Genomic DNA, 143,528 nt, shown 5'->3' with positions numbered 1-143,528 from the left:
ACACCATCACTATAACAAGATGGGGCAATCCCACCACCGTACTGAGGACATCTCATCCAGCTTTCTCTAACACAGCCAGACACGCCCACACCACCACTATAACAAGATGGGGCAATCCCACCACTGTACTGAGGACATCTCACCCAGCTTTCTCTAACACAGCCAGACACGCCCACACCATCACTATAACAAGATGGGGCAATCCCACCACTGTACTGAGGACATCTCACCCAGCTTTCTCTAGACACAGCCAGACATGCCCACACCATCACTATAACAAGATGGGGCAATCCCACCACTGTACTGAGGACATCTCACCCAGCTTTCTCTAACACAGCCAGACACGCCCACACCATCACTATAACAAGATGGGGCAATCCCACCACTGTACTGAGGACATCTCACCCAGCTTTCTCTAACACAGCCAGACATGCCCACACCACCACTATAACAAGATGGGGCAATCCCACCACCGTACTGAGGACATCTCACCCAGCTTTCTCTAACACAGCCAGACATGCCCACACCACCACTATAACAAGATGGGGCAATCCCACCACTGTACTGAGGACATCTCATCCAGCTTTCTCTAACACAGCCAGACATGCCCACACCATCACTATAACAAGATGGGGCAATCCCACCACTGTACTGAGGAAATCTCACCCAGCTTTCTCTAACACAGCCAGACACGCCCACACCATCACTATAACAAGATGGGGAAATCCCACCACTGTACTGAGGACATCTCACCTAGCTTTCTAAAACAGCCAGACACGCCCACACCACCACTATAACAAGATGGGGCACTCCCACCACCATACTGAGGACATCTCATCCAGCTTTCTCTAACACAGCCAGACACGCCCACACCATCACTATAACAAGATGGGGCAATCCCACCACTGTACTGAGGACATCTCACCCAGCTTTCTCTAACACAGCCAGACATGCCCACACCATCAGTATAACAAGATGGGGCAATCCCACCACTGTACTGAGGACATCTCACCCAGCTTTCTCTAACACAGCCAGACATGCCCACACAATCACTATAACAAGATGGGGCAATCCCACCACTGTACTGAGGACATCTTATCCAGCTTTCTCTAACACAGCCAGACATGCCCACACCATCACTATAACAAGATGGGGCAATCCCACCACCGTACTGAGGACATCTCACCTAGCTTTCTCTAACACAGCCAGACACGCCCACACCACCACTATAACAAGATGGGGCAATCCCACCACCGTACTGAGGATATCTCACCCAGCTTTCTCTAACACAGCCAGACACGCCCACACCATCACTATAACAAGATGGGGCAATCCCACCACTGTACTGAGGACATCTCACCCAGCTTTCTCTAACACAGCCAGACATGCCCACACCATCACTATAACAAGATGGGGCAATCCCACCACTGTACTGAGGACATCTCACCCAGCTTTCTCTAACACAGCCAGACACGCCCACACCATCACTATAACAGGATGGTGCAATCCCACCACTGTACTGAGGACATCTCACCCAGCTTTCTCTAACACAGCCAGACACGCCCACACCATCACTATAACAAGATGGGGCAATCCCACCACTGTACTGAGGACATCTCACCCAGCTTTCTCTAACACAGCCAGACATGCCCACACCATCACTATAACAGGATGGTGCAATCCCACCACTGTACTGAGGACATCTCACCCAGCTTTCTCTAACACAGCCAGACACGCCCACACCACCACTATAACAAGATGGGGCAATCCCACCACTGTACTGAGGACATCTCACCCAGCTTTCTCTAACACAGCCAGACATGCCCACACCATCACAATAACAAGATGGGGCAATCCCACCACTGTACTGAGGAAATCTCACCAAGCTTTCTCTAACACAGCCAGACATGCCCACACCATCACTATAACAGGATGGGGCAATCCCACCACTGTACTGAGGACAACTCACCCAGCTTTCTCTAACACAGCCAGACATGCCCACACCATCAGTATAACAAGATGGGGCAATCCCACCACCGTACTGAGGACATCTCACCCAGCTTTCTCTAAGACAGCCAGACACGCCCACACCATCACTATAACAAGATGGGGCAATCCCACCACTGTACTGAGGACCTGTCACCCAGCTTTCTCTAACACAGCCAGACATGCCCACACCATCACTATAACAAGATGGGGAAATCCCACCACTGTACTGAGGACATCTCACCCAGCTTTCTCTAGACATAGGCAGACACGCCCACACCACCACTATAACAAGATGGTGCAATCCCACCACCGTACTCTCACCCAGCTTTCTCTAACACAGCCAGACACGCCCACACAATCACTATAACAAGATGGGGCAATTCCACCACTGTACTGAGGACATCTCACCCAGCTTTCTCTAACACAGCCAGACATGCCCACACAATCACTATAACAAGATGGTGCAATCCCACCACCGTACTGAGGACATCTCACCCAGCTTTCTCTAACACAGCCAGACACGCCCACACCATCACTATAACAAGATGGGGCAATCACACCACTGTACTGAGGACATCTCACCCAGCTTTCTCTAGACACAGCCAGACACGCCCACACCATCACTATAACAAGATGGGGCAATCCCACCACCGTACTGAGGACATCTCATCCAGCTTTCTCTAACACAGCCAGACACGCCCACACCACCACTATAACAAGATGGGGCAATCCCACCACTGTACTGAGGACATCTCACCCAGCTTTCTCTAACACAGCCAGACACGCCCACACCATCACTATAACAAGATGGGGCAATCCCACCACTGTACTGAGGACATCTCATCCAGCTTTCTCTAACACAGCCAGATATGCCCACACCACCACTATAACAAGATGGGGCAATCCCACCACCGCACTGAGGACATCTCACCCAGCTTTCTCTAACACAGCCAGACATGCCCACACCACCACTATAACAAGATGGGGCAATCCCACCACCGTACTGAGGACATCTCACCCAGCTTTCTCTAACACAGCCAGACATGCCCACACCACCACTATAACAAGATGCGGCAATCCTACCACTGTACTGAGGACATCTCACCTAGCTTTCTCTAACACAGCCAGACATGCCCACACCATCACTATAACAAGATGGGGCAATCCCACCACTGTACTGAGGACATCTCACCTAGCTTTCTATAACAGCCAGACACGCCCACACCACCACTATAACAAGATGGGGCACTCCCACCACCATACTGAGGACATCTCATCCAGCTTTCTCTAACACAGCCAGACATGCCCACACCATCACTATAACAAGATGGGGCAATCCCACCACTGTACTGAGGACATCTCACCCAGCTTTCTCTAACACAGCCAGACACGCCCACACCATCACTATAACAAGATGGGGCAATCACACCACTGTACTGAGGACATCTCACCCAGCTTTCTCTAGACACAGCCAGACACGCCCACACCATCACTATAACAAGATGGGGCAATCCCACCACCGTACTGAGGACATCTCATCCAGCTTTCTCTAACACAGCCAGACACGCCCACACCACCACTATAACAAGATGGGGCAATCCCACCACTGTACTGAGGACATCTCACCCAGCTTTCTCTAACACAGCCAGACACGCCCACACCATCACTATAACAAGATGGGGCAATCCCACCACTGTACTGAGGACATCTCACCCAGCTTTCTCTAGACACAGCCAGACATGCCCACACCATCACTATAACAAGATGGGGCAATCCCACCACTGTACTGAGGACATCTCACCCAGCTTTCTCTAACACAGCCAGACACGCCCACACCATCACTATAACAAGATGGGGCAATCCCACCACTGTACTGAGGACATCTCACCCAGCTTTCTCTAACACAGCCAGACATGCCCACACCACCACTATAACAAGATGGGGCAATCCCACCACCGTACTGAGGACATCTCACCCAGCTTTCTCTAACACAGCCAGACATGCCCACACCACCACTATAACAAGATGGGGCAATCCCACCACTGTACTGAGGACATCTCATCCAGCTTTCTCTAACACAGCCAGACATGCCCACACCATCACTATAACAAGATGGGGCAATCCCACCACTGTACTGAGGAAATCTCACCCAGCTTTCTCTAACACAGCCAGACACGCCCACACCATCACTATAACAAGATGGGGAAATCCCACCACTGTACTGAGGACATCTCACCTAGCTTTCTAAAACAGCCAGACACGCCCACACCACCACTATAACAAGATGGGGCACTCCCACCACCATACTGAGGACATCTCATCCAGCTTTCTCTAACACAGCCAGACACGCCCACACCATCACTATAACAAGATGGGGCAATCCCACCACTGTACTGAGGACATCTCACCCAGCTTTCTCTAACACAGCCAGACATGCCCACACCATCAGTATAACAAGATGGGGCAATCCCACCACTGTACTGAGGACATCTCACCCAGCTTTCTCTAACACAGCCAGACATGCCCACACAATCACTATAACAAGATGGGGCAATCCCACCACTGTACTGAGGACATCTTATCCAGCTTTCTCTAACACAGCCAGACATGCCCACACCATCACTATAACAAGATGGGGCAATCCCACCACCGTACTGAGGACATCTCACCTAGCTTTCTCTAACACAGCCAGACACGCCCACACCACCACTATAACAAGATGGGGCAATCCCACCACCGTACTGAGGATATCTCACCCAGCTTTCTCTAACACAGCCAGACACGCCCACACCATCACTATAACAAGATGGGGCAATCCCACCACTGTACTGAGGACATCTCACCCAGCTTTCTCTAACACAGCCAGACATGCCCACACCATCACTATAACAAGATGGGGCAATCCCACCACTGTACTGAGGACATCTCACCCAGCTTTCTCTAACACAGCCAGACACGCCCACACCATCACTATAACAGGATGGTGCAATCCCACCACTGTACTGAGGACATCTCACCCAGCTTTCTCTAACACAGCTAGACATGCCCACACCATCACTATAACAGGATGGGGCAATCCCACCACTGTACTGAGGACATCTCACCCAGCTTTCTCTAACACAGCCAGACATGCCCACACCATCAGTATAACAAGATGGGGCAATCCCACCACCGTACTGAGGACATCTCACCCAGCTTTCTCTAACACAGCCAGACATGCCCACACCATCAGTATAACAAGATGGGGCAATCCCACCACTGTACTGAGGATATCTCATCCAGCTTTCTCTAACACAGCCAGACATGCCCACACCATCAGTATAACAAGATGGGGCAATCCCACCACTGTACTGAGGATATCTCATCCAGCTTTCTCTAACACAGCCAGACATGCCCACACCATCACTATAACAGGATGGGGCAATCCCACCACCGTACTGAGGACATCTCACCCAGCTTTCTCTAACACAGCCAGACATGCCCACACCATCAGTATAACAAGATGGGGCAATCCCACCACTGTACTGAGGATATCTCATCCAGCTTTCTCTAACACAGCCAGACATGCCCACACCATCAGTATAACAAGATGGGGCAATCCCACCACTGTACTGAGGATATCTCATCCAGCTTTCTCTAACACAGCCAGACATGCCCACACCATCACTATAACAGGATGGGGCAATCCCACCACTGTACTGAGGACATCTCACCCAGCTTTCTCTAACACAGCCAGACATGCCCACACCATCAGTATAACAAGATGGGGCAATCCCACCACTGTACTGAGGATATCTCATCCAGCTTTCTCTAACACAGCCAGACATGCCCACACCATCACTATAACAGGATGGGGCAATCCCACCACTGTACTGAGGACATCTCACCCAGCTTTCTCTAACACAGCCAGACATGCCCACACCATCAGTATAACAAGATGGGGCAATCCCACCACCGTACTGAGGACATCTCACCCAGCTTTCTCTAAGACAGCCAGACACGCCCACACCATCACTATAACAAGATGGGGCAATCCCACCACTGTACTGAGGACCTGTCACCCAGCTTTCTCTAACACAGCCAGACATGCCCACACCATCACTATAACAAGATGGGGAAATCCCACCACTGTACTGAGGACATCTCACCCAGCTTTCTCTAGACATAGGCAGACACGCCCACACCACCACTATAACAAGATGGTGCAATCCCACCACCGTACTCTCACCCAGCTTTCTCTAACACAGCCAGACACGCCCACACAATCACTATAACAAGATGGGGCAATTCCACCACTGTACTGAGGACATCTCACCCAGCTTTCTCTAACACAGCCAGACATGCCCACACAATCACTATAACAAGATGGTGCAATCCCACCACCGTACTGAGGACATCTCACCCAGCTTTCTCTAACACAGCCAGACACGCCCACACCATCACTATAACAAGATGGGGCAATCACACCACTGTACTGAGGACATCTCACCCAGCTTTCTCTAGACACAGCCAGACACGCCCACACCATCACTATAACAAGATGGGGCAATCCCACCACCGTACTGAGGACATCTCATCCAGCTTTCTCTAACACAGCCAGACACGCCCACACCACCACTATAACAAGATGGGGCAATCCCACCACTGTACTGAGGACATCTCACCCAGCTTTCTCTAACACAGCCAGACACGCCCACACCATCACTATAACAAGATGGGGCAATCCCACCACTGTACTGAGGACATCTCACCCAGCTTTCTCTAGACACAGCCAGACATGCCCACACCATCACTATAACAAGATGGGGCAATCCCACCACTGTACTGAGGACATCTCACCCAGCTTTCTCTAACACAGCCAGACACGCCCACACCATCACTATAACAAGATGGGGCAATCCCACCACTGTACTGAGGACATCTCACCCAGCTTTCTCTAACACAGCCAGACATGCCCACACCACCACTATAACAAGATGGGGCAATCCCACCACCGTACTGAGGACATCTCACCCAGCTTTCTCTAACACAGCCAGACATGCCCACACCACCACTATAACAAGATGGGGCAATCCCACCACTGTACTGAGGACATCTCATCCAGCTTTCTCTAACACAGCCAGACATGCCCACACCATCACTATAACAAGATGGGGCAATCCCACCACTGTACTGAGGAAATCTCACCCAGCTTTCTCTAACACAGCCAGACACGCCCACACCATCACTATAACAAGATGGGGAAATCCCACCACTGTACTGAGGACATCTCACCTAGCTTTCTAAAACAGCCAGACACGCCCACACCACCACTATAACAAGATGGGGCACTCCCACCACCATACTGAGGACATCTCATCCAGCTTTCTCTAACACAGCCAGACACGCCCACACCATCACTATAACAAGATGGGGCAATCCCACCACTGTACTGAGGACATCTCACCCAGCTTTCTCTAACACAGCCAGACATGCCCACACCATCAGTATAACAAGATGGGGCAATCCCACCACTGTACTGAGGACATCTCACCCAGCTTTCTCTAACACAGCCAGACATGCCCACACAATCACTATAACAAGATGGGGCAATCCCACCACTGTACTGAGGACATCTTATCCAGCTTTCTCTAACACAGCCAGACATGCCCACACCATCACTATAACAAGATGGGGCAATCCCACCACCGTACTGAGGACATCTCACCTAGCTTTCTCTAACACAGCCAGACACGCCCACACCACCACTATAACAAGATGGGGCAATCCCACCACCGTACTGAGGATATCTCACCCAGCTTTCTCTAACACAGCCAGACACGCCCACACCATCACTATAACAAGATGGGGCAATCCCACCACTGTACTGAGGACATCTCACCCAGCTTTCTCTAACACAGCCAGACATGCCCACACCATCACTATAACAAGATGGGGCAATCCCACCACTGTACTGAGGACATCTCACCCAGCTTTCTCTAACACAGCCAGACACGCCCACACCATCACTATAACAGGATGGTGCAATCCCACCACTGTACTGAGGACATCTCACCCAGCTTTCTCTAACACAGCCAGACATGCCCACACCATCACTATAACAAGATGGGGCAATCCCACCACTGTACTGAGGACATCTCACCCAGCTTTCTCTAACACAGCCAGACATGCCCACACCATCACTATAACAGGATGGTGCAATCCCACCACTGTACTGAGGACATCTCACCCAGCTTTCTCTAACACAGCCAGACACGCCCACACCACCACTATAACAAGATGGGGCAATCCCACCACTGTACTGAGGACATCTCACCCAGCTTTCTCTAACACAGCCAGACATGCCCACACCATCACAATAACAAGATGGGGCAATCCCACCACTGTACTGAGGAAATCTCACCAAGCTTTCTCTAACACAGCCAGACATGCCCACACCATCACTATAACAGGATGGGGCAATCCCACCACTGTACTGAGGACAACTCACCCAGCTTTCTCTAACACAGCCAGACATGCCCACACCATCAGTATAACAAGATGGGGCAATCCCACCACCGTACTGAGGACATCTCACCCAGCTTTCTCTAAGACAGCCAGACACGCCCACACCATCACTATAACAAGATGGGGCAATCCCACCACTGTACTGAGGACCTGTCACCCAGCTTTCTCTAACACAGCCAGACATGCCCACACCATCACTATAACAAGATGGGGAAATCCCACCACTGTACTGAGGACATCTCACCCAGCTTTCTCTAGACATAGGCAGACACGCCCACACCACCACTATAACAAGATGGTGCAATCCCACCACCGTACTCTCACCCAGCTTTCTCTAACACAGCCAGACACGCCCACACAATCACTATAACAAGATGGGGCAATTCCACCACTGTACTGAGGACATCTCACCCAGCTTTCTCTAACACAGCCAGACATGCCCACACAATCACTATAACAAGATGGTGCAATCCCACCACCGTACTGAGGACATCTCACCCAGCTTTCTCTAACACAGCCAGACACGCCCACACCATCACTATAACAAGATGGGGCAATCACACCACTGTACTGAGGACATCTCACCCAGCTTTCTCTAGACACAGCCAGACACGCCCACACCATCACTATAACAAGATGGGGCAATCCCACCACCGTACTGAGGACATCTCATCCAGCTTTCTCTAACACAGCCAGACACGCCCACACCACCACTATAACAAGATGGGGCAATCCCACCACTGTACTGAGGACATCTCACCCAGCTTTCTCTAACACAGCCAGACACGCCCACACCATCACTATAACAAGATGGGGCAATCCCACCACTGTACTGAGGACATCTCATCCAGCTTTCTCTAACACAGCCAGATATGCCCACACCACCACTATAACAAGATGGGGCAATCCCACCACCGCACTGAGGACATCTCACCCAGCTTTCTCTAACACAGCCAGACATGCCCACACCACCACTATAACAAGATGGGGCAATCCCACCACCGTACTGAGGACATCTCACCCAGCTTTCTCTAACACAGCCAGACATGCCCACACCACCACTATAACAAGATGCGGCAATCCTACCACTGTACTGAGGACATCTCACCTAGCTTTCTCTAACACAGCCAGACATGCCCACACCATCACTATAACAAGATGGGGCAATCCCACCACTGTACTGAGGACATCTCACCTAGCTTTCTATAACAGCCAGACACGCCCACACCACCACTATAACAAGATGGGGCACTCCCACCACCATACTGAGGACATCTCATCCAGCTTTCTCTAACACAGCCAGACATGCCCACACCATCACTATAACAAGATGGGGCAATCCCACCACTGTACTGAGGACATCTCACCCAGCTTTCTCTAACACAGCCAGACACGCCCACACCATCACTATAACAAGATGGGGCAATCACACCACTGTACTGAGGACATCTCACCCAGCTTTCTCTAGACACAGCCAGACACGCCCACACCATCACTATAACAAGATGGGGCAATCCCACCACCGTACTGAGGACATCTCATCCAGCTTTCTCTAACACAGCCAGACACGCCCACACCACCACTATAACAAGATGGGGCAATCCCACCACTGTACTGAGGACATCTCACCCAGCTTTCTCTAACACAGCCAGACACGCCCACACCATCACTATAACAAGATGGGGCAATCCCACCACTGTACTGAGGACATCTCACCCAGCTTTCTCTAGACACAGCCAGACATGCCCACACCATCACTATAACAAGATGGGGCAATCCCACCACTGTACTGAGGACATCTCACCCAGCTTTCTCTAACACAGCCAGACACGCCCACACCATCACTATAACAAGATGGGGCAATCCCACCACTGTACTGAGGACATCTCACCCAGCTTTCTCTAACACAGCCAGACATGCCCACACCACCACTATAACAAGATGGGGCAATCCCACCACCGTACTGAGGACATCTCACCCAGCTTTCTCTAACACAGCCAGACATGCCCACACCACCACTATAACAAGATGGGGCAATCCCACCACTGTACTGAGGACATCTCATCCAGCTTTCTCTAACACAGCCAGACATGCCCACACCATCACTATAACAAGATGGGGCAATCCCACCACTGTACTGAGGAAATCTCACCCAGCTTTCTCTAACACAGCCAGACACGCCCACACCATCACTATAACAAGATGGGGAAATCCCACCACTGTACTGAGGACATCTCACCTAGCTTTCTAAAACAGCCAGACACGCCCACACCACCACTATAACAAGATGGGGCACTCCCACCACCATACTGAGGACATCTCATCCAGCTTTCTCTAACACAGCCAGACACGCCCACACCATCACTATAACAAGATGGGGCAATCCCACCACTGTACTGAGGACATCTCACCCAGCTTTCTCTAACACAGCCAGACATGCCCACACCATCAGTATAACAAGATGGGGCAATCCCACCACTGTACTGAGGACATCTCACCCAGCTTTCTCTAACACAGCCAGACATGCCCACACAATCACTATAACAAGATGGGGCAATCCCACCACTGTACTGAGGACATCTTATCCAGCTTTCTCTAACACAGCCAGACATGCCCACACCATCACTATAACAAGATGGGGCAATCCCACCACCGTACTGAGGACATCTCACCTAGCTTTCTCTAACACAGCCAGACACGCCCACACCACCACTATAACAAGATGGGGCAATCCCACCACCGTACTGAGGATATCTCACCCAGCTTTCTCTAACACAGCCAGACACGCCCACACCATCACTATAACAAGATGGGGCAATCCCACCACTGTACTGAGGACATCTCACCCAGCTTTCTCTAACACAGCCAGACATGCCCACACCATCACTATAACAAGATGGGGCAATCCCACCACTGTACTGAGGACATCTCACCCAGCTTTCTCTAACACAGCCAGACACGCCCACACCATCACTATAACAGGATGGTGCAATCCCACCACTGTACTGAGGACATCTCACCCAGCTTTCTCTAACACAGCCAGACATGCCCACACCATCACTATAACAAGATGGGGCAATCCCACCACTGTACTGAGGACATCTCACCCAGCTTTCTCTAACACAGCCAGACATGCCCACACCATCACTATAACAGGATGGTGCAATCCCACCACTGTACTGAGGACATCTCACCCAGCTTTCTCTAACACAGCCAGACACGCCCACACCACCACTATAACAAGATGGGGCAATCCCACCACTGTACTGAGGACATCTCACCCAGCTTTCTCTAACACAGCCAGACATGCCCACACCATCACAATAACAAGATGGGGCAATCCCACCACTGTACTGAGGAAATCTCACCCAGCTTTCTCTAACACAGCCAGACATGCCCACACCATCACTATAACAGGATGGGGCAATCCCACCACTGTACTGAGGACAACTCACCCAGCTTTCTCTAACACAGCCAGACATGCCCACACCATCAGTATAACAAGATGGGGCAATCCCACCACCGTACTGAGGACATCTCACCCAGCTTTCTCTAAGACAGCCAGACACGCCCACACCATCACTATAACAAGATGGGGCAATCCCACCACTGTACTGAGGACCTGTCACCCAGCTTTCTCTAACACAGCCAGACATGCCCACACCATCACTATAACAAGATGGGGAAATCCCACCACTGTACTGAGGACATCTCACCCAGCTTTCTCTAGACATAGGCAGACACGCCCACACCACCACTATAACAAGATGGTGCAATCCCACCACCGTACTCTCACCCAGCTTTCTCTAACACAGCCAGACACGCCCACACAATCACTATAACAAGATGGGGCAATTCCACCACTGTACTGAGGACATCTCACCCAGCTTTCTCTAACACAGCCAGACATGCCCACACAATCACTATAACAAGATGGTGCAATCCCACCACCGTACTGAGGACATCTCACCCAGCTTTCTCTAACACAGCCAGACACGCCCACACCATCACTATAACAAGATGGGGCAATCACACCACTGTACTGAGGACATCTCACCCAGCTTTCTCTAGACACAGCCAGACACGCCCACACCATCACTATAACAAGATGGGGCAATCCCACCACCGTACTGAGGACATCTCATCCAGCTTTCTCTAACACAGCCAGACACGCCCACACCACCACTATAACAAGATGGGGCAATCCCACCACTGTACTGAGGACATCTTACCCAGCTTTCTCTAACACAGCCAGACACGCCCACACCATCACTATAACAAGATGGGGCAATCCCACCACTGTACTGAGGACATCTCATCCAGCTTTCTCTAACACAGCCAGATATGCCCACACCACCACTATAACAAGATGGGGCAATCCCACCACCGCACTGAGGACATCTCACCCAGCTTTCTCTAACACAGCCAGACATGCCCACACCCCCACTATAACAAGATGGGGCAATCCCACCACCGTACTGAGGACATCTCACCCAGCTTTCTCTAACACAGCCAGACATGCCCACACCACCACTATAACAAGATGCGGCAATCCTACCACTGTACTGAGGACATCTCACCTAGCTTTCTCTAACACAGCCAGACATGCCCACACCATCACTATAACAAGATGGGGCAATCCCACCACTGTACTGAGGACATCTCACCCAGCTTTCTCTAACACAGCCAGACACGCCCACACCATCACTATAACAAGATGGGGCAATCCCACCACTGTACTGAGGACATCTCACCTAGCTTTCTATAACAGCCAGACACGCCCACACCACCACTATAACAAGATGGGGCACTCCCACCACCATACTGAGGACATCTCATCCAGCTTTCTCTAACACAGCCAGACACGCCCACACCATCACTATAACAGGATGGTGCAATCCCACCACTGTACTGAGGACATCTCACCCAGCTTTCTCTAACACAGCCAGACATGCCCACACAATCACTATAACAAGATGGGGCAATCCCACCACTGTACTGAGGACATCTCACCCAGCTTTCTCTAACACAGCCAGACATGCCCACACCATCACTATAACAAGATGGGGCAATCCCACCACCGTACTGAGGACATCTCACCTAGCTTTCTATAACAGCCAGACACGCCCACACCACCACTATAACAAGATGGGGCAATCCCACCACCGTACTGAGGACCTGTCACCCAGCTTTCTCTAACACAGTCAGACACGCCCACACCATCACTATAACAAGATGGGGCAATCCCACCACTGTACTGAGGACATCTCATCCAGCTTTCTCTAGACATAGCCAGACATGCCCACACCATCACTATAACAAGATGCGGCAATCCCACCACTGTACTGAGGACATCTCACCCAGCTTTCTCTAACACAGCCAGACACGCCCACACCACCACTATAACAAGATGGGGCAATCCCACCACCGTACTGAAGACATCTCACCTAGCTTTCTCTAACACAGCCAGACATGCCCACACCATCACTGTAACAAGATGGGGCAATCCCACCACTGTTTTGAGGACATCTCACCCAGCTTTCTCTAGACACAGCCAGACATGCCCACACCATCACTATAACAAGATGGGGCAATCCCACCACCGTACTGAGGACATCTCACCCAGCTTTCTCTAGACACAGCCAGACACGCCCACACCATCACTATAACAAGATGGGGCAATCCCACCACTGTACTGAGGACATCTCACCCAGCTTTCTCTAACACAGCCAGACACGCCCACACCATCACTATAACAAGATGGGGCAATCCCACCACCGTACTGAGGACATCTCACCCAGCTTTCTCTAACACAGCCAGACATGCCCACACCACCACTATAACAAGATGGGGCAATCCCACCACCGTACTGAGGACATCTCACCCAGCTTTCTCTAACACAGCCAGACATGCCCACACCATCACTATAACAAGATGGGGCAATCCCACCACCGTACTGAGGACAACTCACCCAGCTTTCTCTAACACAGCCAGACATGCCCACACCATCACTATAACAAGATGGGGAATCCCACCACCGTACTGAGGACATCTCACCCAGCTTTCTCTAACACAGCCAGACATGCCCACACCATCACTATAACAAGATGGGGCAATCCCACCACTGTACTGAGGACATCTCACCTAGCTTTCTCTAGACACAGCCAGACATGCCCACACCATCACTATAACAAGATGGGGCAATCCCACCACTGTACTGAGGACAACTCACCCAGCTTTCTCTAACACAGCCAGACATGCCCACACCATCACTATAACAAGATGGGGCAATCCCACCACTGTACTGAGGACATCTTATCCAGCTTTCTCTAACACAGCCAGACATGCCCACACCATCACTATAACAAGATGGTGCAATCCCACCACCGTACTGAGGACATCTCACCCAGCTTTCTCTAACACAGCCAGACATGCCCACACCATCACTATAACAAGATGGGGCAATCCCACCACCGTATTGAGGACATCTCATCCAGCTTTCTCTAACACAGCCAGACACGCCCACACCATCACTATAACAAGATGGGGTAATCCCACCACCGTACTGAGGACAACTCACCCAGCTTTCTCTAACACAGCCAGACATGCCCACACCATCACTATAACAAGATGGGGCAATCCCACCACCGTACTGAGGACATCTCACCCAGCTTTCTCTAACACAGCCAGACATGCCCACACCATCACTATAACAAGATGGGGCAATCCCACCACCGTACTGAGGACATCTCACCTAGCTTTCTCTAACACAGCCAGACATGCCCACACCATCACTATAACAAGATGGGGCAATCCCACCACTGTACTGAGGACATCTCACCTAGCTTTCTCTAGACACAGCCAGACATGCCCACACCATCACTATAACAAGATGGGGCAATCCCACCACTGTACTGAGGACAACTCACCCAGCTTTCTCTAACACAGCCAGACATGCCCACACCATCACTATAACAAGATGGGGCAATCCCACCACTGTACTGAGGACATCTCACCCAGCTTTCTCTAACACAGCCAGACATGCCCACACCATCACTATAACAAGATGGGGCAATCCCACCACTGTACTGAGGACATCTCACCTAGCTTTCTCTAGACACAGCCAGACACGCCCACACCATCACTATAACAAGATGGGGCAATCCCACCACTGTACTGAGGACATCTCATCCAGCTTTCTCTAACACAGCCAGACACGCCCACACCATCACTATAACAAGATGGGGCAATCCCACCACTGTACTGAGGACATCTCACCCAGCTTTCTCTAACACAGCCAGACACGCCCACACCATCACTATAACAGGATGGTACAATCCCACCACTGTACTGAGGACATCTCACCCAGCTTTCTCTAACACAGCCAGACATGCCCACACCACCACTATAACAAGATGGGGCAATCCCACCACTGTACTGAGGACATCTCACCCAGCTTTCTCTAACACAGCCAGACACGCCCACACCATCACTATAACAAGATGGGGCAATCCCACCACTGTACTGAGGACCTGTCACCCAGCTTTCTCTAACACAGCCAGACACGCCCACACCATCACTATAACAAGATGGGGCAATCCCACCACCGTACTGAGGACCTGTCACCCAGCTTTCTCTAACACAGCCAGACACGCCCACACCATCACTATAACAAGATGGGGCAATCCCACCACCATACTGAGGACATCTCACCCAGCTTTCTCTAACACAGCCAGACACGCCCACACCATCACTATAACAAGATGGGGCAATCCCACCACTGTACTGAGGACATCTCACCCAGCTTTCTCTAGACACAGCCAGACACGCCCACAACATCACTATAACAAGATGGAGCAATCCCACCACTGTACTGAGGATATCTCATCCAGCTTTCTCTAGACACAGCCAGACACGCCCACACCATCACTATAACAAGATGGGGCAATCCCACCACTGTACTGAGGACCTGTCACCCAGCTTTCTCTAACACAGCCAGACACGCCCACACCATCACTATAACAAGATGGGGCAATCCCACCACCGTACTGAGGACCTGTCACCCAGCTTTCTCTAACACAGCCAGACACGCCCACACCATCACTATAACAAGATGGGGCAATCCCACCACCACACTGAGGACATCTCACCCAGCTTTCTCTAACACAGCCAGACACGCCCACACCATCACTATAACAAGATGGGGCAATCCCACCACCGTACTCTCACCCAGCTTTCTCTAACACAGCCAGACACGCCCACACCATCACTATAACAAGATGGGGCAATCCCACCACTGTACTGAGGACATCTCACCTAGCTTTCTCTAGACACAGCCAGACACGCCCACAACATCACTATAACAAGATGGGGCAATCCCACCACTGTACTGAGGATATCTCATCCAGCTTTCTCTAGACACAGCCAGACACGCCCACACCATCACTATAACAAGATGGGGCAATCCCACCACTGTACTGAGGATATCTCATCCAGCTTTCTCTAGACACAGCCAGACACGCCCACACCACCACTATAACAAGATGGGGCAATCCCACCACTGTACTGAGGATATCTCACCCAGCTTTCTCTAACACAGCCAGACATGCCCACACCATCACTATAACAAGATGGTGCAATCCCACCACCGTACTGAGGACATCTCACCCAGCTTTCTCTAGACACAGCCAGACACGCCCACACCATCACTATAACAAGATGGGGCAATCCCACCACTGTACTGAGGACATCTCATCCAGCTTTCTCTAGACACAGCCAGACACGCCCACACCATCACCATAACAAGATGGGGCAATCCCACCACCGTACTGAGGACATCTCACCTAGCTTTCTCTAACACAGCCAGACACGCCCACACCATCACTATAACAAGATGGGGCAATCCCACCACTGTACTGAGGACATCTCATCCAGCTTTCTCTAGACACAGCCAGACACGCCCACACCATCACCATAACAAGATGGGGCAATCCCACCACCATACTGAGGACATCTCACCCAGCTTTCTCTAACACAGCCAGACACGCCCACACCATCACTATAACAAGATGAGGCAATCCCACCACTGTACTGAGGACATCTCACCCAGCTTTCTCTAAGACAGCCAGACACGCCCACACCATCACTATAACAAGATGGGGCAATCCCACCACTGTACTGAGGACATCTCACCCAGCTTTCTCTAACACAGCCAGACACGCCCACACCATCACTATAACAAGATGAGGCAATCCCACCACTGTACTGAGGACATCTTATCCAGCTTTCTCTAACACAGCCAGACACGCCCACACCATCACTATAACAAGATGGGGCAATCCCACCACTGTACTGAGGACATCTCACCCAGCTTTCTCTAGACACAGCCAGACACGCCCACACCATCACTATAACAAGATGGGGCAATCCCACCACTGTACTGAGGACATCTCACCCAGCTTTCTCTAACACAGTCAGACACGCCCACACCACCACTATAACAAGATGGGGCAATCCCACCACTGTACTGAGGACATCTCACCCAGCTTTCTCTAACACAGCCAGACATGCCCACACCATCACTATAACAGGATGGTGCAATCCCACCACTGTACTGAGGACCTGTCACCCAGCTTTCTCTAACACAGCCAGACACGCCCACACCATCACTATAACAAGATGGGGCAATCCCACCACTGTACTGAGGATATCTCATCCAGCTTTCTCTAACACAGCCAGACACGCCCACAACATCACTATAACAAGATGGGGCAATCCCACCACTGTACTGAGGACCTGTCACCCAGCTTTCTCTAACACAGCCAGACATGCCCACACAATCACTATAAAAAGATGGGGCAATCCCACCACCGTATTGAGGACATCTCACCCAGCTTTCTCTAACACAGCCAGACACGCCCACACCATCACTATAACAAGATGGGGCCATCCCACCACTGTACTGAGGACATCTCATCCAGCTTTCTCTAACACAGCCAGACACGCCCACACCATCACTATAACAAGATGGGGCAATCCCACCACCGTACTGAGGACATCTCATCCAGCTTTCTCTAGACACAGCCAGACACGCCCACACCACCACTATAACAAGATGGGGCAATCCCACCACTGTACTGAGGAAATCTCACCCAGCTTTCTCTAACACAGCCGGACGTGCCCACACCATCACTATAACAAGATGGGGCAATCCCACCACCGTACTGAGGACATCTCACCCAGCTTTCTCTAACACAGCCAGACATGCCCACACCACCACTATAACAAGATGGGGCAATCCCACCACCGTACTGAGGACATCTCATCCAGCTTTCTCTAGACACAGCCAGACACGCCCACACCACCACTATAACAAGATGGTGCAATCCCACCACTGTACTGAGGATATCTCATCCAGCTTTCTCTAGACACAGCCAGACATGACCTCACCATCACTATAACAAGATGGGGCAATCCCACCACTGTTTTGAGGACATCTCATCCAGCTTTCTCTAAGACAGCCAGACACGCCCACACCACCACTATAACAAGATGGGGCAATCCCACCACTGTTTTGAGGACATCTCATCCAGCTTTCTCTAAGACAGCCAGACACGCCCACACCATCACTATAACAAGATGGGGCAATCCCACCACTGTACTGAGGACCTGTCACCCAGCTTTCTCTAGACACAGCCAGACACGCCCACACCACCACTATAACAAGATGGGGCAATCCCACCACCGTACTGAGGACCTGTCACCCAGCTTTCTCTAACACAGCCAGACATGCCCACACCACCACTATAACAAGATGGGGCAATCCCACCACTGTACTGAGGACCTGTCACCCAGCTTTCTCTAACACAGCCAGACATGCCCACACCACCACTATAACAAGATGGGGCAATCCCACCACTGTTTTGAGGACATCTCATCCAGCTTTCTCTAAGACAGCCAGACACGCCCACACCATCACTATAACAAGATGGGGCAATCCCACCACTGTACTGAGGACCTGTCACCCAGCTTTCTCTAGACACAGCCAGACACGCCCACACCACCACTATAACAAGATGGGGCAATCCCACCACCGTACTGAGGATCTGTCACCCAGCTTTCTCTAACACAGCCAGACACGCCCACACCACCACTATAACAAGATGGTGCAATCCCACCACCGTACTGAGGACATCTCACCCAGCTTTCTCTAACACAGCCAGACATGCCCACACCATCACTATAACAAGATGGGGCAATCCCACCACTGTACTGAGGACATCTCATCCAGCTTTCTCTAGACACAGCCAGACACGCCCACACCATCACTATAACAAGATGGGGCAATCCCACGACTGTACTGAGGACATCTCACCCAGCTTTCTCTAACACAGCCAGACACGCCCACACCACCACTATAACAAGATGGGGCAAACCCACCACCGTACTGAAGACATCTCACCCAGCTTTCTCTAACACAGCCAGACACGCCCACACCATCACTATAACAAGATGGGGCAATCCCACCACCGTACTGAGGACATCTCACCCAGCTTTCTCTAACACAGCCAGACACGCCCACACCATCACTATAACAAGATGGTGCAATCCCACCACTGTTTTGAGGACATCTCACCCAGCTTTCTCTAACACAGCCAGACATGACCTCACCATCACTGTAACAAGATGGGGCAATCCCACCACTGTACTGAGGACATCTCATCCAGCTTTCTCTAACACAGCCAGACATGCCCACACAATCACTATAACAAGATGGGGCAATCCCACCACTGTACTGAGGACATCTCACCTAGCTTTCTCTAACACAGCCAGACACGCCCACACCACCACTATAACAAGATGGGGCAATCCCACCACTGTACTGAGGACATCTCATCCAGCTTTCTCTAACACAGCCAGACATGCCCACACAATCACTATAACAAGATGGGGCAATCCCACCACTGTACTGAGGACATCTCACCCAGCTTTCTCTAACACAGCCAGACACGCCCACACCATCACTATAACAAGATGGGGCAATCCCACCACTGTACTGAGGACATCTCACCCAGCTTTCTCTAACACAGCCAGACACGCCAACACCATCACTATAACAAGATGGGGCAATCCCACCACTGTACTGAGGATATCTCACCCAGCTTTCTCTAACACAGCCAGACACGCCCACACCATCACTATAACAAGATGGGGCAATCCCACCACCGTACTGAGGACATCTCACCTAGCTTTCTCTAACACAGCCAGACACGCCCACACCACCACTATAACAAGATGGGGCAATCCCACCACCATACTGAGGACATCTCACCCAGCTTTCTCTAACACAGCCAGACACGCCCACACCATCACTATAACAAGATGGGGCAATCCCACCACTGTACTGAGGATATCTCATCCAGCTTTCTCTAACACAGCCAGACACGCCCACACCATCACTATAACAAGATGGGGCAATCCCACCACCATAATGAGGATATCTCATCCAGCTTTCTCTAACACAGCCAGACATGCCCACACCATCACTATAACAAGATGGGGCAATCCCACCACCATAATGAGGATATCTCACCCAGCTTTCTCTAACACAGCCAGACACGCCCACACCACCACTATAACAAGATGGGGCAATCCCACCACTGTACTGAGGACATCTCATCCAGCTTTCTCTAACACAGCCAGACATGCCCACACAATCACTATAACAAGATGGGGCAATCCCACCACTGTACTGAGGACATCTCACCCAGCTTTCTCTAACACAGCCAGACACGCCCACACCATCACTATAACAAGATGGGGCAATCCCACCACTGTACTGAGGACATCTCACCTAGCTTTCTCTAACACAGCCAGACATGCCCACACCATCACTATAACAAGATGGGGCAATCCCACCACCATAATGAGGATATCTCATCCAGCTTTCTCTAACACAGCCAGACATGCCCACACCATCACTATAACAAGATGGGGCAATCCCACCACCATAATGAGGATATCTCACCCAGCTTTCTCTAACACAGCCAGACATGCCCACACCATCACTATAACAAGATGGGGCAATCCCACCACTGTACTGAGGACATCTCATCCAGCTTTCTCTAACACAGCCAGACATGCCCACACAATCACTATAACAAGATGGGGCAATCCCACCACCGTACTGAGGACATCTCACCCAGCTTTCTCTAACACAGCCAGACACGCCCACACCATCACTATAACAAGATGGGGCAATCCCACCACTGTACTGAGGACCTGTCACCCAGCTTTCTCTAACACAGCCAGACATGCCCACACCACCACTATAACAAGATGGGGCAATCCCACCACTGTACTGAGGACCTGTCACCCAGCTTTCTCTAACACAGCCAGACATGCCCACACCATCACTATAACAAGATGGGGCAATCCCACCACTGTACTGAGGACATCTCACCCAGCTTTCTCTAACACAGCCAGACACGCCCACACCATCACTATAACAAGATGGGGCAATCCCACCACTGTTTTGAGGACATCTCACCCAGCTTTCTCTAACACAGCCAGACACGCCCACACCATCACTATAACAAGATGGTGCAATCCCACCACTGTACTGAGGACATCTCACCCAGCTTTCTCTAACACAGCCAGACACGCCCACACCATCACTATAACAAGATGCGGCAATCCCACCACCATAATGAGGATATCTCATCCAGCTTTCTCTAACACAGCCAGACATGCCCACACCACCACTATAACAAGATGGTGCAATCCCACCACCGTACTGAGGACATCTCATCCAGCTTTCTCTAACACAGCCAGACATGCCCACACCACCACTATAACAAGATGGGGCAATCCCACCACTGTACTGAGGACATCTCATCCAGTTTTCTCTAGACACAGCCAGACATGCCCACACCATCACTATAACAAGATGGGGCAATCCCACCACCATAATGAGGATATCTCACCCAGCTTTCTCTAACACAGCCAGACATGCCCACACCATCACTATAACAAGATGGGGCAATCCCACCACTGTACTGAGGACATCTCATCCAGCTTTCTCTAACACAGCCAGACATGCCCACACAATCACTATAACAAGATGGGGCAATCCCACCACCGTACTGAGGACATCTCACCCAGCTTTCTCTAACACAGCCAGACACGCCCACACCATCACTATAACAAGATGGGGCAATCCCACCACTGTACTGAGGACCTGTCACCCAGCTTTCTCTAACACAGCCAGACATGCCCACACCACCACTATAACAAGATGGGGCAATCCCACCACTGTACTGAGGACCTGTCACCCAGCTTTCTCTAACACAGCCAGACATGCCCACACCATCACTATAACAAGATGGGGCAATCCCACCACTGTACTGAGGACATCTCACCCAGCTTTCTCTAACACAGCCAGACACGCCCACACCATCACTATAACAAGATGGGGCAATCCCACCACTGTTTTGAGGACATCTCACCCAGCTTTCTCTAACACAGCCAGACACGCCCACACCATCACTATAACAAGATGGTGCAATCCCACCACTGTACTGAGGACATCTCACCCAGCTTTCTCTAACACAGCCAGACACGCCCACACCATCACTATAACAAGATGCGGCAATCCCACCACCGTACTGAGGACATCTCACCTAGCTTTCTCTAACACAGCCAGACATGCCCACACCATCACTATAACAAGATGGGGCAATCCCACCACTGTACTGAGGACATCTCACCCAGCTTTCTCTAGACACAGAGAAACGTGCTCATCATTTCTGTAATAATGGGAGTTGCTCTGGGAAACCGAGTTTGATAAGAATTGCCGTGTGACGTCCACCACGGGATCTGCAAGAGAGAGGGGAAGGAGTGTGAGCAGCAGGCAGAGAAATGGCTCTTTCTGTTAACTTAGCAGCCGGAGGGTACAGCTGTGGGAGAGGAAGTGGGTGTGTGGGGGGACGTGGGGGGAGAATTGCAGAGTGGGGGACCAGGAAGTGTGCCCGGGGCCCCCCTGAGAGGGAATCGCTGTACTCTGATGTAGTGCAGTACATGACTCACCTTCCTCTATATTTGGCTGAAGGACTCGCTCTAAACCCCGAGACTGGTAGAACTCCCGAATACGACGCTCTTCATCTGTAGGCCGAAGAACAATTCATTAGTTCAGTGGTAATTGTGTGTGTGGGGGTGGGGGGGGGGGGTGGATAGTGTACAGCTGAGGACACAGGAGGCAGTGACATCATGTACACAGGAAAGGACAGGAGGCAGTGACATCATGTACACAGGAAGGGGCAGGAGCCAGTGACATCATGTACACAGGAAGGGGCAGGAGCCAGTGACATTATGTACACAGGAAGGGACAGGAGCCAGTGACATCATGTACACAGGAAGGGGCAGGAGCCAGTGACATCATGTACACAGGAAGGGACAGGATCCAGTGACATCATGTACACAGGAAGGTGCAGGAGCCAGTGACATCATGTACACAGGAAGGGGCAGGAGCCAGTGACATTATGTACACAGGAAGGGACAGGAGCCAGTGACATCATGTACACAGGAAGGGGCAGGAGCCAGTGACATCATGTACACAGGAAAGGACAGGAGGCAGTGACATCATGTACACAGGAAGGGGCAGGAGCCAGTGACATCATGTACACAGGAAGGGACAGGAGCCAGTGACATCATGTACACAGGAAGGGACAGGAGGCAGTGACATCATGTACACAGGAAGGGACAGGAGCCAGTGACATCATGTACACAGGAAGGGACAGGAGGCAGTGACATCATGTACACAGGTAGGGGCAGGAGGCAGTGACATCATGTACACAGGAAGGGACAGGAGACAGTGACATCATGTACACAGGAAGGGACAGGAGGCAGTGACATCATGTACACAGAAAGGGACAGGAGGCAGTGACATCATGTACACAGGAAGGGACAGGAGCCAGTGACATCATGTACACAGGAAGGGACAGGAGCCAGTGACATCATGTACACAGGAAGGGGCAGGAGTCAGTGACATCATGCACACAGGAAGAAACAGGAGGCAGTGACATCATGTACACAGGTAGAGGCAGGAGGCAGTAACATCATGTACACAGGAAGGGACAGGAGCCAGTGACATCATGTACACAGGAAGGGACAGGAGGCAGTGACATCATGCACACAGGAAGAAACAGGAGGCAGTGACATCATGTACACAGGTAGAGGCAGGAGGCAGTAACATCATGTACACAGGAAGGGACAGGAGCCAGTGACATCATGTACACAGGAAGGGACAGGAGGCAGTGACATCATGTACACAGGAAGGGACAGGAGCCAGTGACATCATGTACACAGGAAGGGCCAGGAGCCAGTGACATCATGTACACAGGAAGGGACAGGAGCCAGTGACATCATGTACACAGGAAGGGACAGGAGCCAGTGACATCATGTACACAGGAAGGGGCAGGAGCCAGATGACATCATGTACACAGGAAGGGGCAGGAGCCAGTGACATCATGTACACAGGAAGGGGCAGGAGCCAGTGACATCATGTACACAGGAAGGGACAGGAGGCAGTGACATCATGTACACAGGTAGGGACAGGAGGCAGTGACATCACGTACACAGGAAGGGGCAGGAGCCAGTGACATCATGTACACAGGAAGGGACAGGAGGCTGTGACATCATGTACATAGGAAGGGACAGGAGGCAGTGACATCATGTACACAGGAAGGGACAGGAGGCAGTGACATCATGTACACAGGAAGGGGCAGGAGGCAGTGACATCATGTACACAGGAAGGGGCAGGAGCCAGAGACATCATGTACACGAGAAGTGACAGGAGGCAGTGACATCATGTACACAGGTAGGGGCAGGAGGCAGTGACATCATGTACACAGGAAGGGACAGGAGGCAGTGACATCATGTACACAGGACGGGACAGGAGGCTGTGACATCATGTACACAGGAAGGGACAGGAGGCAGTGACATCATGTACACAGGAAGGGGCAGGAGCCAGTGACATCATGTACACAGGAAGGGACAGTAGGCAGTGACATCATGTACACAGGAAGGGACAGGAGCCAGTGACATCATGTACACAGGAAGGGACAGGAGCCAGTAACATCATGTACGCAGGAAGGGACAGGAGGCAGTGACATCATGTACGCAGGAAGGGACAGGAGGCTGTGACATCATGTACGCAGGAAGGGACAGGAGCCAGTGACATCATGTACACAGGAAGGGACAGGAGCCAGTGACATCATGTACACAGGAAGGGACAGGAGCCAGTGACATCATGTACGCAGGAAGGGACAGGAGGCAGTGACATCATGTACGCAGGAAGGGACAGGAGGCAGTGACATCATGTACGCAGGAAGGGACAGGAGGCAGTGACATCATGTACGCAGGAAGGGACAGGAGGCAGTGACATCATGTACACAGGAAGGGACAGGAGCCAGTGACATCATGTACACAGGAAGGGACAGGAGCCAGTGACATCATGTACACAGGAAGGGACAGGAGCCAGTGACATCATGTACACAGGAAGGGACAGGAGGCAGTGACATCATGTACACAGGTAGGGACAGGAGCCAGTGACATCATGTACACAGGAAGGGAAAGGAGGCTGTGACATCATGTACACAGGAAGGGACAGGAGGCAGTGACATCATGTACACAGGTAGGGACAGGAGCCAGTGACATCATGTACACAGGAAGGGACAGGAGGCTGTGACATCATGTACATAGGAAGGGACAGGAGCCAGTGACATCATGTACACAGGAAGGGACAGGAGCCAGTGACATCATGTACACAGGAAGGGGCAGGAGCCAGTGACATCATGTACACAGGAAGGGACATAAGGCAGTGACATCATGTACACAGGAAGGGACAGGAGCCAGTGACATCATGTACACAGGAAGGGGCAGGAGGCAGTGACATCATGTACACAGGAAGGGACAGGAGCCAGTGACATCATGTACACAGGAAGGGGCAGGAGCCAGTGACATCATGTACACAGGAAGGGACAGGAGGCAGTGACATCATGTACACAGGAAGGGACAGGAGGCAGTGACATCATGTACACAGGAAGGGACAGGAGGCAGTGACATCATGTACACAGGAAGGGACTGGAGGCAGTGACATCATGTACACAGGAAGGGACAGGAGGCAGTGACATCATGTACACAGGAAGGGACAGGAGACAGTGACAATATGTACACAGGAAGGGACAGGAGGCAGTGACATCATGTACACAGGAAGGGGCAGGAGACAGTGACATCATGTACACAGGAAGGGACAGGAGACAGTGACAATATTTACACAGGAAGGGACAGGAGGCAGTGACATCATGTACACAGGAAGGGACAGGAGCCAGTGACATCATGTACACAAGAAGGGACAGGAGGCAGTGACATCATGTACACAGGAAGGGACAGGAGGCAGTGACTTCATGTACACAGGAAGGGACAGGAGATAGTGACATCATGTACACAGGAAGGGACAGGAGCCAGTGACATCATGTACACAGGAAGGGACAGGAGGCAGTGACATCATGTACACAGGAAGGGGCAGGAGCCAGTGACATCATGTACACAGGAAGGGACAGGAGGCTGTGACATCATGTACACAGGAAGGGGCAGGAGGCAGTGACATCATGTACACAGGAAGGGGCAGGAGCCAGTGACATCATGTACACAGGAAGTGACAGGAGCCAGTGACATCATGTACACAGGAAGGGACAGGAGCCAGTGACATCATGTACACAGGAAGGGACAGGAGACAGTGACATCATGTACACAGGAAGGGACAGGAGACAGTGACAATATGTACACAGGAAGGGACAGGAGCCAGTGACATCATGTACACAGGAAGGGACAGGAGCCAGTGACATCATGTACACAGGAAGGGGCAGGAGCCAGTGACATCATGTACACAGGAAGGGGCAGGAGCCAGTGACATCAGGTACACAGGAAGGGACAGGAGCCAGTGACATTATGTACACAGGAAGGGGCAGGAGCCAGTGACATCATGTACACAGGAAGGGACAGGAGGCAGTGACATCATGTACACAGGAAGGGACAGGAGGCAGTGACTTCATGTACACAGGAAGGGACAGGAGGCAGTGACTTCATGTACACAGGAAGGGACAGGAGATAGTGACATCATGTACACAGGAAGGGACAGGAGCCAGTGACATCATGTACACAGGAAGGGACAGGAGACAGTGACATCATGTACACAGGAAGGGACAGGAGACAGTGACAATATGTACACAGGAAGGGACAGGAGCCAGTGACATCATGTACACAGGAAGGGGCAGGAGCCAGTGACATCATGTACACAGGAAGGGGCAGGAGCCAGTGACATCAGGTACACAGGAAGGGACAGGAGCCAGTGACATCAGGTACACAGGAAGGGACAGGAGCCAGTGACATTATGTACACAGGAAGGGGCAGGAGCCAATGACATCATGTACACAGGAAGGGACAGGAGGCAGTGACATCATGTACGCAGGAAGGGGCAGGAGCCAGTGACATCATGTACACAGGAAGGGACAGGAGTCAGTGACATCATGTACACAGGGGACAGGAGGCTGTGACATCATGTACACAGGAAGGGACAGGAGGCAGAGACATCATGTACACAGGAAGGGGCAGGAGCCAGTGACATCATGTACACAGGAAGGGACAGGAGGCAGTGACATCATGTACACAGGAAGGGACAGGAGCCAGTGACATCATGTACACAGGAAGGGGCAGGAGCCAGTGACATCATGTACACAGGAAGGGACAGGAGCCAGTGACATCATGTACACAGGAAGGGACAGGAGGCAGTGACATCATGTACACAGAAAGGGACATGAGGCAGTGACATCATGTACACAGGAAGGGACAGGAGCCAGTGACATCATGTACACAGGAAGGGACAGGAGCCAGTGACATCATGTACACAGGAAGGGGCAGGAGTCAGTGACATCATGCACACAGGAAGAAACAGGAGGCAGTGACATCATGTACACAGGTAGAGGCAGGAGGCAGTAACATCATGTACACAGGAAGGGACAGGAGCCAGTGACATCATGTACACAGGAAGGGACAGGAGGCAGTGACATCATGCACACAGGAAGAAACAGGAGGCAGTGACATCATGTACACAGGTAGAGGCAGGAGGCAGTAACATCATGTACACAGGAAGGGACAGGAGGCTGTGACATCATGTACACAGGAAGGGACAGGAGCCAGTGACATCATGTACACAGGAAGGGACAGGAGCCAGTGACATCATGTACACAGGAAGGGGCAGGAGCCAGTGACATCATGTACACAGGAAGGGACAGGAGCCAGTGACATCATGTACACAGGAAGGGACAGGAGGCAGTGACATCATGTACACAGAAAGGGACAGGAGGCAGTGACATCATGTACACAGGAAGGGACAGGAGCCAGTGACATCATGTACACAGGAAGGGACAGGAGCCAGTGACATCATGTACACAGGAAGGGGCAGGAGTCAGTGACATCATGCACACAGGAAGAAAGAGGAGGCAGTGACATCATGTACACAGGTAGAGGCAGGAGGCAGTAACATCATGTACACAGGAAGGGACAGGAGCCAGTGACATCATGTACACAGGAAGGGACAGGAGGCAGTGACATCATGCACACAGGAAGAAACAGGAGGCAGTGACATCATGTACACAGGTAGATGCAGGAGGCAGTAACATCATGTACACAGGAAGGGACAGGAGCCAGTGACATCATGTACACAGGAAGGGACAGGAGGCAGTGACATCATGCACACAGGAAGAAACAGGAGGCAGTGACATCATGTACACAGGTAGAGGCAGGAGGCAGTAACATCATGTACACAGGAAGGGACAGGAGCCAGTGACATCATGTACACAGGAAGGGACAGGAGGCAGTGACATCATGTACACAGGAAGGGACAGGAGCCAGTGACATCATGTACACAGGAAGGGACAGGAGCCAGTGACATCATGTACACAGGAAGGGACAGGAGCCAGTGACATCATGTACACAGGAAGGGACAGGAGCCAGTGACATCATGTACACAGGAAGGGGCAGGAGCCAGATGACATCATGTACACAGGAAGGGGCAGGAGCCAGTGACATCATGTACACAGGAAGGGGCAGGAGCCAGTGACATCATGTACACAGGAAGGGACAGGAGGCAGTGACATCATGTACACAGGAAGGGACAGGAGGCAGTGACATCATGTACACAGGAAGGGGCAGGAGCCAGTGACATCATGTACACAGGAAGGGACAGGAGGCAGTGACATCATGTACACAGGAAGGGACAGGAGGCAGTGACATCATGTACACAGGAAGGGGCAGGAGGCAGTGACATCATGTACACAGGAAGGGGCAGGAGCCAGAGACATCATGTACACAAGAAGTGACAGGAGGCAGTGACATCATGTACACAGGTAAGGGCAGGAGGCAGTGACATCATGTACACAGGAAGGGACAGGAGGCAGTGACATCATGTACACAGGACAGGACAGGAGGCTGTGACATCATGTACACAGGAAGGGACAGGAGGCAGTGACATCATGTACACAGGAAGGGGCAGGAGCCAGTGACATCATGTACACAGGAAGGGACAGGAGCCAGTGACATCATGTACACAGGAAGGGACATGAGGCAGTGACATCATGTACACAGGAAGGGACAGGAGCCAGTGACATCATGTACACAGGAAGGGGCAGGAGGCAGTGACATCATGTACACAGGAAGGGACAGGAGCCAGTGACATCATGTACACAGGAAGGGACAGGAGCCAGTGACATCATGTACACAGGAAGGGACAGGAGGCAGTGACATCATGTACACAGGAAGGGACAGGAGCCAGTGACATCATGTACACAGGAAGGGACAGGAGCCAGTGACATCATGTACACAGGAAGGGACAGGAGCCAGTGACATCATGTACACAGGAAGGGACAGGAGCCAGTGACATCATGTACACAGGAAGGGGCAGGAGCCAGATGACATCATGTACACAGGAAGGGGCAGGAGCCAGTGACATCATGTACACAGGAAGGGGCAGGAGCCAGTGACATCATGTACACAGGAAGGGACAGGAGGCAGTGACATCATGTACACAGGAAGGGACAGGAGGCAGTGACATCATGTACACAGGAAGGGGCAGGAGCCAGTGACATCATGTACACAGGAAGGGACAGGAGGCTGTGACATCATGTACATAGGAAGGGACAGGAGGCAGTGACATCATGTACACAGGAAGGGACAGGAGGCAGTGACATCATGTACACAGGAAGGGGCAGGAGGCAGTGACATCATGTACACAGAAAGGGGCAGGAGCCAGAGACATCATGTACACAAGAAGTGACAGGAGGCAGTGACATCATGTACACAGGTAAGGGCAGGAGGCAGTGACATCATGTACACAGGAAGGGACAGGAGGCAGTGACATCATGTACACAGGACGGGACAGGAGGATGTGACATCATGTACACAGGAAGGGACAGGAGGCAGTGACATCATGTACACAGGAAGGGGCAGGAGCCAGTGACATCATGTACACAGGAAGGGACAGGAGCCAGTGACATCATGTACACAGGAAGGGACAGGAGCCAGTGACATCATGTACACAGGAAGGGGCAGGAGCCAGTGACATCATGTACACAGGAAGGGACATGAGGCAGTGACATCATGTACACAGGAAGGGACAGGAGCCAGTGACATCATGTACACAGGAAGGGGCAGGAGGCAGTGACATCATGTACACAGGAAGGGACAGGAGCCAGTGACATCATGTACACAGGAAGGGGCAGGAGCCAGTGACATCATGTACACAGGAAGGGACAGGAGGCAGTGACATCATGTACACAGGAAGGGACAGGAGGCAGTGACATCATGTACACAGGAAGGGACAGGAGGCAGTGACATCATGTACACAGGAAGGGACTGGAGCCAGTGACATCATGTACACAGGAAGGGACAGGAGGCAGTGACATCATGTACACAGGAAGGGACAGGAGACAGTGACAATATGTACACAGGAAGGGACAGGAGGCAGTGACATCATGTACACAGGAAGGGGCAGGAGACAGTGACATCATGTACACAGGAAGGGACAGGAGACAGTGACAATATTTACACAGGAAGGGACAGGAGGCAGTGACATCATGTACACAGGAAGGGACAGGAGCCAGTGACATCATGTACACAGGAAGGGACAGGAGGCAGTGACATCATGTACACAGGAAGGGACAGGAGGCAGTGACTTCATGTACACAGGAAGGGACAGGAGATAGTGACATCATGTACACAGGAAGGGACAGGAGCCAGTGACATCATGTACACAGGAAGGGACAGGAGGCAGTGACATCATGTACACAGGAAGGGGCAGGAGCCAGTGACATCATGTACACAGGAAGGGACAGGAGGCTGTGACATCATGTACACAGGAAGGGGCAGGAGGCAGTGACATCATGTACACAGGAAGGGGCAGGAGCCAGTGACATCATGTACACAGGAAGTGACAGGAGCCAGTGACATCATGTACACAGGAAGGGACAGGAGCCAGTGACATCATGTACACAGGAAGGGGCAGGAGCCAGTGACATCATGTACACAGGAAGGGACAGGAGACAGTGACATCATGTACACAGGAAGGGACAGGAGACAGTGACAATATGTACACAGGAAGGGACAGGAGCCAGTGACATCATGTACACAGGAAGGGACAGGAGCCAGTGACATCATGTACACAGGAAGGGGCAGGAGCCAGTGACATCATGTACACAGGAAGGGGCAGGAGCCAGTGACATCAGGTACACAGGAAGGGACAGGAGCCAGTGACATTATGTACACAGGAAGGGGCAGGAGCCAGTGACATCATGTACACAGGAAGGGACAGGAGGCAGTGACATCACGTACACAGGAAGGGACAGGAGGCAGTGACTTCATGTACACAGGAAGGGACAGGAGATAGTGACATCATGTACACAGGAAGGTGTGTACACAGGAAGGGACAGGAGACAGTGACATCATGTACACAGGAAGGGACAGGAGACAGTGACAATATGTACACAGGAAGGGACAGGAGCCAGTGACATCATGTACACAGGAAGGGACAGGAGCCAGTGACATCATGTACACAGGAAGGGGCAGGAGCCAGTGACATCATGTACACAGGAAGGGGCAGGAGCCAGTGACATCATGTACACAGGAAGGGGCAGGAGCCAGTGACATTATGTACACAGGAAGGGACAGGAGCCAGTGACATCATGTACACAGGAAGGGACAGGAGCCAGTGACATCATGTACGCAGGAAGGGACAGGAGGCAGTGACATCATGTACGCAGGAAGGGGCAGGAGGCAGTGACATCATGTACGCAGGAAGGGGCAGGAGCCAGTGACATCATGTACGCAGGAAGGGACAGGAGTCAGTGACATCATGTACACAGGGGACAGGAGGCTGTGACATCATGTACACAGGAAGGGACAGGAGGCAGAGACATCATGTACACAGGAAGGGGCAGGAGCCAGTGACATCATGTACACAGGAAGGGGCAGGAGGCAGTGACATCATGTACACAGGAAGGGGCAGGAGGCAGTGACATCATGTACACAGGAAGGGGCAGGAGCCGGTGACATCATGTACACAGGAAGGGGCAGGAGCCGGTGACATCAAGTACACAGGAAGGGGCAGGAGGCGGTGACATCATGTACACAGGAAGGGACAGGAGCCGGTGACATCATGTACACAGGAAGGGACAGGAGGCAGTGACATCATGTACACAGGAAGGGACAGGAGCCAGTGACATCATGCACACAGGAAGGGACAGGAGGCAGTGACATCATGCACACAGGAAGGGACAGGAGCCAGTGACATCATGTACACAGGAAGGGACAGGAGCCAGTGACATCATGTACACAGGAAGGGACAGGAGGCAGTGACATCATGTACACAGGAAGGGACAGGAGCCAGTGACATCATGTACACAGGAAGGGACAGGAGCCAGTGACATCATGTACACAGGAAGGGGCAGGAGCCAGTGACATCATGTACAAAGGAAGGGACAGGAGGCTGTGACATCATGTACATAGGAAGGGACAGAAGGCAGTGACATCATGTACACAGGAAGGGACAGGAGGCTGTGATATCATGCACACAGGAAGGGACAGGAGGCTGTGACATCATGCACATAGGAAGGGACAGGAGGCAGTGACATCATGCACACAGGAAGGGACAGGAGGCATTGACATCATGTACACAGGAAGGGACAGGAGCCAGTGACATCATGTACACAGGAAGGGACAGGAGCCAGTGACATCATGTACACAGGAAGGGACAGGAGCCAGTGACATCATGTACACAGGAAGGGACAGGAGCCAGTGACATCATGTACACAGGAAGGGACAGGAGGCAGAGACATCATGTACATAGGAAGGGACAGGAGGCAGTGACATCATGTACACAGGAAGGGACAGGAGGCTGTGACATCATGCACACAGGAAGGGACAGGAGGCTGTGACATCATGCACACAGGAAGGGACAGGAGGCAGTGACATCATGCACACAGGAAGGGACAGGAGCCAGTGACATCATGTACACAGGAAGGGACAGGAGCCAGTGACATCATGTACACAGGAAGGGACAGGAGCCAGTGACATCATGTACACAGGAAGGGACAGGAGCCAGTGACATCATGTACACAGGAAGGGACAGGAGGCTGTGACATCATGCACATAGGAAGGGACAGGAGGCTGTGACATCATGCACACAGGAAGGGACAGGAGGCAGTGACATCATGCACACAGGAAGGGACAGGAGCCAGTGACATCATGTACACAGGAAGGGACAGGAGCCAGTGACATCATGTACACAGGAAGGGGTAGGAGCCAGTGACATCATGTACACAGGAAGGGGCAGGAGACAGTGACATCATGTACACAGGAAGGGACAGGAGTCTGTGACATCATGTACACAGGAAGGGACCGGAGGCAGTGACATCATGTACACAGGTAGAGGCAGGAGCCAGTGACATCATGTACACAGGAAGGGGTAGGAGTCAGTGACATCATGTACACAGGAAAGGGGCAGGAGGCAGTGACATCATGCACACAGGAAGGGGCAGTAGCCAGTGACATCATGCACACAGGAAGGGACAGGAGCCAGTGACATCATGTAAACAGGAAGGGACAGGAGCCAGTGACATCATGTACACAGGAAGGGACAGGAGCCAGTGACATCATGTACACAGGAAGGGACAGGAGGCAGTGACTTCATGTACACAGGAAGGGACAGGAGGCAGTGACATCATGTACACAGGAAGGGACAGGAGGCAGTGACATCATGTACACAGGAAGGGACAGGAGGCTGTGACATCATGTACACAGGAAGCGACAGGAGGCAGTGACATCATGTACACAGGAAGGGGCAGGAGCCAGTGACATCATGTACACAGGTAGGGACAGGATCCAGTGACATCATGTACACAGGAAGGGACAGGAGCCAGTGACATCATGTACACAGGAAGGGACAGGAGCCAGTGACATCATGTACACAGGAAGTGACAGGAGCCAGTGACATCATGTACACAGGAAGGGACAGGAGCCAGTGACATCATGTACATAGGAAGGGACAGAAGGCAGTGACATCATGTACACAGGAAGGGACAGGAGGCTGTGATATCATGCACACAGGAAGGGACAGGAGCCAGTGACATCATGTACACAGGAAGGGACAGGAGCCAGTGACATCATGTACACAGGAAGGGGCAGGAGCCAGTGACATCATGTACAAAGGAAGGGACAGGAGGCTGTGACATCATGTACATAGGAAGGGACAGAAGGCAGTGACATCATGTACACAGGAAGGGACAGGAGGCTGTGATATCATGCACACAGGAAGGGACAGGAGGCTGTGACATCATGCACATAGGAAGGGACAGGAGGCAGTGACATCATGCACACAGGAAGGGACAGGAGGCATTGACATCATGTACACAGGAAGGGACAGGAGCCAGTGACATCATGTACACAGGAAGGGACAGGAGCCAGTGACATCATGTACACAGGAAGGGACAGGAGGCAGAGACATCATGTACATAGGAAGGGACAGGAGGCAGTGACATCATGTACACAGGAAGGGACAGGAGGCTGTGACATCATGCACACAGGAAGGGACAGGAGGCTGTGACATCATGCACACAGGAAGGGACAGGAGGCAGTGACATCATGCACACAGGAAGGGACAGGAGCCAGTGACATCATGTACACAGGAAGGGACAGGAGCCAGTGACATCATGTACACAGGAAGGGACAGGAGCCAGTGACATCATGTACACAGGAAGGGACAGGAGCCAGTGACATCATGTACACAGGAAGGGACAGGAGGCTGTGACATCATGCACATAGGAAGGGACAGGAGGCTGTGACATCATGCACACAGGAAGGGACAGGAGGCAGTGACATCATGCACACAGGAAGGGACAGGAGCCAGTGACATCATGTACACAGGAAGGGACAGGAGCCAGTGACATCATGTACACAGGAAGGGGTAGGAGCCAGTGACATCATGTACACAGGAAGGGGCAGGAGACAGTGACATCATGTACACAGGAAGGGACAGGAGTCTGTGACATCATGTACACAGGAAGGGACCGGAGGCAGTGACATCATGTACACAGGTAGAGGCAGGAGCCAGTGACATCATGTACACAGGAAGGGGTAGGAGTCAGTGACATCATGTACACAGGAAAGGGGCAGGAGGCAGTGACATCATGCACACAGGAAGGGGCAGTAGCCAGTGACATCATGCACACAGGAAGGGACAGGAGCCAGTGGCATCATGTAAACAGGAAGGGACAGGAGCCAGTGACATCATGTACACAGGAAGGGACAGGAGCCAGTGACATCATGTACACAGGAAGGGACAGGAGGCAGTGACTTCATGTACACAGGAAGGGACAGGAGGCAGTGACATCATGTACACAGGAAGGGACAGGAGGCAGTGACATCATGTACACAGGAAGGGACAGGAGGCTGTGACATCATGTACACAGGAAGCGACAGGAGGCAGTGACATCATGTACACAGGAAGGGGCAGGAGCCAGTGACATCATGTACACAGGTAGGGACAGGATCCAGTGACATCATGTACACAGGAAGGGACAGGAGCCAGTGACATCATGTACACAGGAAGGGACAGGAGCCAGTGACATCATGTACACAGGAAGGGACAGGAGCTAGTGACATCATGTACACAGGAAGGGACAGGAGCCAGTGACATCATGTACACAGGAAGGGACAGGAGCCAGTGACATCATGTACACAGGAAGGGACAGGAGACAGTGACATCATGTACACAGGAAGGGGCAAAAGCCAGTGACATCATGTACACAGGAAGGGACAGGAGACAGTGGCATCATGTACACAGGAAGGGACTGGAGCCAGTGACATCATGTACACAGGAAGGGACTGGAGCCAGTGACATCATGTACCCAGGAAGGGACAGGATCCAGTGACATCATGTACACAGGAAGGGACAGGAGTCAGTGACATCATGCACACAGGAAGGGACAGGAGCCAGTGACATCATGTACACAGGAAGAGACAAGAGGCAGTGACATCATGCACACAGGAAGGGGCAGGAGCCAGTGACATCATGTACACAGGAAGGGACAGGAGCCAGTGACATCATGTACACAGGAAGAGACAAGAGGCAGTGACATCATGCACACAGGAAGGGGCAGGAGCCAGTGACATCATGTACACAGGAAGGGACTGGAGCCAGTGACATCATGTACACAGGAAGGGACTGGAGCCAGTGACATCATGTACCCAGGAAGGGACAGGATCCAGTGACATCATGTACACAGGAAGGGACAGGAGTCAGTGACATCATGCACACAGGAAGGGACAGGAGGCAGTGACATCATGTACACAGGAAGGGACAGGAGACAGTGACATCATGTACACAGGAAGGGGCAGGAGGCAGTGACATCATGCACACAGGAAGGGACAGGAGGCAGTGACATCATGTACACAGGAAGGGACAGGAGGCAGTGACATCATGTACACAGGTAGGGGCAGGAGCCAGTGACATCATGTACACAGGAAGGGACAGGAGCCAGTGACATCATGTACACAGGAAGGGACAGGAGGCAGCGACATCATGTACACAGGAAGGGACAGGAGGCAGTGACATCATGTACACAGGAAGGGACAGGAGGCAGTGACATCATGTACACAGGAAGAGACAGGAGGCAGTGACATCATGTACACAGGAAGGGACAGGAGCCAGTGACATCATGCACACAGGAAGGGACAGGAGGCAGTGACATCATGTACACAGGAAGGGACAGGAGGCAGTGACATCATGTACACAGGAAGGGACAGGAGGCAGTGACATCATGTACACAGGAAGGGGCAGGAGCCAGTGACATCATGTACATAGGAAGGGACAGGAGCCAGTGACATCATGTACGCAGGAAGGGACAGGAGGCAGTGGCATCATGCACGCAGGAAGGGACAGGAGCCAGTGACATCATGTACACAGGAAGGGACAGGAAGCAGTGACATCATGTACACAGGAAGGGACAGGAGGCAGTGACATCATGCACACAGGAAGGGACAGGAGCCAGTGACATCATGTACACAGGAAGGGACAGGAGGCAGTGACAATATGTACACAGGAAGGGGCAGGAGCCAGTGACATCATGTACACAGGAAGGGACAGGAGCCAGTGACATCATGTACACAGGAAGGGACAGGAGCCAGTGACATCATGTACACAGGAAGGGACAGGAGGCAGTGACATCATGTACACAGGAAGGGACAGGAGGCAGTGGCATCATGTACACTGGAGGGGACAGGAGCCAGTGACATCATGTACACAGGAAGGGACAGGAGGCAGTGACATCATGTACACAGGAAGGGACAGGAGGCAGTGACATCATGTACACAGGAAGGGACAGGAGGCAGTGACATCATGTACACAGGTAGGGGCAGGAGGCAGTGACATCATGTACACAGGAAGGGACAGGAGCCAGTGACATCATGTACACAGGAAGGGACAGGAGGCAGTGACATCATGTACACAGGAAGGGACAGGAGGCAGTGACATCATGTACACAGGAAGGGGCAGGAGCCAGTGACATCATGTACACAGGAAGGGGCAGGAGCCAGTGACATCATGTACACAGGAAGGGACAGGAGCCAGTGACATCATGTACACAGGAAGGGACAGGAGCCAGTGACATCATGTACACAGGAAGGGACAGGAGCCAGTGACATCATGTACACAGGAAGGGACAGGAGCCAGTGACATCATGTACACAGGAAGGGACAGGAGGCAGTGACATCATGTACACAGGAAGGGACAGGAGCCAGTGACATCATGTACACAGGAAGGGACAGGAGGCAGTGACATCATGTACACAGGTAGGGGCAGGAGGCAGTGACATCATGTACACAGGAAGGGACAGGAGGCAGTGACATCATGTACACAGGAAGGGGCAGGAGGCAGTGACATCATGTACACAGGAAGGGACAGGAGGCAGTGACATTATGTACACAGGAAGGGGCAGGAGGCAGTGACATCATCTACACAGGAAGGGGCAGGAGCCAGTGACATCATGTACACAGGAAGGGACAGGAGCCAGTGACATCATGTACACAGGAAGGGGCAGGAGGCAGTGACATCATGTACACAGGAAGGGACAGGAGCCAGTGACATCATGTACACAGGAAGGGACAGGAGGCAGTGACATCATGTACACAGGAAGGGACAGGAGGCAGTGACATCATGTACACAGGAAGGGACAGGAGCCAGTGACATCATGTACACAGGAAGGGACAGGAGCCAGTGACATCATGTACACAGGAAGGGACAGGAGCCAGTGACATCATGTACACAGGAAGGGGCAGGAGCCAGTGACATCATGTACACAGGAAGGGACAGGAGCCAGTGACATCATGTACACAGGAAGGGACAGGAGGCAGTGGCATCATGTACACTGGAGGGGACAGGAGGCAGTGACATCATGTACACAGGAAGGGACAGGAGGCAGTGACATCGTGTACACAGGAAGGGACAGGAGGCAGTGACATCATGTACACAGGAAGGGACAGGAGGCAGTGACATCATGTACACAGGAAGGGGCAGGAGGCAGTGACATCATGCACACAGGAAGGGACAGGAGCCAGTGACATCATGTACACAGGAAGGGACAGGAGGCAGTGACAATATGTACACAGGAAGGGGCAGGAGGCAGTGACATCATGTACACAGGAAGGGGCAGGAGCCAGTGACATCATGTACACAGGAAGGGACAGGAGCCAGTGACATCATGTACACAGGAAGGGACAGGAGGCAGTGACATCATGTACACAGGAAGGGACAGGAGCCAGTGACATCATGTACACAGGAAGGGACAGGAGCCAGTGACATCATGTACACAGGAAGGGACAGGAGGCAGTGACATCATGTACACAGGAAGGGACAGGAGGCAGTGGCATCATGTACACTGGAGGGGACAGGAGCCAGTGACATCATGTACACAGGAAGGGACAGGAGGCAGTGACATCATGTACACAGGAAGGGACAGGAGGCAGTGACATCATGTACACAGGAAGGGACAGGAGGCAGTGACATCATGTACACAGGAAGGGACAGGAGGCAGTGACATCATGTACACAGGTAGGGGCAGGAGGCAGTGACATCATGTACACAGGAAGGGACAGGAGCCAGTGACATCATGTACACAGGAAGGGACAGGAGCCAGTGACATCATGTACACAGGAAGGGACAGGAGGCAGTGACATCATGTACACAGGAAGGGACAGGAGCCAGTGACATTATGTACACAGGGAGGGGCAGGAGTCAGTGACATCATGTACACAGGAAGGGACAGGAGCCAGTGACATCATGTACACAGGAAGGGACAGGAGCCAGTGACATCATGTACACAGGAAGGGACAGGAGGCAGTGACATCATGTACACAGGAAGGGACAGGAGCCAGTGACATCATGTACACAGGAAGGGACAGGAGCCAGTGACATCATGTACACAGGAAGGGACAGGATCCAGTGACATCATGTACACAGGAAGGGACAGGAGTCAGTGACATCATGCACACAGGAAGGGACAGGAGCCAGTGACATCATGTACACAGGAAGAGACAAGAGGCAGTGACATCATGCACACAGGAAGGGGCAGGAGGCAGTGACATCATGTACACAGGAAGGGACAGGAGCCAGTGACATCATGTACACAGGAAGAGACAAGAGGCAGTGACATCATGCACACAGGAAGGGGCAGGAGCCAGTGACATCATGTACACAGGAAGGGACTGGAGCCAGTGACATCATGTACACAGGAAGGGACTGGAGCCAGTGACATCATGTACCCAGGAAGGGACAGGATCCAGTGACATCATGTACACAGGAAGGGACAGGAGTCAGTGACATCATGCACACAGGAAGGGACAGGAGGCAGTGACATCATGTACACAGGAAGGGACAGGAGGCAGTGACATCATGTACACAGGAAGGGACAGGAGACAGTGACATCATGTACACAGGAAGGGGCAGGAGGCAGTGACATCATGCACACAGGAAGGGACAGGAGGCAGTGACATCATGTACACAGGAAGGGACAGGAGGCAGTGACATCATGTACACAGGTAGGGGCAGGAGCCAGTGACATCATGTACACAGGAAGGGACAGGAGCCAGTGACATCATGTACACAGGAAGGGACAGGAGGCAGCGACATCATGTACACAGGAAGGGACAGGAGGCAGTGACATCATGTACACAGGAAGGGACAGGAGGCAGTGACATCATGTACACAGGAAGAGACAGGAGGCAGTGACATCATGTACACAGGAAGGGACAGGAGCCAGTGACATCATGCACACAGGAAGGGACAGGAGGCAGTGACATCATGTACACAGGAAGGGACAGGAGGCAGTGACATCATGTACACAGGAAGGGACAGGAGGCAGTGACATCATGTACACAGGAAGGGGCAGGAGCCAGTGACATCATGTACATAGGAAGGGACAGGAGCCAGTGACATCATGTACGCAGGAAGGGACAGGAGGCAGTGGCATCATGCACGCAGGAAGGGACAGGAGCCAGTGACATCATGTACACAGGAAGGGACAGGAAGCAGTGACATCATGTACACAGGAAGGGACAGGAGGCAGTGACATCATGCACACAGGAAGGGACAGGAGCCAGTGACATCATGTACACAGGAAGGGACAGGAGGCAGTGACAATATGTACACAGGAAGGGGCAGGAGCCAGTGACATCATGTACACAGGAAGGGACAGGAGCCAGTGACATCATGTACACAGGAAGGGACAGGAGCCAGTGACATCATGTACACAGGAAGGAACAGGAGGCAGTGACATCATGTACACAGGAAGGGACAGGAGGCAGTGGCATCATGTACACTGGAGGGGACAGGAGCCAGTGACATCATGTACACAGGAAGGGACAGGAGGCAGTGACATCATGTACACAGGAAGGGACAGGAGGCAGTGACATCATGTACACAGGAAGGGACAGGAGGCAGTGACATCATGTACACAGGTAGGGGCAGGAGGCAGTGACATCATGTACACAGGAAGGGACAGGAGCCAGTGACATCATGTACACAGGAAGGGACAGGAGGCAGTGACATCATGTACACAGGAAGGGACAGGAGGCAGTGACATCATGTACACAGAAAGGGGCAGGAGCCAGTGACATCATGTACACAGGAAGGGGCAGGAGCCAGTGACATCATGTACACAGGAAGGGACAGGAGCCAGTGACATCATGTACACAGGAAGGGACAGGAGCCAGTGACATCATGTACACAGGAAGGGACAGGAGCCAGTGACATCATGTACACAGGAAGGGACAGGAGCCAGTGACATCATGTACACAGGAAGGGACAGGAGGCAGTGACATCATGTACACAGGAAGGGACAGGAGCCAGTGACATCATGTACACAGGAAGGGACAGGAGGCAGTGACATCATGTACACAGGTAGGGGCAGGAGGCAGTGACATCATGTACACAGGAAGGGACAGGAGGCAGTGACATCATGTACACAGGAAGGGGCAGGAGGCAGTGACATCATGTACACAGGAAGGGACAGGAGGCAGTGACATTATGTACACAGGAAGGGGCAGGAGGCAGTGACATCATCTACACAGGAAGGGGCAGGAGCCAGTGACATCATGTACACAGGAAGGGACAGGAGGCAGTGACATCATGTACACAGGAAGGGGCAGGAGGCAGTGACATCATGTACACAGGAAGGGACAGGAGCCAGTGACATCATGTACACAGGAAGGGACAGGAGGCAGTGACATCATGTACACAGGAAGGGACAGGAGGCAGTGACATCATGTACACAGGAAGGGACAGGAGCCAGTGACATCATGTACACAGGAAGGGACAGGAGCCAGTGACATCATGTACACAGGAAGGGACAGGAGCCAGTGACATCATGTACACAGGAAGGGGCAGGAGCCAGTGACATCATGTACACAGGAAGGGACAGGAGCCAGTGACATCATGTACACAGGAAGGGACAGGAGGCAGTGGCATCATGTACACTGGAGGGGACAGGAGGCAGTGACATCATGTACACAGGAAGGGACAGGAGGCAGTGACATCGTGTACACAGGAAGGGACAGGAGGCAGTGACATCATGTACACAGGAAGGGACAGGAGGCAGTGACATCATGTACACAGGAAGGGGCAGGAGGCAGTGACATCATGCACACAGGAAGGGACAGGAGCCAGTGACATCATGTACACAGGAAGGGACAGGAGGCAGTGACAATATGTACACAGGAAGGGGCAGGAGGCAGTGACATCATGTACACAGGAAGGGGCAGGAGCCAGTGACATCATGTACACAGGAAGGGACAGGAGCCAGTGACATCATGTACACAGGAAGGGACAGGAGGCAGTGACATCATGTACACAGGAAGGGACAGGAGCCAGTGACATCATGTACACAGGAAGGGACAGGAGCCAGTGACATCATGTACACAGGAAGGGACAGGAGGCAGTGACATCATGTACACAGGAAGGGACAGGAGGCAGTGGCATCATGTACACTGGAGGGGACAGGAGCCAGTGACATCATGTACACAGGAAGGGACAGGAGGCAGTGACATCATGTACACAGGAAGGGACAGGAGGCAGTGACATCATGTACACAGGAAGGGACAGGAGGCAGTGACATCATGTACACAGGAAGGGACAGGAGGCAGTGACATCATGTACACAGGTAGGGGCAGGAGGCAGTGACATCATGTACACAGGAAGGGACAGGAGCCAGTGACATCATGTACACAGGAAGGGACAGGAGCCAGTGACATCATGTACACAGGAAGGGACAGGAGGCAGTGACATCATGTACACAGGAAGGGACAGGAGCCAGTGACATTATGTACACAGGAAGGGGCAGGAGTCAGTGACATCATGTACACAGGAAGGGACAGGAGCCAGTGACATCATGTACACAGGAAGGGACAGGAGCCAGTGACATCATGTACACAGGAAGGGACAGGAGGCAGTGACATCATGTACACAGGAAGGGACAGGAGCCAGTGACATCATGTACACAGGAAGGGACAGGAGCCAGTGACATCATGTACACAGGAAGGGACAGGAGGCAGTGACATCATGTACACAGGTAGGGGCAGGAGGCAGTGACATCATGTACACAGGAAGGGACCGGAGGCAGTGACATCATGTACACAGGAAGGGGCAGGAGGCAGTGACATCATGTACACAGGAAGGGACAGGAGGCAGTGACATTATGTACACAGGAAGGGGCAGGAGGCAGTGACATCATCTACACAGGAAGGGGCAGGAGCCAGTGACATCATCTACACAGGAAGGGGCAGGAGCCAGTGACATCATGTACACAGGAAGGGACAGGAGGCAGTGACATCATGTACACAGGTAGGGGCAGGAGGCAGTGACATCATGTACACAGGAAGGGGCAGGAGGCAGTGACATCATGTACACAGGAAGGGACAGGAGCCAGTGACATCATGTACACAGGAAGGGGCAGGAGCCAGTGACATCATGTACACAGGAAGGGACAGGAGCCAGTGACATCATGTACACAGGAAGGGACAGGAGGCAGAGACATCATGTACACAGGAAGGGACAGGAGGCAGTGACATAATGTACACAGGTAGGGGCAGGAGCCAGTGACATCATGTACACAGGAAGGGACAGGAGTTAGTGACATCATGTACACAGGAAGGGGCAGGAGCCAGTGACATCATGTACACAGGAAGGGACAGGAGGCAGTGACATCATGTACACAGGAAGGGGCAGGAGGCAGTGACATCATGTACACAGGAAGGGACAGGAGGCAGTGACATCATGTACACAGGAAGGGACAGGAGCCAGTGACATCATGTACACAGGAAGGGGCAGGAGGCAGTGACATCATGTACACAGGAAGGGACAGGAGGCAGTGACATCATGTACACAGGAAGGGACAGGAGGCAGTGACATAATGTACACAGGAAGGGACAGGAGCCAGTGACATCATGTACACAGGAAGGGACAGGAGCCAGTGACATCATGTACACAGGAAGGGACAGGAGCCAGTGACATCATGTACACAGGAAGGGACAGGAGCCAGTGACATCATGTACACAGGAAGGGACAGGAGCCAGTGACATCATGTACACAGGAAGGGGCAGGAGCCAGTGACATCATGTACACAGGAAGGGACAGGAGACAGTGACATCATGTACACAGGAAGGGGCAGGAGGCAGTGACATCATGTACATAGAAGTGACTCAGGAAGTGACAGAGGGAGCACACAGGAAGTGGGGGGGGGACACATTTAGAGGTCACTTACTCTCTTAAGACCTAACTACAAAACTTGTTTAGGTGATACCGGTACCTTTCATGAGTAACTGTACAAGATCTCTCTGCAAGCTTTGCACACTGTAAGTTCTTCAGGCATGTTTCAGAACTGGATCAGAACTGTAGCATGATGCACTTCTGGAATGGTTCTGATCCAGTTCTGTATAATGCTTGGAGAAGAAGTCTTGAGGCAGGGAACACACCTGACTGTTTTCTGCTCAGAAAAACTGAGAACTCCTGCTAATCAATGGGCTAGTTCACACTTAATATGTTGTTCTGATGCAGAAACAAAACTGACATTCTGCATCATGACTCCGCACATTTTGTCAGTTTTCTCTATCAATTACATCAGCCGCTGTGATAAAACGTGTGCAGTTTTCTGCATAGAAACACACTTGGGGCCTGATTCACAAAGCGGTGCTAACTCAGTTATCACACCTAAAAGACTTTAGGCGTGATAACCATTGCACCACACTGGTGAAAAGCCAGTTTAGGAGTAATAAGTTTAGGGGCTCGATTCACAAAGCGGTGCTAACAGTTAGCACGCTGGTGAAAAGCCCTTTATCACGCCTAAACTCAGTTTAGGCATGATAAGTTTAGGTGTGGTAAGTTTAGGTGTGATAAGTTTAGGCATGATAAGTTTAGGTGTGATAAGTTAAGGCATGATAAGTTTAAGCGCCAACTGCGTTAGCACCGCAGTGCACAGCTGATCAAAAGTTTTACGCTAGCAAAGACTGGTGCACTTCGTATAAAGTTTAATGGCGCTGCTTTGCGTGCGGGACTTTGCAAGCGATCTAAACTTATCTAAACTTATCATGCCTAAACTTATCACACCTAAACTTATCATGCCTAAACTTATCACACCTAAACTGGCTTTTCACCAGCATGGTGCAAAGGTTATCATGCCTAAAGTCTCTAAATGGGTTAGCACCGCTTTGTGAATCGAGCCCTAGGTGTGATAAGTTCAGGGGCTCGATTCACCAAGCGGTGCAAAGTGTTAGCACCGTGGTGAAAAGGCCCTTATCACGCCTAAAGTCACTTTAGGCATGATAAGAAGAAACTCGCGCGAAGTTGCCGCGCGTACGCGCGTAAGTGCGCGCGCAACACCCGACGCTTCGCGCGAAGCTCCCATTAAGCCCTATGGGACTTTGCGCGCGCTCTCACGCGCGTACGCGCGGTAACTTCGCGCGAAGAGCAGGAAAAATCGGTGATAACTCAGTGGTGAAAAGGTCATCACGCCTAAAGTCTTTTAGGCGTGATAACTGGGTTATCACCGCTTTGTGAATCGAGGCCTAGGTGTGATAAGTTTAGGCGTGATAAGTTTAGGTGTGATAAGTTTAGGCGTGATAAGTTTAGATAAGTGTAGATAGCGCGCAAAGTCCCGCACGCAAAGCAGCGCCATTAAACTCTATACGAAGTGCACCAGACTTTGCTAGCGCAAAACTTTTGATCAGCTGTGCACTGCGGTGCTAACGCAGTTGGTGCTTAAACTTATCATGCCTAAACTTATCACACCTAAACTTATCATGCCTAAACTTATCATGCCTAAACTTATCATACCTAAACTTATCACACCTAAACTTATCATGCCTAAACTTATCATGCCTAAACTTATCATGCCTAAACTTATCATGCCTAAACTTATCATGCCTAAACTTATCATACCTAAACTTATCACACCTAAACTTATCATGCCTAAACTTATCATGCCTAAACTTATCATGCCTAAACTTATCATGCCTAAACTTATCATGCCTAAACTTATCACACCTAAACTTATCATGCCTAAACTTATCATGCCTAAACTTATCACACCTAAACTTATCATGCCTAAACTTATCACACCTAAACTTATCACACCTAGGGCTCGATTCACAAAGCGGTGCTAACTCAGTTAGAGACTTTAGGCTTGATAACCATTGCACCACGCTGGTGAAAAGCTAGTTTAGGCGTGATAAGTTTAGGTGTGATAAGTTTAGGTGTGATAAGTTTAGGCATGATAAGTTTAGATAAGTTTAGATCGCTTGCAAAGTCCTGCACGCAAAGCAGCGCCATTAAACTTTATGCGAAGTACACCAGACTTTGCTAGCACAAAACTTTTGATCAGCTGTGCACTGCGGGGCTAACCCAGTTCGCGCTTAAACTTATTACGCCTAAAGTTATCACGCCTAAAGTTATCATGCCTAAACTTATCACACCTAAACTTATCACACCTAAACTTATCATGCCTAAACTGAGTTTAGGCATGATAAAGGGCTTTGCACCAGCGTGCTAACTGTTAGCACCGCTTTGTGAATCAGGCCCCTAAACTTATCACACCTAGGGCCTGATTCACAAAGCGGTGCTAACAGTTAGCACCCTGGTGAAAAGCCCTTTATCACGCCTAAACTCAGTTTAGGCATGATAAGTTTAGGTGTGATAAGTTTAGGTGTGATAAGTTTAGGCATGATAAGTTTAGGTGTGATAATTTTAGGCATGATAAGTTTAAGCACCAACTGCGTTAGCACCGCAGTGCACAGCTGATCAAAAGTTTTGCGCTAGCAAAGTCTGGTGCACTTCGCATAAAGATTAATGGCGCTGCTTTGCGTGCGGGACTTTGCAAGCGATCTAAACTTATCTAAACTTAGCATGCCTAAACTTATCACACCTAAACTTATCACACCTAAACTTATCACGCCTAAACTGGCTTTTCACCAGCATGGTGCAATGGTTATCATGCCTAAAGTCTTTTAGGCATGCTAACTGGGTTAGCACCGCTTTGTGAATCGAGCCCCTAAACTTATCGGGCTTGATTCACAAAGCGGTGCTAACCCAGTTAGAGACTTTAGGCATGATAACCATTGCACCACGCTGGTGAAAAGCCACTTTAGGCGTGATAAGTTTAGGCATGATAAGTTTAGGTGTGATATGTTTAGGCATGCTAAGTTTAGATAAGTGTAGATAGCGTGCAAAGTCCCGCACGCAAAGCAGCGCCATTTAACTCTATGCGAAGTGCACCAGACTTTGCTAGCGCAAAACTTTTGATCAGCTGTGCACTGCGGTGCTAACGCAGTTGGTGCTTAAACTTATCATGCCTAAACTTATCACACCTAAACTTATCATGCCTAAACTTATCACACCTAAACTTATCACACCTAAACTTATCATGCCTAAACTGAGTTTAGGCGTGATAAAGGGCTTTGCACCAGGGTGCTAACTGTTAGCACCGCTTTGTGAATCAGGCCCATCATGCCTAAACTTATCACACCTAAACTTATCATGCCTAAACTTATCATGCCTAAACTTATCACACCTGGGGCCTGATTCACAAAGCGGTGCTAACAGTTAGCACGCTGGTGAAAAGCCCTTTATCATGCCTAAACTCAGTTTAGGCATGATAAGTTTAGGTGTGATAAGTTTAGGTGTGATAAGTTTAGGCATGATAAGTTTAGGTGTGATAAGTTTAGGCATGCTAAGTTTAAGCGCCAACTGCGTTAGCACCGCAGTGCACAGCTGATCAAAAGTTTTACGCTAGCAAAGACTGGTGCACTTTGTATAAAGTTTAATGGCGCTGCTTTGCGTGCGGGACTTTGCAAGCGATCTAAACTTATCTAAACTTAGCATGCCTAAACTTATCACACCTAAACTTATCACACCTAAACTTATCACGCCTAAACTGGCTTTTCACCAGCATGGTGCAATGGTTATCATGCCTAAAGTCTTTTAGGCATGCTAACTGGGTTAGCACCGCTTTGTGAATCGAGCCCCTAAACTTATCATGCCTAAACTTATCACACCTAAACTTATCATGCCTAAACTTATCACACCTAAACTTATCACACCTGGGGCTCGATTCACAAAGCGGTGCTAACCCAGTTAGAGACTTTAGGGACTCGATTCACAAAGCGGTGCTAACCCAGTTAGAGACTTTAGGCGTGATAACCATTGCACCACGCTGGTGAAAAGCCAGTTTAGGCGTGATAGGTTTAGGGGCTCGATTCACAAAGCGGTGCTAACCCAGTTAGCATGCCTAAAAGACTTTAGGCATGATAACCATTGCACCATGCTGGTGAAAAGCCAGTTTAGGCGTGATAAGTTTAGGTGTGATAAGTTTAGGTGTGATAAGTTTAGGCATGCTAAGTTTAGATAAGTTTAGATCGCTTGCAAAGTCCCGCACGCAAAGCAGCACCATTAAACTTTATACAAAGTGCACCAGACTTTGCTAGCGTAAAACTTTTGATCAGCTGTGCACTGCGGTGCTAACGCAGTTGGCGCTTAAACTTATCATGCCTAAACTTATCACACCTAAACTTATCATGCCTAAACTTATCACACCTAAACTTATCACACCTAAACTTATCATGCCTAAACTGAGTTTAGGCATGATAAAGGGCTTTTCACCAGCGTGCTAACTGTTAGCACCGCTTTGTGAATCAAGCCCTAGGTGTGATAAGTTTAGGTGTGATAAGTTTAGGCATGCTAAGTTTAGATAAGTGTAGATAGCGTGCAAAGTCCCGCACGCAAAGCAGCACCATTGAACTCTATGCGAAGTGCACCAGACTTTGCTAGCGCAAAACTTTTGATCAGCTGTGCACTGCGGTGCTAACGCAGTTGGTGCTTAAACTTATCATGCCTAAACTTATCACACCTAAACTTATCATGCCTAAACTTATCACACCTAAACTTATCACACCTAAACTTATCATGCCTAAACTTAGTTTAGGCGTGATAAAGGGCTTTTCACCAGCGTGCTAACTGTTAGCACTGCTTTGTGAATCAGGCCCCAGGCATGATAACCATTGCACCACTCTGGTGAAAAGCCAGTTTAGGTGTGATAAGTTTAGGCATGATAAGTTTAGGTGTGATAAGTTTAGGCATGCTAAGTTTAGATAAGTTTAGATCACTTGCAAAGTCCCACACGCAAAGCAGCGCCATTAAACTTTATACGAAGTGCACCAGTCTTTGCTAGCGTAAAACTTTTGATCAGCTGTGCACTGTGGTGCTAACGCAGTTGGCGCTTAAACTTATCACACCTAAACTTATCACACCTAAACTTATCATGCCTAAACTTATCACACTTAAACTTATCACACCTAAACTTATCATGCCTAAACTGAGTTTAGGCATGATAAAGGGCTTTTCACCAGGGTGCTAACTGTTAGCACCGCTTTGTGAATCAGGCCCCTAAACTTATCGGGCTCGATTCACAAAGCGGTGCAAAGTGTTAGCACCATGGTGAAAAGGCCCTTATCACGCCTAAAGTCACTTTAGGCATGATAAGAAGAAACTCGCGCGAAGTTGCCGCGCGTACGCGCGTACGCGCGTACGCGCGTAAGTGCGCGCGCAACACCCGACGCTTCGCGCGAAGCTCCCATTAAGCCCTATGGGACTTTGCGCGCGCTCTTACGCGCGTACGCGCGAACGCGCTTACGCGCGGTAACTTCGCGCGAAGAGCAGGAAAAATCGGTGATAACTCAATGGTGAAAAGGTCATCACGCCTAAAGTCTTTTAGGCGTGATAACTGAGTTATCACCGCTTGGTGAATCGAGGCCATCATGCCTAAACTTATCATGCCTAAACTTATCACGCCTAAACTTATCATGCCTAAACTTATCATGCCTAAACTTATCACACCTAAACTTATCATGCCTAAACTGAGTTTAGGCATGATAAAGGGCTTTTCACCAGCGTGCTAACTGTTAGCACCGCTTTGTGAATCAGGCCCTTGGTGTGCAGGAAAAGTATGCAGGAAAACTGAGAGACAAGTGTGTTCCCTGCCTGAAGGTTGTTTAGTTGAACTAAATGTACAAGATTTCTCTGCAAGCCTTCAGGCAGGGGACACACTTGTCTCTCAGTTTTCTGTGCACGTTTTCCTGCACACCAAGGGCTCGATTCACAAAGCGGTGCTAACCCAGTTAGAGACTTTAGGCATGATAACCATTGCACCACGCTGGTGAAAAGCCACTTTAGGCGTGATAAGTTTAGGCATGATAAGTTTAGGTGTGATAAGTTTAGGCATGATAAGTTTAGGTGTGATATGTTTAGGCATGCTAAGCTTAGATAAGTGTAGATAGCGTGCAAAGTCCCGCACGCAAAGCAGCGCCATTAAACTCTATACGAAGTGCACCAGACTTTGCTAGCACAAAACTTTTGATCAGCTGTGCACTACGGTGCTAACGCAGTTGGTGCTTAAACTTATCATGCCTAAACTTATCACACCTAAACTTATCATGCCTAAACTTATCACACCTAAACTTAGCATGCCTAAACTTATCACACCTAAACTTATCACACCTAAACTTATCATGCCTAAACTTATCACACCTAAACTTATCATGCCTAAACTTATCATGCCTAAACTGAGTTTAGGCGTGATAAAGGGCTTTTCACCAGGGTGCTAACTGTTAGCACCGCTTTGTGAATCAGGCCCCAAGTGTGTTTCTATGCAGGAAACTGCACACATTTTATCACAGCGGCTGATGTAATTGATAGAGAAAACTGACAAAATGTGCAGAGTCATGATGCAGAATGTCAGTTTTGTTTCTGCGTGCGAACAACATATTAAAGGATACCCCAACTGAAATGTGACATGATGAGATAGACATCGGTATGTACAGTGCCTAGCACACAAATAACTATGCTGTGTTCCTTTTTTTCTTTCTCTGCCTGAAAGCGTTAAATATCAGGTATGTAAGTGGCTGACTTCATCCTGACTCAGACAGGAAGTGACTACAGTGTGACCCTCACTGATGAGAAATTCCCCTTTTTTACCTCTTTCTTGCTCTCAGAAGCCATTTTCTGCTAGGAAAGTGTTTTATAGTTCGAATTTCTTATCAGTGAGGGTCACACTGTAGTCACTTCCTGTCTGAGTCAGGACTGAGTCAGCCACTTGCATACCTTATATTTAACTCTTTCAGGCAGAAAAATAAAAAAAGGAACACAGCATAGTTATTTGTGTGCTAGGCACTGTACATACCCATGTCTATGTCATTATGTCACATTTCAGTTGGGGTATCCTTTAAGTGTGTACTAGCCCATTGATTAGCAGGAGTTCTCAGGTGTGTTCCCTTGTGACTTCGGATTCGGATCACACGCAGCTGACTCACTCTCTTGTACATCATTAGAGGATTCTCTCCATGACTGATAGAGGACCACACGCAGCTGACTCACTCTCTTGTACATTAGAGGATTCTCTCCATGACTGATAGAGGACCACACGCAGCTGACTCACTCTCTTGTACATTAGTCATTAGAGGATTCTCTCCATGACTGATAGAGGACCACACGCAGCTGACTCACTCTCTTGTACATTTAGTCATTAGAGGATTCTCTCCATGACTGATAGAGGACCACACGCAGCTGACTCACTCTCTTGTACATTTAGTCATTAGAGGATTCTCTCCATGACTGATAGAGGACCACACGCAGCTGACTCACTCTCTTGTACATTAGAGGATTCTCTCCATGACTGATAGAGGACCACACGCAGCTGACTCACTCTCTTGTACATCATTAGAGGATTCTCTCCATGACTGATAGAGGACCACACGCAGCTGACTCACTCTCTTGTACATTAGTCATTAGAGGATTCTCTCCATGACTGATAGAGGACCACACGCAGCTGACTCACTCTCTTGTACATTAGTCATTAGAGGATTCTCTCCATGACTGAAAGAGGACCACACGCAGCTGACTCACTCTCTTGTACATTAGTCATTAGAGGATTCTCTCCATGACTGATAGACGAGCACACGCAGCTGACTCACTCTCTTGTACATTAGAGGATTCTCTCCATGACTGATAGAGGACCACACGCAGCTGACTCACTCTCTTGTACATTAGTCATTAGAGGATTCTCTCCATGACTGATAGAGGACCACACGCAGCTGACTCACTCTCTTGTACATTAGAGGATTCTCTCCATGACTGATAGAGGACCACACGCAGCTGACTCACTCTCTTGTACATTAGAGGATTCTCTCCATGACTGATAGAGGACCACACGCAGCTGACTCACTCTCTTGTACATTAGAGGATTCTCTCCATGACTGATAGAGGACCACACGCAGCTGACTCACTCTCTTGTACATTTAGTCATTAGAGGATTCTCTCCATGACTGATAGAGGACCACACGCAGCTGACTCACTCTCTTGTACATTAGAGGATTCTCTCCATGACTGATAGAGGACCACACACAGCTGACTCACTCTCTTGTACATTAGAGGATTCTCTCCATGACTGATAGAGGACCACACGCAGCTGACTCACTCTCTTGTACATTTAGTCATTAGAGGATTCTCTCCATGACTGATAGAGGACCACACGCAGCTGACTCACTCTCTTGTACATTAGAGGATTCTCTCCATGACTGATAGAGGACCACACGCAGCTGACTCACTCTCTTGTACATTAGAGGATTCTCTCCATGACTGATAGAGGACCACACGCAGCTGACTCACTCTCTTGTACATTAGAGGATTCTCTCCATGACTGATAGAGGACCACACGCAGCTGACTCACTCTCTTGTACATTAGAGGATTCTCTCCATGACTGATAGAGGACCACACGCAGCTGACTCACTCTCTTGTACATTTAGTCATTAGAGGATTCTCTCCATGACTGATAGAGGACCACACGCAGCTGACTCACTCTCTTGTACATTAGAGGATTCTCTCCATGACTGATAGAGGACCACACGCAGCTGACTCACTCTCTTGTACATTAGAGGATTCTCTCCATGACTGATAGAGGACCACACGCAGCTGACTCACTCTCTTGTACATTAGAGGATTCTCTCCATGACTGATAGAGGACCACACGCAGCTGACTCACTCTCTTGTACATTTAGTCATTAGAGGATTCTCTCCATGACTGATAGAGGACCACACGCAGCTGACTCACTCTCTTGTACATTAGAGGATTCTCTCCATGACTGATAGAGGACCACACGCAGCTGACTCACTCTCTTGTACATTAGAGGATTCTCTCCATGACTGATAGAGGACCACACGCAGCTGACTCACTCTCTTGTACATTAGAGGATTCTCTCCATGACTGATAGAGGACCACACGCAGCTGACTCACTCTCTTGTACATTAGAGGATTCTCTCCATGACTGATAGAGGACCACACGCAGCTGACTCACTCTCTTGTACATTAGTCATTAGAGGATTCTCTCCATGACTGATAGAGGACCACACACAGCTGACTCACTCTCTTGTACATTAGTCATTAGAGGATTCTCTCCATGACTGAGAGAGGACCACACGCAGCTGACTCACTCTCTTGTACATTAGAGGATTCTCTCCATGACTGATAGAGGACCACACGCAGCTGACTCACTCTCTTGTACATTAGTCATCAGAGGATTCTCTCCATGACTGATAGAGGACCACACGCAGCTGACTCACTCTCTTGTACATTAGTCATTAGAGGATTCTCTCCATGACTGAGAGAGGACCACACGCAGCTGACTCACTCTCTTGTACATTAGAGGATTCTCTCCATGACTGATAGAGGACCACACGCAGCTGACTCACTCTCTTGTACATTAGTCATTAGAGGATTCTCTCCATGACTGATAGAGGACCACACGCAGCTGACTCACTCTCTTGTACATTAGAGGGTTCTCTCCATGACTGAGAGAGGACCACACGCAGCTGACTCACTCTCTTGTACATCATTAGAGGATTCTCTCCATGACTGATAGAGGACCACACGCAGCTGACTCACTCTCTTGTACATTAGAGGATTCTCTCCATGACTGATAGAGGACCACACGCAGCTGACTCACTCTCTTGTACATTAGAGGATTCTCTCCATGACTGATAGAGGACCACACGCAGCTGACTCACTCTCTTGTACATTTAGTCATTAGAGGATTCTCTCCATGACTGATAGAGGACCACACGCAGCTGACTCACTCTCTTGTACATTAGAGGATTCTCTCCATGACTGATAGAGGACCACACGCAGCTGACTCACTCTCTTGTACATTAGAGGATTCTCTCCATGACTGATAGAGGACCACACGCAGCTGACTCACTCTCTTGTACATTAGAGGATTCTCTCCATGACTGATAGAGGACCACACGCAGCTGACTCACTCTCTTGTACATTAGAGGATTCTCTCCATGACTGATAGAGGACCACACGCAGCTGACTCACTCTCTTGTACATTATTCATTAGAGGATTCTCTCCATGACTGATAGAGGACCACACGCAGCTGACTCACTCTCTTGTACATTAGAGGATTCTCTCCATGACTGATAGAGGACCACACGCAGCTGACTCACTCTCTTGTACATTAGAGGATTCTCTCCATGACTGATAGAGGACCACACGCAGCTGACTCACTCTCTGGTACATTAGTCATTAGAGGGTTCTCTCCATGACTGATAGAGGACCACACGCAGCTGACTCACTCTCTTGTACATTAGAGGATTCTCTCCATGACTGATAGAGGACCACACGCAGCTGACTCACTCTCTTGTACATTATTCATTAGAGGATTCTCTCCATGACTGATAGAGGACCACACGCAGCTGACTCACTCTCTTGTACATTAGAGGATTCTCTCCATGACTGATAGAGGACCACACGCAGCTGACTCACTCTCTTGTACATTAGAGGATTCTCTCCATGACTGATAGAGGACCACACGCAGCTGACTCACTCTCTGGTACATTAGTCATTAGAGGGTTCTCTCCATGACTGATAGAGGACCACACGCAGCTGACTCACTCTCTTGTACATTAGAGGGTTCTCTCCATGACTGATAGAGGACCACACACAGCTGACTCACTCTAGTCATTAGAGGATTCTCTCCATGACTGACAGAGGACCACACGCAGCTGATTCACTCTCTTGTACATTAGTCATTAGAGGATTCTCTCCATGACTGACAGAGGACCACATGCAGCTGACTCACTCTCTTGTACTTTAGTCATTAGAGGAGTCTCTCCATGACTGATAGAGGACCACACGCAGCTGACTCACTCTCTTGTACATTAGTCATTAGAGGATTCTCTCCATGACTGAAAGAGGACCACACGCAGCTGACTCACTCTCTTGTACATTTAGTCATTAGAGGATTCTCTCCATGACTGATAGAGGACCACACGCAGCTGACTCACTCTCTTGTACATCATTAGAGGATTCTCTCCATGACTGATAGAGGACCACACGCAGCTGACTCACTCTCTTGTACATTTAGTCATTAGAGGATTCTCTCCATGACTGATAGAGGACCACACGCAGCTGACTCACTCTCTTGTACATTAGAGGATTCTCTCCATGACTGATAGAGGACCACACGCAGCTGACTCACTCTCTTGTACATCATTAGAGGATTCTCTCCATGACTGATAGAGGACCACACGCAGCTGACTCACTCTCTTGTACATTAGTCATTAGAGGATTCTCTCCATGACTGATAGAGGACCACACGCAGCTGACTCACTCTCTTGTACATTAGTCGTAAGAGGATTCTCTCCATGACTGATAGAGGACCACACGCAGCTGACTCACTCTCTTGTTCATTAGAGGATTCTCTCCATGACTGATAGAGGACCACACGCAGCTGACTCACTCTCTTGTACATTAGAGGATTCTCTCCATGACTGATAGAGGACCACACGCAGCTGACTCACTCTCTTGTACATTAGAGGATTCTCTCCATGACTGATAGAGGACCACACGCAGCTGACTCACTCTCTTGTACATTAGAGGATTCTCTCCATGACTGATAGAGGACCACATGCAGCTGACTCACTCTCTTGTACATTAGAGGATTCTCTCCATGACTGATAGAGGATCACACGCAGCTGACTCACTCTCTTGTACATTAGAGGATTCTCTCCATGACTGATAGAGGACCACACGCAGCTGACTCACTCTCTTGTACATTAGTCATTAGAGGATTCTCTCCATGACTGATAGAGGACCACACGCAGCTGACTCACTCTCTTGTACATTAGAGGATTCTCTCCATGACTGACAGAGGACCACACGCAGCTGACTCACTCTCTTGTACATTTAGTCATTAGAGGATTCTCTCCATGACTGACAGAGGACCACACGCAGCTGACTCACTCTCTTGTACATTAGAGGATTCTCTCCATGACTGAGAGAGGACCACACACAGCTGACTCACTCTCTTGTACATTAGAGGATTCTCTCCATGACTGATAGAGGACCACACGCAGCTGACTCACTCTCTTGTACATTTAGTCATTAGAGGATTCTCTCCATGACTGATAGAGGACCACACGCAGCTGACTCACTCTCTTGTACATTAGTCATTAGAGGATTCTCTCCATGACTGATAGAGGACCACACGCAGCTGACTCACTCTCTTGTACATTTAGTCATTAGAGGATTCTCTCCATGACTGATAGAGGACCACACGCAGCTGACTCACTCTCTTGTACATTAGAGGATTCTCTCCATGACTGATAGAGGACCACACGCAGCTGACTCACTCTCTTGTACATTTAGTCATTAGAGGATTCTCTCCATGACTGATAGAGGACCACACGCAGCTGACTCACTCTCTTGTACATTTAGTCATTAGAGGATTCTCTCCATGACTGATAGAGGACCACATGCAGCTGACTCACTCTCTTGTACATTAGTCATTAGAGGATTCTCTCCATGACTGATAGAGGACCACACGCAGCTGACTCACTCTCTGGTACATTAGTCATTAGAGGGTTCTCTCCATGACTGATAGAGGACCACACGCAGCTGACTCACTCTCTTGTACATTAGAGGATTCTCTCCATGACTGATAGAGGACCACACGCAGCTGACTCACTCTCTTGTACATTATTCATTAGAGGATTCTCTCCATGACTGATAGAGGACCACACGCAGCTGACTCACTCTCTTGTACATTAGAGGATTCTCTCCATGACTGATAGAGGACCACACGCAGCTGACTCACTCTCTTGTACATTAGTCATTAGAGGATTCTCTCCATGACTGATAGAGGACCACACGCAGCTGACTCACTCTCTTGTACATTAGAGGATTCTCTCCATGACTGATAGAGGACCACACGCAGCTGACTCACTCTCTTGTACATTAGAGGATTCTCTCCATGACTGATAGAGGACCACACGCAGCTGACTCACTCTCTTGTACATTAGAGGATTCTCTCCATGACTGATAGAGGACCACACGCAGCTGACTCACTCTCTTGTACATTAGAGGATTCTCTCCATGACTGATAGAGGACCACACGCAGCTGACTCACTCTCTTGTACATTAGTCATTAGAGGATTCTCTCCATGACTGATAGAGGACCACACGCAGCTGACTCACTCTCTTGTACATTAGTCATTAGAGGATTCTCTCCATGACTGATAGAGGACCACACGCAGCTGACTCACTCTCTTGTACATTAGTCATTAGAGGATTCTCTCCATGACTGAGAGAGGACCACACGCAGCTGACTCACTCTCTTGTACATTAGTCATTAGAGGATTCTCTCCATGACTGATAGAGGACCACACGCAGCTGACTCACTCTCTTGTACATTAGAGGATTCTCTCCATGACTGATAGAGGACCACACGCAGCTGACTCACTCTCTTGTACATTAGAGGATTCTCTCCATGACTGATAGAGGACCACACGCAGCTGACTCACTCTCTTGTACATTAGAGGATTCTCTCCATGACTGATAGAGGACCACACGCAGCTGACTCACTCTCTTGTACATTTAGTCATTAGAGGTTCTCTCCATGACTGATAGAGGACCACACGCAGCTGACTCACTCTCTTGTACATTAGAGGATTCTCTCCATGACTGATAGAGGACCACACGCAGCTGACTCACTCTCTTGTACATTAGAGGATTCTCTCCATGACTGATAGAGGACCACACGCAGCTGACTCACTCTCTTGTACATTTAGTCATTAGAGGATTCTCTCCATGACTGGACCACACGCAGCTGACTCACTCTCTTGTACATTAGTCATTAGAGGATTCTCTCCATGACTGATAGAGGACCACACGCAGCTGACTCACTCTCTTGTACATTTAGTCATTAGAGGATTCTCTCCATGACTGATAGAGGACCACACGCAGCTGACTCACTCTCTTGTACATTAGTCATTAGAGGATTCTCTCCATGACTGATAGAGGACCACACGCAGCTGACTCACTCTCTTGTACATTTAGTCATTAGAGGATTCTCTCCATGACTGATAGAGGACCACACGCAGCTGACTCACTCTTGTACATTAGAGGATTCTCTCCATGACTGATAGAGGACCACACGCAGCTGACTCACTCTCTTGTACATTTAGTCATTAGAGGATTCTCTCCATGACTGATAGAGGACCACACGCAGCTGACTCACTCTCTTGTACATTAGTCATTAGAGGATTCTCTCCATGACTGATAGAGGACCACACGCAGCTGACTCACTCTCTTGTACATTTAGTCATTAGAGGATTCTCTCCATGACTGATAGAGGACCACACGCAGCTGACTCACTCTCTGGTACATTAGTCATTAGAGGATTCTCTCCATGACTGATAGACGACCACACGCAGCTGACTCACTCTCTTGTACATTAGAGGATTCTCTCCATGACTGATAGAGGACCACACGCAGCTGACTCACTCTCTTGTACATCATTAGAGGATTCTCTCCATGACTGACAGAGGACCACACGCAGCCGACTCACTCTCTTGTACATTTAGTCATTAGAGGATTCTCTCCATGACTGATAGAGGACCACACGCAGCTGACTCACTCTCTTGTACATTAGAGGATTCTCTCCATGACTGATAGAGGACCACACGCAGCTGACTCACTCTCTTGTACATTAGTCATTAGAGGATTCTCTCCATGACTGATAGAGGACCACACGCAGCTGACTCACTCTCTTGTACATTAGAGGATTCTCTCCATGACTGATAGAGGACCACACGCAGCTGACTCACTCTCTTGTACATTAGAGGATTCTCTCCATGACTGATAGAGGACCACACGCAGCTGACTCACTCTCTTGTACATTTAGTCATTAGAGGATTCTCTCCATGACTGATAGAGGACCACACGCAGCTGACTCACTCTCTTGTACATTAGAGGATTCTCTCCATGACTGATAGAGGACCACACGCAGCTGACTCACTCTCTTGTACATTATTCATTAGAGGATTCTCTCCATGACTGATAGAGGACCACACGCAGCTGACTCACTCTCTTGTACATTAGAGGATTCTCTCCATGACTGATAGAGGACCACACGCAGCTGACTCACTCTCTTGTACATTAGTCATTAGAGGATTCTCTGCATGACTGATAGAGGACCACACGCAGCTGACTCACTCTCTTGTACATTAGAGGATTCTCTCCATGACTGATAGAGGACCACACGCAGCTGACTCACTCTCTTGTACATTAGAGGATTCTCTCCATGACTGATAGAGGACCACACGCAGCTGACTCACTCTCTTGTACATTTAGTCATTAGAGGATTCTCTCCATGACTGATAGAGGACCACACGCAGCTGACTCACTCTCTTGTACATTAGAGGATTCTCTCCATGACTGATAGAGGACCACACGCAGCTGACTCACTCTCTTGTACATTTAGTCATTAGAGGATTCTCTCCATGACTGATAGAGGACCACACGCAGCTGACTCACTCTCTTGTACATTAGTCATTAGAGGATTCTCTCCATGACTGATAGAGGACCACACGCAGCTGACTCACTCTCTTGTACATTAGAGGATTCTCTCCATGACTGATAGAGGACCACACGCAGCTGACTCACTCTCTTGTACATTAGAGGATTCTCTCCATGACTGATAGAGGACCACACGCAGCTGACTCACTCTCTTGTACATTAGTCATTAGAGGATTCTCTCCATGACTGATAGAGGACCACACGCAGCTGACTCACTCTCTTGTACATTAGTCATCAGAGGATTCTCTCCATGACTGATAGAGGACCACACGCAGCTGACTCACTCTCTTGTACATTAGTCATTAGAGGATTCTCTCCATGACTGATAGAGGACCACACACAGCTGACTCACTCTCTTGTACATTAGAGGATTCTCTCCATGACTGATAGAGGACCACACACAGCTGACTCACTCTCTTGTACATTAGAGGATTCTCTCCATGACTGATAGAGGACCACACGCAGCTGACTCACTCTCTTGTACATTAGAGGATTCTCTCCATGACTGATAGAGGACCACACGCAGCTGACTCACTCTCTTGTAGTCGTGGAACCAGTTTGTAGACGATGTCCTGCATCACCCGGTCCAGCTTGAGGTTCAGTAGCGGTTGTGTTTCGTGGATCTTGATGTTACACAATGGACAATATTTACTTGTTTGCAGGTATTTCACTATACAGCTCTTACAAACTGCCGGGAGAAACAAGAATTACATGAAAAAGCTAGCAACACTCCAACCAAATCCAACCAGTCACAACTCCCAGCAGGGAGGAGTCACGTGTATGCAGGCACAGTGTAGCAGTGGGAGGAGTCACATGTATGCAGGCACAGTGTAGCAGTGGGAGGAGTCACATGTGTGCAGGCACGGTGTAGCAGTGGGAGGAGTCACACATATGCAGGCACAGTGTAGCAGTGGGAGGAGTCACGTGTATGAAGGCACAGTGTAGCAGTGGGAGGAGTCACGTGTGTGGAGGCACAGTGCAGTGTAGCAGGGGGAGGAGTCACATGTATGCAGGCACAGTGTAGCAGGGGGAGGAGTCACATGTGTGCAGGCACAGTGTAGCAGTGGGAGGAGTCACACGTATGCAGGCACAGTGTAGCAGTGGGAGGAGTCACATGTATGTAGGCACAGTGTAGCAGGGGGAGGAGTCACATGTGTGCAGGCACAGTGTAACAGTGGGAGGAGTCACACGTATGCAGGCACAGTGTAGCAGTGGGAGGAGTCACATGTATGTAGGCACAGTGTAGCAGGGGGAGGAGTCACGTGTATGCAGGCAGAGTGTAGCAGTGGGAGGAGTCACGTGTATGCAGTCACAGTGTAGCAGTGGGAGGAGTCACGTGTATGCAGGCACAGTGTAGCAGGGGGAGGAGTCACATGTATGCAGGCACAGTGTAGCAGGGGGAGGAGTCACATGTGTGAAGGCACAGTGTAGCAGGGGGAGGAGTCATGTGTATGCAGGCACAGTGTAGCAGGGGAAGGAGTCACGTGTATGCAGGCACAGTGTAGCAGTGGGAGGAGACACGTGTATGCAGGCACAGTGTAGCAGGGGAAGGAGTCACGTGTATGCAGGCACAATGTAGCAGTGGGAGGAGTCACGTGTATGCAGGCACAGTGTAGCAGTGGGAGGAGTCACGTGTATGCAGGCACAGTGTAGCAGGGGGAGAAGTCACGTGTATGCAGGCACAGTGTAGCAGTGGGAGGAGTCACGTGTATGCAGGCACAGTGTAGCAGTGGGAGGAGTCACGTGTATGCAGGCACAGTGTAGCAGTGGGAGGAGTCACCTGTATGCAGGCACAGTGTAGCAGGGGGAGGAGTCACATGTGTGCAGGCACAGTGTAGCAGTGGGAGGAGTCACCTGTATGCAGGCACAGTGTAGCAGGGGGAGGAGTCACATGTGTGCAGGCACAGTGTAGCAGTGGGAGGAGTCACACGTATGCAGGCACAGTGTAGCAGTGGGAGGAGTCACATGTATTCAGGCACAGTGTAGCAGTGGGAGGAGTCACCTGTATGCAGGCACAGTGTAGCAGGGGGAGGAGTCACATGTGTGCAGGCACAGTGTAGCAGTGGGAGGAGTCACACGTATGCAGGCACAGTGTAGCAGTGGGAGGAGTCACATGTATGTAGGCACAGTGTAGCAGGGGGAGGAGTCACATGTGTGCAGGCACAGTGTAACAGTGGGAGGAGTCACACGTATGCAGGCACAGTGTAGCAGTGGGAGGAGTCACATGTATGTAGGCACAGTGTAGCAGGGGGAGGAGTCACGTGTATGCAGGCAGAGTGTAGCAGTGGGAGGAGTCACGTGTATGCAGTCACAGTGTAGCAGTGGGAGGAGTCACGTGTATGCAGGCACAGTGTAGCAGGGGGAGGAGTCACATGTATGCAGGCACAGTGTAGCAGGGGGAGGAGTCACATGTGTGAAGGCACAGTGTAGCAGGGGGAGGAGTCATGTGTATGCAGGCACAGTGTAGCAGGGGAAGGAGTCACGTGTATGCAGGCACAGTGTAGCAGTGGGAGGAGACACGTGTATGCAGGCACAGTGTAGCAGGGGAAGGAGTCACGTGTATGCAGGCACAATGTAGCAGTGGGAGGAGTCACGTGTATGCAGGCACAGTGTAGCAGTGGGAGGAGTCACGTGTATGCAGGCACAGTGTAGCAGGGGGAGAAGTCACGTGTATGCAGGCACAGTGTAGCAGTGGGAGGAGTCACGTGTATGCAGGCACAGTGTAGCAGTGGGAGGAGTCACGTGTATGCAGGCACAGTGTAGCAGGGGAAGGAGTCACGTGTATGCAGGCACAGTGTAGCAGTGGGAGGAGTCACGTGTATGCAGGCACAGTGTAGCAGGGGAGGAGTCACATGTAGGCAGGCACAGTCTAGCAGTGGGAGGAGTAACCTGTATGCAGGCACAGTGTAGCAGGGGGAGGAGTCACGTGTATGCAGGCACAGTGTAGCAGGGGGAGAAGTCACGTGTATGCAGGCAGTGTAGCAGGGGGAGGAGTCACGTGTATGCAGGCAGAGTGTAGCAGTGGGAGGAGTCACGTGTATGCAGGCACAGTGTAGCAGTGGGAGGAGTCACCTGTATGCAGGCACAGTGTAGCAGGGGGAGGAGTCACATGTATGCAGGCACAGTGTAGCAGTGCGAGGAGTCACATGTATGCAGGCACAGTGTAGCAGTGGGAGGAGTCACATGTAAGCAGGCACAGTGCAGCAGTGGGAGGAGTCACGTGTATGCAGGCACAGTGTAGCAGTGGGAGGAGTCACGTGTATGCAGGCACAGTGTAGCAGGGAGAGGAGTCACATGTGTGCAGGCACAGTGTAGCAGTGGGAGGAGTCACGTGTATGCAGGCAAAGTGTAGCAGTGGGAGGAGTCACGTGTGTGCAGGCACAGTGTAGCAGGGGGAGGAGTCACGTGTATGCAGGCACAGTGTAGCAGTGGGAGGAGTCACGTGTATGCAGGCACAGTGTAGCAGGGGGAGGAGTCACGTGTATGCAGGCACAGTGTAGCAGTGGGAGGAGTCACGTGTATTCAGGCACAGTGTAGCAGTGGGAGAAGTCACGTGTATGCAGGCACAGTGTAGCAGTGGGAGGAGTCACGTGTATGCAGGCACAGTGTAGCAGGGGGAGGAGTCACGTGTATGCAGGCACAGTGTAGCAGTGGGAGGAGTCACGTGTATGCAGGCACAGTGTAGCAGTGGGAGGAGTCACGTGTATGCAGGCACAGTGTAGCAGTGGGAGGAGTCACGTGTATGCAGGCACAGTGTAGCAGTGGGAGGAGTCACGTGTATGCAGGCACAGTGTAGCAGTGGGAGGAGTCACGTGTATGCAGGCACAGTGTAGCAGTGGGAGGAGTCACGTGTATGCAGGCACAGTGTAGCAGGGGGAGGAGTCACATGTGTGCAGGCACAGTGTAGCAGTGGGAGGAGTCACATGTGTGCAGGCACAGTGTAGCAGTGGGAGGAGTCACGTGTATGCAGGCACAGTGTAGCAGTGGGAGGAGTCACATGTGTGCAGGCACAGTGTAGCAGTGGGAGGAGTCACGTGTATGCAGGCACAGTGTAGCAGTGGGAGGAGTCACATGTGTGCAGGCACAGTGTAGCAGTGGGAGGAGTCACGTGTATGCAGGCACAGTGTAGCAGTGGGAGGAGCCACGTGTATGCAGGCACAGTGTAGCAGGGGGAGGAGTCACGTGTATGCAGGCACAGTGTAGCAGTGGGAGGAGTCACGTGTATGCAGGCACAGTGTAGCAGTGGGAGGAGCCACGTGTATGCAGGCACAGTGTAGCAGGGGGAGGAGTCACGTGTATGCAGGCACAGTGTAGCAGTGGGAGGAGTCACGTGTATGCAGGCACAGTGTAGCAGTGGGAGAAGTCACGTGTATGCAGGCACAGTGTAGCAGTGGGAGGAGTCACGTGTATGCAGGCACAGTGTAGCAGGGGGAGGAGTCACGTGTATGCAGGCACAGTGTAGCAGTGGGAGGAGTCACGTGTATGCAGGCACAGTGTAGCAGTGGGAGGAGTCACGTGTATGCAGGCACAGTGTAGCAGGGGGAGAAGTCACGTGTATGCAGGCACAGTGTAGCAGGGGGAGGAGTCACGTGTATGCAGGCACAGTGTAGCAGTGGGAGGAGTCACGTGTATGCAGGCACAGTGTAGCAGTGGGAGGAGTCACGTGTATGCAGGCACAGTGTAGCAGTGGGAGAAGTCACGTGTATGCAGGCACAGTGTAGCAGGGGGAGGAGTCACGTGTATGCAGGCACAGTGTAGCAGTGGGAGAAGTCACGTGTATGCAGGCACAGTGTAGCAGGGGTTGGAGTCACATGTATGCAGGCACAGTGTAGCAGGGGGAGGAGTCACGTGTATGCAGGCACAGTGTAGCAGTGGGAGGAGTCACGTGTATGCAGGCACAGTGTAGCAGGGGAGGAGTCACCTGTATGCAGGCACAGTGTAGCAGGGGGAGGAGTCACGTGTATGCAGGCACAGTGTAGCAGTGGGAGGAGTCACGTGTATGCAGTCACAGTGTAGCAGTGGGAGGACTCACGTGTATGCAGGCACAGTGTAGAAGGGGAGGAGTCACGTGTATGCAGGCACAGTGTAGCAGGGGGAGGAGTCACGTGTATGCAGGCACAGTGTAGCAGGGGAGGAGTCACCTGTATGCAGGCACAGTGTAGCAGGGGGAGGAGTCACATGTATGCAGGCACAGTGTAGCAGTGGGAGGAGTCACGTGTATGCAGGCACAGTGTAGCAGGGGAGGAGTCACCTGTATGCAGGCACAGTGTAGCAGGGGGAGGAGTCACGTGTATGCAGGCACAGTGTAGCAGTGGGAGGAGTCACGTGTATGCAGGCACAGTGTAGCAGTGGGAGGAGTCACGTGTATGCAGGCACAGTGTAGCAGGGGAGGAGTCACCTGTATGCAGGCACAGTGTAGCAGGGGGAGGAGTCACGTGTATGCAGGCAGTGTAGCAGTGGGAGGAGTCACGTGTATGCAGGCACAGTGTAGCAGTGGGAGGAGTCACGTGTATGCAGGCACAGTGTAGCAGGGGGAGGAGTCACGTGTATGCAGGCACAGTGTAGCAGGGGAGGAGTCACCTGTATGCAGGCACAGTGTAGCAGGGGGAGGAGTCACGTGTATGCAGGCACAGTGTAGCAGTGGGAGGAGTCACGTGTATGCAGGCACAGTGTAGCAGGGGAGGAGTCACCTGTATGCAGGCACACCGTAGCAGTGGGAGGAGTCACGTGTATGCAGGCACAGTGTAGCAGTGGGAGGAGTCACGTGTATGCAGGCACAGTGTAGCAGTGGGAGGAGTCACGTGTATGCAGGCACAGTGTAGCAGTGGGAGGAGTCACGTGTATGCCGGCACAGTGTAGCAGGGGGAGGAGTCACGTGTATGCAGGCACAGTGTAGCAGTGGGAGCAGTCACGTGTATGCAGGCACAGTGTAGCAGTGGGAGGAGTCACGTGTATGCAGGCACAGTGTAGCAGGGGGAGGAGTCACGTGTATGCAGGCACAGTGTAGCAGTGGGAGCAGTCACGTGTATGCAGGCACAGTGTAGCAGTGGGAGGAGTCACGTGTATGTAGGCACCGTGTAGCAGTGGGAGGAGTCACGTGTATGCAGGCACAGTGTAGCAGTGGGAGGAGTCACGTGTATGCAGGCACAGTGTAGCAGGGGGAGAAGTCACGTGTATGCAGGCACAGTGTAGCAGAGGGAGGAGTCACGTGTATGCAGGCACCGTGTAGCAGTGGGAGGAGTCACGTGTATGCAGGCACAGTGTAGCAGGGTGAGGAGTCACGTGTATGCAGGCACAGTGTAGCAGGAGTTGGAGTCACGTGTATGCAGGCACTGTGTAGCAGTGGGAGCAGTCACGTGTATGCAGGCACAGTGTAGCAGTGGGAGGAGTCACGTGTATGCAGGCACAGTGTAGCAGTGGGAGCAGTCACGTGTATGCAGGCACAGTGTAGCAGTGGGAGCAGTCACGTGTATGCAGGCACAGTGTAGCAGTGGGAGGAGTCACGTGTATGCAGGCACAGTGTAGCAGTGGGAGGAGTCACGTGTATGCAGGCACAGTGTAGCAGGGGGAGAAGTCACGTGTATGCAGGCACAGTGTAGCAGAGGGAGGAGTCACGTGTATGCAGGCACCGTGTAGCAGTGGGAGGAGTCACGTGTATGCAGGCACAGTGTAGCAGGGGTTGGAGTCACGTGTATGCAGGCACAGTGTAGCAGGGGGAGGAGTCACGTGTATGCAGGCACAGTGTAGCAGGGTGAGGAGTCACATGTATGCAGGCGCAGTGTAGCAGGGGAGGAGTCACGTGTATGCAGGCACAGTGTAGCAGTGGGAGGAGTCACGTGTATGCAGGCACAGTGTAGCAGGGGGAGGAGTCACGTGTATGCAGGCACAGTGTAGCGGTGGGAGCAGTCACGTGTATGCAGGCACAGTGTAGCGGTGGGAGGAGTCACGTGTATGCAGGCACCGTGTAGCGGTGGGAGGAGTCACATGTATGCAGGCACAGTGTAGCAGGGGGAGGAGTCACGTGTATGCAGGCACAGTGTAGCAGTGGGAGGAGTCACGTGTATGCAGGCACCGTGTAGCAGTGGGAGGAGTCACGTGTATGCAGGCACAGTGTAGCAGTGGGAGGAGTCACGTGTATGCAGGCACAGTGTAGCAGGGGGAGAAGTCACGTGTATGCAGGCACAGTGTAGCAGGGGAGGAGTCACATGTATGCAGGCACAGTGTAGCAGTGGGAGGAGTCACGTGTATGCAGGCACAGTGTAGCAGGGGGAGAAGTCACGTGTATGCAGGCACAGTGTAGCAGGGGAGGAGTCACGTGTATGCAGGCACAGTGTAGCAGTGGGAGGAGTCACGTGTATGCAGGCACAGTGTATCAGTGGGAGGAGTCACATGTATGCAGGCACAGTGTAGCAGGGGGAGGAGTCACGTGTATGCAGGCAGTGTAGCAGGGGGAGGAGTCACGTGTGTGGAGGCACAGTGTAGCAGTGGGAGGAGTCACGTGTATGCAGGCACAGTGAAGCAGTGGGAAGAGTCACGTGTATGCAGGCACAGTGTAGCAGTAGGAGGAGTCACATGTATGCAGGCACAGTGTAGCAGGGGAGGAGTCACACGTATGCAGGCACAGTGTAGCAGGGGAGGAGTCACGTGTATGCAGGCACAGTGTAGCAGTGGGAGGAGTCACGTGTATGCAGGCACAGTGTATCAGTGGGAGGAGTCACATGTATGCAGGCACAGTGTAGCAGGGGGAGGAGTCACGTGTATGCAGGCACAGTGTAGCAGGGGGAGGAGTCACGTGTGTGGAGGCACAGTGTAGCAGTGGGAGGAGTCACGTGTATGCAGGCACAGTGAAGCAGTGGGAAGAGTCACGTGTATGCAGGCACAGTGTAGCAGTAGGAGGAGTCACACGTATGCAGGCACAGTGTAGCAGTGGGAGGACTCACACGTATGCAGGCACAGTGTAGCAGTGGGAAGAGTCACGTGTAAGCAGGCACAGTGCAGCAGTGGGAGGAGTCACGTGTATGCAGGCAGAGTGTAGCAGTGGGAGGAGTCACGTTTATGCAGGCACAGTGTAGCAGTGGGAGGAGTCACATGTGTGCAGGCACAGTGTAGCAGTGGGAGGAGTCACATGTGTGCAGGCACAGTGTAGCAGTGGGAGGAGTCACGTGTATGCAGGCACAGTGTAGCAGTGGGAGGAGTCACGTGTGTGCAGGCACAGTGTAGCAGGGGGAGGAGTCACGTGTATGCAGGCACGGTGTAGCAGTGGGAGGAGTCACGTGTATGCAGGCACAGTGTAGCAGTGGGAGGAGTCACGTGTATGCAGGCACAGTGTAGCAGTGGGAGGAGTCACGTGTATGCAGGCACAGTGTAGCAGTGGGAGAAGTCACGTGTATGCAGGCACAGTGTAGCAGTGGGAGGAGTCACGTGTATGCAGGAAAAGTGTAGCAGGGGGAGGAGTCACGTGTATGCAGGCACAGTGTAGCAGTGGGAGGAGTCACGTGTATGCAGGCACAGTGTAGCAGTGGGAGGAGTCACGTGTATGCAGGCACAGTGTAGCAGTGGGAGGAGTCACGTGTATGCAGGCACAGTGTAGCAGGGGGAGGAGTCACGTGTATGCAGGCACAGTGTAGCAGTGGGAGGAGTCACGTGTATGCAGGCACAGTGTAGCAGTGGGAGGAGTCACGTGTATGCAGGCACAGTGTAGCAGTGGGAGGAGTCACGTGTATGCAGGCACAGTGTAGCAGTGGGAGAAGTCACGTGTATGCAGGCACAGTGTAGCAGTGGGAGGAGTCACGTGTATGCAGGCACAGTGTAGCAGTGGGAGAAGTCACGTGTATGCAGGCACAGTGTAGCAGTGGGAGGAGTCACATGTATGCAGGCACAGTGTAGCAGTGGGAGGAGTCACGTGTATACAGGCACAGTGTAGCAGGGGGAGAAGTCACGTGTATGCAGGCACAGTGTAGCAGGGGGAGGAGTCACGTGTATGCAGGCACAGTGTAGCAGTGGGAGGAGTCACGTGTATGCAGGCACAGTGTAGCAGTGGGAGGAGTCACGTGTATGCAGGCACAGTGTAGCAGTGGGAGAAGTCACGTGTATGCAGGCACAGTGTAGCAGGGGGAGGAGTCACGTGTATGCAGGCACAGTGTAGCAGTGGGAGAAGTCACGTGTATGCAGGCACAGTGTAGCAGGGGTTGGAGTCACATGTATGCAGGCACAGTGTAGCAGGGGGAGGAGTCACGTGTATGCAGGCACAGTGTAGCAGTGGGAGGAGTCACGTGTATGCAGGCACAGTGTAGCAGGGGAGGAGTCACCTGTATGCAGGCACAGTGTAGCAGGGGGAGGAGTCACGTGTATGCAGGCACAGTGTAGCAGTGGGAGGAGTCACGTGTATGCAGTCACAGTGTAACAGTGGAAGGAGTCACGTGTATGCAGGCACAGTGTAGCAGGGGAGGAGTCACCTGTATGCAGGCACAGTGTAGCAGGGGGAGGAGTCATGTGTATGCAGGCACAGTGTAGCAGTGGGAGGAGTCACGTGTATGCAGGCACAGTGTAGCAGGGGAGGAGTCACCTGTATGCAGGCACAGTGTAGCAGGGGGAGGAGTCACGTGTATGCAGGCACAGTGTAGCAGTGGGAGGAGTCACGTGTATGCAGGCAAAGTGTAGCAGGGGGAGGAGTCACGTGTATGCAGGCACAGTGTAGCAGTGGGAGAAGTCACGTGTATGCAGGCACAGTGTAGCAGAGGGAGGAGTCACGTGTATGCAGGCACAGGGCTTGATTCACAAAGCGGTGCTAACAGTTAGCACGCTGGTGAAAAGCCCTTTATCATGCCTAAACTCAGTTTAGGCATGATAAGTTTAGGTGTGATAAGTTTAGGTGTGATAAGTTTAGGCATGATAAGTTTAGGTGTGATAAGTTTAGGCATGATAAGTTTAAGCGCCAACTACGTTAGCACCGCAGTGCACAGCTGATCAAAAGTTTTACGCTAGCAAAGTCTGGTGCACTTCGTATAAAGTTTAATGGCGCTGCTTTGCGTGCGGGACTTTGCAAGCGATCTAAACTTATCTAAACTTAACATGCCTAAACTTATCACACCTAAACTTATCACACCTAAACTTATCATGCCTAAACTGGCTTTTCACCAGCATGGTGCAATGGTTATCACGCCTAAAGTATTTTAGGCATGCTAACTGGGTTAGCACCGCTTTGTGAATCGAGCCCACAGTGTAGCAGAGGGAGGAGTCACGTGTATGCAGGCACAGTGTAGCAGAGGGAGGAGTCACGTGTATGCAGGCACAGTGTAGCAGTGGGAGGAGTCACGTGTATGCAGGCACAGTGTTGCAGGGGGAGGAGTCACGTGTATGCAGGCACAGTGTAGCAGGGGAGGAGTCACGTGTATGCAGGCACAGTGTAGCAGTGGGAGGAGTCACGTGTATGCAGGCACAGTGTAGCAGGGGAGGAGTCACCTGTATGCAGGCACAGTGTAGCAGTGGGAGGAGTCACGTGTATGCAGGCACAGTGTAGCAGTGGGAGGAGTCACGTGTATGCAGGCACAGTGTAGCAGGGGGAGGAGTCACGTGTATGCAGGCACAGTGTAGCAGGGGAGGAGTCACCTGTATGCAGGCACAGTGTAGCAGGGGGAGGAGTCACGTGTATGCATGCACAGTGTAGCAGTGGGAGGAGTCACGTGTATGCAGGCACAGTGTAGCAGTGGGAGGAGTCACGTGTATGCAGGCACAGTGTAGCAGGGGAGGAGTCACCTGTATGCAGGCACACCGTAGCAGTGGGAGGAGTCACGTGTATGCAGGCACAGTGTAGCAGGGGGAGGAGTCACGTGTATGCAGGCACAGTGTAGCAGTGGGAGCAGTCACGTGTATGCAGGCACAGTGTAGCAGTGGGAGGAGTCACGTGTATGCAGGCACAGTGTAGCAGGGGGAGGAGTCACGTGTATGCAGGCACAGTGTAGCAGTGGGAGCAGTCACGTGTATGCAGGCACAGTGTAGCAGTGGGAGCAGTCTTATACTGGTTGAACTCGATGGACGTATGTCTTTTTTCAACCAAAATAACTATGTAATTATGTAACGTGTATGCAGGCACAGTGTAGCAGTGGGAGGAGTCACGTGTATGCAGGCACCGTGTAGCAGTGGGAGGAGTCACGTGTATGCAGGCACAGTGTAGCAGTGGGAGGAGTCTCGTGTATGCAGGCACAGTGTAGCAGGGGGAGAAGTCACGTGTATGCAGGCACAGTGTAGCAGAGGGAGGAGTCACGTGTATGCAGGCACCGTGTAGCAGTGGGAGGAGTCACGTGTATGCAGGCACAGTGTAGCAGGGGTTGGAGTCACGTGTATGCAGGCACAGTGTAGCAGGGGGAGGAGTCACGTGTATGCAGGCACAGTGTAGTAGGGTGAGGAGTCACATGTATGCAGGCGCAGTGTAGCAGGGGAGGAGTCACGTGTATGCAGGCACAGTGTAGCAGTGGGAGGAGTCACGTGTATGCAGGCACAGTGTTGCAGGGGGAGGAGTCACGTGTATGCAGGCACAGTGTAGCAGTGGGAGGAGTCACGTGTATGCAGGCACCGTGTAGCAGTGGGAGGAGTCACGTGTATGCAGGCACAGTGTAGCAGGGGGAGGAGTCACGTGTATGCAGGCACAGTGTAGCAGGGGGAGGAGTCACGTGTATGCAGGCACAGTGTAGCAGTGGGAGGAGTCACGTGTATGCAGGCACAGTGTAGCAGTGGGAGGAGTCACGTGTATGCAGGCACAGTGTAGCAGTGGGAGGAGTCACGTGTATGCAGGCACAGTGTAGCAGTGGGAGGAGTCACGTGTATGCAGGCACAGTGTAGCAGTGGGAGGAGTCACGTGTATGCAGGCACAGTGTAGCAGGGGGAGGAGTCACGTGTATGCAGGCACAGTGTAGCAGTGGGAGGAGTCACGTGTATGCAGGCACAGTGTAGCAGTGGGAGGAGTCACGTGTATGCAGGCACAGTGTAGCAGGGGGAGGAGTCACGTGTATGCAGGCACAGTGTAGCAGTGGGAGGAGTCACATGTATGCAGGCACAGTGTAAGCAGGGGGAGGAGTCACGTGTATGCAGGCACAGTGTAGCAGGGGGAGGAGTCACGTGTATGCAGGCACAGTGTAGCAGTGGGAGGAGTCACGTGTATGCAGTCACAGTGTAACAGTGGAAGGAGTCACGTGTATGCAGGCACAGTGTAGCAGGGGAGGAGTCACCTGTATGCAGGCACAGTGTAGCAGGGGGAGGAGTCATGTGTATGCAGGCACAGTGTAGCAGTGGGGGGAGTCACGTGTATGCAGGCACAGTGTAGCAGGGAAGGAGTCACCTGTATGCAGGCACAGTGTAGCAGGGGGAGGAGTCACGTGTATGCAGGCACAGTGTAGCAGTGGGAGGAGTCACGTGTATGCAGGCAAAGTGTAGCAGGGGGAGGAGTCACGTGTATGCAGGCACAGTGTAGCAGTGGGAGAAGTCACGTGTATGCAGGCACAGTGTAGCAGAGGGAGGAGTCACGTGTATGCAGGCACAGTGTAGCAGAGGGAGGAGTCACGTGTATGCAGGCACAGTGTAGCAGAGGGAGGAGTCACGTGTATGCAGGCACAGTGTAGCAGTGGGAGGAGTCACGTGTATGCAGGCACAGTGTTGCAGGGGGAGGAGTCACGTGTATGCAGGCACAGTGTAGCAGGGGAGGAGTCACCTGTATGCAGGCACAGTGTAGCAGGGGGAGGAGTCACATGTATGCAGGCACAGTGTAGCAGTGGGAGGAGTCACGTGTATGCAGGCACAGTGTAGCAGGGGAGGAGTCACCTGTATGCAGGCACAGTGTAGCAGGGGGAGCAGTCACGTGTATGCAGGCACAGTGTAGCAGTGGGAGGAGTCACGTGTATGCAGGCACAGTGTAGCAGTGGGAGGAGTCACGTGTATGCAGGCACAGTGTAGCAGGGGAGGAGTCACCTGTATGCAGGCACAGTGTAGCAGGGGGAGGAGTCACGTGTATGCAGGCAGTGTAGCAGTGGGAGGAGTCACGTGTATGCAGGCACAGTGTAGCAGTGGGAGGAGTCACGTGTATGCAGGCACAGTGTAGCAGTGGGAGGAGTCACGTGTATGCAGGCACAGTGTAGCAGTGGGAGGAGTCACGTGTATGCAGGCACAGTGTAGCAGGGGGAGGAGTCACGTGTATGCAGGCACAGTGTAGCAGTGGGAAGAGTCACGTGTATGCAGGCACAGTGTAGCAGTGGGAGGAGTCACGTGTATGCAGGCACAGTGTAGCAGGGGGAGGAGTCACGTGTATGCAGGCACAGTGTAGCAGTGGGAGGAGTCACATGTATGCAGGCACAGTGTAAGCAGGGGGAGGAGTCACGTGTATGCAGGCACAGTGTAGCAGTGGGAGGAGTCACGTGTATGCAGGCACAGTGTAGCAGTGGGAGGAGTCACGTGTATGCAGGCACAGTGTAGCAGTGGGAGGAGTCACGTGTATGCAGGCACAGTGTAGCAGTGGGAGAAGTCACGTGTATGCAGGCACAGTGTAGCAGTGGGAGGAGTCACGTGTATGCAGGCACAGTGTAGCAGTGGGAGAAGTCACATGTATGCAGGCACAGTGTAGCAGTGGGAGGAGTCACGTGTATGCAGGCACAGTGTAGCAGGGGGAGAAGTCACGTGTATGCAGGCACAGTGTAGCAGGGGGAGGAGTCACGTGTATGCAGGCACAGTGTAGCAGTGGGAGGAGTCACGTGTATGCAGGCACAGTGTAGCAGTGGGAGCAGTCACGTGTATGCAGGCACAGTGTAGCAGTGGGAGAAGTCACGTGTATGCAGGCACAGTGTAGCAGGGGGAGGAGTCACGTGTATGCAGGCACAGTGTAGCAGTGGGAGAAGTCACGTGTATGCAGGCACAGTGTAGCAGGGGTTGGAGTCACATGTATGCAGGCACAGTGTAGCAGGGGGAGGAGTCACGTGTATGCAGGCACAGTGTAGCAGTGGGAGGAGTCACGTGTATGCAGGCACAGTGTAGCAGGGGAGGAGTCACCTGTATGCAGGCAGTGTAGCAGGGGGAGGAGTCACGTGTATGCAGGCACAGTGTAGCAGTGGGAGGAGTCACGTGTATGCAGTCACAGTGTAACAGTGGAAGGAGTCACGTGTATGCAGGCACAGTGTAGCAGGGGAGGAGTCACCTGTATGCAGGCACAGTGTAGCAGGGGGAGGAGTCATGTGTATGCAGGCACAGTGTAGCAGTGGGAGGAGTCACGTGTATGCAGGCACAGTGTAGCAGGGGAGGAGTCGCCTGTATGCAGGCACAGTGTAGCAGGGGGAGGAGTCACGTGTATGCAGGCACAGTGTAGCAGTGGGAGGAGTCACGTGTATGCAGGCACAGTGTAGCAGGGGAGGAGTCACCTGTATGCAGGCACAGTGTAGCAGGGGGAGGAGTCACGTGTATGCAGGCACAGTGTAGCAGTGGGAGGAGTCACGTGTATGCAGGCAAAGGGCTCGATTCACCAAGCGGTGCAAAGTGTTAGCACCGTGGTGAAAAGGCCCTTATCACGCCTAAAGTCACTTTAGGCATGATAAGAAGAAACTCGCGCAAAGTTTCGCGCGAAGCTCCCATTAAGCCCTATGGGACTTTGCGCGCGCTCTCACGCGCGAACGCGCGTACGCGCGGTAACTTCGCGCGAAGAGCAGGAAAAAGCGGTGATAACTCAGTGGTGAAAAGGTCATCACGCCTAAAGTCTTTTAGGCGTGATAACTGGGTTATCACCGCTTTGTGAATCGAGGCCAAAGTGTAGCAGAGGGAGGAGTCACGTGTATGCAGGCACAGTGTAGCAGAGGGAGGAGTCACGTGTATGCAGGCACAGTGTAGCAGTGGGAGGAGTCACGTGTATGCAGGCACAGTGTTGCAGGGGGAGGAGTCACGTGTATGCAGGCACAGTGTAGCAGGGGAGGAGTCACCTGTATGCAGGCACAGTGTAGCAGGGGGAGGAGTCACGTGTATGCAGGCACAGTGTAGCAGTGGGAGGAGTCACGTGTATGCAGGCACAGTGTAGCAGGGGAGGAGTCACCTGTATGCAGGCACAGTGTAGCAGGGGGAGGAGTCACGTGTATGCAGGCACAGTGTAGCAGTGGGAGGAGTCACGTGTATGCAGGCACAGTGTAGCAGTGGGAGGAGTCACGTGTATGCAGGCACAGTGTAGCAGGGGAGGAGTCACCTGTATGCAGGCACAGTGTAGCAGGGGGAGGAGTCACGTGTATGCAGGCAGTGTAGCAGTGGGAGGAGTCACGTGTATGCAGGCACAGTGTAGCAGTGGGAGGAGTCACGTGTATGCAGGCACAGTGTAGCAGGGGGAGGAGTCACGTGTATGCAGGCACAGTGTAGCAGGGGAGGAGTCACCTGTATGCAGGCACAGGGCTCGATTCACAAAGCGGTGCTAACCCAGTTAGAGACTTTAGGCATGATAACCATTGCACCACGCTAGTGAAAAGCCAGTTTAGGCGTGATAAGTTTAGGCATGATAAGTTTAGGTGTGATAAGTTTAGGCATGATAAGTTTAGATAAGTTTAGATCGCGCGCAAAGTCCCGCACGCAAAGCAGCGCCATTAAATTCTATTTGAAGTGCACCAGACTTTGCTAGCGCAAAACTTTTGATCAGCTGTGCACTGCGGTGCTAACCCAGTTGGTGCTTAAACTTATCACACCTAAACTTATCACACCTAAACTTATCATGCCTAAACTGAGTTTAGGTGTGATAAAGGGCTTTTCACCAGCGTGCTAACTGTTAGCACTGCTTTGTGAATCAGGCCCACAGTGTAGCAGGGGGAGGAGTCACGTGTATGCATGCACAGTGTAGCAGTGGGAGGAGTCACGTGTATGCAGGCACAGTGTAGCAGTGGGAGGAGTCACGTGTATGCAGGCACAGTGTAGCAGGGGAGGAGTCACCTGTATGCAGGCACACCGTAGCAGTGGGAGGAGTCACGTGTATGCAGGCACAGTGTAGCAGTGGGAGCAGTCTTATACTGGTTGAACTCGATGGACGTATGTCTTTTTTCAACCAAAATAACTATGTAATTATGTAACGTGTATGCAGGCACAGTGTAGCAGTGGGAGGAGTCACGTGTATGCAGGCACCGTGTAGCAGTGGGAGGAGTCACGTGTATGCAGGCACAGTGTAGCAGTGGGAGGAGTCACGTGTATGCAGGCACGGGCCTCGATTCACAAAGCGGTGATAACCCAGTTATCACGCCTAAAAGACTTTAGGCGTGATGACCTTTTCACCACTGAGTTATCACCGATTTTTCCTGCTCTTCGCGCGAAGTTACCGCGCGAACGCGCGTTCGCGCGTACGCGCGTGAGAGCGCGCGCAAAGTCCCATAGGGTTTAATGGGAGCTTCGCGCGAAGCGTCGGGTGCTGCGCGCGCACTTACGCGCGTACGCGCGAACGCGAGTTCGCGCGGTAACTTCGCGCGAAGCCCTTCTTATCATGCCTAAACTGCGTTTAGGCGTGATAAGGGCCTTTTCACCACGGTGCTAACACTTTGCACCGCTTGGTGAATCGAGCCCACAGTGTAGCAGGGGGAGAAGTCACGTGTATGCAGGCACAGTGTAGCAGAGGGAGGAGTCACGTGTATGCAGGCACCGTGTAGCAGTGGGAGGAGTCACGTGTATGCAGGCACAGTGTAGCAGGGATTGGAGTCACGTGTATGCAGGCACAGTGTAGCAGGGGGAGGAGTCACGTGTATGCAGGCACAGTGTAGTAGGGTGAGGAGTCACATGTATGCAGGCGCAGTGTAGCAGGGGAGGAGTCACGTGTATGCAGGCACAGTGTAGCAGTGGGAGGAGTCACGTGTATGCAGGCACAGTGTTGCAGGGGGAGGAGTCACGTGTATGCAGGCACAGTGTAGCAGTGGGAGGAGTCACGTGTATGCAGGCACCGTGTAGCAGTGGGAGGAGTCACGTGTATGCAGGCACAGTGTAGCAGGGGGAGGAGTCACGTGTATGCAGGCACAGTGTAGCAGTGGGAGGAGTCACGTGTATGCAGGCACCGTGTAGCAGTGGGAGGAGTCACGTGTATGCAGGCACAGTGTAGCAGTGGGAGCAGTCACGTGTATGCAGGCACAGTGTAGCAGTGGGAGCAGTCTTATACTGGTTGAACTCGATGGACGTATGTCTTTTTTCAACCAAAATAACTATGTAACTATGTAACGTGTATGCAGGCACAGTGTAGCAGTGGGAGGAGTCACGTGTATGCAGGCACCGTGTAGCAGTGGAAGGAGTCACGTGTATGCAGGCACAGTGTAGCAGTGGGAGGAGTCACGTGTATGCAGGCACAGTGTAGCAGTGGGAGGAGTCACGTGTATGCAGGCACAGTGTAGCAGTGGGAGGAGTCACGTGTATGCAGGCACAGTGTAGCAGCGGGAGGAGTCACGTGTATGCAGGCACAGTGTAGCAGTGGGAGGAGTCACGTGTATGCAGGCACAGTGTAGCAGTGGGAGGAGTCACGTGTATGCAGGCACAGTGTAGCAGTGGGAGGAGTCACGTGTATGCAGGCACAGTGTAGCAGGGGGAGGAGTCACGTGTATGCAGGCACAGTGTAGCAGTGGGAGCAGTCACGTGTATGCAGGCACAGTGTAGCAGTGGGAGCAGTCTTATACTGGTTGAACTCGATGGACGTATGTCTTTTTTCAACCAAAATAACTATGTAACTATGTAACGTGTATGCAGGCACAGTGTAGCAGTGGGAGGAGTCACGTGTATGCAGGCACCGTGTAGCAGTGGGAGGAGTCACGTGTATGCAGGCACAGTGTAGCAGTGGAAGGAGTCACGTGTATGCAGGCACAGTGTAGCAGTGGGAGGAGTCACGTGTATGCAGGCACAGTGTAGCAGTGGGAGGAGTCACGTGTATGCAGGCACAGTGTAGCAGTGGGAGGAGTCACGTGTATGCAGGCACAGTGTAGCAGCGGGAGGAGTCACGTGTATGCAGGCACAGTGTAGCAGTGGGAGGAGTCACGTGTATGCAGGCACAGTGTAGCAGTGGGAGGAGTCACGTGTATGCAGGCACAGTGTAGCAGGGGGAGGAGTCACGTGTATGCAGGCACAGTGTAGCAGGGGGAGGAGTCACGTGTATGCAGGCACAGTGTAGCAGTGGGAGGAGTCACGTGTATGCAGGCACAGTGTAGCAGTGGGAGGAGTCACGTGTATGCAGGCACAGTGTAGCAGGGGGAGGAGTCACGTGTATGCAGGCACAGTGTAGCAGTGGGAGGAGTCACATGTATGCAGGCACAGTGTAAGCAGGGGGAGGAGTCACGTGTATGCAGGCACAGTGTAGCAGGGGGAGGAGTCACGTGTATGCAGGCACAGTGTAGCAGGGGGAGGAGTCACGTGTATGCAGGCACAGTGTAGCAGGGGGAGGAGTCACGTGTATGCAGGCACAGTGTAGCAGTGGGAGGAGTCACGTCTATGCAGGCACAGTGTAGCAGTGGGAGGAGTCACGTGTATGCAGGCACAGTGTAGCAGTGGGAGGAGTCACTTGTATGCAGGCACAGTGTAGCAGTGGGAGGAGTCACATGTATGCAGGCACAGTGCAGCAGTAGGAGGAGTCACGTGTATGCAGGCACAGTGTAGCAGTGGGAGGAGTCACGTCTATGCAGGCACAGTGTAGCAGTGGGAGGAGTCACGTGTATGCAGGCACAGTGTAGCAGTGGGAGGAGTCACGTCTATGCAGGCACAGTGTAGCAGTGGGAGGAGTCACGTGTATGCAGGCACAGTGTAGCAGTGGGAGGAGTCACGTGTACGCAGGCACAGTGTAGCAGTGGGAGGAGTCACATGTATGCAGGCACAGTGCAGCAGTAGGAGGAGTCACGTGTATGCAGGCACAGTGTAGCAGTGGGAGGAGTCACGTCTATGCAGGCACAGTGTAGCAGTGGGAGGAGTCACGTGTATGCAGGCACAGTGTAGCAGTGGGAGGAGTCACGTGTATGCAGGCACAGTGTAGCAGTGGGAGGAGTCACATGTATGCAGGCACAGTGCAGCAGTAGGAGGAGTCACGTGTATGCAGGCACAGTGTAGCAGTGGGAGGAGTCACGTCTATGCAGGCACAGTGTAGCAGTGGGAGGAGACACGTGTATGCAGGCACAGTGTAGCAGGGGAAGGAGTCACGTCTATGCAGGCACAGTGTAGCAGTGGGAGGAGTCACGTGTATGCAGGCACAGTGTAGCAGTGGGAGGAGTCACGTGTATGCAGGCACAGTGTAGCAGTGGGAGGAGTCACGTGTATGCAGGCACAGTGTAGCAGTGGGAGGAGTCACATGTATGCAGGCACAGTGCAGCAGTAGGAGGAGTCACGTGTATGCAGGCACAGTGTAGCAGTGGGAGGAGTCACGTCTATGCAGGCACAGTGTAGCAGGGGGAGGAGTCACGTGTATGCAGGCACAGGACTCACATGTATGGAGGCACTCGGTGATTGTTGTGGCATCGATAAAGTAACCGGCACAGAGGTAACACACGATCTGCTCATTCAACTCCTTTATCTTCACCTTCACAACCTCCTACAGAAACCAACATCAATATATTATAGGTAGCGAGGGGGAGGGGCAGTGATGGGGCAGGTAGGTACAGTGGGGGGGGAGGGGCAATGGGGGAGGGGCTGTGATGAGGGGAGGGAGAGAGGTACAGTGTAGGGGAGGGGCAGTGATGGAGGCAGGTATGTACAGTGGGGAAGGGGCAGTGTAGCAGTAGCTGTGTAGGGTAAGTACAGCAGAGACAGGTAAGTAGCGCAGGAGGCGGGCCTAGAGGCAGGGGGAGGGGCTGGAAGCAGGGGGCGGGGCAGGAGCTGATGTAAGGTAAGTACAGCAGAGTCAGGTAGGAAGAGCAGGAGGCGGGGCTGGAAGCAGGGGGAGGGGCAGTAGCAGATGTGGGGTAAGTACAGCAGAGGCAGGTAGATAGAGCAGGGGGAGGGGCTGGAAGCAGGGGGCGGGGCAGGAGCTGATGTAAGGTAAGTACAGCAGAGGCAGGTAGATAGAGCAGGGGGAGGGGCTGGAGGCAGTGGCGGGGCAGGAGCTGATGTAAGGTAAGTACAGCAGAGGCAGGTAGGTAGAGCAGGGGGAGGGGCTGGAAGCAGGGGGTGGGGCAGGAGCTGATCTAAGGTAAGTACAGCAGAGGCAGGCAGGTAGAGCAGGAGGAGGGGCTGGAAACAGGGGGCGGGGCAGGAGTTGATGTAAGGTAAGTACAGCAGAGGCAGATAGGTAGAGCAGGGGGAGGGGCTGGAAGCAGGGGGCGGGGCAGGAGCTGATGTAAGGTAAGTACAGCAGAGGCAGGTAGAGCAGGGGGCGGGACTGGAAGCAGGGGGCGGGGCAGGAGCTATGTAAGGTAAGTACAGCAGAGGCAGGTAGGTAGAGCAGGGGGAGGGGCTGGAGGCAGTGGCGGGGCAGGAGCTGATGTAAGGTAAATACAGCAGAGGCAGGTAGGTAGAGCAGGGGGCGGGGCTGGAAGCAGGGGGTGGGGCAGGAGCTGATGTAAGTTAAGTACAGCAGAGGCAGGTAGGTAGAGCGGGGGGCGGGGCTGGAGGCAGGGGGCGGGGCAGTAGCTGATGTAAGGTAAGTACAGCAGAGGCAGGTAGGGAGGGCAGGGGGAAAGGCTGGAAGCAGGGGGTGGGGCAGTAGCTGATGTGAGGTAAGTACAGCAGAGGCAGGCAGGTAGAGCAGGGGGCGGGGCTGGAAGCAGGGGGCGGGGCAGTAGCTGAAGTAAGGTAAGTACAGCAGAGGAAGGCAGGTAGAGCAGGGGGCGGGGCTGGAAGCAGGGGGCGGGGCAGTAGCTGAAGTAAGGTAAGTACAGCAGAGGCAGGTAGGTAGAGCAGGGGGAGGGGCTGGAGGCAGAGGGCGGGGCAGGAGCTGATGTGAGGTAAGTACAGCAGAGGCAGGCAGGTAGAGCAGGGGGCGGGGCTGGAAGCAGGGGGCGGGGCAGTAGCTGATGTAAGGTAAGTACAGCAGAGGCAGGCAGGTAGAGCAGGGGGTGGGGCTGGAAGCAGGGGGCGGGGCAGTAGCTGATGTAAGGTAAGTACAGCAGAGGCAGGCAGGTAGAGCAGGGGGCGGGGCTGGAAGCAGGGGGCAGGTCAGTAGATGATGTAAGGTAAGTACAGCAGAGGCAGATAGGTAGAGCAGGGGGAGGGGCTGGAAGCAGGGGGAGGGGCAGCAGCTGATGTAAGGTAAGTACAGCAGAGGAAGGCAGGTGGAGCAGGGGGCGGGGCTGGAAGCAGGGGGCGGGGCAGCAGCTGATGTAAGGTAAGTACAGCAGAGGCAGGCAGGTAGAGCAGGGGGAGGGGCTGGAAGCAGGGGGCAGGGCAGTAGCTGATGTAAGGTAAGTACAGCAGAGGCAGGCAGGTAGAGCAGGGGGAGGGGCTGGAAGCAGGGGGCGGGGCAGCAGCTGATGTAAGATAAGTACAGCAGAGGAAGGCAGGTAGAGCAGGGGGCGGGGCTGGAAGCAGTGGCGGGGCACGAGCTGATGTAAGGTAAGTACAGCAGAGGCAGGCAGGTAGAGCAGGGGGCGGGGCTGGAAGTAGGGGGCGGGGCAGTAGCTGAAGTAAGGTAAGTACAGCAGAGGCAGGCAGGTAGAGCAGGGGGCGGGGCTGGAAGCAGGGGGCAGGGCAGTAGCTGATGTAAGGTAAGTACAGCAGAGGCAGATAGGTAGAGCAGGGGGAGGGGCTGGAAGCAGGGGGCGGGGCAGTAGCTGATGTAAGGTAAGTACAGCAGAGGCAGGCAGGTAGAGCAGGGGGCGGGGCTGGAAGCAGGGGGCGGGTCAGTAGCTGATGTAAGGTAAGTACAGCAGAGGCAGATAGGTAGAGCAGGGGGAGGGGCTGGAAGCAGGGGGCGGGGCAGTAGCTGATGTAAGGTAAGTACAGCAGAGGCAGGCAGGTAGAGCAGGGGGCGGGGCTGGAAGCAGGGGGCGGGTCAGTAGCTGATGTGAGGTAAGTACAGCAGAGGCAGGCAGGTAGAGCAGGGGGCGGGGCTGGAAGCAGGGGGCGGGTCAGTAGCTGATGTAAGGTAAGTACAGCAGAGGCAGATAGGTAGAGCAGGGGGAGGGGCTGGAAGCAGGGGGCGGGGCAGTAGCTGATGTAAGGTAAGTACAGCAGTCAGGTAGGAAAAGCAGGGGGCGGGGCTGGAAGCAGGGGGCGGGGCAGTAGCTGATGTAAGGTAAGTACAGCAGAGGCAGGCAGGTAGAGCAGGGGGAGGGGCTGGAAGCAGGGGGCGGGGCAGTAGCTGATGTAAGGTAAGTACAGCAGAGGCAGGTAGGTAGAGCAGGGGGCGGGGCTGGAAGCAGGGGGCAGGGCAGGAGCTGATGTAAGGTAAGTACAGCAGAGGCAGGTAGGTAGAGCAGGGGGCGGGGCTGGAGGCAGGGGGCGGGGCAGAAGCTGATGTGATGTAAGTACAGCAGAGGCAGGTAGGTAGAGCAGGGGGAGGGGCTGGAAGCAGGGGGCGGGTCAGTAGCTGATGTAAGGTAAGTACAGCAGAGGCAGGTAGGTAGAGCAGGGGGCGGGGCTGGAAGCAGGGGGCGGGGCAGGAGCTGATGTAAGGTAAGTACAGCAGAGGCAGGTAGGTAGAGCAGGGGGCGGGGCTGGAAGCAGGGGGCGGGGCAGGAGCTGATGTAAGGTAAGTACAGCAGAGGCAGGTAGGTAGAGCAGGTGGCGGGGCTGGAAGCAGGGGGCGGGGCAGCAGCTGATGTAAGGTAAGTACAGCAGGGGCAGGCAGGTAGAGCAGGGGGCGGGGCTGGAAGCAGGGGGCGGGGCAGGAGCTGATGTAAGGTAAGTACAGCAGAGGCAGGTAGATAGAGCAGGGGGAGGGGCTGGAAGCAGGGGGCGGGGCAGGAGCTGATGTAAGGTAAGTACAGCAGAGGCAGGCAGGTAGAGCAGGGGTAGGGGCTGGAAGCAGGGGGCGGTGCAGAAGCTGATGTAAGGTAAGTACAGCAGAGGCAGGCAGGTAGAGCAGGGGGAGGGGCTGGAAGCAGGGGGCGGGGCAGTAGCTGATGTAAGGTAAGTACAGCAGAGGCAGGTAGATAGAGCAGGGGGAGGGGCTGCAGGCAGGGGGCGGGGCAGGAGTTGATGTAAGGTAAGTACAGCAGAGGCAGGTAGGTAGAGCAGGAGGAGGGGCTGGAAGCAGGGGGCGGGGCAGTAGCTGATGTAAGGTAAGTACAGCAGAGGCAGGTAGGTAGAGCAGGCGGCGGGGCTGGAAGCAGGGGGCGGGGCAGTAGCTGATGTAAGGTAAGTACAGCAGAGGCAGGTAGGTAGAGCAGGGGGCGGGGCTGGAAGCAGGGGGCGGGGCAGCAGCTAATGTAAGGTAAGTACAGCAGAGGCAGGCAGGTAGAGAAGGGGGCGGGGCTGGAAGCAGGGGGCGGGTCAGCAGCTGATGTAAGGTAAGTACAGCAGAGGCAGGCAGGTAGAGCAGGGGGCGGGGCTGGAAGCAGGGGGCGGGTCAGTAGCTGATGTGAGGTAAGTACAGCAGAGGCAGGCAGGTAGAGCAGGGGGCGGGGCTGGAAGCAGGGGGCGGGGCAGGAGCTGATGTAAGGTAAGTACAGCAGAGGCAGGCAGGTAGAGCAGGGGGCGGGGCTGGAAGCAGGGGGCGGGTCAGCAGCTGATGTAAGGTAAGTACAGCAGAGGCAGGCAGGTAGAGCAGGGGGAGGGGCTGGAAGCAGGGGGCGGGGAAGTAGCTGATGTAAGGTAAGTACAGCAGAGGCAAGTAGATAGAGCAGGGGGAGGGGCTGCAGGCAGGGGGCGGGGCAGGAGTTGATGTAAGGTAAGTACAGCAGAGGCAGGTAGGTAGAGCAGGAGGAGGGGCTGAAAGCAGGGGGCGGGTCAGCAGCTGATGTAAGGTAAGTACAGCAGAGGCAGGCAGGTAGAGCAGGTGGAGGGGCTGCAGGCAGGGGCGGGGCAGGAGTTGATGTAAGGTAAGTACAGCAGAGGCAGGTAGGTAGAGCAGGAGGAGGGGCTGGAAGGAGGGGGCGGGGCAGTAGCTGATGTAAGGTAAGTACAGCAGAGGCAGGTAGATAGAGCAGGGGGAGGGGCTGCAGGCAGGGGGCGGGGCAGGAGTTGATGTAAGGTAAGTACAGCAGAGGCAGGTAGGTAGAGCAGGAGGAGGGGCTGGAAGCAGGGGGCGGGTCAGCAGCTGATGTAAGATAAGTACAGCAGAGGCAGGCAGGTAGAGCAGGGGGAGGGGCTGCAGGCAGGGGGCGGGGCAGGAGTTGATGTAAGGTAAGTACAGCAGAGGCAGGTAGGTAGAGCAGGAGGAGGGGCTGGAAGGAGGGGGCGGGGCAGTAGCTGATGTAAGGTAAGTACAGCAGAGGCAGGTAGATAGAGCAGGGGGAGGGGCTGCAGGCAGGGGGCGGGGCAGGAGTTGATGTAAGGTAAGTACAGCAGAGGCAGGTAGGTAGAGCAGGAGGAGGGGCTGGAAGCAGGGGGCGGGGCAGTAGCTGATGTAAGGTAAGTACAGCAGAGGCAGGTAGATAGAGCAGGGGGAGGGGCTGCAGGCAGGGGGCAGGGCAGGAGTTGATGTAAGGTAAGTACAGCAGAGGCAGGTAGGTAGAGCAGGAGGAGGGGCTGGAAGCAGGGGGTGGGTCAGCAGCTGATGTAAGGTAAGTACAGCAGAGGCAGGCAGGTAGAGCAGGGGGAGGGGCTGCAGGCAGGGGGCGGGGCAGGAGTTGATGTAAGGTAAGTACAGCAGAGGCAGGTAGGTAGAGCAGGGGGAGGGGCTGGAAGGAGGGGGCGGGGCAGGAGCTGATGTAAGGTAAGTACAGCAGAGGCAGGTAGATAGAGCAGGGGGAGGGGCTGCAGGCAGGGGGCGGGGCAGGAGTTGATGTAAGGTAAGTACAGCAGAGGCAGGCAGGTAGAGCAGGGGGCGGGGCTGGAAGCAGGGGGCGGGTCAGTAGCTGATGTAAGGTAAGTACAGCAGAGGCAGGTAGGTAGAGCAGGGGGCGGGGCTGGAAGCAGGGGGCGGGGCAGTAGCTGATGTAAGTTAAGTACAGCAGAGGCAGGCAGGTAGAGCAGGGGGCGGGGCTGGAAGCAGGGGGCGGGTCAGTAGCTGATGTAAGGTAAGTACAGCAGAGGCAGGTAGGTAGAGCAGGGGGCGGGGCTGGAAGCAGGGGGCGGGTCAGTAGCTGATGTAAGGTAAGTACAGCAGAGGCAGATAGGTAGAGCAGGGGGAGGGGCTGGAAGCAGGGGGCGGGGCAGTAGCTGATGTAAGGTAAGTACAGCAGTCAGGTAGGAAAAGCAGGGGGCGGGGCTGGAAGCAGGGGGCGGGGCAGTAGCTGATGTAAGGTAAGTACAGCAGAGGCAGGCAGGTAGAGCAGGGGGAGGGGCTGGAAGCAGGGGGCGGGGCAGTAGCTGATGTAAGGTAAGTACAGCAGAGGCAGGTAGGTAGAGCAGGGGGCGGGGCTGGAAGCAGGGGGCGGGGCAGGAGCTGATGTAAGGTAAGTACAGCAGAGGCAGGTAGGTAGAGCAGGGGGCGGGGCTGGAGGCAGGGGGCGGGGCAGAAGCTGATGTGATGTAAGTACAGCAGAGGCAGGTAGGTAGAGCAGGGGGAGGGGCTGGAAGCAGGGGGCGGGTCAGTAGCTGATGTAAGGTAAGTACAGCAGAGGCAGGTAGGTAGAGCAGGGGGCGGGGCTGGAAGCAGGGGGCGGGGCAGGAGCTGATGTAAGGTAAGTACAGCAGAGGAGGGTAGGTAGAGCAGGGGGCGGGGCTGGAAGCAGGGGGCGGGGCAGGAGCTGATGTAAGGTAAGTACAGCAGAGGCAGGTAGGTAGAGCAGGTGGCGGGGCTGGAAGCAGGGGGCGGGGCAGCAGCTGATGTAAGGTAAGTACAGCAGAGGCAGGCAGGTAGAGCAGGGGGCGGGGCTGGAAGCAGGGGGCAGGGCAGGAGCTGATGTAAGGTAAGTACAGCAGAGGCAGGTAGATAGAGCAGGGGGAGGGGCTGGAAGCAGGGGGCGGGGCAGTAGCTGATGTAAGGTAAGTACAGCAGAGGCAGGTAGGTAGAGCAGGGGGCGGGGCTGGAAGCAGGGGGCGGGGCAGTAGCTGATGTAAGGTAAGTACAGCAGAGGCAGGTAGGTAGAGCAGGGGGCGGGGCTGGAAGCAGGGGGCGGGGCAGCAGCTAATGTAAGGTAAGTACAGCAGAGGCAGGCAGGTAGAGAAGGGGGCGGGGCTGGAAGCAGGGGGCGGGTCAGCAGCTGATGTAAGGTAAGTACAGCAGAGGCAGGCAGGTAGAGCAGGGGCCGGGGCTGGAAGCAGGGGGCGGGTCAGTAGCTGATGTGAGGTAAGTACAGCAGAGGCAGGCAGGTAGAGCAGGGGGCGGGGCTGGAAGCAGGGGGCGGGGCAGGAGCTGATGTAAGGTAAGTACAGCAGAGGCAGGCAGGTAGAGCAGGGGGCGGGGCTGGAAGCAGGGGGCGGGTCAGCAGCTGATGTAAGTACAGCAGAGGCAGGCAGGTAGAGCAGGGGGAGGGGCTGGAAGAAGGGGGCGGGGAAGTAGCTGATGTAAGGTAAGTACAGCAGAGGCAGGTAGATAGAGCAGGGGGAGGGGCTGCAGGCAGGGGGCGGGGCAGGAGTTGATGTAAGGTAAGTACAGCAGAGGCAGGTAGGTAGAGCAGGAGGAGGGGCTGGAAGCAGGGGGCGGGTCAGCAGCTGATGTAAGGTAAGTACAGCAGAGGCAGGCAGGTAGAGCAGGTGGAGGGGCTGCAGGCAGGGGCGGGGCAGGAGTTGATGTAAGGTAAGTACAGCAGAGGCAGGTAGGTAGAGCAGGAGGAGGGGCTGGAAGGAGGGGGCGGGGCAGTAGCTGATGTAAGGTAAGTACAGCAGAGGCAGGTAGATAGAGCAGGGGGAGGGGCTGCAGGCAGGGGGCGGGGCAGGAGTTGATGTAAGGTAAGTACAGCAGAGGCAGGTAGGTAGAGCAGGAGGAGGGGCTGGAAGCAGGGGGCGGGTCAGCAGCTGATGTAAGATAAGTACAGCAGAGGCAGGCAGGTAGAGCAGGGGGAGGGGCTGCAGGCAGGGGGCGGGGCAGGAGTTGATGTAAGGTAAGTACAGCAGAGGCAGGTAGGTAGAGCAGGAGGAGGGGCTGGAAGGAGGGGGCGGGGCAGTAGCTGATGTAAGGTAAGTACAGCAGAGGCAGGTAGATAGAGCAGGGGGAGGGGCTGCAGGCAGGGGGCGGGGCAGGAGTTGATGTAAGGTAAGTACAGCAGAGGCAGGTAGGTAGAGCAGGAGGAGGGGATGGAAGCAGGGGGCGGGTCAGCAGCTGATGTAAGGTAAGTACAGCAGAGGCAGGCAGGTAGAGCAGGGGGAGGGGCTGCAGGCAGGGGGCGGGGCAGGAGTTGATGTAAGGTAAGTACAGCAGAGGCAGGTAGGTAGAGCAGGAGGAGGGGCTGAAAGGAGGGGGCGGGGCAGTAGCTGATGTAAGGTAAGTACAGCAGAGGCAGGTAGATAGAGCAGGGGGAGGGGCTGCAGGCAGGGGGCGGGGCAGGAGTTGATGTAAGGTAAGTACAGCAGAGGCAGGTAGGTAGAGCAGGAGGAGGGGCTGGAAGCAGGGGGCGGGGCAGTAGCTGATGTAAGGTAAGTACAGCAGAGGCAGGTAGATAGAGCAGGGGGAGGGGCTGCAGGCAGGGGGCAGGGCAGGAGTTGATGTAAGGTAAGTACAGCAGAGGCAGGTAGGTAGAGCAGGAGGAGGGGCTGGAAGCAGGGGGCGGGTCAGCAGCTGATGTAAGGTAAGTACAGCAGAGGCAGGCAGGTAGAGCAGGGGGAGGGGCTGCAGGCAGGGGACGGGGCAGGAGTTGATGTAAGGTAAGTACAGCAGAGGCAGGTAGGTAGAGCAGGGGGAGGGGCTGGAAGGAGGGGGCGGGGCAGTAGCTGATGTAAGGTAAGTACAGCAGAGGCAGGTAGATAGAGCAGGGGGAGGGGCTGCAGGCAGGGGGCGGGGCAGGAGTTGATGTAAGGTAAGTACAGCAGAGGCAGGTAGGTAGAGCAGGGGAGGGGCTGGAAGCAGGGGGCGGGGCAGGAGCTGATGTAAGGTAAGTACAGCAGAGGCAGGCAGGTAGAGCAGGGGGAGGGGCTGCAGGCAGGGGGCGGGTCAGGAGCTGATGTAAGGTAAGTACAGCAGAGGCAGGTAGGTAGAGCAGGAGGAGGGGCTGGAAGCAGGGGGAGGGGCAGCAGCTGATGTAAGGTAAGTACAGCAGAGGCAGGTAGATAGAGCAGGGGGAGGGGCTGGAAGCAGGGGGCGGGGCAGGAGCTGATGTACGGTAAGTACAGCAGAGGCAGGTAGGTAGGTAGAGCAGGGGGCGGGGCTGGAAGCAGGGGGCGGGGCAGTAGCTGATGTAAGGTAAGTACAGCAGAGGCAGGTAGGTAGAGCAGGGGGCGGGGCTGGAGGCAGGGGGCGGGGCAGTAGCTGATGTACGGTAAGTACAGCAGAGGCAGGTAGGTAGGTAGAGCAGGGGGCGGGGCTGGAAGCAGGGGGCGGGGCAGTAGCTGATGTAAGGTAAGTACAGCAGAGGCAGGTAGGTGGAGCAGGGGGCGGGGCTGGAGGCAGGGGGCGGGGCAGTAGCTGATGTAAGGTAAGTACAGCAGAGGCAGGTAGGTAGAGCTGGGGGCGGGGCTGGAAGCAGGGGGAGGGGCAGGAGCTGATGTAAGGTAAGTACAGCAGAGGCAGGTAGGTAGAGCAGGGGGCGGGGCTGGAAGCAGGGGGCGGGGCAGGAGCTGATATAAGGTAAGTACAGCAGAGGCAGGTAGATAGAGCAGGGGGCGGGGCTGGAAGCAGGGGGCGGGGCAGTAGCTGATGTAAGGTAAGTAGAGCAGAGGCAGGTAGGTAGAGCAGGGGGAGGGGCTGGAAGCAGGGGGCGGGGCAGTAGCTGATGTAAGGTAAGTACAGCAGAGGCAGGCAGGTAGAGCAGGGGGAGGGGCTGCAGGCAGGGGGCGGGGCAGGAGTTGATGTAAGGTAAGTACAGCAGAGGCAGGTAGGTAGAGCAGGAGGAGGGGCTGGAAGGAGGGGGCGGGGCAGTAGCTGATGTAAGGTAAGTACAGCAGAGGCAGGTAGATAGAGCAGGGGGAGGGGCTGCAGGCAGGGGGCGGGGCAGGAGTTGATGTAAGGTAAGTACAGCAGAGGCAGGTAGGTAGAGCAGGAGGAGGGGATGGAAGCAGGGGGCGGGGCAGTAGCTGATGTAAGGTAAGTACAGCAGAGGCAGGTAGATAGAGCAGGGGGAGGGGCTGCAGGCAGGGGGCGGGGCAGGAGTTGATGTAAGGTAAGTACAGCAGAGGCAGGTAGGTAGAGCAGGAGGAGGGGCTGGAAGCAGGGGGCGGGTCAGCAGCTGATGTAAGGTAAGTACAGCAGAGGCAGGCAGGTAGAGCAGGGGGAGGGGCTGCAGGCAGGGGGCGGGGCAGGAGTTGATGTAAGGTAAGTACAGCAGAGGAAGGTAGGTAGAGCAGGGGGAGGGGCTGGAAGGAGGGGGCGGGGCAGTAGCTGATGTAAGGTAAGTACAGCAGAGGCAGGTAGATAGAGCAGGGGGAGGGGCTGCAGGCAGGGGGCGGGGCAGGAGTTGATGTAAGGTAAGTACAGCAGAGGCAGGTAGGTAGAGCAGGGGAGGGGCTGGAAGCAGGGGGCGGGGCAGGAGCTGATGTAAGGTAAGTACAGCAGAGGCAGGCAGGTAGAGCAGGGGGAGGGGCTGCAGGCAGGGGGCGGGTCAGGAGCTGATGTAAGGTAAGTACAGCAGAGGCAGGTAGGTAGAGCAGGAGGAGGGGCTGGAAGCAGGGGGAGGGGCAGCAGCTGATGTAAGGTAAGTACAGCAGAGGCAGGTAGATAGAGCAGGGGGAGAGGCTGGAAGCAGGGGGCGGGGCAGGAGCTGATGTACGGTAAGTACAGCAGAGGCAGGTAGGTAGGTAGAGCAGGGGGCGGGGCTGGAAGCAGGGGGCGGGGCAGTAGCTGATGTAAGGTAAGTACAGCAGAGGCAGGTAGGTAGAGCAAGGGCGGGGCTGGAGGCAGGGGGCGGGGCAGTAGCTGATGTACGGTAAGTACAGCAGAGGCAGGTAGGTAGGTAGAGCAGGGGGCGGGGCTGGAAGCAGGGGGCGGGGCAGTAGCTGATGTAAGGTAAGTACAGCAGAGGCAGGTAGGTAGAGCAGGGGGCGGGGCTGGAGGCAGGGGGCGGGGCAGTAGCTGATGTAAGGTAAGTACAGCAGAGGCAGGTAGGTAGAGCTGGGGGCGGGGCTGGAAGCAGGGGGAGGGGCAGGAGCTGATGTAAGGTAAGTACAGCAGAGGCAGGTAGGTAGAGCAGGGGGCGGGGCTGGAAGCAGGGGGCGGGGCAGGAGCTGATATAAGGTAAGTACAGCAGAGGCAGGTAGATAGAGCAGGGGGCGGGGCTGGAAGCAGGGGGCGGGGCTGTAGCTGATGTAAGGTAAGTAGAGCAGAGGCAGGTAGGTAGAGCAGGGGGAGGGGCTGGAAGCAGGGGGCGGGGCAGTAGCTGATGTAAGGTAAGTACAGCAGAGGCAGGCAGGTAGAGCAGGGGGAGGGGCTGCAGGCAGGGGGCGGGGCAGGAGTTGATGTAAGGTAAGTACAGCAGAGGCAGGTAGGTAGAGCAGGAGGAGGGGCTGGAAGGAGGGGGCGGGGCAGTAGCTGATGTAAGGTAAGTACAGCAGAGGCAGGTAGATAGAGCAGGGGGAGGGGCTGCAGGCAGGGGGCGGGGCAGGAGTTGATGTAAGGTAAGTACAGCAGAGGCAGGTAGGTAGAGCAGGAGGAGGGGATGGAAGCAGGGGGCGGGGCAGTAGCTGATGTAAGGTAAGTACAGCAGAGGCAGGTAGATAGAGCAGGGGGAGGGGCTGCAGGCAGGGGGCGGGGCAGGAGTTGATGTAAGGTAAGTACAGCAGAGGCAGGTAGGTAGAGCAGGAGGAGGGGCTGGAAGCAGGGGGCGGGTCAGCAGCTGATGTAAGGTAAGTACAGCAGAGGCAGGCAGGTAGAGCAGGGGGAGGGGCTGCAGGCAGGGGGCGGGGCAGGAGTTGATGTAAGGTAAGTACAGCAGAGGCAGGTAGGTAGAGCAGGAGGAGGGGCTGGAAGGAGGGGGCGGGGCAGTAGCTGATGTAAGGTAAGTACAGCAGAGGCAGGTAGATAGAGCAGGGGGAGGGGCTGCAGGCAGGGGGCGGGTCAGCAGCTGATGTAAGGTAAGTACAGCAGAGGCAGGCAGGTAGAGCAGGGGGAGGGGCTGCAGGCAGGGGGCGGGGCAGGAGTTGATGTAAGGTAAGTACAGCAGAGGCAGGTAGGTAGAGCAGGGGAGGGGCTGGAAGCAGGGGGCGGGGCAGGAGCTGATGTAAGGTAAGTACAGCAGAGGCAGGCAGGTAGAGCAGGGGGAGGGGCTGCAGGCAGGGGGCGGGTCAGGAGCTGATGTAAGGTAAGTACAGCAGAGGCAGGTAGGTAGAGCAGGAGGAGGGGCTGGAAGCAGGGGGAGGGGCAGCAGCTGATGTAAGGTAAGTACAGCAGAGGCAGGTAGATAGAGCAGGGGGAGGGGCTGGAAGCAGGGGGCGGGGCAGGAGCTGATGTACGGTAAGTACAGCAGAGGCAGGTAGGTAGGTAGAGCAGGGGGCGGGGCTGGAAGCAGGGGGCGGGGCAGTAGCTGATGTAAGGTAAGTACAGCAGAGGCAGGTAGGTAGAGCAGGGGGCGGGGCTGGAGGCAGGGGGCGGGGCAGTAGCTGATGTACGGTAAGTACAGCAGAGGCAGGTAGGTAGGTAGAGCAGGGGGCGGGGCTGGAAGCAGGGGGCGGGGCAGTAGCTGATGTAAGGTAAGTACAGCAGAGGCAGGTAGGTAGAGCAGGGGGCGGGGCTGGAGGCAGGGGGCGGGGCAGTAGCTGATGTAAGGTAAGTACAGCAGAGGCAGGTAGGTAGAGCTGGGGGCGGGGCTGGAAGCAGGGGGAGGGGCAGGAGCTGATGTAAGGTAAGTACAGCAGAGGCAGGTAGGTAGAGCAGGGGGCGGGGCTGGAAGCAGGGGGGCGGGGCAGGAGCTGATGTAAGGTAAGTACAGCAGAGGCAGGTAGATAGAGCAGGGGGCGGGGCTGGAAGCAGGGGGCGGGGCAGTAGCTGATGTAAGGTAAGTAGAGCAGAGGCAGGTAGGTAGAGCAGGGGGAGGGGCTGGAAGCAGGGGGCGGGGCAGTAGCTGATGTAAGGTAAGTACAGCAGAGGCAGGCAGGTAGAGCAGGGGGAGGGGCTGCAGGCAGGGGGCGGGGCAGGAGTTGATGTAAGGTAAGTACAGCAGAGGCAGGTAGGTAGAGCAGGAGGAGGGGCTGGAAGGAGGGGGCGGGGCAGTAGCTGATGTAAGGTAAGTACAGCAGAGGCAGGTAGATAGAGCAGGGGGAGGGGCTGCAGGCAGGGGGCGGGGCAGGAGTTGATGTAAGGTAAGTACAGCAGAGGCAGGTAGGTAGAGCAGGAGGAGGGGATGGAAGCAGGGGGCGGGGCAGTAGCTGATGTAAGGTAAGTACAGCAGAGGCAGGTAGATAGAGCAGGGGGAGGGGCTGCAGGCAGGGGGCGGGGCAGGAGTTGATGTAAGGTAAGTACAGCAGAGGCAGGTAGGTAGAGCAGGAGGAGGGGCTGGAAGCAGGGGCGGGTCAGCAGCTGATGTAAGGTAAGTACAGCAGAGGCAGGCAGGTAGAGCAGGGTAAGGAGCTGCAGGCAGGGGGCGGGGCAGGAGTTGATGTAAGGTAAGTACAGCAGAGGCAGGTAGGTAGAGCAGGAGGAGGGGCTGGAAGGAGGGGGCGGGGCAGTAGCTGATATAAGGTAAGTACAGCAGAGGCAGGTAGATAGAGCAGGGGGAGGGGCTGCAGGCAGGGGGCGGGTCAGCAGCTGATGTAAGGTAAGTACAGCAGAGGCAGGCAGGTAGAGCAGGGGGAGGGGCTGCAGGCAGGGGGCGGGGCAGGAGTTGATGTAAGGTAAGTACAGCAGAGGCAGGTAGGTAGAGCAGGAGGAGGGGCTGGAAGGAGGGGGCGGGGCAGTAGCTGATGTAAGGTAAGTACAGCAGAGGCAGGTAGATAGAGCAGGGGGAGGGGCTGCAGGCAGGGGGCGGGGCAGGAGTTGATGTAAGGTAAGTACAGCAGAGGCAGGTAGGTAGAGCAGGAGGAGGGGCTGGAAGCAGGGGGCGGTGCAGTAGCTGATGTAAGGTAAGTACAGCAGAGGCAGGTAGATAGAGCAGGGGGAGGGGCTGCAGGAAGGGGGCGAGGCAGGAGTTGATGTAAGGTAAGTACAGCAGAGGCAGGTAGGTAGAGCAGGAGGAGGGGCTGGAAGCAGGGGGCGGGTCAGCAGCTGATGTAAGGTAAGTACAGCAGAGGCAGGCAGGTAGAGCAGGGGGAGGGGCTGCAGGCAGGGGGCGGGGCAGGAGTTGATGTAAAGTAAGTACAGCAGAGGCAGGTAGGTAGAGCAGGGGGAGGGGCTGGAAGGAGGGGGCGGGGCAGTAGCTGATGTAAGGTAAGTACAGCAGAGGCAGATAGATAGAGCAGGGGGAGGGGCTGCAGGCAGGGGGCGGGGCAGGAGTTGATGTAAGGTAAGTACAGCAGAGGCAGGTAGGTAGAGCAGGGGGAGGGGCTGGAAGCAGGGGGCGGGGCAGGAGCTGATGTAAGGTAAGTACAGCAGAGGCAGGCAGGTAGAGCAGGGGGAGGGGCTGCAGGCAGGGGGCGGGTCAGGAGCTGATGTAAGGTAAGTACAGCAGAGGCAGGTAGGTAGAGCAGGAGGAGGGGCTGGAAGCAGGGGGAGGGGCAGCAGCTGATGTAAGGTAAGTACAGCAGAGGCAGGTAGATAGAGCAGGGGGAGGGGCTGGAAGCAGGGGGCGGGGCAGGAGCTGATGTACGGTAAGTACAGCAGAGGCAGGTAGGTAGGTAGAGCAGGGGGCGGGGCTGGAAGCAGGGGGCGGGGCAGTAGCTGATGTAAGGTAAGTACAGCAGAGGCAGGTAGGTAGAGCAGGGGGCGGGGCTGGAGGCAGGGGGCGGGGCAGTAGCTGATGTAAGGTAAGTACAGCAGAGGCAGGTAGGTAGAGCAGGGGGCGGGGCTGGAAGCAGGGGGCGGGGCAGGAGCTGATGTAAGGTAAGTAGATCAGAGGCAGGTAAGTAGAGCAGGAGGCGGGGCTGGAGGCAGGGGGCGGGGCAGTAGCTGATGTAAGGTAAGTACAGCAGAGGCAGGTAGGTAGAGCAGGGGGCGGGGCTGGAAGCAGGGGGCGGGGCAGGAGCTGATGTAAGGTAAGTACAGCAGAGGCAGGTAGGTAGGTAGAGCAGGGGGCGGGGCTGGAAGCAGGGGGCGGGGCAGTAGCTTATGTAAGGTAAGTAGAGCAGAGGCAGGTAGGTAGAGCAGGGGGAGGGGCTGGAAGCAGGGGGTGGGGCAGTAGCTGATGTAAGGTAAGTACAGCAGAGGCAGGTAGGTAGAGCAGGGGGCGGGGCTGGAAGCAGGGGGCGGGGCAGGAGCTGATGTAAGGTAAGTACAGCAGAGGCAGGTAGATAGAGCAGGGGGCGGGGCTGGAAGCAGGGGGCGGGGCAGTAGCTGATGTAAGGTAAGTAGAGCAGAGGCAGGTAGGTAGAGCAGGGGGAGGGGCTGGAAGCAGGGGGCGGGGCAGTAGCTGATGTAAGGTAAGTACAGCAGAGGCAGGTAGGTAGAGCAGGGGGCGGGGCTGGAAGCAGGGGGCGGGGCAGGAGCTGATGTAAGGTAAGTACAGCAGAGGCAGGAAGGTAGAGCAGGGGGCGGGGCTGGAAGCAGGGGGCGGGGCAGTAGCTGATGTAAGGTAAGTACAGCAGAGGCAGGTAGGTAGAGCAGGAGGAGGGGCTGGAAGCAGGGGGCGGGGCAGTAGCTGATGTAAGGTAAGTACAGCAGAGGCAGGTAGGTAGAGCAGGGGGCGGGGCTGGAAGCAGGGGGCGGGGCAGGAGCTGATGTAAGGTAAGTACAGCAGAGGCAGGTAGGTAGAGCAGGGGGATGGGCTGGAAGCAGGGGGCGGGGCAGGAGCTGATGTAAGGTAAGTAGAGCAGAGGCAGGTAGGTAGAGCAGGAGGAGGGGCTGGAAGCAGGGGGCGGGGCAGTAGCTGATGTAAGGTAAGTACAGCAGAGGCAGGTAGGTAGAGCAGGGGGAGGGGCTGGAAGCAGGGGGCAGGGCAGTAGCTGATGTAAGGTAAGTACAGCAGAGGCAGGCAGGTAGAGCAGGGGGAGGGGCTGGAAGCAGGGGGCGGGGCAGGAGCTGATGTAAGGTAAGTACAGCAGAGGCAGGCAGGTAGAGCAGGGGGCGGGGCTGGAAGCAGGGGGCGGGGTAGTAGCTGATGTAAGGTAAGTACAGCAGAGGCAGGCAGGTAGAGCAGGGGGAGGGGCTGCAGGCAGGGGGCGGGGCAGGAGTTGATGTAAGGTAAGTACAGCAGAGGCAGGTAGGTAGAGCAGGGGGCGGGGCTGGAGGCAGGGGGCGGGGCAGGAGCTGATGTAAGGTAAGTACAGCAGAGGAAGGCAGGTAGAGCAGGGGGCGGGGCTGGAAGCAGTGGCGGGGCAGGAGCTGATGTAAGGTAAGTACAGCAGAGGCAGGCAGGTAGAGCAGGGGCGGGGCTGGAAGCAGGGGGCGGGGCAGTAGCTGATGTAAGGTAAGTACAGCAGAGGCAGGTAGATAGAGCAGGGGGAGGGGCTGCAGGCAGGGGGCGGGGCAGGAGTTGATGTAAGGTAAGTACAGCAGAGGCAGGTAGGTAGAGCAGGAGGAGGGGCTGGAAGCAGGGGGCGGGTCAGCAGCTGATGTAAGGTAAGTACAGCAGAGGCAGGCAGGTAGAGCAGGGGGAGGGGCTGCAGGCAGGGGGCGGGGCAGGAGTTGATGTAAGGTAAGTACAGCAAAGGCAGGTAGGTAGAGCAGGAGGAGGGGCTGGAAGGAGGGGGCGGGGCAGTAGCTGATGTAAGGTAAGTACAGCAGAGGCAGGTAGTTAGAGCAGGAGGTGGGGCTGGAAGGAGGGGGCGGGGCAGTAGCTGATGTAAGGTAAGTACAGCAGAGGCAGGTAGGTAGAGCAGGGGGCGGGGCTGGAAGCAGGGGGCAGGGCAGTAGCTGATGTAAGGTAAGTACAGCAGAGGCAGGTAGGTAGAGCAGGGGGAGGGGCTGGAAGCAGGGGGCGGGGCAGGAGCTGATGTAAGGTAAGTACAGCAGAGGCAGGTAGGTAGAGCAGGGGGCGGGGCTGGAAGCAGGGGGCGGGGCAGGAGCTGATGTAAGGTAAGTACAGCAGAGGCAGGTAGGTAGGTAGAGCAGGGGCGGGGCTGGAAGCAGGGGGTGGGGCAGGAGCTGATGTGAGGTAAGTACAGCAGAGGCAGGTAGGTAGAGCAGGAGGAGGGGCTGGAAGCAGGGGGCGGGGCAGGAGCTGATGTAAGGTAAGTACAGCAGAGGCAGGCAGGTAGAGCAGGGGGTGGGACTGAAGGCAGGGGGTGGGGCAGGAGCTGATGTAAGGTAAGTACAGCAGAGGCAGGTAGGTAGAGCAGGAGGAGGGGCTGGAAGCAGGGGGCGGGGCAGGAGCTGATGTAAGGTAAGTACAGCAGAGGCAGGCAGGTAGAGCAGGGGGCGGGGCTGGAAGCAGGGGGCGGGGCAGTAGCTGATGTAAGGTAAGTACAGCAGAGGCAGGTAGGTAGAGCAGGAGGAGGGGCTGGAAGCAGGGGGCGGGGCAGTAGCTGATGTAAGGTAAGTACAGCAGAGGCAGGTAGATAGAGCAGGGGGAGGGGCTGCAGGCAGGGGGCGGGGCAGGAGTTGATGTAAGTACAGCAGAGGCAGGTAGGTAGAGCAGGAGGAGGGGCTGGAAGCAGGGGGCGGGTCAGCAGCTGATGTAAGGTAAGTACAGCAGAGGCAGGCAGGTAAAGCAGGGGGAGGGGCTGCAGGCAGGGGGCGGGGCAGAAGTTGATGTAAGGTAAGTACAGCAGAGGCAGGTAGGTAGAGCAGGAGGAGGGGCTGGAAGGAGGGGGCGGGGCAGTAGCTGATGTAAGGTAAGTACAGCAGAGGCAGGTAGGTAGAGCAGGGGGAGGGGCTGGAAGCAGGGGGCGGGGCAGTAGCTGATGTAAGGTAAGTACAGCAGAGGCAGGTAGGTAGAGCAAGGGGCGGGGCTGGAAGCAGGGGGCAGGGCAGTAGCTGATGTAAGGTAAGCACAGCAGAGGCAGGCAGGTAGAGCAGGGGGAGGGGCTGCAGACAGGGGGCGGGGCAGGAGTTGATGTAAGGTAAGTACAGCAGAGGCAGGCAGGTAGAGCAGGGGGCGGGGCTGGAAGCAGGGGGCGGGGCAGGAGCTGATGTAAGGTAAGTACAGCAGAGGCAGGCAGGTAGAGCAGGGGGCGGGGCTGGAAGCAGGGGGCGGGGTAGTAGCTGATGTAAGGTAAGTACAGCAGAGGCAGGCAGGTAGAGCAGGGGGAGGGGCTGCAGGCAGGGGGCGGGGCAGGAGTTGATGTAAGGTAAGTACAGCAGAGGCAGGTAGGTAGAGCAGGAGGAGGGGCTGGAAGGAGGGGGCGGGGCAGTAGCTGATGTAAGGTAAGTACAGCAGAGGCAGGTAGGTAGAGCAGGGGGAGGGGCTGGAAGCAGGGGGCGGGGCAGTAGCTGATGTAAGGTAAGTACAGCAGAGGCAGGCAGGTAGAGCAGGGGGCGGGGCTGGAAGCAGGGGGCAGGGCAGTAGCTGATGTAAGGTAAGTACAGCAGAGGCAGGCAGGTAGAGCAGGGGGAGGGGCTGCAGGCAGGGGGCGGGGCAGCAGCTGATGTAAGCGAAGTACAGCAGAGGCAGGCAGGTAGAGCAGGGGGAGGGGCTGGAAGCAGGGGGCGGGGCAGGAGTTGATGTAAGGTAAGTACAGCAGAGGCAGGTAGGTAGAGCAGGGGGAGGGGCTGGAAGCAGGGGGCGGGGCAGGAGCTGATGTAAGGTAAGTACAGCAGAGGCAGGCAGGTAGCGCAGGGGGAGGGGCTGCAGGCAGGGGGCGGGTCAGGAGCTGATGTAAGGTAAGTACAGCAGAGGCAGGTAGGTAGAGCAGGAGGAGGGGCTGGAAGCAGGGGGAGGGGCAGCAGCTGATGTAAGGTAAGTACAGCAGAGGCAGGTAGATAGAGCAGGGGGAGGGGCTGGAAGCAGGGGGCGGGGCAGGAGCTGATGTACGGTAAGTACAGCAGAGGCAGGTAGGTAGGTAGAGCAGGGGGCGGGGCTGGAAGCAGGGGGCGGGGCAGTAGCTGATGTAAGGTAAGTACAGCAGAGGCAGGTAGGTAGAGCAGGGGGCGGGGCTGGAGGCAGGGGGCGGGGCAGTAGCTGATGTAAGGTAAGTACAGCAGAGGCAGGTAGGTAGAGCTGGGGGCGGGGCTGGAAGCAGGGGGAGGGGCAGGAGCTGATGTAAGGTAAGTACAGCAGAGGCAGGTAGGTAGAGCAGGGGGCGGGGCTGGAAGCAGGGGGCGGGGCAGGAGCTGATGTAAGGTAAGTAGAGCAGAGGCAGGTAAGTAGAGCAGGAGGCGGGGCTGGAGGCAGGGGGCGGGGCAGTAGCTGATGTAAGGTAAGTACAGCAGAGGCAGGTAGGTAGAGCAGGGGGCGGGGCTGGAAGCAGGGGGCGGGACAGGAGCTGATGTAAGGTAAGTACAGCAGAGGCAGGTAGGTAGGTAGAGCAGGGGGCGGGCTGGAAGCAGGGGGCGGGGCAGTAGCTGATGTAAGGTAAGTAGAGCAGAGGCAGGTAGGTAGAGCAGGGGGAGGGGCTGGAAGCAGGGGGCGGGGCAGTAGCTGATGTAAGGTAAGTACAGCAGAGGCAGGTAGGTAGAGCAGGGGGCGGGGCTGGAAGCAGGGGGCGGGGCAGGAGCTGATGTAAGGTAAGTAGAGCAGAGGCAGGTAGATAGAGCAGGGTGCGGGGCTGGAAGCAGGGGGCGGGGCAGTAGCTGATGTAAGGTAAGTAGAGCAGAGGCAGGTAGGTAGAGCAGGGGGAGGGGCTGGAAGCAGGGGGCGGAGCAGTAGCTGATGTAAGGTAAGTACAGCAGAGGCAGGTAGGTAGAGCAGGGGGCGGGGCTGGAAGCAGGGGGCGGGGCAGGAGCTGATGTAAGGTAAGTACAGCAGAGGCAGGCAGGTAGAGCAGGGGGCGGGGCTGGAAGCAGGGGGCGGGGCAGTAGCTGATGTAAGGTAAGTACAGCAGAGGCAGGTAGGTAGAGCAGGAGGAGGGGCTGGAAGCAGGGGGCGGGGCAGTAGCTGATGTAAGGTAAGTACAGCAGAGGCAGGTAGGTAGAGCAGGGGGCGGGGCTGGAAGCAGGGGGTGGGGCAGGAGCTGATGTAAGGTAAGTACAGCAGAGGCAGGTAGGTAGAGCAGGGGGAGGGGCTGGAAGCAGGGGGCGGGGCAGGAGCTGATGTAAGGTAAGTAGAGCAGAGGCAGGTAGGTAGAGCAGGAGGAGGGTCTGGAAGCAGGGGGCGGGGCAGTAGCTGATGTAAGGTAAGTAGAGCAGAGGCAGGTAGGTAGAGCAGGGGGAGGGGCTGGAAGCAGGGGGCGGGGCAGTAGCTGATGTAAGGTAAGTACAGCAGAGGCAGGTAGGTAGAGCAGGGGGAGGGACTGGAGGCAAGGGGCGGGGCAATAGCTGATGTGAGGTAAGTACAGCAGAGGCAGGCAGGTAGAGCAGGGCGCGGGGCTGGAAGCAGGGGGCGGGGCAGTAGCTGATGTAAGGTAAGTACAGCAGAGGCAGGTAGGTAGAGCAGGAGGAGGGGCTGGAAGCAGGGGGCGGGGCAGTAGCTGATGTAAGGTAAGTACAGCAGAGGCAGGTAGGTAGAGCAGGGGGCGGGGCTGGAAGCAGGGGGCGGGGCAGGAGCTGATGTAAGGTAAGTACAGCAGAGGCAGGTAGGTAGAGCAGGGGGAGGGGCTGGAAGCAGGGGGCGGGGCAGGAGCTGATGTAAGGTAAGTAGAGCAGAGGCAGGTAGGTAGAGCAGGGGGAGGCGCTGGAAGCAGGGGGCGGGGCAGGAGCTGATGTAAGGTAAGTACAGCAGAGGAAGGCAGGTGGAGCAGGGGGCGGGGCTGGAAGCAGTGGCGGGGCAGGAGCTGATGTAAGGTAAGTACAGCAGAGGCAGGCAGGTAGAGCAGGGGGCGGGGCTGGAAGCAGGGGGCGGGGCAGTAGCTGATGTAAGGTAAGTACAGCAGAGGCAGGTAGGTAGAGCAGGAGGAGGGGCTGGAAGCAGGGGGCGGGGCAGGAGCTGATGTAAGGTATGTACAGCAGAGGCAGGTAGATAGAGCAGGGGGAGGGGCTGCAGGCAGGGGGCGGGGCAGGAGTTGATGTAAGGTAAGTACAGCAGAGGCAGGTAGGTAGAGCAGGAGGAGGGGCTGGAAGCAGGGGGCGGGTCAGCAGCTGATGTAAGGTAAGTACAGCAGAGGCAGGCAGGTAGAGCAGGGGGAGGGGCTGCAGGCAGGGGGCGGGGCAGGAGTTGATGTAAGGTAAGTACAGCAGAGGCAGGTAGGTAGAGCAGGAGGAGGGGCTGGAAAGAGGGGGCGGGGCAGTAGCTGATGTAAGGTAAGTACAGCAGAGGCAGATAGGTAGAGCAGGAGGAGGGGCTGGAAGGAGGGGGCGGGGCAGTAGCTGATGTAAGGTAAGTACAGCAGAGGCAGGTAGGTAGAGCAGGGGGCGGGGCTGGAAGCAGGGGGCAGGGCAGTAGCTGATGTAAGGTAAGTACAGCAGAGGCAGGTAGGTAGAGCAGGGGGAGGGGCTGGAAGCAGGGGGCGGGTCAGGAGCTGATGTAAGGTAAGTACAGCAGAGGCAGGTAGGTAGAGCAGGGGGCAGGGCTGGAAGCAGGGGGCGGGGCAGGAGCTGATGTAAGGTAAGTACAGCAGAGGCAGGTAGGTAGGTAGAGCAGGGGGCGGGGCTGGAAGCAGGGGGCGGGGCAGTAGCTGATGTAAGGTAAGTACAGCAGAGGCAGGTAGGTAGAGCAGGGGGCGGGGCTGGAGGCAGGGGGCGGGGCAGTAGCTGATGTAAGGTAAGTACAGCAGAGGCAGGTAGGTAGAGCTGGGGGCGGGGCTGGAAGCAGGGGGAGGGGCAGGAGCTGATGTAAGGTAAGTACAGCAGAGGCAGGTAGGTAGAGCAGGGGGCGGGGCTGGAAGCAGGGGGCGGGGCAGGAGCTGATGTAAGGTAAGTAGAGCAGAGGCAGGTAAGTAGAGCAGGAGGCGGGGCTGGAGGCAGGGGGCGGGGCAGTAGCTGATGTAAGGTAAGTACAGCAGAGGCAGGTAGGTAGAGCAGGGGGCGGGGCTGGAAGCAGGGGGCGGGACAGGAGCTGATGTAAGGTAAGTACAGCAGAGGCAGGTAGGTAGGTAGAGCAGGGGGCGGGCTGGAAGCAGGGGGCGGGGCAGTAGCTGATGTAAGGTAAGTAGAGCAGAGGCAGGTAGGTAGAGCAGGGGGAGGGGCTGGAAGCAGGGGGCGGGGCAGTAGCTGATGTAAGGTAAGTACAGCAGAGGCAGGTAGGTAGAGCAGGGGGCGGGGCTGGAAGCAGGGGGCGGGGCAGGAGCTGATGTAAGGTAAGTAGAGCAGAGGCAGGTAGATAGAGCAGGGTGCGGGGCTGGAAGCAGGGGGCGGGGCAGTAGCTGATGTAAGGTAAGTAGAGCAGAGGCAGGTAGGTAGAGCAGGGGGAGGGGCTGGAAGCAGGGGGCGGAGCAGTAGCTGATGTAAGGTAAGTACAGCAGAGGCAGGTAGGTAGAGCAGGGGGCGGGGCTGGAAGCAGGGGGCGGGGCAGGAGCTGATGTAAGGTAAGTACAGCAGAGGCAGGCAGGTAGAGCAGGGGGCGGGGCTGGAAGCAGGGGGCGGGGCAGTAGCTGATGTAAGGTAAGTACAGCAGAGGCAGGTAGGTAGAGCAGGAGGAGGGGCTGGAAGCAGGGGGCGGGGCAGTAGCTGATGTAAGGTAAGTACAGCAGAGGCAGGTAGGTAGAGCAGGGGGCGGGGCTGGAAGCAGGGGGTGGGGCAGGAGCTGATGTAAGGTAAGTACAGCAGAGGCAGGTAGGTAGAGCAGGGGGAGGGGCTGGAAGCAGGGGGCGGGGCAGGAGCTGATGTAAGGTAAGTAGAGCAGAGGCAGGTAGGTAGAGCAGGAGGAGGGTCTGGAAGCAGGGGGCGGGGCAGTAGCTGATGTAAGGTAAGTAGAGCAGAGGCAGGTAGGTAGAGCAGGGGGAGGGGCTGGAAGCAGGGGGCGGGGCAGTAGCTGATGTAAGGTAAGTACAGCAGAGGCAGGTAGGTAGAGCAGGGGGAGGGACTGGAGGCAAGGGGCGGGGCAATAGCTGATGTGAGGTAAGTACAGCAGAGGCAGGCAGGTAGAGCAGGGCGCGGGGCTGGAAGCAGGGGGCGGGGCAGTAGCTGATGTAAGGTAAGTACAGCAGAGGCAGGTAGGTAGAGCAGGAGGAGGGGCTGGAAGCAGGGGGCGGGGCAGTAGCTGATGTAAGGTAAGTACAGCAGAGGCAGGTAGGTAGAGCAGGGGGCGGGGCTGGAAGCAGGGGGCGGGGCAGGAGCTGATGTAAGGTAAGTACAGCAGAGGCAGGTAGGTAGAGCAGGGGGAGGGGCTGGAAGCAGGGGGCGGGGCAGGAGCTGATGTAAGGTAAGTAGAGCAGAGGCAGGTAGGTAGAGCAGGGGGAGGCGCTGGAAGCAGGGGGCGGGGCAGGAGCTGATGTAAGGTAAGTACAGCAGAGGAAGGCAGGTGGAGCAGGGGGCGGGGCTGGAAGCAGTGGCGGGGCAGGAGCTGATGTAAGGTAAGTACAGCAGAGGCAGGCAGGTAGAGCAGGGGGCGGGGCTGGAAGCAGGGGGCGGGGCAGTAGCTGATGTAAGGTAAGTACAGCAGAGGCAGGTAGGTAGAGCAGGAGGAGGGGCTGGAAGCAGGGGGCGGGGCAGGAGCTGATGTAAGGTATGTACAGCAGAGGCAGGTAGATAGAGCAGGGGGAGGGGCTGCAGGCAGGGGGCGGGGCAGGAGTTGATGTAAGGTAAGTACAGCAGAGGCAGGTAGGTAGAGCAGGAGGAGGGGCTGGAAGCAGGGGGCGGGTCAGCAGCTGATGTAAGGTAAGTACAGCAGAGGCAGGCAGGTAGAGCAGGGGGAGGGGCTGCAGGCAGGGGGCGGGGCAGGAGTTGATGTAAGGTAAGTACAGCAGAGGCAGGTAGGTAGAGCAGGAGGAGGGGCTGGAAAGAGGGGGCGGGGCAGTAGCTGATGTAAGGTAAGTACAGCAGAGGCAGGTAGGTAGAGCAGGAGGAGGGGCTGGAAGGAGGGGGCGGGGCAGTAGCTGATGTAAGGTAAGTACAGCAGAGGCAGGTAGGTAGAGCAGGGGGCGGGGCTGGAAGCAGGGGGCAGGGCAGTAGCTGATGTAAGGTAAGTACAGCAGAGGCAGGTAGGTAGAGCAGGGGGAGGGGCTGGAAGCAGGGGGCGGGTCAGGAGCTGATGTAAGGTAAGTACAGCAGAGGCAGGTAGGTAGAGCAGGGGGCAGGGCTGGAAGCAGGGGGCGGGGCAGGAGCTGATGTAAGGTAAGTACAGCAGAGGCAGGTAGGTAGGTAGAGCAGGGGCGGGGCTGGAAGCAGGGGGTGGGGCAGGAGCTGATGTGAGGTAAGTACAGCAGAGGCAGGTAGGTAGAGCAGGGGGTGGGACTGGAGGCAGGGGGTGGGGCAGGAGCTGATGTAAGGTAAGTACAGCAGAGGCAGGTAGGTAGAGCAGGAGGAGGGGCTGGAAGCAGGGGGCGGGGCAGGAGCTGATGTAAGGTAAGTACAGCAGAGGCAGGCAGGTAGAGCAGGGGGCGGGGCTGGAAGCAGGGGGCGGGGCAGTAGCTGATGTAAGGTAAGTACAGCAGAGGCAGGTAGGTAGAGCAGGAGGAGGGGCTGGAAGCAGGGGGCGGGTCAGCAGCTGATGTAAGGTAAGTACAGCAGAGGCAGGCAGGTAGAGCAGGGGGAGGGGCTGCAGGCAGGGGGCGGGGCAGGAGTTGATGTAAGGTAAGTACAGCAGAGGCAGGTAGGTAGAGCAGGAGGAGGGGCTGGAAGGAGGGGGCCGGGCAGTAGCTGATGTAAGGTAAGTACAGCAGAGGCAGGTAGGTAGAGCAGGGGGAGGGGCTGGAAGCAGGGGGCGGGGCAGTAGCTGATGTAAGGTAAGTACAGCAGAGGCAGGTAGGTAGAGCAGGGGGCGGGGCTGGAAGCAGGGGGCAGGGCAGTAGCTGATGTAAGGTAAGTACAGCAGAGGCAGGCAGGTAGAGCAGGGGGAGGGGCTGCAGGCAGGGGGCGGGGCAGGAGTTGATGTAAGGTAAGTACAGCAGAGGCAGGCAGGTAGAGCAGGGGGCGGGGCTGGAAGCAGGGGGCGGGGCAGGAGCTGATGTAAGGTAAGTACAGCAGAGGCAGGCAGGTAGAGCAGGGGGTGGGGCTGGAAGCAGGGGGCGGGGTAGTAGCTGATGTAAGGTAAGTACAGCAGAGGCAGGCAGGTAGAGCAGGGGGAGGGGCTGCAGGCAGGGGGCGGGGCAGGAGTTGATGTAAGGTAAGTACAGCAGAGGCAGGTAGGTAGAGCAGGAGGAGGGGCTGGAAGGAGGGGGCGGGGCAGTAGCTGATGTAAGGTAAGTACAGCAGAGGCAGGTAGGTACAGCAGGGGGCGGGGCTGGAAGCAGGGGGCGGGTCAGTAGCTGATGTGAGGTAAGTACAGCAGAGGCAGGCAGGTAGAGCAGGGGGCGGGGCTGGAAGCAGGGGGCGGGGCAGTAGCTGATGTAAGGTAAGTACAGCAGAGGCAGGCAGGTAGAGCAGGGGGCGGGGCTGGAAGCAGGGGGCGGGGCAGTAGCTGATGTAAGGTAAGTACAGCAGAGGCAGGTAGGTAGAGCAGGGGGAGGGGCTGGAAGCAGGGGGCGGGTCAGTAGCTGATGTGAGGTAAGTACAGCAGAGGCAGGCAGGTAGAGCAGGGGGCGGGGCTGGAAGCAGGGGGCGGGGCAGCAGCTGATGTAAGGTAAGTACAGCAGAGGCAGGCAGGTAGAGCAGGGGGCGGGGCTGGAAGCAGGGGGCGGGTCAGTAGCTGATGTGAGGTAAGTACAGCAGAGGCAGGCAGGTAGAGCAGGGGGCGGGGCTGGAAGCAGGGGGCGGGGCAGGAGCTGATGTAAGGTAAGTACAGCAGAGGCAGGCAGGTAGAGCAGGGGGCGGGGCTGGAAGCAGGGGGCGGGTCAGCAGCTGATGTAAGGTAAGTACAGCAGAGGCAGGCAGGTAGAGCAGGGGGTGGGGCTGGAAGCAGGGGGCGGGTCAGTAGCTGATGTGAGGTAAGTACAGCAGAGGCAGGCAGGTAGAGCAGGGGGAGGGGCTGGAAGCAGGGGGCGGGTCAGTAGCTGATGTGAGGTAAGTACAGCAGAGGCAGGCAGGTAGAGCAGGAGGAGGGGCTGGAAGCAGGGGGCGGGGCAGGAGCTGATGTAAGGTAAGTACAGCAGAGGCAGGTAGGTAGAGCAGGAGGCGGGGCTGGAAGCAGGGGGCGGGGCAGTAGCTGATGTAAGGTAAGTACAGCAGAGGCAGGTAGGTAGAGCAGGGGGCGGGGCTGGAAGCAGGGGTCGGGGCAGTAGCTGATGTAAGGTAAGTACAGCAGAGGCAGGCAGGTAGAGCAGGGGGCGGGGCTGGAAGCAGGTGGCGGGGCAGGAGCTGATGTGAGGTAAGTACAGCAGAGGCAGGCAGGTAGAGCAGGAGGAGGGGCTGGAAGCAGGGGGCGGGGCAGGAGCTGATGTAAGGTAAGTACAGCAGAGGCAGGCAGGTAGAGCAGGGGGAGGGGCTGGAAGCAGGGGGCGGGGCAGGAGCTGATGTAAGGTAAGTACAGCAGAGGCAGGCAGGTAGAGCAGGGGGAGGGGCTGGAAGCAGGGGGCGGGGCAGGAGCTGATGTAAGGTAAGTACAGCAGAGGCAGGTAGATAGAGCAGGGGGAGGGGCTGGAGGCAGGGGGCGGGGCAGGAGCTGATGTAAGGTAAGTACAGCAGAGGCAGGCAGGTAGAGCAGGGGGAGGGGCTGGAAGCAGGGGGCGGGGCAGGAGCTGATGTAAGGTAAGTACAGCAGAGGCAGGTAGATAGAGCAGGGGGAGGGGCTGGAGGCAGTGGCGGGGCAGGAGCTGATGTAAGGTAAGTACAGCAGAGGCAGGCAGGTAGAGCAGGGGGAGGGGCTGGAAGCAGGGGGCGGGGCAGGAGCTGATGTAAGGTAAGTACAGCAGAGGCAGGTAGATAGAGCAGGGGGAGGGGCTGGAAGCAGGGGGCGGGGCAGTAGCTGATGTAAGGTAAGTACAGCAGAGGCAGGCAGGTAGAGCAGGGGCCGGGGCAGGAGGCAGGGGGCAGGGCAGGAGCTGATGTAAGGTAAGTACAGCAGAGGCAGGCAGGTAGAGCAGGGGGCGGGGCTGGAAGCAGGGGGCGGGGCAGGAGCTGATGTAAGGTAAGTACAGCAGAGGCAGGCAGGTAGAGCAGGGGGAGGGGCTGCAGGCAGGGGGCGGGGCAGGAGCTGATGTAAGGTAAGTACAGCAGAGGCAGGTAGGTAGAGCAAGGGGCGGGGCTGGAAGCAGGGGGCGGGGCAGGAGCTGATGTACGGTAAGTACAGCAGAGGCAGGTAGGTAGAGCAGGGGGAGGGGCTGCAGGCAGGGGGCGGGGCAGGAGTTGATGTAAGGTAAGTACAGCAGAGGCAGGCAGGTAGAGCAGGGGGCGGGGCTGGAAGCAGGCGGCGGGGCAGGAGCTGATGTAAGGTAAGTACAGCAGAGGCAGGTAGGTAGAGCAGGAGGAGGGGCTGGAAGCAGGGGGCGGGGCAGGAGCTGATGTACGGTAAGTACAGCAGAGGCAGGTAGGTAGAGCAGGGGGCGGGGCTAGAGGCAGGGGGCGGGGCAGTAGCTGATGTAAGGTAAGTACAGCAGAGGCAGGCAGGTAGAGCAGGGGCCGGGGCTGGAGGCAGGGGGCGGGGCAGGAGCTGATGTAAGGTAAGTACAGCAGAGGCAGGCAGGTAGAGCAGGGGGCGGGGCTGGAAGCAGGGGGCGGGGCAGGAGCTGATGTAAGGTAAGTACAGCAGAGGCAGGCAGGTAGAGCAGGGGGAGGGGCTGCAGCCAGGGGGTGGGGCAGTAGCTGATGTAAGGTAAGTACAGCAGAGGCAGGTAGGTAGAGCAAGGGGCGGGGCTGGAAGCAGGGGGTGGGGCAGGAGCTGATGTACGGTAAGTACAGCAGAGGCAGGTAGGTAGAGCAGGGGGAGGGGCTGCAGGCAGGGGGCGGGGCAGGAGTTGATGTAAGGTAAGTACAGCAAAGGCAGGCAGGTAGAGCAGGAGGAGGGGCTGGAAGCAAGGGGCGGGGCAGTAGCTGATGTAAGGTAAGTACAGCAGAGGCAGGTAGGTAGAGCAGGGGGCGGGGCTGGAAGCAGGGGGCGGGGCAGGAGCTGATGTAAGGTAAGTACAGCAGAGGCAGGTAGGTAGAGCAGGGGGAGGGGCTGCAGGCAGGGGGCGGGGCAGTAGCTGATGTAAGGTAAGTACAGCAGAGGCAGGTAGGTAGAGCAAGGGGCGGGGCTGGAAGCAGGGGGTGGGGCAGGAGCTGATGTACGGTAAGTACAGCAGAGGCAGGTAGGTAGAGCAGGGGGAGGGGCTGCAGGCAGGGGGCGGGGCAGGAGTTGATGTAAGGTAAGTACAGCAGAGGCAGGCAGGTAGAGCAGGGGGCGGGGCTGGAAGCAGGGGGCGGGGCAGGAGCTGATGTAAGGTAAGTACAGCAGAGGCAGGTAGGTAGAGCAGGGGGAGGGGCTGCAGGCAGGGGGCGGGGCAGTAGCTGATGTAAGGTAAGTACAGCAGAGGCAGGTAGGTAGAGCAAGGGGCGGGGCTGGAAGCAGGGGGCGGGGCAGTAGCTGATGTAAGGTAAGTACAGCAGAGGTAGGTAGATAGAGCAGGGGGAGGGGCTGCAGGCAGGGGGCGGGGCAGTAGCTGATGTAAGGTAAGTACAGCAGAGGCAGGTAGGTAGAGCAGGAGGAGGGGCTGGAAGGAGGGGGCGGGGCAGTAGCTGATGTAAGGTAAGTACAGCAGAGGCAGGCAGGTAGAGCAGGGGGCGGGGCTGCAGGCAGGGGGCGGGGCAGGAGCTGATGTAAGGTAAGTACAGCAGAGGCAGGCAGGTAGAGCAGGAGGAGGGGCTGGAAGCAGGGGGCGGGGCAGTAGCTAATGTAAGGTAAGTACAGCAGAGGCAGGTAGATAGAGCAGGGGGAGGGGCTGGAAGCAGGGGGCGGGGCAGTAGCTGATGTAAGGTAAGTACAGCAGATGCAGGCAGGTAGAGCAGGGGGCGGGGCTGGAAGCAGGGGGCGGGGCAGGAGCTGATGTAAGGTAAGTACAGCAGAGGCAGGTAGGTAGAGCAGGGGGAGGGGCTGGAAGCAGGGGGCGGGGCAGGAGCTGATGTAAGATAAGTACAGCAGAGGCAGGTAGATAGAGCAGGGGGAGGGGCTGGAAGCAGGGGGCGGGGCAGTAGCTGATGTAAGGTAAGTACAGCAGATGCAGGCAGGTAGAGCAGGGGGAGGGGCTGGAAGCAGGGGGCGGGGCAGGAGCTGATGTAAGGTAAGTACAGCAGAGGCAGGTAGATAGAGCAGGGGGAGGGGCTGGAAGCAGGGGGTGGGGCAGTAGCTGATGTAAGGTAAGTACAGCAGAGGCAGGTAGGTAGAGCAGGGGGCGGGGCTGGAGGTAGGGGGCGGGGCAGGAGCTGATGTAAGGTAAGTACAGCAGAGGCAGGTAGGTAGAGCAGGGGGCGGGGCTGGAGGCAGGGGGCGGGTCAGGAGCTGATGTAAGGTAAGTACAGCAGAGGCAGGCAGGTAGAGCAGGGGGTGGGGCTGGAAGGAGGGGGCGGGGCAGGAGCTGATGTAAGATAAGTACAGCAGAGGCAGGTAGATAGAGCAGGGGGAGGGGCTGGAAGCAGGGGGCGGGGCAGTAGCTGATGTAAGGTAAGTACAGCAGATGCAGGCAGGTAGAGCAGGGGGAGGGGCTGGAAGCAGGGGGCGGGGCAGGAGCTGATGTAAGGTAAGTACAGCAGAGGCAGGTAGGTAGAGCAGGGGGAGGGGCTGGAAGCAGGGGGCGGGGCAGTAGCTGATGTAAGGTAAGTACAGCAGAGGCAGGCAGGTAGAGCAGGGGGCGGGGCTGGAAGCAGGGGGCGGGTCAGTAGCTGATGTGAGGTAAGTACAGCAGATGCAGGCAGGTAGAGCAGGGGGAGGGGCTGGAAGCAGGGGGCGGGGCAGGAGCTGATGTAAGGTAAGTACAGCAGAGGCAGGTAGATAGAGCAGGGGGCGGGGCTGGAGACAGGGGGCGGGGCAGGAGCTGATGTAAGGTAAGTACAGCAGAGGCAGGTAGGTAGAGCAGGGGGAGGGGCTGGAAGGAGGGGGCGGGGCAGTAGCTGATGTAAGGTAAGTACAGCAGAGGCAGATAGATAGAGCGGGGGCCGGGGCTGGAGGCAGGGGGCGGGGCAGTAGCTGATGTAAGGTAAATACAGCAGAGGCAGGTAGGTAGAGCAGGGGGCGGGGCTGGAAGCAGGGGGCGGGGCAGGAGCTGATGTAAGGTAAGTACAGCAGAGGCAGGTAGGTAGAGCAGGGGGAGGGGCTGGAAGGAGGGGGCGGGGCAGTAGCTGATGTAAGGTAAGTACAGCAGAGGCAGACAGATAGAGCGGGGGGCGGGGCTGGAAGCAGGGGGCGGGGCAGTAGCTGATGTAAGGTAAATACAGCAGAGGCAGGTAGGTAGAGCAGGGGGCGGGGCTGGAAGCAGGGGGTGGGGCAGGAGCTGATGTAAGTTAAGTACAGCAGAGGCAGGTAGGTAGAGCAGGGGGAGGGGCTGGAGGCAGGGGGCGGGGCAGGTGCTGATGTAAGGTAAGTACAGCAGAGGCAGGTAGATAGAGCAGGGGGAGGGGCTGGAAGCAGGGGGCGGGGCAGTAGCTGATGTAAGGTAAGTACAGCAGAGGCAGATAGATAGAGCGGGGGGCGGGGCTGGAGGCAGGGGGCGGGGCAGTAGCTGATGTAAGGTAAGTACAGCAGAGGCAGGTAGGTAGAGCAGGGGGCAAGGCTGGAAGCAGGGGGCGGTGCAGGAGCTGATGTAAGGTAAGTACAGCAGAGGCAGGCAGGTAGAGCAGGGGGAGGGGCTGCAGGCAGGGGGTGGGGCAGGAGCTGATGTAAGGTAAGTACAGCAGAGGCAGGAAGGTAGAGCAGGGGGAGGGGCTGGAGGCAGGGGGCGGGGCAGGTGCTGATGTAAGGTAAGTACAGCAGAGGCAGGCAGGTAGAGCAGGGGGCGGGGCTGGAAGCAGGGGGCGGGGCAGTAGCTGATGTAAGGTAAGTACAGCAGAGGCAGGTAGGTAGAGCAGGGGGCAAGGCTGGAAGCAGGGGGCGGTGCAGGAGCTGATGTAAGGTAAGTACAGCAGAGGCAGGCAGGTAGAGCCGGGGGAGGGGCTGCAGGCAGGGGGTGGGGCAGGAGCTGATGTAAGGTAAGTACAGCAGAGGCAGGTAGGTAGAGCAGGGGGAGGGGCTGGAGGCAGGGGGCGGGGCAGGTGCTGATGTAAGGTAAGTACAGCAGAGGCAGGCAGGTAGAGCAGGGGGCGGGGCTGGAAGCAGGGGGCGGGGCAGTAGCTGATGTAAGGTAAGTACAGCAGAGGCAGATAGATAGAGCGGGGGGCGGGGCTGGAGGCAGGGGGCGGGGCAGTAGCTGATGTAAGGTAAGTACAGCAGAGGCAGGTAGGTAGAGCAGGGGGCAAGGCTGGAAGCAGGGGGCGGGGCAGTAGCTGATGTAAGGTAAGTACAGCAGAGGCAGGTAGGGAAGGCAGGGGGAGGGGCTGCAGGCAGGGGGTGGGGCAGGAGCTGATGTAAGGTAAGTACAGCAGAGGCAGGTAGGTAGAGCAGGGGGAGGGGCTGGAGGCAGGGGGCGGGGCAGGTGCTGATGTAAGGTAAGTACAGCAGAGGCAGGCAGGTAGCGCAGGGGGCGGGGCTGGAAGCAGGGGGCGGGTCAGTAGCTGATGTAAGGTAAGTACAGCAGAGGCAGGTAGATAGAGCAGGGGGAGGGGCTGGAAGCAGGGGGCGGGTCAGTAGCTGATGTAAGGTAAGTACAGCAGAGGCAGGTAGATAGAGCAGGGGGAGGGGCTGGAAGCAGGGGGCGGGGCAGGAGCTGATGTAAGTTAAGTACAGCAGAGGCAGGTAGGTAGAGCAGGGGGAGGGGCTGGAAGCAGGGGGCGGGGCAGGAGCTGATGTAAGGTAAGTACAGCAGAGGCAGGTAGATAGAGCAGGGGGCGGGGCTGGAGACAGGGGGCGGGGCAGGAGCTGATGTAAGGTAAGTACAGCAGAGGCAGGTAGGTAGAACAGGGGGAGGGGCTGGAAGGAGGGGGCGGGGCAGTAGCTGATGTAAGGTAAGTACAGCAGAGGCAGATAGATAGAGCGGGGGGCGGGGCTGGAGGCAGGGGGCGGGGCAGTAGCTGATGTAAGGTAAATACAGCAGAGGCAGGTAGGTAGAGCAGGGGGGCGGGGCTGGAAGCAGGGGGCGGGGCAGTAGCTGATGTAAGGTAAGTACAGCAGAGGCAGGTAGGGAGGGCAGGGGGAGGGGCTGCAGGCAGGGGGTGGGGCAGGAGCTGATGTAAGGTAAGTACAGCAGAGGCAGGTAGGTAGAGCAGGGGGAGGGGCTGGAAGCAGGGGGCGGGGCAGGAGCTGATGTGAGGTAAGTACAGCAGAGGCAGGCAGGTAGAGCAGGGGGAGGGGCTGGAAGCAGGGGGCGGGGCAGTAGCTGATGTAAGGTAAGTACAGCAGAGGCAGGTAGGGAGGGCAGGGGGAGGGGCTGCAGGCAGGGGGTGGGGCAGGAGCTGATGTAAGGTAAGTACAGCAGAGGCAGGTAGGTAGAGCAGGGGGAGGGGCTGGAAGCAGGGGGCGGGGCAGGAGCTGATGTAAGGTAAGTACAGCAGAGGCAGATAGATAGAGCGGGGGGCGGGGCTGGAGGCAGGGGGCGGGGCAGTAGCTGATGTAAGGTAAGTACAGCAGAGGCAGGCAGGTAGAGCAGGGGGCGGGGCTGGAAGCAGGGGGCGGGGCAGTAGCTGATGTAAGGTAAATACAGCAGAGGCAGGTAGGTAGAGCAGGGGGCGGGGCTGGAAGCAGGGGGCGGGGCAGGAGCTGATGTAAGGTAAGTACAGCAGAGGCAGGTAGGTAGAGCAGGGGGAGGGGCTGGAAGGAGGGGGCGGGGCAGTAGCTGATGTAAGGTAAGTACAGCAGAGGCAGACAGATAGAGCGGGGGGCGGGGCTGGAAGCAGGGGGCGGGGCAGTAGCTGATGTAAGGTAAATACAGCAGAGGCAGGTAGGTAGAGCAGGGGGCGGGGCTGGAAGCAGGGGGTGGGGCAGGAGCTGATGTAAGTTAAGTACAGCAGAGGCAGGTAGGTAGAGCAGGGGGAGGGGCTGGAGGCAGGGGGCGGGGCAGGTGCTGATGTAAGGTAAGTACAGCAGAGGCAGGCAGGTAGAGCAGGGGGCGGGGCTGGAAGCAGGGGGCGGGGCAGTAGCTGATGTAAGGTAAGTACAGCAGAGGCAGGCAGGTAGAGCAGGGGGCGGGGCTGGAAGCAGGGGGCGGGGCAGTAGCTGATGTAAGGTAAGTACAGCAGAGGCAGGTAGGTAGAGCAGGGGGAGGGGCTGGAAGCAGGGGGCGGGTCAGTAGCTGATGTGAGGTAAGTACAGCAGAGGCAGGCAGGTAGAGCAGGGGGCGGGGCTGGAAGCAGGGGGCGGGGCAGCAGCTGATGTAAGGTAAGTACAGCAGAGGCAGGCAGGTAGAGCAGGGGGCGGGGCTGGAAGCAGGGGGCGGGTCAGTAGCTGATGTGAGGTAAGTACAGCAGAGGCAGGCAGGTAGAGCAGGGGGCGGGGCTGGAAGCAGGGGGCGGGGCAGGAGCTGATGTAAGGTAAGTACAGCAGAGGCAGGCAGGTAGAGCAGGGGGCGGGGCTGGAAGCAGGGGGCGGGTCAGCAGCTGATGTAAGGTAAGTACAGCAGAGGCAGGCAGGTAGAGCAGGGGGTGGGGCTGGAAGCAGGGGGCGGGTCAGTAGCTGATGTGAGGTAAGTACAGCAGAGGCAGGCAGGTAGAGCAGGGGGAGGGGCTGGAAGCAGGGGGCGGGTCAGTAGCTGATGTGAGGTAAGTACAGCAGAGGCAGGCAGGTAGAGCAGGAGGAGGGGCTGGAAGCAGGGGGCGGGGCAGGAGCTGATGTAAGGTAAGTACAGCAGAGGCAGGTAGGTAGAGCAGGAGGCGGGGCTGGAAGCAGGGGGCGGGGCAGTAGCTGATGTAAGGTAAGTACAGCAGAGGCAGGTAGGTAGAGCAGGGGGCGGGGCTGGAAGCAGGGGGCGGGGCAGTAGCTGATGTAAGGTAAGTACAGCAGAGGCAGGCAGGTAGAGCAGGGGGCGGGGCTGGAAGCAGGTGGCGGGGCAGGAGCTGATGTGAGGTAAGTACAGCAGAGGCAGGCAGGTAGAGCAGGAGGAGGGGCTGGAAGCAGGGGGCGGGGCAGGAGCTGATGTAAGGTAAGTACAGCAGAGGCAGGCAGGTAGAGCAGGGGGAGGGGCTGGAAGCAGGGGGCGGGGCAGGAGCTGATGTAAGGTAAGTACAGCAGAGGCAGGCAGGTAGAGCAGGGGGAGGGGCTGGAAGCAGGGGGCGGGGCAGGAGCTGATGTAAGGTAAGTACAGCAGAGGCAGGTAGATAGAGCAGGGGGAGGGGCTGGAGGCAGGGGGCGGGGCAGGAGCTGATGTAAGGTAAGTACAGCAGAGGCAGGCAGGTAGAGCAGGGGGAGGGGCTGGAAGCAGGGGGCGGGGCAGGAGCTGATGTAAGGTAAGTACAGCAGAGGCAGGTAGATAGAGCAGGGGGAGGGGCTGGAGGCAGTGGCGGGGCAGGAGCTGATGTAAGGTAAGTACAGCAGAGGCAGGCAGGTAGAGCAGGGGGAGGGGCTGGAAGCAGGGGGCGGGGCAGGAGCTGATGTAAGGTAAGTACAGCAGAGGCAGGTAGATAGAGCAGGGGGAGGGGCTGGAAGCAGGGGGCGGGGCAGTAGCTGATGTAAGGTAAGTACAGCAGAGGCAGGCAGGTAGAGCAGGGGCCGGGGCAGGAGGCAGGGGGCAGGGCAGGAGCTGATGTAAGGTAAGTACAGCAGAGGCAGGCAGGTAGAGCAGGGGGCGGGGCTGGAAGCAGGGGGCGGGGCAGGAGCTGATGTAAGGTAAGTACAGCAGAGGCAGGCAGGTAGAGCAGGGGGAGGGGCTGCAGGCAGGGGGCGGGGCAGGAGCTGATGTAAGGTAAGTACAGCAGAGGCAGGTAGGTAGAGCAAGGGGCGGGGCTGGAAGCAGGGGGCGGGGCAGGAGCTGATGTACGGTAAGTACAGCAGAGGCAGGTAGGTAGAGCAGGGGGAGGGGCTGGAGGCAGGGGGCGGGGCAGGAGTTGATGTAAGGTAAGTACAGCAGAGGCAGGCAGGTAGAGCAGGGGGCGGGGCTGGAAGCAGGGGGCGGGGCAGGAGCTGATGTAAGGTAAGTACAGCAGAGGCAGGTAGGTAGAGCAGGAGGAGGGGCTGGAAGCAGGGGGCGGGGCAGGAGCTGATGTACGGTAAGTACAGCAGAGGCAGGTAGGTAGAGCAGGGGGCGGGGCTAGAGGCAGGGGGCGGGGCAGTAGCTGATGTAAGGTAAGTACAGCAGAGGCAGGCAGGTAGAGCAGGGGCCGGGGCTGGAGGCAGGGGGCGGGGCAGGAGCTGATGTAAGGTAAGTACAGCAGAGGCAGGCAGGTAGAGCAGGGGGCGGGGCTGGAAGCAGGGGGCGGGGCAGGAGCTGATGTAAGGTAAGTACAGCAGAGGCAGGCAGGTAGAGCAGGGGGCGGGGCTGGAAGCAGGGGGCGGGGCAGGAGCTGATGTAAGCTAAGTACAGCAGAGGCAGGCAGGTAGAGCAGGGGGAGGGGCTGCAGGCAGGGGGTGGGGCAGTAGCTGATGTAAGGTAAGTACAGCAGAGGCAGGTAGGTAGAGCAAGGGGCGGGGCTGGAAGCAGGGGGTGGGGCAGGAGCTGATGTACGGTAAGTACAGCAGAGGCAGGTAGGTAGAGCAGGGGGAGGGGCTGCAGGCAGGGGGCGGGGCAGGAGTTGATGTAAGGTAAGTACAGCAGAGGCAGGCAGGTAGAGCAGGAGGAGGGGCTGGAAGCAGGGGGCGGGGCAGTAGCTGATGTAAGGTAAGTACAGCAGAGGCAGGTAGGTAGAGCAGGGGGCGGGGCTGGAAGCAGGGGGCGGGGCAGGAGCTGATGTAAGGTAAGTACAGCAGAGGCAGGTAGGTAGAGCAGGGGGCGGGGCTGGAAGCAGGGGGTGGGGCAGGAGCTGATGTACGGTAAGTACAGCAGAGGCAGGTAGGTAGAGCAGGGGGAGGGGCTGCAGGCAGGGGGCGGGGCAGGAGTTGATGTAAGGTAAGTACAGCAGAGGCAGGCAGGTAGAGCAGGGGGCGGGGCTGGAAGCAGGGGGCGGGGCAGGAGCTGATGTAAGGTAAGTACAGCAGAGGCAGGTAGGTAGAGCAGGGGGAGGGGCTGCAGGCAGGGGGCGGGGCAGTAGCTGATGTAAGGTAAGTACAGCAGAGGCAGGTAGGTAGAGCAGGGGGCGGGGCTGGAAGCAGGGGGCGGGGCAGTAGCTGATGTAAGGTAAGTACAGCAGAGGCAGGCAGGTAGAGCAGGGGGCGGGGCTGCAGGCAGGGGGCGGGGCAGGAGCTGATGTAAGGTAAGTACAGCAGAGGCAGGCAGGTAGAGCAGGAGGAGGGGCTGGAAGCAGGGGGCGGGGCAGTAGCTGATGTAAGGTAAGTACAGCAGAGGCAGGTAGATAGAGCAGGGGGAGGGGCTGGAAGCAGGGGGCGGGGCAGTAGCTGATGTAAGGTAAGTACAGCAGATGCAGGCAGGTAGAGCAGGGGGCGGGGCTGGAAGCAGGGGGCGGGGCAGGAGCTGATGTAAGGTAAGTACAGCAGAGGCAGGTAGGTAGAGCAGGGGGAGGGGCTGGAAGCAGGGGGCGGGGCAGGAGCTGATGTAAGATAAGTACAGCAGAGGCAGGTAGATAGAGCAGGGGGAGGGGCTGGAAGCAGGGGGCGGGGCAGTAGCTGATGTAAGGTAAGTACAGCAGATGCAGGCAGGTAGAGCAGGGGGAGGGGCTGGAAGCAGGGGGCGGGGCAGTAGCTGATGTAAGGTAAGTACAGCAGAGGCAGGTAGGTAGAGCAGGAGGAGGGGCTGGAAGGAGGGGGCGGGGCAGTAGCTGATGTAAGGTAAGTACAGCAGAGGCAGGCAGGTAGAGCAGGGGGCGGGGCTGCAGGCAGGGGGCGGGGCAGGAGCTGATGTAAGGTAAGTACAGCAGAGGCAGGCAGGTAGAGCAGGAGGAGGGGCTGGAAGCAGGGGGCGGGGCAGTAGCTGATGTAAGGTAAGTACAGCAGAGGCAGGTAGATAGAGCAGGGGGAGGGGCTGGAAGCAGGGGGCGGGGCAGTAGCTGATGTAAGGTAAGTACAGCAGATGCAGGCAGGTAGAGCAGGGGGCGGGGCTGGAAGCAGGGGGCGGGGCAGGAGCTGATGTAAGGTAAGTACAGCAGAGGCAGGTAGGTAGAGCAGGGGGAGGGGCTGGAAGCAGGGGGCGGGGCAGGAGCTGATGTAAGATAAGTACAGCAGAGGCAGGTAGATAGAGCAGGGGGAGGGGCTGGAAGCAGGGGGCGGGGCAGTAGCTGATGTAAGGTAAGTACAGCAGATGCAGGCAGGTAGAGCAGGGGGAGGGGCTGGAAGCAGGGGGCGGGGCAGGAGCTGATGTAAGGTAAGTACAGCAGAGGCAGGTAGATAGAGCAGGGGGAGGGGCTGGAAGCAGGGGGTGGGGCAGTAGCTGATGTAAGGTAAGTACAGCAGAGGCAGGTAGGTAGAGCAGGGGGCGGGGCTGGAGGTAGGGGGCGGGGCAGGAGCTGATGTAAGGTAAGTACAGCAGAGGCAGGTAGGTAGAGCAGGGGGCGGGGCTGGAGGCAGGGGGCGGGTCAGGAGCTGATGTAAGGTAAGTACAGCAGAGGCAGGCAGGTAGAGCAGGGGGTGGGGCTGGAAGGAGGGGGCGGGGCAGGAGCTGATGTAAGATAAGTACAGCAGAGGCAGGTAGATAGAGCAGGGGGAGGGGCTGGAAGCAGGGGGCGGGGCAGTAGCTGATGTAAGGTAAGTACAGCAGATGCAGGCAGGTAGAGCAGGGGGAGGGGCTGGAAGCAGGGGGCGGGGCAGGAGCTGATGTAAGGTAAGTACAGCAGAGGCAGGTAGGTAGAGCAGGGGGAGGGGCTGGAAGCAGGGGGCGGGGCAGTAGCTGATGTAAGGTAAGTACAGCAGAGGCAGGCAGGTAGAGCAGGGGGCGGGGCTGGAAGCAGGGGGCGGGTCAGTAGCTGATGTGAGGTAAGTACAGCAGATGCAGGCAGGTAGAGCAGGGGGAGGGGCTGGAAGCAGGGGGCGGGGCAGTAGCTGATGTAAGGTAAGTACAGCAGAGGCAGGTAGGGAGGGCAGGGGGAGGGGCTGCAGGCAGGGGGTGGGGCAGGAGCTGATGTAAGGTAAGTACAGCAGAGGCAGGTAGGTAGAGCAGGGGGAGGGGCTGGAAGCAGGGGGCGGGGCAGGAGCTGATGTAAGGTAAGTACAGCAGAGGCAGATAGATAGAGCGGGGGGCGGGGCTGGAGGCAGGGGGCGGGGCAGTAGCTGATGTAAGGTAAGTACAGCAGAGGCAGGCAGGTAGAGCAGGGGGCGGGGCTGGAAGCAGGGGGCGGGGCAGTAGCTGATGTAAGGTAAATACAGCAGAGGCAGGTAGGTAGAGCAGGGGGCGGGGCTGGAAGCAGGGGGCGGGGCAGGAGCTGATGTAAGGTAAGTACAGCAGAGGCAGGTAGGTAGAGCAGGGGGAGGGGCTGGAAGGAGGGGGCGGGGCAGTAGCTGATGTAAGGTAAGTACAGCAGAGGCAGACAGATAGAGCGGGGGGCGGGGCTGGAAGCAGGGGGCGGGGCAGTAGCTGATGTAAGGTAAATACAGCAGAGGCAGGTAGGTAGAGCAGGGGGCGGGGCTGGAAGCAGGGGGTGGGGCAGGAGCTGATGTAAGTTAAGTACAGCAGAGGCAGGTAGGTAGAGCAGGGGGAGGGGCTGGAGGCAGGGGGCGGGGCAGGTGCTGATGTAAGGTAAGTACAGCAGAGGCAGGCAGGTAGAGCAGGGGGCGGGGCTGGAAGCAGGGGGCGGGGCAGTAGCTGATGTAAGGTAAGTACAGCAGAGGCAGGCAGGTAGAGCAGGGGGCGGGGCTGGAAGCAGGGGGCGGGGCAGTAGCTGATGTAAGGTAAGTACAGCAGAGGCAGGTAGGTAGAGCAGGGGGAGGGGCTGGAAGCAGGGGGCGGGTCAGTAGCTGATGTGAGGTAAGTACAGCAGAGGCAGGCAGGTAGAGCAGGGGGCGGGGCTGGAAGCAGGGGGCGGGGCAGCAGCTGATGTAAGGTAAGTACAGCAGAGGCAGGCAGGTAGAGCAGGGGGCGGGGCTGGAAGCAGGGGGCGGGTCAGTAGCTGATGTGAGGTAAGTACAGCAGAGGCAGGCAGGTAGAGCAGGGGGCGGGGCTGGAAGCAGGGGGCGGGGCAGGAGCTGATGTAAGGTAAGTACAGCAGAGGCAGGCAGGTAGAGCAGGGGGCGGGGCTGGAAGCAGGGGGCGGGTCAGCAGCTGATGTAAGGTAAGTACAGCAGAGGCAGGCAGGTAGAGCAGGGGGTGGGGCTGGAAGCAGGGGGCGGGTCAGTAGCTGATGTGAGGTAAGTACAGCAGAGGCAGGCAGGTAGAGCAGGGGGAGGGGCTGGAAGCAGGGGGCGGGTCAGTAGCTGATGTGAGGTAAGTACAGCAGAGGCAGGCAGGTAGAGCAGGAGGAGGGGCTGGAAGCAGGGGGCGGGGCAGGAGCTGATGTAAGGTAAGTACAGCAGAGGCAGGTAGGTAGAGCAGGAGGCGGGGCTGGAAGCAGGGGGCGGGGCAGTAGCTGATGTAAGGTAAGTACAGCAGAGGCAGGTAGGTAGAGCAGGGGGCGGGGCTGGAAGCAGGGGGCGGGGCAGTAGCTGATGTAAGGTAAGTACAGCAGAGGCAGGCAGGTAGAGCAGGGGGCGGGGCTGGAAGCAGGTGGCGGGGCAGGAGCTGATGTGAGGTAAGTACAGCAGAGGCAGGCAGGTAGAGCAGGAGGAGGGGCTGGAAGCAGGGGGCGGGGCAGGAGCTGATGTAAGGTAAGTACAGCAGAGGCAGGCAGGTAGAGCAGGGGGAGGGGCTGGAAGCAGGGGGCGGGGCAGGAGCTGATGTAAGGTAAGTACAGCAGAGGCAGGCAGGTAGAGCAGGGGGAGGGGCTGGAAGCAGGGGGCGGGGCAGGAGCTGATGTAAGGTAAGTACAGCAGAGGCAGGTAGATAGAGCAGGGGGAGGGGCTGGAGGCAGGGGGCGGGGCAGGAGCTGATGTAAGGTAAGTACAGCAGAGGCAGGCAGGTAGAGCAGGGGGAGGGGCTGGAAGCAGGGGGCGGGGCAGGAGCTGATGTAAGGTAAGTACAGCAGAGGCAGGTAGATAGAGCAGGGGGAGGGGCTGGAGGCAGTGGCGGGGCAGGAGCTGATGTAAGGTAAGTACAGCAGAGGCAGGCAGGTAGAGCAGGGGGAGGGGCTGGAAGCAGGGGGCGGGGCAGGAGCTGATGTAAGGTAAGTACAGCAGAGGCAGGTAGATAGAGCAGGGGGAGGGGCTGGAAGCAGGGGGCGGGGCAGTAGCTGATGTAAGGTAAGTACAGCAGAGGCAGGCAGGTAGAGCAGGGGCCGGGGCAGGAGGCAGGGGGCAGGGCAGGAGCTGATGTAAGGTAAGTACAGCAGAGGCAGGCAGGTAGAGCAGGGGGCGGGGCTGGAAGCAGGGGGCGGGGCAGGAGCTGATGTAAGGTAAGTACAGCAGAGGCAGGCAGGTAGAGCAGGGGGAGGGGCTGCAGGCAGGGGGCGGGGCAGGAGCTGATGTAAGGTAAGTACAGCAGAGGCAGGTAGGTAGAGCAAGGGGCGGGGCTGGAAGCAGGGGGCGGGGCAGGAGCTGATGTACGGTAAGTACAGCAGAGGCAGGTAGGTAGAGCAGGGGGAGGGGCTGGAGGCAGGGGGCGGGGCAGGAGTTGATGTAAGGTAAGTACAGCAGAGGCAGGCAGGTAGAGCAGGGGGCGGGGCTGGAAGCAGGGGGCGGGGCAGGAGCTGATGTAAGGTAAGTACAGCAGAGGCAGGTAGGTAGAGCAGGAGGAGGGGCTGGAAGCAGGGGGCGGGGCAGGAGCTGATGTACGGTAAGTACAGCAGAGGCAGGTAGGTAGAGCAGGGGGCGGGGCTAGAGGCAGGGGGCGGGGCAGTAGCTGATGTAAGGTAAGTACAGCAGAGGCAGGCAGGTAGAGCAGGGGCCGGGGCTGGAGGCAGGGGGCGGGGCAGGAGCTGATGTAAGGTAAGTACAGCAGAGGCAGGCAGGTAGAGCAGGGGGCGGGGCTGGAAGCAGGGGGCGGGGCAGGAGCTGATGTAAGGTAAGTACAGCAGAGGCAGGCAGGTAGAGCAGGGGGCGGGGCTGGAAGCAGGGGGCGGGGCAGGAGCTGATGTAAGGTAAGTACAGCAGAGGCAGGCAGGTAGAGCAGGGGGAGGGGCTGCAGGCAGGGGGTGGGGCAGTAGCTGATGTAAGGTAAGTACAGCAGAGGCAGGTAGGTAGAGCAAGGGGCGGGGCTGGAAGCAGGGGGTGGGGCAGGAGCTGATGTACGGTAAGTACAGCAGAGGCAGGTAGGTAGAGCAGGGGGAGGGGCTGCAGGCAGGGGGCGGGGCAGGAGTTGATGTAAGGTAAGTACAGCAGAGGCAGGCAGGTAGAGCAGGAGGAGGGGCTGGAAGCAGGGGGCGGGGCAGTAGCTGATGTAAGGTAAGTACAGCAGAGGCAGGTAGGTAGAGCAGGGGGCGGGGCTGGAAGCAGGGGGCGGGGCAGGAGCTGATGTAAGGTAAGTACAGCAGAGGCAGGTAGGTAGAGCAGGGGGCGGGGCTGGAAGCAGGGGGTGGGGCAGGAGCTGATGTACGGTAAGTACAGCAGAGGCAGGTAGGTAGAGCAGGGGGAGGGGCTGCAGGCAGGGGGCGGGGCAGGAGTTGATGTAAGGTAAGTACAGCAGAGGCAGGCAGGTAGAGCAGGGGGCGGGGCTGGAAGCAGGGGGCGGGGCAGGAGCTGATGTAAGGTAAGTACAGCAGAGGCAGGTAGGTAGAGCAGGGGGAGGGGCTGCAGGCAGGGGGCGGGGCAGTAGCTGATGTAAGGTAAGTACAGCAGAGGCAGGTAGGTAGAGCAAGGGGCGGGGCTGGAAGCAGGGGGCGGGGCAGTAGCTGATGTAAGGTAAGTACAGCAGAGGTAGGTAGATAGAGCAGGGGGAGGGGCTGCAGGCAGGGGGCGGGGCAGTAGCTGATGTAAGGTAAGTACAGCAGAGGCAGGTAGGTAGAGCAGGAGGAGGGGCTGGAAGGAGGGGGCGGGGCAGTAGCTGATGTAAGGTAAGTACAGCAGAGGCAGGCAGGTAGAGCAGGGGGCGGGGCTGCAGGAAGGGGGCGGGGCAGGAGCTGATGTAAGGTAAGTACAGCAGAGGCAGGCAGGTAGAGCAGGAGGAGGGGCTGGAAGCAGGGGGCGGGGCAGTAGCTGATGTAAGGTAAGTACAGCAGAGGCAGGTAGATAGAGCAGGGGGAGGGGCTGGAAGCAGGGGGCGGGGCAGTAGCTGATGTAAGGTAAGTACAGCAGATGCAGGCAGGTAGAGCAGGGGGCGGGGCTGGAAGCAGGGGGCGGGGCAGGAGCTGATGTAAGGTAAGTACAGCAGAGGCAGGTAGGTAGAGCAGGGGGAGGGGCTGGAAGCAGGGGGCGGGGCAGGAGCTGATGTAAGATAAGTACAGCAGAGGCAGGTAGATAGAGCAGGGGGAGGGGCTGGAAGCAGGGGGCGGGGCAGTAGCTGATGTAAGGTAAGTACAGCAGATGCAGGCAGGTAGAGCAGGGGGAGGGGCTGGAAGCAGGGGGCGGGGCAGGAGCTGATGTAAGGTAAGTACAGCAGAGGCAGGTAGATAGAGCAGGGGGAGGGGCTGGAAGCAGGGGGTGGGGCAGTAGCTGATGTAAGGTAAGTACAGCAGAGGCAGGTAGGTAGAGCAGGGGGCGGGGCTGGAGGTAGGGGGCGGGGCAGGAGCTGATGTAAGGTAAGTACAGCAGAGGCAGGTAGGTAGAGCAGGGGGCGGGGCTGGAGGCAGGGGGCGGGTCAGGAGCTGATGTAAGGTAAGTACAGCAGAGGCAGGCAGGTAGAGCAGGGGGTGGGGCTGGAAGGAGGGGGCGGGGCAGGAGCTGATGTAAGATAAGTACAGCAGAGGCAGGTAGATAGAGCAGGGGGAGGGGCTGGAAGCAGGGGGCGGGGCAGTAGCTGATGTAAGGTAAGTACAGCAGATGCAGGCAGGTAGAGCAGGGGGAGGGGCTGGAAGCAGGGGGCGGGGCAGGAGCTGATGTAAGGTAAGTACAGCAGAGGCAGGTAGGTAGAGCAGGGGGAGGGGCTGGAAGCAGGGGGCGGGGCAGTAGCTGATGTAAGGTAAGTACAGCAGAGGCAGGCAGGTAGAGCAGGGGGCGGGGCTGGAAGCAGGGGGCGGGTCAGTAGCTGATGTGAGGTAAGTACAGCAGATGCAGGCAGGTAGAGCAGGGGGAGGGGCTGGAAGCAGGGGGCGGGGCAGGAGCTGATGTAAGGTTAGTACAGCAGAGGCAGGTAGATAGAGCAGGGGGCGGGGCTGGAGACAGGGGGCGGGGCAGGAGCTGATGTAAGGTAAGTACAGCAGAGGCAGGTAGGTAGAGCAGGGGGAGGGGCTGGAAGGAGGGGGCGGGGCAGTAGCTGATGTAAGGTAAGTACAGCAGAGGCAGATAGATAGAGCGGGGGAGGGGCTGGAGGCAGGGGGCGGGGCAGTAGCTGATGTAAGGTAAATACAGCAGAGGCAGGTAGGTAGAGCAGGGGGCGGGGCTGGAAGCAGGGGGCGGGGCAGGAGCTGATGTAAGGTAAGTACAGCAGAGGCAGGTAGGTAGAGCAGGGGGAGGGGCTGGAAGGAGGGGGCGGGGCAGTAGCTGATGTAAGGTAAGTACAGCAGAGGCAGATAGATAGAGCGGGGGGCGGGGCTGGAGGCAGGGGGCGGGGCAGTAGCTGATGTAAGGTAAATACAGCAGAGGCAGGTAGGTAGAGCAGGGGGCGGGGCTGGAAGCAGGGGGTGGGGCAGGAGCTGATGTAAGTTAAGTACAGCAGAGGCAGGTAGGTAGAGCAGGGGGAGGGGCTGGAGGCAGGGGGCGGGGCAGGTGCTGATGTAAGGTAAGTACAGCAGAGGCAGGTAGATAGAGCAGGGGGAGGGGCTGGAAGCAGGGGGCGGGGCAGTAGCTGATGTAAGGTAAGTACAGCAGAGGCAGATAGATAGAGCGGGGGGCGGGGCTGGAGGCAGGGGGCGGGGCAGTAGCTGATGTAAGGTAAGTACAGCAGAGGCAGGTAGGTAGAGCAGGGGGCAAGGCTGGAAGCAGGGGGCGGTGCAGGAGCTGATGTAAGGTAAGTACAGCAGAGGCAGGCAGGTAGAGCAGGGGGAGGGGCTGCAGGCAGGGGGTGGGGCAGGAGCTGATGTAAGGTAAGTACAGCAGAGGCAGGTAGGTAGAGCAGGGGGAGGGGCTGGAGGCAGGGGGCGGGGCAGGTGCTGATGTAAGGTAAGTACAGCAGAGGCAGGCAGGTAGAGCAGGGGGCGGGGCTGGAAGCAGGGGGCGGGGCAGTAGCTGATGTAAGGTAAGTACAGCAGAGGCAGGTAGGTAGAGCAGGGGGCAAGGCTGGAAGCAGGGGGCGGTGCAGGAGCTGATGTAAGGTAAGTACAGCAGAGGCAGGCAGGTAGAGCAGGGGGAGGGGCTGCAGGCAGGGGGTGGGGCAGGAGCTGATGTAAGGTAAGTACAGCAGAGGCAGGTAGGTAGAGCAGGGGGAGGGGCTGGAGGCAGGGGGCGGGGCAGGTGCTGATGTAAGGTAAGTACAGCAGAGGCAGGCAGGTAGAGCAGGGGGCGGGGCTGGAAGCAGGGGGCGGGGCAGTAGCTGATGTAAGGTAAGTACAGCAGAGGCAGATAGATAGAGCGGGGGGCGGGGCTGGAGGCAGGGGGCGGGGCAGTAGCTGATGTAAGGTAAGTACAGCAGAGGCAGGTAGGTAGAGCAGGGGGCAAGGCTGGAAGCAGGGGGCGGGGCAGTAGCTGATGTAAGGTAAGTACAGCAGAGGCAGGTAGGGAAGGCAGGGGGAGGGGCTGCAGGCAGGGGGTGGGGCAGGAGCTGATGTAAGGTAAGTACAGCAGAGGCAGGTAGGTAGAGCAGGGGGAGGGGCTGGAGGCAGGGGGCGGGGCAGGTGCTGATGTAAGGTAAGTACAGCAGAGGCAGGCAGGTAGCGCAGGGGGCGGGGCTGGAAGCAGGGGGCGGGTCAGTAGCTGATGTAAGGTAAGTACAGCAGAGGCAGGTAGATAGAGCAGGGGGAGGGGCTGGAAGCAGGGGGCGGGTCAGTAGCTGATGTAAGGTAAGTACAGCAGAGGAAGGTAGATAGAGCAGGGGGAGGGGCTGGAAGCAGGGGGCGGGGCAGGAGCTGATGTAAGTTAAGTACAGCAGAGGCAGGTAGGTAGAGCAGGGGGAGGGGCTGGAAGCAGGGGGCGGGGCAGGAGCTGATGTAAGGTAAGTACAGCAGAGGCAGGTAGATAGAGCAGGGGGCGGGGCTGGAGACAGGGGGCGGGGCAGGAGCTGATGTAAGGTAAGTACAGCAGAGGCAGATAGATAGAGCGGGGGGCGGGGCTGGAGGCAGGGGGCGGGGCAGTAGCTGATGTAAGGTAAATACAGCAGAGGCAGGTAGGTAGAGCAGGGGGCGGGGCTGGAAGCAGGGGGCGGGGCAGGAGCTGATGTAAGGTAAGTACAGCAGAGGCAGGTAGGTAGAGCAGGGGGAGGGGCTGGAAGGAGGGGGCGGGGCAGTAGCTGATGTAAGGTAAGTACAGCAGAGGCAGATAGATAGAGCGGGGGGCGGGAATGGAGGCAGGGGGCGGGGCAGTAGCTGATGTAAGGTAAATACAGCAGAGGCAGGTAGGTAGAGCAGGGGGCGGGGCTGGAAGCAGGGGGTGGGGCAGGAGCTGATGTTAGTTAAGTACAGCAGAGGCAGGTAGGTAGAGCAGGGGGAGGGGCTGGAGGCAGGGGGCGGGGCAGGTGCTGATGTAAGGTAAGTACAGCAGAGGCAGGTAGATAGAGCAGGGGGAGGGGCTGGAAGCAGGGGGCGGGGCAGTAGCTGATGTAAGGTAAGTACAGCAGAGGCAGATAGATAGAGCGGGGGGCGGGGCTGGAGGCAGGGGGCGGGGCAGTAGCTGATGTAAGGTAAGTACAGCAGAAGCAGGTAGGTAGAGCAGGGGGATGGGCTGGAAGCAGGGGGCGGGGCAGGAGCTGATGTAAGGTAAGTACAGCAGAGGCAGGTAGGTAGAGCAGGGGGAGGGGCTGGAAGCAGGGGGCGGTGCAGGAGCTGATGTAAGGTAAGTACAGCAGAGGCAGGCAGGTAGAGCAGGGGGCGGGGCTAGAGGCAGGGGGCGGGGCTGGAGGCAGGGGGCGGGGCAGGAGCTGATGTAAGGTAAGTACAGCAGAGGCAGGTAGGTAGAGCAGGGGGATGGGCTGGAAGCAGGGGGCGGGGCAGGAGCTGATGTAAGGTAAGTACAGCAGAGGCAGGTAGGTAGAGCAGGGGGAGGGGCTGGAAGCAGGGGGCGGTGCAGGAGCTGATGTAAGGTAAGTACAGCAGAGGCAGGCAGGTAGAGCAGGGGGAGGGGCTGCAGGCAGGGGGTGGGGCAGGAGCTGATGTAAGGTAAGTACAGCAGAGGCAGGTAGGTAGAGCAGGGGGAGGGGCTGGAGGCAGGGGGCGGGGCAGGTGCTGATGTAAGGTAAGTACAGCAGAGGCAGGCAGGTAGAGCAGGAGGAGGGGCTGGAAGCAGGGGGCGGGGCAGTAGCTGATGTAAGGTAAGTACAGCAGAGGCAGGTAGGTAGAGCAGGGGGCGGGGCTGGAAGCAGGGGGCGGGGCAGGAGCTGATGTAAGGTAAGTACAGCAGAGGCAGGTAGGTAGAGCAGGGGGCGGGGCTGGAAGCAGGGGGTGGGGCAGGAGCTGATGTACGGTAAGTACAGCAGAGGCAGGTAGGTAGAGCAGGGGGAGGGGCTGCAGGCAGGGGGCGGGGCAGGAGTTGATGTAAGGTAAGTACAGCAGAGGCAGGCAGGTAGAGCAGGGGGCGGGGCTGGAAGCAGGGGGCGGGGCAGGAGCTGATGTAAGGTAAGTACAGCAGAGGCAGGTAGGTAGAGCAGGGGGAGGGGCTGCAGGCAGGGGGCGGGGCAGTAGCTGATGTAAGGTAAGTACAGCAGAGGCAGGTAGGTAGAGCAAGGGGCGGGGCTGGAAGCAGGGGGCGGGGCAGTAGCTGATGTAAGGTAAGTACAGCAGAGGTAGGTAGATAGAGCAGGGGGAGGGGCTGCAGGAAGGGGCCGGGGCAGTAGCTGATGTAAGGTAAGTACAGCAGAGGCAGGTAGGTAGAGCAGGAGGAGGGGCTGGAAGGAGGGGGCGGGGCAGTAGCTGATGTAAGGTAAGTACAGCAGAGGCAGGCAGGTAGAGCAGGGGGCGGGGCTGCAGGCAGGGGGCGGGGCAGGAGCTGATGTAAGGTAAGTACAGCAGAGGCAGGCAGGTAGAGCAGGAGGAGGGGCTGGAAGCAGGGGGCGGGGCAGTAGCTGATGTAAGGTAAGTACAGCAGAGGCAGGTAGATAGAGCAGGGGGAGGGGCTGGAAGCAGGGGGCGGGGCAGTAGCTGATGTAAGGTAAGTACAGCAGATGCAGGCAGGTAGAGCAGGGGGCGGGGCTGGAAGCAGGGGGCGGGGCAGGAGCTGATGTAAGGTAAGTACAGCAGAGGCAGGTAGGTAGAGCAGGGGGAGGGGCTGGAAGCAGGGGGCGGGGCAGGAGCTGATGTAAGATAAGTACAGCAGAGGCAGGTAGATAGAGCAGGGGGAGGGGCTGGAAGCAGGGGGCGGGGCAGTAGCTGATGTAAGGTAAGTACAGCAGATGCAGGCAGGTAGAGCAGGGGGAGGGGCTGGAAGCAGGGGGCGGGGCAGGAGCTGATGTAAGGTAAGTACAGCAGAGGCAGGTAGATAGAGCAGGGGGAGGGGCTGGAAGCAGGGGGTGGGGCAGTAGCTGATGTAAGGTAAGTACAGCAGAGGCAGGTAGGTAGAGCAGGGGGCGGGGCTGGAGGTAGGGGGCGGGGCAGGAGCTGATGTAAGGTAAGTACAGCAGAGGCAGGTAGGTAGAGCAGGGGGCGGGGCTGGAGGCAGGGGGCGGGTCAGGAGCTGATGTAAGGTAAGTACAGCAGAGGCAGGCAGGTAGAGCAGGGGGTGGGGCTGGAAGGAGGGGGCGGGGCAGGAGCTGATGTAAGGTAAGTACAGCAGATGCAGGCAGGTAGAGCAGGGGGAGGGGCTGGAAGCAGGGGGCGGGGCAGGAGCTGATGTAAGGTAAGTACAGCAGAGGCAGGTAGGTAGAGCAGGGGGAGGGGCTGGAAGCAGGGGGCGGGGCAGTAGCTGATGTAAGGTAAGTACAGCAGAGGCAGGCAGGTAGAGCAGGGGGCGGGGCTGGAAGCAGGGGGCGGGTCAGTAGCTGATGTGAGGTAAGTACAGCAGATGCAGGCAGGTAGAGCAGGGGGAGGGGCTGGAAGCAGGGGGCGGGGCAGGAGCTGATGTAAGGTTAGTACAGCAGAGGCAGGTAGATAGAGCAGGGGGCGGGGCTGGAGACAGGGGGCGGGGCAGGAGCTGATGTAAGGTAAGTACAGCAGAGGCAGGTAGGTAGAGCAGGGGGAGGGGCTGGAAGGAGGGGGCGGGGCAGTAGCTGATGTAAGGTAAGTACAGCAGAGGCAGATAGATAGAGCGGGGGCCGGGGCTGGAGGCAGGGGGCGGGGCAGTAGCTGATGTAAGGTAAATACAGCAGAGGCAGGTAGGTAGAGCAGGGGGCGGGGCTGGAAGCAGGGGGCGGGGCAGGAGCTGATGTAAGGTAAGTACAGCAGAGGCAGGTAGGTAGAGCAGGGGGAGGGGCTGGAAGGAGGGGGCGGGGCAGTAGCTGATGTAAGGTAAGTACAGCAGAGGCAGATAGATAGAGCGGGGGGCGGGGCTGGAGGCAGGGGGCGGGGCAGTAGCTGATGTAAGGTAAATACAGCAGAGGCAGGTAGGTAGAGCAGGGGGCGGGGCTGGAAGCAGGGGGTGGGGCAGGAGCTGATGTAAGTTAAGTACAGCAGAGGCAGGTAGGTAGAGCAGGGGGAGGGGCTGGAGGCAGGGGGCGGGGCAGGTGCTGATGTAAGGTAAGTACAGCAGAGGCAGGTAGATAGAGCAGGGGGAGGGGCTGGAAGCAGGGGGCGGGGCAGTAGCTGATGTAAGGTAAGTACAGCAGAGGCAGATAGATAGAGCGGGGGGCGGGGCTGGAGGCAGGGGGCGGGGCAGTAGCTGATGTAAGGTAAGTACAGCAGAGGCAGGTAGGTAGAGCAGGGGGCAAGGCTGGAAGCAGGGGGCGGTGCAGGAGCTGATGTAAGGTAAGTACAGCAGAGGCAGGCAGGTAGAGCAGGGGGAGGGGCTGCAGGCAGGGGGTGGGGCAGGAGCTGATGTAAGGTAAGTACAGCAGAGGCAGGTAGGTAGAGCAGGGGGAGGGGCTGGAGGCAGGGGGCGGGGCAGGTGCTGATGTAAGGTAAGTACAGCAGAGGCAGGCAGGTAGAGCAGGGGGCGGGGCTGGAAGCAGGGGGCGGGGCAGTAGCTGATGTAAGGTAAGTACAGCAGAGGCAGGTAGGTAGAGCAGGGGGCAAGGCTGGAAGCAGGGGGCGGTGCAGGAGCTGATGTAAGGTAAGTACAGCAGAGGCAGGCAGGTAGAGCAGGGGGAGGGGCTGCAGGCAGGGGGTGGGGCAGGAGCTGATGTAAGGTAAGTACAGCAGAGGCAGGAAGGTAGAGCAGGGGGAGGGGCTGGAGGCAGGGGGCGGGGCAGGTGCTGATGTAAGGTAAGTACAGCAGAGGCAGGCAGGTAGAGCAGGGGGCGGGGCTGGAAGCAGGGGGCGGGGCAGTAGCTGATGTAAGGTAAGTACAGCAGAGGCAGATAGATAGAGCGGGGGGCGGGGCTGGAGGCAGGGGGCGGGGCAGTAGCTGATGTAAGGTAAGTACAGCAGAGGCAGGTAGGTAGAGCAGGGGGCAAGGCTGGAAGCAGGGGGCGGGGCAGTAGCTGATGTAAGGTAAGTACAGCAGAGGCAGGTAGGGAAGGCAGGGGGAGGGGCTGCAGGCAGGGGGTGGGGCAGGAGCTGATGTAAGGTAAGTACAGCAGAGGCAGGTAGGTAGAGCAGGGGGAGGGGCTGGAGGCAGGGGGCGGGGCAGGTGCTGATGTAAGGTAAGTACAGCAGAGGCAGGCAGGTAGCGCAGGGGGCGGGGCTGGAAGCAGGGGGCGGGTCAGTAGCTGATGTAAGGTAAGTACAGCAGAGGCAGGTAGATAGAGCAGGGGGAGGGGCTGGAAGCAGGGGGCGGGTCAGTAGCTGATGTAAGGTAAGTACAGCAGAGGAAGGTAGATAGAGCAGGGGGAGGGGCTGGAAGCAGGGGGCGGGGCAGGAGCTGATGTAAGTTAAGTACAGCAGAGGCAGGTAGGTAGAGCAGGGGGAGGGGCTGGAAGCAGGGGGCGGGGCAGGAGCTGATGTAAGGTAAGTACAGCAGAGGCAGGTAGATAGAGCAGGGGGCGGGGCTGGAGACAGGGGGCGGGGCAGGAGCTGATGTAAGGTAAGTACAGCAGAGGCAGGTAGGTAGAACAGGGGGAGGGGCTGGAAGGAGGGGGCGGGGCAGTAGCTGATGTAAGGTAAGTACAGCAGAGGCAGATAGATAGAGCGGGGGGCGGGGCTGGAGGCAGGGGGCGGGGCAGTAGCTGATGTAAGGTAAATACAGCAGAGGCAGGTAGGTAGAGCAGGGGGCGGGGCTGGAAGCAGGGGGCGGGGCAGGAGCTGATGTAAGGTAAGTACAGCAGAGGCAGGTAGGTAGAGCAGGGGGAGGGGCTGGAAGGAGGGGGCGGGGCAGTAGCTGATGTAAGGTAAGTACAGCAGAGGCAGATAGATAGAGCGGGGGGCGGGAATGGAGGCAGGGGGCGGGGCAGTAGCTGATGTAAGGTAAATACAGCAGAGGCAGGTAGGTAGAGCAGGGGGCGGGGCTGGAAGCAGGGGGTGGGGCAGGAGCTGATGTTAGTTAAGTACAGCAGAGGCAGGTAGGTAGAGCAGGGGGAGGGGCTGGAGGCAGGGGGCGGGGCAGGTGCTGATGTAAGGTAAGTACAGCAGAGGCAGGTAGATAGAGCAGGGGGAGGGGCTGGAAGCAGGGGGCGGGGCAGTAGCTGATGTAAGGTAAGTACAGCAGAGGCAGATAGATAGAGCGGGGGGCGGGGCTGGAGGCAGGGGGCGGGGCAGTAGCTGATGTAAGGTAAGTACAGCAGAAGCAGGTAGGTAGAGCAGGGGGATGGGCTGGAAGCAGGGGGCGGGGCAGGAGCTGATGTAAGGTAAGTACAGCAGAGGCAGGTAGGTAGAGCAGGGGGAGGGGCTGGAAGCAGGGGGCGGTGCAGGAGCTGATGTAAGGTAAGTACAGCAGAGGCAGGCAGGTAGAGCAGGGGGCGGGGCTAGAGGCAGGGGGCGGGGCTGGAGGCAGGGGGCGGGGCAGGAGCTGATGTAAGGTAAGTACAGCAGAGGCAGGTAGGTAGAGCAGGGGGATGGGCTGGAAGCAGGGGGCGGGGCAGGAGCTGATGTAAGGTAAGTACAGCAGAGGCAGGTAGGTAGAGCAGGGGGAGGGGCTGGAAGCAGGGGGCGGTGCAGGAGCTGATGTAAGGTAAGTACAGCAGAGGCAGGCAGGTAGAGCAGGGGGAGGGGCTGCAGGCAGGGGGTGGGGCAGGAGCTGATGTAAGGTAAGTACAGCAGAGGCAGGTAGGTAGAGCAGGGGGAGGGGCTGGAGGCAGGGGGCGGGGCAGGTGCTGATGTAAGGTAAGTACAGCAGAGGCAGGCAGGTAGAGCAGGAGGAGGGGCTGGAAGCAGGGGGCGGGGCAGTAGCTGATGTAAGGTAAGTACAGCAGAGGCAGGTAGGTAGAGCAGAGGGCGGGGCTGGAAGCAGGGGGCGGGGCAGGAGCTGATGTAAGGTAAGTACAGCAGAGGCAGGTAGGTAGAGCAGGGGGCGGGGCTGGAAGCAGGGGGTGGGGCAGGAGCTGATGTACGGTAAGTACAGCAGAGGCAGGTAGGTAGAGCAGGGGGAGGGGCTGCAGGCAGGGGGCGGGGCAGGAGTTGATGTAAGGTAAGTACAGCAGAGGCAGGCAGGTAGAGCAGGGGGCGGGGCTGGAAGCAGGGGGCGGGGCAGGAGCTGATGTAAGGTAAGTACAGCAGAGGCAGGTAGGTAGAGCAGGGGGAGGGGCTGCAGGCAGGGGGCGGGGCAGTAGCTGATGTAAGGTAAGTACAGCAGAGGCAGGTAGGTAGAGCAAGGGGCGGGGCTGGAAGCAGGGGGCGGGGCAGTAGCTGATGTAAGGTAAGTACAGCAGAGGTAGGTAGATAGAGCAGGGGGAGGGGCTGCAGGCAGGGGGCGGGGCAGTAGCTGATGTAAGGTAAGTACAGCAGAGGCAGGTAGGTAGAGCAGGAGGAGGGGCTGGAAGGAGGGGGCGGGGCAGTAGCTGATGTAAGGTAAGTACAGCAGAGGCAGGCAGGTAGAGCAGGGGGCGGGGCTGCAGGCAGGGGGCGGGGCAGGAGCTGATGTAAGGTAAGTACAGCAGAGGCAGGCAGGTAGAGCAGGAGGAGGGGCTGGAAGCAGGGGGCGGGGCAGTAGCTGATGTAAGGTAAGTACAGCAGAGGCAGGTAGATAGAGCAGGGGGAGGGGCTGGAAGCAGGGGGCGGGGCAGTAGCTGATGTAAGGTAAGTACAGCAGATGCAGGCAGGTAGAGCAGGGGGCGGGGCTGGAAGCAGGGGGCGGGGCAGGAGCTGATGTAAGGTAAGTACAGCAGAGGCAGGTAGGTAGAGCAGGGGGAGGGGCTGGAAGCAGGGGGCGGGGCAGGAGCTGATGTAAGATAAGTACAGCAGAGGCAGGTAGATAGAGCAGGGGGAGGGGCTGGAAGCAGGGGGCGGGGCAGTAGCTGATGTAAGGTAAGTACAGCAGATGCAGGCAGGTAGAGCAGGGGGAGGGGCTGGAAGCAGGGGGCGGGGCAGGAGCTGATGTAAGGTAAGTACAGCAGAGGCAGGTAGATAGAGCAGGGGGAGGGGCTGGAAGCAGGGGGTGGGGCAGTAGCTGATGTAAGGTAAGTACAGCAGAGGCAGGTAGGTAGAGCAGGGGGCGGGGCTGGAGGTAGGGGGCGGGGCAGGAGCTGATGTAAGGTAAGTACAGCAGAGGCAGGTAGGTAGAGCAGGGGGCGGGGCTGGAGGCAGGGGGCGGGTCAGGAGCTGATGTAAGGTAAGTACAGCAGAGGCAGGCAGGTAGAGCAGGGGGTGGGGCTGGAAGGAGGGGGCGGGGCAGGAGCTGATGTAAGGTAAGTACAGCAGATGCAGGCAGGTAGAGCAGGGGGAGGGGCTGGAAGCAGGGGGCGGGGCAGGAGCTGATGTAAGGTAAGTACAGCAGAGGCAGGTAGGTAGAGCAGGGGGAGGGGCTGGAAGCAGGGGGCGGGGCAGTAGCTGATGTAAGGTAAGTACAGCAGAGGCAGGCAGGTAGAGCAGGGGGCGGGGCTGGAAGCAGGGGGCGGGTCAGTAGCTGATGTGAGGTAAGTACAGCAGATGCAGGCAGGTAGAGCAGGGGGAGGGGCTGGAAGCAGGGGGCGGGGCAGGAGCTGATGTAAGGTTAGTACAGCAGAGGCAGGTAGATAGAGCAGGGGGCGGGGCTGGAGACAGGGGGCGGGGCAGGAGCTGATGTAAGGTAAGTACAGCAGAGGCAGGTAGGTAGAGCAGGGGGAGGGGCTGGAAGGAGGGGGCGGGGCAGTAGCTGATGTAAGGTAAGTACAGCAGAGGCAGATAGATAGAGCGGGGGCCGGGGCTGGAGGCAGGGGGCGGGGCAGTAGCTGATGTAAGGTAAATACAGCAGAGGCAGGTAGGTAGAGCAGGGGGCGGGGCTGGAAGCAGGGGGCGGGGCAGGAGCTGATGTAAGGTAAGTACAGCAGAGGCAGGTAGGTAGAGCAGGGGGAGGGGCTGGAAGGAGGGGGCGGGGCAGTAGCTGATGTAAGGTAAGTACAGCAGAGGCAGATAGATAGAGCGGGGGGCGGGGCTGGAGGCAGGGGGCGGGGCAGTAGCTGATGTAAGGTAAATACAGCAGAGGCAGGTAGGTAGAGCAGGGGGCGGGGCTGGAAGCAGGGGGTGGGGCAGGAGCTGATGTAAGTTAAGTACAGCAGAGGCAGGTAGGTAGAGCAGGGGGAGGGGCTGGAGGCAGGGGGCGGGGCAGGTGCTGATGTAAGGTAAGTACAGCAGAGGCAGGTAGATAGAGCAGGGGGAGGGGCTGGAAGCAGGGGGCGGGGCAGTAGCTGATGTAAGGTAAGTACAGCAGAGGCAGATAGATAGAGCGGGGGGCGGGGCTGGAGGCAGGGGGCGGGGCAGTAGCTGATGTAAGGTAAGTACAGCAGAGGCAGGTAGGTAGAGCAGGGGGCAAGGCTGGAAGCAGGGGGCGGTGCAGGAGCTGATGTAAGGTAAGTACAGCAGAGGCAGGCAGGTAGAGCAGGGGGAGGGGCTGCAGGCAGGGGGTGGGGCAGGAGCTGATGTAAGGTAAGTACAGCAGAGGCAGGTAGGTAGAGCAGGGGGAGGGGCTGGAGGCAGGGGGCGGGGCAGGTGCTGATGTAAGGTAAGTACAGCAGAGGCAGGCAGGTAGAGCAGGGGGCGGGGCTGGAAGCAGGGGGCGGGGCAGTAGCTGATGTAAGGTAAGTACAGCAGAGGCAGGTAGGTAGAGCAGGGGGCAAGGCTGGAAGCAGGGGGCGGTGCAGGAGCTGATGTAAGGTAAGTACAGCAGAGGCAGGCAGGTAGAGCAGGGGGAGGGGCTGCAGGCAGGGGGTGGGGCAGGAGCTGATGTAAGGTAAGTACAGCAGAGGCAGGTAGGTAGAGCAGGGGGAGGGGCTGGAGGCAGGGGGCGGGGCAGGTGCTGATGTAAGGTAAGTACAGCAGAGGCAGGCAGGTAGAGCAGGGGGCGGGGCTGGAAGCAGGGGGCGGGGCAGTAGCTGATGTAAGGTAAGTACAGCAGAGGCAGATAGATAGAGCGGGGGGCGGGGCTGGAGGCAGGGGGCGGGGCAGTAGCTGATGTAAGGTAAGTACAGCAGAGGCAGGTAGGTAGAGCAGGGGGCAAGGCTGGAAGCAGGGGGCGGGGCAGTAGCTGATGTAAGGTAAGTACAGCAGAGGCAGGTAGGGAAGGCAGGGGGAGGGGCTGCAGGCAGGGGGTGGGGCAGGAGCTGATGTAAGGTAAGTACAGCAGAGGCAGGTAGGTAGAGCAGGGGGAGGGGCTGGAGGCAGGGGGCGGGGCAGGTGCTGATGTAAGGTAAGTACAGCAGAGGCAGGCAGGTAGCGCAGGGGGCGGGGCTGGAAGCAGGGGGCGGGTCAGTAGCTGATGTAAGGTAAGTACAGCAGAGGCAGGTAGATAGAGCAGGGGGAGGGGCTGGAAGCAGGGGGCGGGTCAGTAGCTGATGTAAGGTAAGTACAGCAGAGGAAGGTAGATAGAGCAGGGGGAGGGGCTGGAAGCAGGGGGCGGGGCAGGAGCTGATGTAAGTTAAGTACAGCAGAGGCAGGTAGGTAGAGCAGGGGGAGGGGCTGGAAGCAGGGGGCGGGGCAGGAGCTGATGTAAGGTAAGTACAGCAGAGGCAGGTAGATAGAGCAGGGGGCGGGGCTGGAGACAGGGGGCGGGGCAGGAGCTGATGTAAGGTAAGTACAGCAGAGGCAGGTAGGTAGAACAGGGGGAGGGGCTGGAAGGAGGGGGCGGGGCAGTAGCTGATGTAAGGTAAGTACAGCAGAGGCAGATAGATAGAGCGGGGGGCGGGGCTGGAGGCAGGGGGCGGGGCAGTAGCTGATGTAAGGTAAATACAGCAGAGGCAGGTAGGTAGAGCAGGGGGCGGGGCTGGAAGCAGGGGGCGGGGCAGGAGCTGATGTAAGGTAAGTACAGCAGAGGCAGGTAGGTAGAGCAGGGGGAGGGGCTGGAAGGAGGGGGCGGGGCAGTAGCTGATGTAAGGTAAGTACAGCAGAGGCAGATAGATTGGGCTCGATTCACAAAGCGGTGCAAAGTGTTAGCACCATGGTGAAAAGGCCCTTATCACGCCTAAAGTCACTTTAGGCATGATAAGAAGAAACTCGCGCGAAGTTGCCGCGCGTACGCGCGTAAGTGCGCGCGCAACACCCGACGCTTCGCGCGAAGCTCCCATTAAGCCCTATGGGACTTTGCGCGCGCTCCCACGCGCGTACGCACGAACGCGCTTACGCGCGGTAACTTCGCGCGAAGAGCAGGAAAAATCGGTGATAACTCAGTGGTGAAAAGGTCATCACGCCTAAAGTCTTTTAGGCGTGATAACTGGGTTATCACCGCTTTGTGAATCGAGGCCATAGAGCGGGGGGCGGGAATGGAGGCAGGGGGCGGGGCAGTAGCTGATGTAAGGTAAATACAGCAGAGGCAGGTAGGTAGAGCAGGGGGCGGGGCTGGAAGCAGGGGGTGGGGCAGGAGCTGATGTTAGTTAAGTACAGCAGAGGCAGGTAGGTAGAGCAGGGGGAGGGGCTGGAGGCAGGGGGCGGGGCAGGTGCTGATGTAAGGTAAGTACAGCAGAGGCAGGTAGATAGAGCAGGGGGAGGGGCTGGAAGCAGGGGGCGGGGCAGTAGCTGATGTAAGGTAAGTACAGCAGAGGCAGATAGATAGAGCGGGGGGCGGGGCTGGAGGCAGGGGGCGGGGCAGTAGCTGATGTAAGGTAAGTACAGCAGAAGCAGGTAGGTAGAGCAGGGGGATGGGCTGGAAGCAGGGGGCGGGGCAGGAGCTGATGTAAGGTAAGTACAGCAGAGGCAGGTAGGTAGAGCAGGGGGAGGGGCTGGAAGCAGGGGGCGGTGCAGGAGCTGATGTAAGGTAAGTACAGCAGAGGCAGGCAGGTAGAGCAGGGGGCGGGGCTAGAGGCAGGGGGCGGGGCTGGAGGCAGGGGGCGGGGCAGGAGCTGATGTAAGGTAAGTACAGCAGAGGCAGGTAGGTAGAGCAGGGGGATGGGCTGGAAGCAGGGGGCGGGGCAGGAGCTGATGTAAGGTAAGTACAGCAGAGGCAGGTAGGTAGAGCAGGGGGAGGGGCTGGAAGCAGGGGGCGGTGCAGGAGCTGATGTAAGGTAAGTACAGCAGAGGCAGGCAGGTAGAGCAGGGGGAGGGGCTGCAGGCAGGGGGTGGGGCAGGAGCTGATGTAAGGTAAGTACAGCAGAGGCAGGTAGGTAGAGCAGGGGGAGGGGCTGGAGGCAGGGGGCGGGGCAGGTGCTGATGTAAGGTAAGTACAGCAGAGGCAGGCAGGTAGAGCAGGGGGCGGGGCTGGAAGCAGGGGGCGGGGCAGTAGCTGATGTAAGGTAAGTACAGCAGAGGCAGATAGATAGAGCGGGGGGCGGGGCTGGAGGCAGGGGGCGGGGCAGGAGCTGATGTAAGGTAAGTACAGCAGAGGCAGGCAGGTAGAGCAGGGGGCGGGGCTGGAAGCAGGGGGCGGGGCAGTAGCTGATGTAAGGTAAGTACAGCAGAGGCAGGTAGGGAGGGCAGGGGGAGGGGCTGCAGGCAGGGGGTGGGGCAGGAGCTGATGTAAGGTAAGTACAGCAGAGGCAGGTAGGTAGAGCAGGGGGAGGGGCTGGAAGCAGGGGGCGGGGCAGGAGCTGATGTGAGGTAAGTACAGCAGAGGCAGGCAGGTAGAGCAGGGGGAGGGGCTGGAAGCAGGGGGCGGGGCAGTAGCTGATGTAAGGTAAGTACAGCAGAGGCAGGTAGGGAGGGCAGGGGGAGGGGCTGCAGGCAGGGGGTGGGGCAGGAGCTGATGTAAGGTAAGTACAGCAGAGGCAGGTAGGTAGAGCAGGGGGAGGGGCTGGAAGCAGGGGGCGGGGCAGGAGCTGATGTAAGGTAAGTACAGCAGAGGCAGATAGATAGAGCGGGGGGCGGGGCTGGAGGCAGGGGGCGGGGCAGTAGCTGATGTAAGGTAAGTACAGCAGAGGCAGGCAGGTAGAGCAGGGGGCGGGGCTGGAAGCAGGGGGCGGGGCAGTAGCTGATGTAAGGTAAGTACAGCAGAGGCAGGTAGGTAGAGCAGGGGGCGGGGCTGGAAGCAGGGGGCGGGGCAGGAGCTGATGTAAGGTAAGTACAGCAGAGGCAGGTAGGTAGAGCAGGGGGCGGGGCTGGAAGCAGGGGGCGGGGCAGTAGCTGATGTAAGGTAAGTACAGCAGAGGCAGGTAGGTAGAGCAGGGGGCGGGGCTGGAAGCAGGGGGTGGGGCAGGAGCTGATGTGAGGTAAGTACAGCAGAGGCAGGCAGGTAGAGCAGGGGGAGGGGCTGGAAGCAGGGGGCGGGGCAGCAGCTGATGTAAGATAAGTACAGCAGAGGAAGGCAGGTAGAGCAGGGGGCGGGGCTGGAAGCAGTGGCGGGGCACGAGCTGATGTAAGGTAAGTACAGCAGAGGCAGGCAGGTAGAGCAGGGGGCGGGGCTGGAAGTAGGGGGCGGGGCAGTAGCTGAAGTAAGGTAAGTACAGCAGAGGCAGGTAGGTAGAGCAGGGGGCGGGGCTGGAAGCAGTGGCGGGGCACGAGCTGATGTAAGGTAAGTACAGCAGAGGCAGGCAGGTAGAGCAGGGGGCGGGGCTGGAAGTAGGGGGCGGGGCAGTAGCTGAAGTAAGGTAAGTACAGCAGAGGCAGGCAGGTAGAGCAGGGGGCGGGGCTGGAAGCAGGGGGCAGGGCAGTAGCTGATGTAAGGTAAGTACAGCAGAGGCAGGCAGGTAGAGCAGGGGGCGGGGCTGGAAGTAGGGGGCGGGGCAGTAGCTGATGTAAGGTAAGTACAGCAGAGGCAGGCAGGTAGAGCAGGGGGCGGGGCTGGAAGTAGGGGGCGGGGCAGTAGCTGAAGTAAGGTAAGTACAGCAGAGGCAGGCAGGTAGAGCAGGGGGCGGGGCTGGAAGCAGGGGGCAGGGCAGTAGCTGATGTAAGGTAAGTACAGCAGAGGCAGGCAGGTAGAGCAGGGGGAGGGGCTGGAAGCAGGGGGCGGGGCAGTAGCTGTAGTAAGGTAAGTACAGCAGAGGCAGGTAGGTAGAGCAGGGGGCGGGGCTGGAAGCAGTGGCGGGGCACGAGCTGATGTAAGGTAAGTACAGCAGAGGCAGGCAGGTAGAGCAGGGGGCGGGGCTGGAAGTAGGGGGCGGGGCAGTAGCTGAAGTAAGGTAAGTACAGCAGAGGCAGGCAGGTAGAGCAGGGGGCGGGGCTGGAAGCAGGGGGCGGGGCAGTAGCTGAAGTAAGGTAAGTACAGCAGAGGCAGGCAGGTAGAGCAGGGGGCGGGGCAGGAGTTGATGTAAGGTAAGTACAGCAGAGGCAGGCAGGTAGAGCAGGGGGCGGGGCTGCAGGAAGGGGGCAGGGCAGTAGCTGATGTAAGGTAAGTACAGCAGAGGCAGGCAGGTAGAGCAGGGGGAGGCGCTGGAGGCAGGGGGCGGGGCAGTAGCTGATGTAAGGTAAGTACAGCAGAGGCAGGTAGGTAGAGCAGGGGGCGGGGCTGGAAGCAGGGGGCGGGGCAGTAGCTGATGTAAGGTAAGTACAGCAGAGGCAGGTAGGTAGAGCAGGGGGCGGGGCTGGAGGCAGGGGGCGGGGCAGTAGCTGATGTAAGGTAAGTACAGCAGAGGCAGGTAGGTAGAGCAGGGGGCGGGGCTGGAAGCAGGGGGCGGGGCAGTAGCTGATGTAAGGTAAGTACAGCAGAGGCAGGTAGGTAGAGCAGGGGGCGGGGCTGGAGGCAGGGGGCGGGGCAGTAGTGGATAGTGAGCGGGTAAGTACAGCAGAGGCAGGCAGGTGGTGGGCGGCAGGGGGCGGGGCTGCAGGCAGGGGGCGGGCACCTCGTTCCGCAGCGGGTCCATCTTGTACACGGACTGCAGCTGGTTGCGGAGCCGCATTGCGATCATCGTGTCTCCCGGCGCCGCCATTTCCATGGCCCGGTGACGTCACAGGCTCAGCAGCTCGCGGCGCGGAGGATTGGTCGCTGAGCGTCACGTGGCTGTGACGTCAGACGTGCAGCCGTGTGATTCAGGAAGTGGTTGAGTCTTTCTGGGCGGGGCCAGAGCTGTCAGTGTGCGGAGAGAAGTTGTCATAGAAACGCTGAGCCGCACATGTTGCGCATGCGCACTGATCTCCCCTAGTCCCGGTGTAGTGTCTGATGACGCTGCCTGTGGATTAGCGCTGCCCCGCATGCGCAGTAGTAGGAGACTGTGCGGCCACATTTCCTATTAAATGATGCTGCTGGTGGTAAAATACTGAATATCTCCGCCCCCTCACCTCTTACACTCCCCACATTGTCAGGGTAGGGAGGGGACCCCCAGAGCGGCCTCTATACCACACTGAGTAGCACGCATGCTGGTTCCGGGGCTGCCTTCCACACTGAGTAGCACGCATGCTGGTTCCGGGGCTCCCTTCCACACTGAGTAGCACGCATGCTGGTTCCGGGGCTCCCTTCCACACTGAGTAGCACGCATGCTGGTTCCGGGGCTCCCTTCCACACTGAGTAGCGCGCATGCTGGTTCCGGGGCTGCCTTCCACACTGAGTAGCACGCATGCTGGTTCCGGGGCTCCCTTCCACACTGAGAAGCACGCATGCTGGTTCCAGGGCTCCCTTCCACACTGAGTAGCACGCATGCTGGTTCCGGGGCTCCCTTCCACACTGAGAAGCACGCATGCTGGTTCCGGGGCTCCCTTCCACACCGAGTAGCACGCATGCTGGTTCCGGGTCTGCCTTCCACACTGAGTAGCACGCATGCTGGTTCCGGGTCTGCCTTCCACACTGAGAAGCACGCATGCTGGTTCCGGGGCTCCCTTCTACACTGAGTAGCATGCATGCTGGTTCCGGGGCTCCCTTCCACACTGAGTAGCACGCATGTTGGTTCCAGGGCTCCCTTCCACACTGAGTAGCACGCATGCTGGTTCCGGGGCTGCCTTCCACACTGAGTAGCACGCATGCTGGTTCCGGGGCTCCCTTCTACACTGAGTAGCACGCATGCTGGTTCCGGGGCTCCCTCCCACACAGAGTAGCACGCATGCTGGTTCCGGGGCTCCCTCCCACACTGAGTAGCACGCATGCTGGTTCCGGGGCTGCCTTCCACACTGAGAAGCACGCATGCTGGTTCCAGGGCTCCCTTCCACACTGAGTAGCACGCATGCTGGTTCCGGGGCTCCCTTCCACACTGAGAAGCACGCATGCTGGTTCCGGGGCTCCCTTCCACACTGAGTAGCACGCATGCTGGTTCCGGGGCTCCCTTCTACACTGAGTAGCATGCATGCTGGTTCCGGGGCTCCCTTCCACACTGAGTAGCACGCATGCTGGTTCCGGGGCTGCCTTCCACACTGAGTAGCACGCATGCTGGTTCCGGGGCTGCCTTCCACACTGAGTAGCACGCATGCTGGTTCCGGGGCTCCCTTCTACACTGAGTAGCATGCATGCTGGTTCCGGGGCTCCCTTCCACACTGAGTAGCACGCATGCTGGTTCCGGGGCTGCCTTCCACACTGAGTAGCACGCATGCTGGTTCCGGGGCTGCCTTCCACACTGAGTAGCACGCATGCTGGTTCCAGGGCTCCCTTCCACACTGAGTAGCACGCATGCTGGTTCCGGGGCTGCCTTCCACACTGAGTAGCACGCATGCTGGTTCCGGGTCTGCCTTCCACACTGAGTAGCACGCATGCTGGTTCCGGGGCTCCCTTCCACACTGAGAAGCACGCATGCTGGTTCCAGGGCTCCCTTCCACACTGAGTAGCACGCATGCTGGTTCCGGGGCTCCCTTCCACACTGAGAAGCACGCATGCTGGTTCCGGGGCTCCCTTCCACACCGAGTAGCACGCATGCTGGTTCCGGGGCTGCCTTCCACACTGAGTAGCACGCATGCTGGTTCCGGGTCTGCCTTCCACACTGAGTAGCACGCATGCTGGTTCCGGGGCTCCCTTCCACACTGAGAAGCACGCATGCTGGTTCCAGGGCTCCCTTCCACACTGAGTAGCACGCATGCTGGTTCCGGGGCTCCCTTCCACACTGAGAAGCACGCATGCTGGTTCCGGGGCTCCCTTCCACACTGAGTAGCACGCATGCTGGTTCCGGGGCTCCCTTCTACACTGAGTAGCACGCATGCTGGTTCCGGGGCTCCCTTCCACACTGAGTAGCACGCATGCTGGTTCCGGGGCTCCCTTCCACACTGAGTAGCACGCATGCTGGTTCCGGGGCTGCATTCCACACTGAGTAGCACGCATGCTGGTTCCGGGGCTGCCTTCCACACTGAGTAGCACGCATGCTGGTTCCAGGGCTCCCTTCCACACTGAGTAGCACGCATGCTGGTTCCGGGGCTGCCTTCCACACTGAGTAGCACGCATGCTGGTTCCGGGTCTGCCTTCCACACTGAGTAGCACGCATGCTGGTTCCGGGGCTCCCTTCCACACTGAGAAGCACGCATGCTGGTTCCGGGGCTCCCTTCCACACTGAGTAGCACGCATGCTGGTTCCAGGGCTCCCTTCCACACTGAGTAGCACGCATGCTGGTTCCGGGGCTCCCTTCCACACTGAGAAGCACGCATGCTGGTTCCGGGGCTCCCTTCCACACTAAGTAGCACGCATGCTGGTACCGGGGCTCCCTTCTACACTGAGTAGCACGCATGCTGGTTCCGGGGCTCCCTTCCACACTGAGTAGCACGCATGCTGGTTCCGGGGCTCCCTTCCACACTGAGTAGCACGCATGCTGGTTCCGGGGCTGCCTTCCACACTGAGTAGCACGCATGCTGGTTCCGGGGCTCCCTTCCACACTGAGTAGCACGCATGCTGGTTCCGGGACTCCCTTCCACACCGAGTAGCACGCATGCTGGTTCCGGGGCTCCCTTCCACACTGAGTAGCACGCATGCTGGTTCCGGGGCTCCCTTCCACACTGAGTAGCACGCATGCTGGTTCCGGGGCTCCCTTCTACACTGAGTAGCACGCATGCTGGTTCCGGGGCTCCCTTCCACACTGAGTAGCACGCATGCTGGTTCCGGGGCTCCCTGCCACACTGAGTAGCACGCATGCTGGTCCTGGGGCTCCCTGCCACACTGAGTAGCACGCATGCTGGTTCCGGGGCTCCCTTCCACACTGAGTAGCACGCATGCTGGTTCCGGGGCTCCCTCCCACACTGAGTAGCACGGATGCTGGTTCCGGGTCTGCCTTCCACACTGAGTAGCACGCATACTGGTTCCGGGACTCCCTTCCACACTGAGTAGCATGCATGCTGGTTCCGGGGCTCCCTTCCACACTGAGTAGCACGCATGCTGGTTCCGGGGCTCCCTTCCACACTGAGTAGCACGCATGCTGGTTCCAGGGCTCCCTTCCACACTGAGTAGCACGCATGCTGGTTCCG

At 56.5% G+C, this 143,528-nt stretch overlaps 1 protein-coding gene across 1 annotated transcript; it reads right to left on the bottom strand.

The window, feature by feature from the left end:
• Positions 1 to 23,260: 23,260 nt before the first annotated feature.
• Positions 23,261 to 140,197, bottom strand: PCGF1 (polycomb group ring finger 1). Its single transcript, XM_068251714.1, has 5 exons — positions 140,006 to 140,197; positions 80,543 to 80,648; positions 61,647 to 61,799; positions 23,584 to 23,658; positions 23,261 to 23,373 (listed from the first exon to the last, which is right to left on the bottom strand). The coding sequence occupies exons 1-5, from the start codon at positions 140,096 to 140,098 to the stop codon at positions 23,261 to 23,263; spliced, it is 540 nt and encodes a 179-aa protein (XP_068107815.1). The 5' UTR covers positions 140,099 to 140,197.
• Positions 140,198 to 143,528: the final 3,331 nt, after the last annotated feature.

This window comes from Hyperolius riggenbachi, chromosome 1, assembly GCF_040937935.1.
Source record: "Hyperolius riggenbachi isolate aHypRig1 chromosome 1, aHypRig1.pri, whole genome shotgun sequence".
In the NCBI taxonomy this organism is placed as follows: Eukaryota; Metazoa; Chordata; class Amphibia; order Anura; family Hyperoliidae; genus Hyperolius; species Hyperolius riggenbachi.
The sequence above is the reverse complement of the archived record's forward strand: the minus strand, read 5'-3'. Positions and strand labels throughout refer to the sequence as shown.

Excerpts from the sequence above, each read along its gene's own strand:
- PCGF1 (XM_068251714.1), bottom strand. The coding sequence starts at position 140,098 with ATGGAAATGGCGGCGCCGGGAGACACGATGATCGCAATGCGGCTCCGC. Across the intron at positions 23,659-61,646 it reads GGTTCCACGACTACAAGAGA|ATGAAGAGCGTCGTATTCGG; the intron begins GTGAGTCAGCTG and ends TTCGGCCTACAG. Across the intron at positions 23,374-23,583 it reads TCAGCCAAATATAGAGGAAG|ATCCCGTGGTGGACGTCACA; the intron begins GTGAGTCATGTA and ends TCTCTCTTGCAG.